The sequence below is a fragment of the Eublepharis macularius genome, chromosome 8 (genome assembly GCF_028583425.1).
Source record: "Eublepharis macularius isolate TG4126 chromosome 8, MPM_Emac_v1.0, whole genome shotgun sequence".
In the NCBI taxonomy this organism is placed as follows: domain Eukaryota; kingdom Metazoa; phylum Chordata; class Lepidosauria; order Squamata; family Eublepharidae; genus Eublepharis; species Eublepharis macularius.
The window spans coordinates 131,675,167-131,819,345 of NC_072797.1; the positions used below are offsets into that span (position 1 = coordinate 131,675,167).

The window sequence follows — 144,179 nt, forward strand, 5'->3', positions numbered from 1 at the left end:
ATCGTGGTCGGAGCAACTCCAGGAAGAAAATACACACCAGAAAAGAGCTCAAGCCTCTTCCAGAATTCCTAAGTTCTTTCCAGCAGTTGGGTTTGCTAGGAACACACACAAGAAGCCAGAGCATCTTGCCCTACAACAACAAACCAGGAAAATGCCTGACAGTCCTTGGAGATTACACTCTATTGAGCCCTGAAATGACCGTTTTGGAGATCGAGACAGGCTGCAGACCCAGGAAGGAAATGTACACATGTTCTTTTTTAAATGTCCTTGCGACTCAAATTGAGCGGCAGAGATATCATAATGCTGCCACCATCATTCAAGCCGCGTGGAGGGGTTACCAAGTCAGGAAAATGACAGGGATTACTATATGTACAGAAAAAAGCTGCAGTAAGTCTTTCAGTATTAACTATGTCTGCGAGGAAGTCCTTAGGCCGCGTCGGTCTTCCAAGGCGATCTTGACGAAGTCTGAGTTCCAAGCAAGAAGACATGACACTGTTTTATTGGGATTTGTACCACGTATTCGCAACATTAATGTATATACAGTGGTTAAAGGTGTGCCAGCTTCCCAGAGACCCAATATATCTCTACGGGTATTGAGCCCAAATGCAGTAATCCAGGGATTTCAGCGAGAGATGAGTATGGGGATGCAAGGGCTCTACACTCTCAAAAGTCAAGGTGCTCTAAGACCAGCTAAGGTCTTTGTTCACGTGGATATGAGGAAAGAATTAAAGAATGTGTCCTCGTTAATAACTGAAAAGAACCAAAAGCCAGGAAGACTCCAATTGAAAGGCATGGATGCTTAATAAAGCCCTCTCTGAGACAGATTCAGATGAAATTAGATATGGACCTTTTGTGAGAGCCCCACATTTTACAGCCAGTATTTAGCACTCCTAGGGCTTCCCTGCCTGAATTTCTCTACTGTGTCTTTCTCTGGCTCTGAGCTTCATTGAAGAGGACATTCTTGTCATCCTATATAATTTGTCTATCTCCTGAATTTGTGGTCCCAGTCAGCGTTACTCTAATGGGATGTCTCCTTGTGAGTTGGGGGAATTAACATTCAAGGAGATGCAGCAAGAGGGGGTAACTGTAGGATCTCCACCAATATATACCAGGATCATTCCTTTAGAGAACTCTCAAGTACAGCCTGGTATACAATAGGAAAGGGTTTTTTTTTATTAACAGAGAGGCAGAAGGCGAGCATACAGAAAACACACACAGCTAGCTAGAAAACAGGGAGGAAAATGGGTAAGAGTAATTGAAATGGGGTGATATTTACTAGACCTGGAGAGAGAAGGTCTGTGGAAGTGGGAGTGAGGACGGCCAGGGTCTCACGGAAGGAGGCTCAGACGTATTTGAGGGTGCATGATGAGTCCAGAATACACACAGAGCACATGGTGGGGGAGTCTAATTACAGGGCAAAATGTGTTCTGGGACAAAACTGATGTCTTGCTTCAAAGACAAAGGCTTGATGGCTTGTCCAGAGGTTGGGATAATAAGTTTAGGAGAGGCTCAATGGCTCTACCTGTGGTAGACAAAAAGTGTGAATGGTACTTGATGACCCAGCAATTATCCGATGAGGAGAGCCATCAGGTTAGCTGGATTGATTCCAAAACTGTCTGGATTGGGTCAGTGCCTGGTGGGGGAAGCCTCCCCCTGCCTGGCACCAATCCGGTCCTGGCCATTTAGGCCCAGATCTGGGCCAAATTGATCCCAAAAAGGCCCTTTTCGGATATTTTGTGCCCGTTTTGGCCAGGATCGCGGCTGAAACCATCCAGATCAGGTTGGTGCCAGAAGAGTGGAGCACTCCCCACCCAGTGTCGATCAGGTCCCAGCCATTTAGGCCCCTATCCGGGCCAAAACGGGCCCCAAATGGCCCAAAACAGCCATTTTGGAGCCCTTTCGGTCAGATTTGGGGACAAAACAGCCAGGACCAGGTCGGTGCTGGGTGGGAGAGACTTCCACCACCCGGAACGGACCCAATCTGGATGGTTTCGGCTCCAATCCTTGCCAAAACGGCCATTTTGGGCCCATTTCAGCTGGAATCAGGGCCAAAATGGCCAGGATGGAATTGGTGCTGGGCAGGGAGGCTTCCCCCACCCGGCACCGACTCAATCCAGATGTTTTTGGTCCAATCCTGGCTGAAATGGGCCAAAAATGGCTGAAAATGGCCATTTTGGGCCCATTTTGGCCCAGATCGGGGCCTAAACAGCCAGGACGGGGTTGGTGCCAGGCAGAGGAGCATTCCCCCACCCAGCACTGACCCGATCCAGGCCGTTTCAGACCCAATCAGGGCCGTTTCGGCCCCAATCAAGGCCTAAACACCTAAAAAAATTTCAAATTCAGGTAGGCAGGGCCGGTTCTGGCCGTTTTAGCCCTGATCCAGGCCCAAAATGGCCATTTGGGGCCCTTTTGGCCCCCTTTTTCACTGGAATTGGGGCCAGAACAGCTGGGATTGGGTCGGTGCCGGGCGGGTTAACCCTCCCCTGCGCGGCACTGACTTGGTCCAGGCTGTTTCAGCCCTGATCCAGGCCCAAACAGGCCCCAAATGGCTATTTTTGGCCATTTGGGGCCCATTTTGGCTGGGATCAGGGCCGAAATCACCAGGATTGGGTCGGTGCCTGGCAGGGAACCCCTCCCCTGCCCGGCATCAACCCGATCTGGGCCGTTTGGGGCCTAATCCAAGCCAAAACATGCTCCAAATGGCCATTTTGGGCCCCTTTCGGCCTGGATTGGTGCCAAAACAGCCCTGATCGGATGACTGCCAGGTGGGGGAACACTCTTCACTCTGGCAGCAGCTGAATTCCAGCCATTTTGGCTTGGTCAAAACCCATCCTGATTGAGTCCGTGCTGGGCGGGGAAAGCCTCCCCCACCCGGCACCAGCCATTTCAGCCCCGATCCAGGCCCCAAATGGCCATTTTTGGCCCTTTTGGCTCCCTTTTCCACTGGGATCAGGCCTGTTTCCGCCCTGATCCGGGATCAAACTGGCCCCAAATGGCTATTTTTGGCCATTTGGGGCCCATTTTGTCCAGGATCAGGTCCAATACTGCCAGGATTGGGTCTGTGCCCCAGGATTGGGTCTGTGCCCTCCCCTGCCCAGCACTGACCTGATCTGGGCCATTTTGGGCCTGATCCAGGCCAAAATGTGCCCCAAATGGCCATTTTAGGCCCCTTTTGGCCTGGATTGGGGCCAAAACGGCCCTAACTGGGCCACTGCCAGGTGAGGCAACACTCCCCCCTCTGACAGCAGCCCAATCCTGGCCATTTTGGCCTGGTCAAGGGGCATGGCATATGCTAATGAGTTTTGCTAATGAGTTCCTGCAACTCTTTTTCTAGGAAATGACCCCTGGTACTTCCTCCCTTAACCTTCACCTGTAGTCATCAAGGCTTTACTGTTTCTAGTCAGTAACGTGATATCATCTGCATATCTCAAATTGTTAATTTTCCTTCCCCAATTTTCACTCCACCTTCTTCTAAATCCAATCCAATTTTCCTTATGATATGTTCTGCACATCGGTTGAACAGATAGGGAGATAAAATTCATCGTTATCTGACACCTTTGCCAATTGGAAACAGTTCTCTTTCCCCCGTGTCATGTGTTCTCTCGCTTCAGACTAGGTGTCCTGCCTGCACTCCAAAGGCCTGAGCCTGTTGTCTCTTCCTTGGCCTTCCCCATATGTGCCTACCACCAGAGGTCTTATGCCATCCTCACCTCCTCTCGTTTGCTCCTTCTGCCCGGCACTTGAGCCAGGTCCTCCTTGGCTCCCTATCACTGCTCCCAGTAAGTTCTTCAGCGGGAGGTGGGGCCTGCTTGTCAGATGTTGGAAGTCCCTTGCTTCCCAGTGTTCCTTGGGGCTTCCTCTTCCTGCGGTCCAGCAGGGTGTCCTCCTCAGAGCCTCCCCTCTGCCAGTTATGCCTGCTGCCAGCATCCTGTGCCTTGGCTTTGGGAGCAGCATCTGCCTCTCCATCCTGGCTGCTATCTCTGTGCCGCCGTCATCTGCTCCTGTGCCCATGACTTATGCCTTTGTGAGTCCCTGGCTGGGCCAATCCCAAGAAATCCCCTCCCCCTATGGGGCTCCAGAAACTCAGATTAAATCCTCCACCACCCAGCCCTGGCCCCGCCCCGCCATAGGCATCCCAGCATCCCTTCTGACCCACCTGTGTTTACATCCAGGGGGCCTGTCAAGAGCTCTGACACGCTGCCCAGGCCCCAAGGAGCCAGCTGGGGTATCTGGGCTGTCACACCCATATTCCATCCTAACTAGGCTTGCCAGCCTCCAGGTGATAGCTGGAGATCTCCTGGAATTTCAACTGATCTCCAGGCAACAGAGATCAGTTCCTCTGGAGAAAGTGGCTGCTTTGAAGGGTGAACTCTATGGAATTATACCCCACTGAGGCCCCTCCCCTCCCCAAACCCCACCCTCTTCAGGCTCTGCCCCCAGAATCTCCAGGAATTTCCCAACCTGGACCTGGCAACCCTAGAACAGTAGCCTCTTGTCCAGAGTACAAGTTGTGCATCAAAACAATCAGATCCTGTTGCATCTCCATTTCTTTTTAAAACCATCCATAGCTTTTCTGGATCTGCTCAGTCAAAAGCTTTGCAGTAATTTATAAAACGCAAACTAATTTTCTTCTGGAATTCTCTGTTATGGTCCAGTGGCCAATGTACATTTGTAATGTGATCTCTAGCGCCTCTTCCTTTTCTGAATCCAGCTTGAACAACTGGCATTTCTCATTCTGTATATGGTAAATCTTTTCTGTAAAACTTTGGGCATCATTTTGCTTGCGTGAGAAACTAATGCAACGGTCCATTAGCTGCTGCAATCTTTGGCATCTCCTTTTTATGGAATTGTAATGTGGATTGAGCATTTCCCGTCTCTGGAGCATTATTTTGTTTTCCATGTGTGTTAGCATATTCTTGTCAGAATTTTGAAATAGCTCTATTGATATCCCATCTTCTCATGGTATTTTGTGTCTCCTAACACCTATGAGTGCACCTTTCACTTCTTTTCTTGGCAGGCTCTTCATCAAAAGATTCTTCTTTGAAGGAATTTATTATCCTTTCATCTTCTCTATTTAGTACTTCAGTATATTGTTTCCTGTTTTTCTTTAATTTGTCCTGCTCAGAAAACATATTATTTCTGGCTTAATATTTCAGCATCCCTAGCAGTGATCTGAATTTCCATTTGATTTCTTGTATCGTGTGATACGGATCTCTTATTCTTCCTTTTGTTGTTGTTCTTTTCTATTTCTTTGCACTTGTTATTATAATTGTTCTCTTTGTCTCTATGTGTAAATCACTAAAAAGCTACGTTTAGAATTTTGATCCTATTTCTGTCCCCTTTTGCTTCTTTTCTATGTGGTTGCCTGAAGCATGTGTTAGTAATGAAAAAACTGTTGGCTTCACAAAATTCGGAGTTGCTCTCTTGCTTCATTTCATAATTCTAGTCCAACATTTTAGTCAATATTTTATTCTGCTTTGTTTCCTATTTTTGCATTCCAGTATCAACATATCTTGTTTAGGTGTATGCAAGGCTTTTTTTCTGGGAAAAGAGGTGGTGGAACTCAGTGTGTTGCTCTCCGAGCACGGCAGCACGGAGGGCAATCTCAACTCCCCTCTGTCTGGAGATCAGGGGGTGGGGACACCAGCCATGTGACCTTTTTCAAGAGGTTCCAGAACTCCATTCCACCGCGTTCCAGCTGAAAAAAAGCCCTGGGTGTATGATCAATTTCTTCCTTGCATAAAAGTTTTCATTTTCTTCCTCTTCAGCATCTGTAGTTGGGGCACGAATGTGAATGATAGTTATGTTGGATAGGCTTTCTCTGAAGTCTGATTAATATTATTCAGCCAGACTTCACATTATAGCCCCAGATTGCTTATTCTACTTCCCGTCTTGTCATTTTCAGAGTAAAACACCTTGTAAATTTCTGACTACAAATGCCCTAATCCAGTTTAGTTCACTCAATCTGGTTTTTCACTGGGTGTGCAGGTCTGGTATAAAATTATAGGTAACACATATAGGGGATTTCCCAAGCTGTAAGTGGATTGAATGCGTTCTCTGTGGGGTTGTTATCAAAATCTAATGGACAGGGATAAAAGAAAATTTCTAGAAAAAAAGTAGGACTGAAGATTGCACAGGGGTTTCATTGCGTTTGGGATCTCTCACCAGCGCTGCAATTTTATCTAAATTCCACTGGGTGGCTCCATTTTCTTTCCTAGCTGTGGCTGCTTTCCTTTTTCAGTTTGTGGCGAAGAATGGAACCCGAACTCCCGAAGTTTTAAAGTGCTGTAGGACTCAGAGGTTTGTTTCCTGTCATTCTTACACGGGAATCATCGCAGCTGCAACTTCTCTCCCTGTGACAAACTGACCCATCCTCTTCTATTCTTAAATGCCTAGGAACAAAATCGTTTCAAAATCATTTATTGAGGCCCACTCAAATGACATAAAACATTGTGCAAGCTTTTGAGTTTCACAGGATCTTTCAACAGGCAGATGTTCCAAAAATTAAAAAATGAAGAAGGGAAACAAAGCAAAATTTCCAGGTCTAGATCTTAGGACCCTTTAATGTTGGGCACTGGCAGGCCCACAGTTAAACTGCTGTGGATATTACAATACAGCACTTAACATTCTGGGGGAAAGAAACAAACAATGGAGGGTCATCTAATTTTAAAAAAAAGGTCCAAATACAAGGTTGCCAGAGCTCCAGGTTGGGAAATTCCTGAAGATTGGATGCGGAGCCTGGGGTGGGTTATAATCAGGGCTTTTTTTCTGGGAAAAGAGGTGGTAGAACTCAGTGGGTTGCCCTCCGAGAAAATGGTCACATGGCTGGTGGCCCTGCCCCCTGATCTCCAGACAGAGGGGAGTTTAGATTGCCCTACGCGCTGCTCCAGCGGCGCGGAGAGCAATCTGAACTCCCCTCTGTCTGGAGATCAGGGGGCAGGGCCACCAGCCATGTGACCATTTTCAAGAGGTTTTGGAACTCCATTCCCCCGCGTTCCCCCTGAAAAAAAGCCCTGGTTATAATAAGTCTGCCCTCCAAAGCAGCCCTTTTATCCAGGGGAACTGATTTCTGTAGCCTGGAGATTGGTTGTAATTCTGGGAGATCTCCCAGCCTTACCTGGAGGTTGGCAACCATATCTAAATGTCACCCATATGTAGGAACCAGCATGATTACATGTGTGAGCATTCCTCACATATGTCGGATGAGAATTGCAAGTCTAAGGTATGAGATCTTCTTCATGAGATACAAGAATTCAGGACTGCTTAGTGCAGCGCTTGCTTTGGTGCTGTCTGCATGACTCCTACCTAGCATGATCAGAACGTTTCAAGCAGCAGCGGGCATGGGCAACTATGCCGTGTGGCTAGAGAGGATTACTCAGCTCTAGAGCAGTTGTCACCGTGTGGCCTTTTTTCTGCAGTGGCAGTACTTCTATCTGGGATCCTCAGCCTTGCCAAGCCTTCAGGAAACTTTGGAATTTTGAGAAAGGGAAGTGGGTACTTCCTCCAGCATATGCCATTGAAGGGGTTTATGACCAATAGCAAAACACTGGAAGTTCTACATGTTTCCTCCTGCGGTTGAGGTAGCTACTTCCAAATGGGGAGGAGCCCCGTGGCGCAGAGTGGTAAGCGGCAGTACTGCAGCCCAACCTCTGCTCACAACCTGAGTTCGATCCTGGTGGAAGCCAGGTTCAGGTAGCCAGCTCAAGGTTGACTCAGCCTTCCCTCCTTCCGAGGTCGGTAAAATGAGTACCCAGTTTCCTGGGGGTAAAGTGTAGATGCCTGGGGAAGGCAATGGCAAACCACCCCGTAAAAAGTCTGCCAAGAAAACGTTGTGATGCGACGTCCCCCCATGGGTCAGTAATGACTCGGTGCTTGCACCTTTACCCTTACTTCCAAATGGACACTGTCTGCAGGCACAAAGGTGGGCTTTTCTGTTCCTGGAGGTGGGGAAAAGCTGGGAATAGCTCTGTACTCTGAGGAAGAGATGCTGTTTGATTTTAGTTTCCAAACAAAGGGAAGGGTTTGCTCCATGTGTGGCCACCAGGAGAGATTGCCAAGTTCAGAGACATAAGAAAACCAGTTTCTATGGCTAAATCAAGGGTGCTTGGCAGTGAAGTGCCTGCCTGGGATGAACTCAGAGCCAAACTAGATGTTATGTGTGACATGGGTCCCCAACTTACCTCATTCTCACATGGAAAAACTGGGTAACTTACACTGAAATCTCTTCTTCTGGCTCTGAAGCAGCTCAGGAAAGGAGGGGCTTCCCGTTTCTCTCGTGCTCCATTTTCCCCAACAGAAATGGGGGGGGGGGTGTCATGTCACAACTCATGTCACATGTAACATCACACATAAATGTCAGTGCTTTGCTAGTAATTCAGCTGGTAGGGAGTGACCTGACATGCCTCATGTTTTCGGTTCTATTCAAAACAATTTGAAATTTATCTTTGAGGAAGAAATGGACACTGGGAATCATATTTCCATTGCATCCCCTGGCACCACAGAGGGGACCACTGGTTTAATCTCACAATTGATCTGATTATAGTTATTATAGAACAATGCCTATAATCAGATCAATTGTGAGATTAGAACAGCTGCATCTCAGATACATCCAACAGTGTTTACTACCTGGATAGGTGGTTAGAGAGAAGATGGCGAACGGAACACTGGTATTTAATGTCCATGTGCCGGCATGGATGTACTACAAAGTCAAGATGTATTTCTCTGCACTCAGCTAGTTATTGTCTAGGATCCTGAGAGAGGGGTGAAACCAGAAGAACTCTAAATAAAAAAGAGTCCAGTAGCACCTTTAAGACTAACCAATTTTCTTGTAGCATAAGCTTTCGAGAATCAAGTTCTCTTCGTCAGATGCATGGACGAAGAGAACTTGATTCTCGAAAGCTTATGCTACAATAAAATTGGTTAGTCTTAAAGGTGCTACTGGACTCTTTTTTATTTTGCTCCTACAGACTAACACGGCTAACTCCTCTGGACGGAAGAACTCTAGTGCAGGTGTATACACATGGACCTCATTTCAAGAAGGCATCCCAAATATGGTGAAATCGGGACAAATTAGAGATGGTGATTTATCAGGGACAGAGACCAGGAATTATTGGCGGGGGGAGGAGAGTCTCTGGGAAATAGGGATTGTTGGAGCATATAGGAAGAATCCATACAAAAACAGATGAATTTTCCTGAGAGTTTTGGTTTTATGAATCTAAAATGTCATAGAGATATTTATGCTTTCAGGGCATCATTGTTGTTTATGAGATGTTATTGCGAGTAATTGGATAGGTGGCTTATTTATCATCATCATCATCATCAACAACAACAACAATAACAACAATAACAATAATTTTAATAAAATTAATAACAACTATCCACTTTGAAGGCATTGAAAACTTACTTCTGGGTTACCGCTTACCCTTTGGGAATCAGTTAACAATGCCGGAAGACAAACATGAGATCCAGCTAGACAGGTTATCCTAGGCCTTGAGATCTGGAGTCAGCCAGCCAGTGGATCAGGGACTCGCCAAGAATTTACTTTATTGTATTTTGGGGTAGGTGTTTTGGTTGTTGCTTAAATTATATTTTTTGTATTTGGAAGCCACTTCGGATCCCTGTTAGGGAGGAAAGTGAGGTAGAAAATGCCAAAATACCCCAATAAATATATCAATGTGTGGGATACTTTTTGCCTTTTACTTTAAAAAAAGAAAAGTTTGCCTACAGTATGAAAAACCACTGGCATCTCATGCGAGCTGAGATCAGGCCCCGCTCTCTCTCACCATGATATCCAGACCTCCGGTGAGAAAGCTGATGGATTCTGGACGTGAGGCTGAGGTAGACAGCAGGCTTGAGGAGACCAAGAAAGCTCCGCCACCTGCTGCCAAATGGTGAGAGTTGAAAGATTATGAGCAGTTAGTGCTGTCAAGATGAAACTAGGGGTTAGGCGGGTGGTATTGTGTCTGTCTTCAATGTAAAGGAGGATTTCCCCTGACACTGAGCCTGGCTAATCACCACAGGAACTGAAGAGTCCAGAGAACTTAAATTACAGTTCCTTCTCTGTCTCAGTGCTAAGCTGCAAGAGACGAATGACACAAGGATGCACACATGAAGGGAATTGCCGTGTTAGCTGGGAAGCTGAGTTTTAAAAGAGATCGGAAGGCTTTGTCAATTTCCCTTCTCTACAGAGCCAGCAAAGATGGCTCCTCAGAGGGTTTGCTAATTTCCTCTTTGCCTCCAGAAGGCTCTGTCAGTTTCACCTCCCCTTCTAGGAGGTGAAGAGGAAATAAACAAAACCTCTGAGGAGCAATCTTTGCTGGCTCCGTAGAGAAGAGAAATTGACAGAGCCTTCTAATCTCTTTTAAAACTGAGCGTCCCAGCTAACATTGCAATTCCCTTCACATGAGTATCCTCGTGTTATTTGTCTCTTGTAGCTTAGCTGTCAGTCATTCAGTTTTCACGTAAAGACTAGCAGAAGAGAAACTGTCTGCCGTAATATATTTGGCTGCTGCCTCTTTTAAACCCACCCTTACATTCAGTATTAATCCATCCAGTTTCTGTTCCTTGGTAAGGAAGGGTCAGGAAGAGCTGAGGTTCAATCTGTTCAATGAACTGTTGTCCCTCTCGTCTGAAATTGGATAAGCAGTGGACCTTCTGTTATCCCTTGTGATTTGGAGCAAAGCGTGATTCCATGGCACCCCCGAACTGCCACCACTCATTCATTCAATATCAAGAGTTTCCAGGTCAGTGATAACCTGTTTCTTTGTCTCCCCCCACCCCCTGTTTTCCCCCCAGATCTATGACAATTACAATGCAATTCTAGTGTGTGTGTGTGTGTGTTATGTACTGTCAAGTTGCCTCTGAGCTAAAGCGACCCTATGAAGGAAAGACCTCCAAAAGGTCCTATCATTAACAGTTCTTGCTCAGATCCTGCAAACTGGAGGACGTGGCTTCCTTCATTGAGTTAAGCCATCTCATTTGGGGTCTTCCTCTCTTCTTACTGCCTTCCACTTTTCCTAGCATTATTTTTTCCAGAGAGTCTTGTCTTCTCATGATGTGACTAAAGTATGATAGCCTTAGAGCCAAACTACAAGTGACGTCTTACACAGGTTGGACACTAGTTGGCTTAGAATCATAGAATCATAGAATCATAGAGTTGGAAGGGGCCATACAGACCATCTAGTCCAACCCCCTGCCCAGTGCAGGATCAGCCTAAAGCATCTCTGACAAGTATTCATCCAGCCTCTTCTTGAAAACTGCCAGTGAAGGGGAGCTCACCACCTCCCTGGGCAGCTGATTCCACTTTTGAACTACTTTAACCGTGAAAAAGTTCTTCCTAATATCCAGCCGGTACCTTTGTGCATGTAGTTTTAGCCCATTGCTTCGCGTCCTACCCTCTGCTGCCAACTGGAACAGCTCCCTGCTCTCCTCCAAATGACAGCCTTTCAAATATTTAAAGAGAGCAATCATGTCCCCCCTCAACCTCCTCTTCTCCAAACTAAACATTCCCAAGGCCCTCAGCCTTTCCTCGTAGGGCTCAGTCTCCAGACCCCTGATCATCCTCGTCGCTCTCCTCTGCACCCTCTCGATTTTGTCCACATCCTTTTTGAAGTGAGGCCTCCAGAACTGCACACAGTACTCCAGGTGTGGCCTGACCAAGGCAGTATAGAGAGGGGCTATGACCTCCTGCGATTTCGATGCTATGGCCCCTTTGATACAACCCAGGATTGAATTAGCCTTTTTTGTCACCGCATCACACTGACTGCTCATATTCAGTTTACAGTCCACTCTTACCCCAAGATCCCAAGATCCCTTTCACATATACTACTGCCCAGAAGTGTATCCCCCATCCAGTGTTTGTGCTTCTCATTTTTGTGGCCCAGATGTAATACTGTGCACTTGTCAAGTTTTGATGGGAAATGTAGGCATCCTGGTCTTGCAGCTGTAATGGAGAGCCAAGCTGTAAAACCAGGGCGCCTACATTTCCCATCAAAACTTGAGGGAAGCTGACAAGCGTCCAACCTGTGTAAGGCGTCACTTGTAGTTTGGCTCTTAGTCTTGTCATTTTAGCTTCTAGGGAGAATTCAAGCTTGATTTGATCTAGTACCCACTTACTTGGCAGCTACAGTGCCAAGTAGCAAATTGCTTGTGAGGTGGGGGTGAATGGATTGTCCTAGCTTCTACCATTGTGTGCCACTGAATAGAAGTGGAAAGTGGCATCTTTTCTGGAGGGCGATGAGAGGCACAGATCAAGGTGCTAAGGCTACAGCTGCAAAATGTCTGAGTGGCTATTAGAGCCTACTGCAATTGGGACCTGAATTGCTTGTGTAGCAGCACAGAAGCAGTTCTCCTGCACAGTGCAGCAGTCGTGGCCCTGGCAGCTCTGTCGTGACCTCCCATCACCCTCCAGTTGGGATGTTGTCTTACTCTGCCCATTCAGAGATGCAGTTGTGAGTGCTGGAATATTCCCTGCACCTCATCTCACAAATTGTTGCTGGAGCCAGGCTTATCCCTTTGAACAGTCAAAGTACTACTTGTAAGCGGTCAGCCCAGCCTCTGCCATTTTAATAGCAGTCTTATATGGTTGCTTGTGATATTAAAAATGTTCAGGCCTCTGGAGTTAAAATGGCTGCTGTATTGCCACCAGAGGACCCCCAACAGTTGCTGAGTGCTGCCTGGGAGAACACGGCATGCATGGAATGCCACACAGGAGGTGATTGGATTTACTATCGTCCCAGCCCCATAGGTGCCCAGTGCAACAAAGGTCTTGCAGAGTTATCCCCACTTAATACATTCCTTTCCCTTCTTCTGTGATGAGATCTCCTGTCCTTGACTGAGGAGCTAATCAAAAGACATTCATAAGTTTATACAGTTGTTCCTGGGAAAGTACAGTCCCCACCTAAAATCCATCAATTTAGCTCTGGTGGAATTCACTAACAAACTATCCCTTTTGTACAGCGCTAGGACATGTTTTGCATTTGCTTTTACACACCCCGGCAGCTACCGATCAAGGTACTCAAACCTTTTGTCAAACCCAGGAACTGACCATTGGAGCCTTTGTTCTAACGGCTAGGTGGGCTCTTCCACCTCAGGGCACATTTTACCTATAAAGGTACAGCCCTGGCCTCATTCAAATTGTGCGCACTTCCTGAGTCCAAGCGCTGCTCCTTTAGGGTCACTTCCCTAAGCCTCTCTCTCTCCGTACATGCTTCTGGATCCATAAGCACTGTTCCCTCGAGGTTTGCCCAAACCTTTTGAACTTGTGTGTACCTTTGGCATTTTGAGAACAGGTAGTGCCACAACAAAATGGGGAAATGGGGCTGGAAACTCCAGAGCAAATGCTCCTGCATTATGCTGTGAATGATGCCATTCTCAGAGTGACACAGAAGTGATGAGTCACTAGGGGTCCAATTCAGTAAAAATTGGCCTCAAACACTAAATACGTGGCTGATTTTTGCTGAATCAGTCCCCGCACGACCAATCATTTCTGCATCACACTGGGAATGACATAATTCCTGATTCAAGGCAGGAGGGTTCTGGAGTATGTGTGTGCAGCACACGTGTGTGAGGTAAGACACTGCTTGTGTGTGTCTCCCCCACCCCCCCACGACACCCTATCCCCCACTTTCAGTTCTGGGGATCTGGCAACCCAAGGCTCGTCTGAAGCATCACCTGCTTCAGTGAGTAGAGAAAAGCCAGAATCGGTCCTTTACTTTGGGGGAGAGATATTTTGAGAAAGTAGCAAAGGGGCATCATGTTGGTAGGTACTGTGGTGTATACAGACATCATGTTGGGGACCACTGACATATGTGGAATGATTTACAGCAGTCATCTAAATATAACATGCAAATTTGTCATCTTCTTGTTTCTAATCTCAAAATAGGATCCTGAAATAAAGCAAAATGAGCAATTCCATGCTCCTCTGGTGGTATAACTCCCTCCCCTTTAGCCACCCTCTAGTGGCGGAATTACATTTTTGAATAATAACCTACTGTTGTGATCAGCTATCATAATTACTCCTTTACATGAGTTGGTAAAAACAAATACATGTTTGTGGTGATGAGAGCCGCTTTGGTGTAATGATTAAGAGTGGCAGGACTCTAATCTGGAGAGCCAGGTTTGAAGCCAGCTGAGTGACCTTGGGTCAGTCACAGCTCTCTCAGAGCTCTCTCAGTCCCACCCTCCTCACAAGGCGATTGTCATGAGGATAAAAATAACATACTTTGTAAACTGCCCTATATGGGTGTTGTTGTCCTGAAGGGTGGTATATAAATTGAATGGTATTTTATATGTACAACTCAAATTGAAACCTCATTCCTATCCATTCTAAAGCGGCATTGGATAAATGTGTGCAATAAAATTTCATTCTGGTAAGTGGTAAAGAAAAAAAAATTAAGTTTGACAGGATGATTAAGGCCAGTATTATTGGGCTTTCTGTCTACTGGGGTGAAAGGGAAACAAGGAATAAGCTGTAAACAGATTTGCACAAGGGCATCAAACCTAAGCAGCTTCCTCCTTGAGAATAGTACAGAAGGTCATGCTTAGAACACGGGAATATTTTTAGCTTTGGCTGGAAATCAAAGGCAGACCCAACTTCTTTTTAGCTATTAATATTTTTATTGAATATGATTGGGAGATTAACATAACTTTCTACAGGGTTATCAGAAGCAAAATGGCAGTTTTATTATCCTCTGAGTCTGTCAATGGAGTATAATTGGTTGAAAGAGGCCAAAAAAGTTGAATTTGTGAGAAACCAAACAAAATAAAATGACAAGAAAGGTAGGACCCCCCCTCTCACCCCGTTAATTTTTAACAAGCTAAGAAACAGCCAAAAGATGAATGCTCAATTACTAAACATTTATAGAGAAGAGCAAGAACGGCATTTCATCAGATTGGAGGGAGGTGTCCAGTGGGGTGCCGCAGGGCTCGGTTTTGGGCCCGGTACTTTTCAATATTTTTATCAATGATCTGGATGAAGGAGTGGAAGGGCTGCTCATTAAATTTGCTGATGATACCAAATTGGGAGGGGTAGCAAACACCCAAGAAGATAGAATTAAAATTCAACAAGACCTGAATACTCTGGAGAAGTGGGCAGCTGTGAATAGGATGCAATTCAACAAAGACAAGTTCACGGTATTACATCTGGGCCACAAAAATGGGAAGCACAAATACTGGATGGGGGATACACTTCTGGGCAGTAGTATATGTGAAAGAGATCTTGGGGTAAGAGTGGACTGTAAACTGAATATGAGCAGTCAGTGTGATGCGGTGGCAAAAAAAGCTAATTCAATCCTGGGTTGTATCAAAGGGGCCATAGCATCGAAATCGCAGGAGGTCATAGCCCCTCTCTATACTGCCTTGGTCAGGCCACACCTGGAGTATTGTGTGCAGTTCTGGAGGCCTCACTTCAAAAAGGATGTGGACAAAATCGAGAGGGTGCAGAGGAGAGCGACGAGGATGATCAGGGGTCTGGAGACTGAGCCCTATGAGGAAAGGCCGACGGCCTTGGGACTGTTTAGTTTGGAGAAGAGGAGGTTGAGGGGGGACATGATTGCTCTCTTTGAATATTTGAAAGGCTGTCATTTGGAGGAGGGCAGGGAGCTGTTCCAGTTGGCAGCAGAGGGTAGGACGCAAAGCAATGGGCTAAAACTACATGCATAAAAGTACCGACTGGATATTAGGAAAAACTTTTTCACCGTCAGAGTAGTTCAAAAGTGGAATCAGCTGCCTAGGGAGGTGGTGAGCTCCCCCTCACTGGCAGTTTTCAAGATGAGACTGGATGAATACTTGTCAGAGATGCTTTAGGCTGATCCTGTACTGGGCAGGGGGTTGGACTAGATGGTCTGTATGGCCCCTTCCAATTCTGTGATTCTGTGATTCTATGATTCTAAGAGTTCAATAGTACCTATAAGACTAACAAAATTTGTGGTAGGATATGAGCTTTCGTGAGTCACAGCTCACTTCTTCAGACTCACAAAACCTCATACCCTACCACAAATTTTGTTAGTCTTATAGGTGCTACTGGACTCCTGTTGTTTTCTACTGCTACAGACAGGCTAACATAGCTACCCATCTTGTTCTAAACATTTATAAAGATTGTTGCCAAATGGCATTGAATTTTTCTGAATTACCTCTCCTGTCTTACCTAATTCATTCTCTAATAGACAAATATACACACTGTCTTCAAGCCAACGTTCAGTTGTTGGTTGGTGAAGATCATGTCTTCTCAGAATGCAGTACAATTCATTTTGCAGCCTGTGAGACTCCAGTAATTCAAAGTATAGCATCCTTTAGAAGCAGCCAAATTACTGGGATGTGGTAATCAGTTGACAATTCCAGTTACAAAGACATAGGTTGATTCCGCACACGTTGGATAATGCACTTTATCAGTCGTTTGAGGTGGATTTTTTGTTCCACACACGAAAAAATCCATTCCAAATGATCTATAAAGTGGATTGGAAGTGCATTATCCAATGTGTGCGGAATCACTGATCATTTCCAAGGATGTTTATTATTGTTCACAGCGAGGGTTGCCAGCCCCTACAGCCCCCTCTGTCGCTCTGTTGGCCAGTGAGGGAAGAAATGGGATTGACTTAACTGCTCACAGCAGGTTCTTCTGGGCAACGTTGTGGCGTTGCCAGTAACACATCACTTTCTTTATTCCCAAAAGTTATATCATCGGGGCCGTTTCCACACGTCTTACCTGCTTGTGGAATATCATGCGAAAGACCTGGAAGACACCGGCCATTTCCACACGGCTCCCAGCTGCTCGTAGCAACCCGGAATATTGCGGAAAAAACGCTGAAGATCGTGTTTTCTCGCGCGAGATTTGTGCGACGTTTACAAAAATTGTCATTTGTGATCATATTTCAAAGCCGACTCCTAGGTTAGGCAAATAGTCAACAAGCTGTAAACATTGGAAATAAAGTGCAAATTTGTAGTGACAATTTTTGTAAATGAAACAATTTTTGTAAAGTGACAATTTTTGTAAATGAAACTGATGAAATGTATGAGTCCTGGAACTTGTGAATTACAGACCATTGTATATTGTTTAGGGATTGTTGAATATATGATATGTACTATTTATTTTGGCATTTGGCACAGTTGAATCTTAAATACAGATCTATGAAGATTGATTGGTAGTGTTATAACTTAACATAGGGGGTTGAGTGTATTTTCTAGTTCACGGATACCCCCTTACTTTTGGCTTTTTTTCTCTTGTTACCCCTAATATAATGCCATACTCTCCAAAGCTGCCATTTTCTCCAGCGGAAATGGTCTCTGTAGTGTGGCGATCAGTTATAATTCTAGGAGATCTTCAAACCCCACCTGGAGGTTGGCAACCCTATAGAACAAGGAAAAAAAGATGACAAAAATTTGATTCCATCAATTTTCCACAAAGGCAGGCCCAGTTTTTAGTAAAGGAATTTTGGGTCAATCCACCTACCACTCTAGGCTGTTGACATATAGGGGTTTCTATTAAACAATGCAAAATACTCTGTTAGGGGATGAACAGTACATGGCTCCAGGCTGGAGGGCTTCACCTTTAAACTCTCAGCAGTTTCATTTGTGGCAGGGGTCTGGAAGTCATCTGGCCTCACTTGGAGATTTTAGAGTTCAGTTTACCTTGAGATCTTCTAGAATCAATATTATCCTCTTCTAACTTCCTGACAGTTAGAGTGGTTTCCCAGTGGAACAGGCTTCCTTGGGAGGTGGTGAGCTCTCCTTCTTTGGAGGTTTTTAAGCAGAGGCTAGATGGCCATCTGATAGCAATGCTGATTCTGTGAACCTGGGCAGATGAGGGCAGGAAGGGTTGCATCAGTGCTTAGTTCTTGTGGCCCCTTCTTACATGCCCACGATAATACCATTCACCAGCTTGGGGCCAGGAAGCAATTTCCCCCAGTCCAGATGGTGTTTAGCCATCTTCTGGGCATGGAGCATGGGTCACTCTGTGTGTGTGTGTGTGTGTGTGTGTGTGTGTGTGTGTAGGGGGGTAGCTGTGAATTTCCTTCCCTGTGCAGGGGGTTGGACTAGATGACCCTGGAGGTACCTTCCACCCCTATGATTCTATGATTCTGAGGGCCAAGCTACGAGTGACGAATGACACAGGTTGGAAACTTGTCAGCTTCCCTGGTCTTGTAGCTTGGCTCTCCGACTGCTGTCCAATGAACTTTTCAACTGTCCCTTGTCCAACATTCCACCAAGCTGTCTACGTTTCCCATCAAAACTTGAGGGAAGCTGACAAGAGTCCAACCTGTGTCATTCGTCACTTGTAGTTTGACACTAAGTTCTACAGGGATTAAGTTTGTCTTTAGTATCTTGGATCTGGAACCTGTTACCTGCTACCTGATTCCTGTTGCAGTCCAACTTCAGATCAAAATCAGTGCCTTTAAGGCTGAGTGTACTGCTGTATGGACCCACAGGACTGCCAGAATGGAAGAGGCATCCTACTGCAGAAAGAAAATTGGGCAAGGACATTTTTAGATAAAGAACCTGATCCATATTGGAAACAATTATTTAAATTTCATTTGCTAGCAGAGTTACCCAGTAGCAGAGTTACCCAGCCAGAAGTGTTTCCTCTAAAGTGCAGTAATTAGGCTCCTAGACAAATATTGTAGAAAAGATAGGTCTTATTTTTTATTGAGGTAGACTCCATTCATAGCATTTTCTTGTAGAAGGCTGAAGAAAGAATCTTAGTCTAAAAGTGAACATTCCATATTGGGCACGACCAGCTATTTCGGCATCACACTTGCACGTGGTTATGTGGATTAAATCTCCATGGCAGGAGCACTAGAAACATGCATCTTCCTCCTTCTAAGTTCATGAGGAAAGAGAGAGAAACTTTCATTATGGACACAGGAAGAGGAAGAGCCAGGGTGGCATTCCCATCTTGGACAAAGAGAGGTATCTTGCTAATTAGGAAAATAATGAATATGCACAGAGAAACATGTAGTGTCCCCCTCCCCCAATGTCCAAGCATACTGAGTTGTCTATTGCAACGATCCAGACAGTGATGAGAAAATATATAAGGGAAATGTCCAGTGATGAACTTATTGTACTGTCTATGTGCTGCTTTAATGCAAAGGTGCACCTTGAGGAATCCCAAAGTAAGCACTATAAGTCTGGGATAGCATTCCTGGTCAATGACTTGGCTGGCAACTTAGCTACAATCAGTGACTATTAAGGATGTATTGCCATTGTAATGGTCTCTGACTGCAAATACATTCATTCATTCATTCATTCATTCATTCATTCATTCATTCATTCATTCATTCATTCATTCATTCAACTGCTGTGTGGTTCGCTAGGATTGAATGCAGTCAATCCACAGTCAGAATTTCTTCAGGTCATGTTTTTCCTTTCTTTCACTTCTCTTAGTCTCTATATAGTTTAGAAATGGTGAATTGGTGGCCTTAGGTCCTGGATCCAGTCCTTGAAACAATATTCTCTACTCCCTAGCCTCCTCTGCCCCTTGTCCAATCTATCATTTTGATAGTTTACCTACAATTCGAATTCTAAAGTAAAAAACAAATAACAACAACATTCAATTTTATACACCGCCCTTCGGGACAACTTAATACCCACTCAGCGTATGTTATTATAATAACATATTAAAGGATGTTCTTATTATCCCCACAACAATCACCCTGTGAGGTGGGTGGGGCTGAGAGCGCTCTGAGAGAGCTGTGACTGTCCTAAGGTCACCCAGCTGGCTTCAAGCAGAGGAGTGGGGAATCAAATCCAGCTCTCCAGATTAGAGTCCTGCCACTCTTAACCACTACACCAAACAAAGATATTTGAATCCACACTGCAATGCTGCATTTCTCTTTTGGACTTTTAACACAACATATATGTTCGTGCTTATAGGTAATGCTATGCCTGGATGTTCCATAAATGAGAAGCTTTTATTGCTAATATAGTGTGAGCTTTATTATGGAGCATAACCACTTGATGTAGCAAATTGACTTATTGTCAGTTCTAGGGATGGCAGTCCATGGCAGATAGACCCCTAACCCCCTCACAGCAAGCACGCCAGTGTCTTGAATGAAACGGTTTTATTTTAGGGATCCAGTAAGTTCATGTCTACATCCATAGATGAGTAAGTTGGGGTTACAAGCATATGCACTTTGATATAAGGAGCATGATCTCCCCCCCCCCCAAAGCAGTTAGCAACTAGGCGCAAAAATCCCAAAGTCTCATGAGAAACACAATAGCTTTGTCTGGGCAGAGAAAGGCAAAAGATTACAAGGAGTCCAACTCCCTCTGTCTCTTGTGAGAAGTTACAGTACGGCTACAAGGTCAAGCATACTTTCAGAGATAACAGGCTCAGCATTAGTACTTGTGTTTTTAGGCAGACCAAGGATGGCAGGATTATAATGGTTACAGGATATGAGCATGACATGAAAGCACACAGGATATCAATACATTGGTCAGATCAATACAGAGAGCAGAGAATATATGAATGGCATGAATGAATGGTAGGCTGACATGATATTTATGACCAGGGGTCATTTTGTAGAGAAAGAGCTGGAGGAACTCATTAGCATATGCCACGCCTCCTGCCATCACTGGAAGTGTGTCATTAGTATAACTGATTTGCATATGCCACACCCCCTGACATCACCTATTCTGGCTGTTTTGGACCCAATCCTTGCCATTCAGGGCCGAAATTGGGCCCAAAATGGCTGAAAAGGGGCCCAAAATGGTCAGGATTGGGCCACTGATGAGTGGGAGAGTGATCCACTACCCATCAGAGGCCCCATCCAGGCCGTTTCAGCCCCAATCCAGGCTGAAACGGGCCCAAAATTGCTGAGAGTCAGATGGGCAGGGCCACCTGACATGTAACCTCTTTGGGGAACTGCCGGAACTGCGTTCCTGTGCGTTCCCCCTCGAAATGTGCCCTACTTATGACTGTTAGTCACTGTCTGGATTTGGGTGCATTCTCAAGAATGCAAGAGTTGTTCAGCCTTACCTATGACAGGGTAAATAGTCCTAGTCTGTTTGCTTGACCAAGGAAACAGCAACTTTATGCTAACTGGACAAAGGATTGAAAAAGTGTGATTAATGCCTTTTATACAACTAGGAGAGCACTTTCCATCTGCTGAGAAACAAGCAGTTAAAATGCACATTCATTGGGTACGAACAGGGCGCCAGCTTGGCTATATTTGTCCTGGGGATTCTTTGAATATACACAATTTGGGTTTTTAACAGTATCCTGGTTAGAGGATAAACAACGAGGTGGGGTTTAGGACCCAGGGATTTTTTTTTTTGGCTTCCAGCCTGTGACATCTGACCAAAAATCAATGAAGTGTACTTTAAGAAGCTTCACAGTAGCACGAGATAAGGCTCCAAAGCTGTTCTCTTTGCTCCCATCTCATTCGTTTTTAAGCTTCAGAATTATTTTGACTCCACTGCTTTCTCAGATGCAAGTCGCTTACCTATGAAAAAGAAGCCCATCTGGCTGAGGAGGCAGCTGTGATGATGGGAGGACTCAGTTTTATTATAGTGTCTCTTCTTTGTGCTAACAGTTCAGGTAAGTGCAATTTATTGAAGTTAAAAATAAGTTCCCGATTTTCATCTGCTTGCAGCGGCACAGAGATGGATTTGTGTGCTAAAATTAAACCACTGGCTTTAAACATGTTTCAAATAATTTTATTTTATTTTTGCATTACATGGGGGAAGAAAGAATAAGCTACACTGGATAGCCAGTAACTCATTTCTGTGCCGCTTTTCATATTTCTATTGCTTTTATCTTTGAAAAGGGCTTTGAATAATGGAGAGATATTGTAAAGATCGTATTTTTTTCTTAACTCTCAAATATTATCTTATTATTTTTATGGCATACATAGTAAAAGAGTCAAAAGATGAGTCTCTGCCTGAAGGATCTTACACTTATGTGTTGATGGGGGGGGGGGGAGAAAATGGGGGGAGAGGGGGATGAAAAGCAAGGATAACGAGGGATTTAGGCAGCCAAATACAGGCACGGTGGTCTCTGTTGCTTTATCCTCTATCTTCACTTTAAATACACTCAAATGTGTGTGTGAGAAACAAAGTTTTATGGTTAAAAAGTATGACAGGATACTGTATTTGACCTAGAGTCTTACCTTGTTTTCGTAAAAATGTATGGGTGTTTCTTTGAATGCTCATTCTTATGCTACCATGAGAAACAAATTCATTCCCTCAATCTTTCAGCAGCCTTTTCTATATGCTTTTAATTCCTCAGTCTGTCACCTCCCACTATAGAGCTCCAGTATCCTTTCTAGAAGTCTGGAAAGCAGGGCTTTTTTTTCAGGGGGAACGCGGGGGAACGGAGTTCTGGAACCGCTTGAAAATGGTCACATGGCTGGTGGCCCCGCCCCCTGATCTCCAGACAGAGGGGAGTTGAGATTGCCTTCCGAGCGGCACGGAGGGCAATCTAAACTCCCCTCTGTCTGGAGATCAGGGGGCGGGGCCACCAGCCACGTGACCATTTTCTCTGAGGGCAACCCATTGAGTTCCACCACCTCTTTTCCCAGAAAAAAAGCCCTGCTGGAAAGAGACGCCCCACCCATTTCTTTCCCCCTCAGCAAGAGGAAGTTCCACAGTCAGCATATTGTTCTGGAATCTTATCCCACCCCCACCCCCCAATATCTGTTTATTTTGTTTAAATTGTACCCTCTGAAAACATTCACTCCTTGCTGTGGTGCAAAAATGAAATCCTGCCCTCAAGTCATAGTTGACTTATGGTGACCCCCTAGTGGGGTTTTCATGGCAAGAGACTAAAAGAGGCAGTTTGCCCTGGTCTTCATTGGAGGTCTCCCATCCTCTTACGAACATAGGCCAGCCCTGCTTCGCTTCTGAGATCTGACAAGCTCAGGCTCTCTGGGGCTATCCAGGCCAGGTATTCACAGTTGTATACAGCATAATCATCAGTACAATATGACATACTGGCATCCAAGAAACTCCGGAAAAACGATGTGTTTCATTTACATACAGAGTGAAAGAGAAGAGAGCAGGCTGGCGCTCTTCAGAAGTATTCAGTTGGCAAAAACAGTTTTGCGTAAGCCCTAGGCATCCAGGTTCAAAGGAAGAGGACAGGTTTTCTTGCCATAGCCAATAGTACAGAAGAGGGAATGAGGGAATTCTAGCAAGTTCAACCTGCTAGGCTGGTGAGATAAAAACTTCTGCCTTTACTCGGCTATTAAAACTCTGAAAGGCTTCCCTGCCTTAGTATCTGCAGCACTCAAACTGGTATATTCCTGTGTCTTTTAGAGAAAGACTAGGGCCGAATCCACATTACCTCCGCGCGTCCCGGTGTTGTGCTAAATGTCTGCGGAACACCTGGAAGTATAGCGTCTTTCAAGCGCGATTTCTGAACGGCTCTAGAAAGACGCTATACTTCCGGGTGTTTCGCGGAAATTTAGCGCAACACCGGGACGCGCCGAGGTAATGTGGATTCGGCCTAGCTTGATGGAGTGTTAATGGCCATAAAAGAATCATCACCATCTAATCGTCTGTATCAGATCTTAAAGAAAATAATCTCTTATGCTCTGTGCAGTGCCATAGCCCGCAAAGAGGGAGGAAAAAATTGTACTAGTGTCGACGACAGTGTCTCATATAGAGCAGAGAGAGGAGCCAGGATGGCTATGAGCCTTGACTTTAGTTCACACACTACGTTTTGCTCTCCATTTGCTCAAACCCCAGACCCACTTGCAAAATCATGCGAATTGGAGATTCTCAAATACGGTCAGCAATTATTCCCACAACTGAAGCAGGATTTTTTCCAGTTAGGGGAATGAAGTCTTCAAAATCAAGTTTTTTTTTTAATAATGCAAAATCAGTAGCTTGCCTGCAGGATATAAAATACAGCTTAATTATTATTGGGGTTTTGCCGTTTTTGTGCTTTCCTGTTGGGAAAAAGCCACCGAGGGGAATCTTGTTGCAAGAGATTTTCATTTCGGCTGGCAATCTTGATGTGTAATGTACTCTGCTTGCATCTTTGTACAGAATCCATAGATCAGCCATCCTGTCTTATTAGACAATGTTTCAGGAGTATGATTGTAATTCAAACAAATATTATTATTTTATAAGGCCTGTGAAAAAACCACCTCCCTCCCCATTCTATTCCCTATTCATTTCTCCCGTTCATATAGCTGTTACACTTCTCATCCTAAACTAGTTCTGGATCATAAAACTCTTGGAAATGCCTCCAGATCAGGCCATACTTTTCCATGCTATTGTTTGTCTTTTCTAAAAATCATCCAGTCACACAATGCGAAGGTCACTAGAGCCTGGGTTCAACATATGGAGGGATAGTGTCTTCCACAAACACAAAATTTTCTCGATAGTTCCTCTGTACACCTGTCCTAGAATTGTACCTACTCTGGGCCAAACTACATGCGATGTTTTTAATGAGTTGTGGTTGGGTCCCTGGACCCAACTCATATTCCTTTGCCACACAGCAGCTGCAAGGAATCTCATTTTTAAAGTATGCAGCGGCCCAATTTGGCTTGAGACTAGGTTTACCATTTGCTCACTTATGGTGGGCAAACTTCCAGGGGTTTTCTCCATTGCCTGCCTAGGATCCAGCCTAACCACTGGCATGTCACTTCTGGGTACAACATGCAGAACCCAGACAGTGATAGCTCTAGGAATTACTGTAAACTCTATGGTAAAACCATGGAGTTTATCATAACATTGCAGTGATTCCTAGAACTACCATTGCCACTTTTTGGTTGTACCTGAAAGTGACATGGTGCTGTCACATACCCCCACATCTCCGCCCCCCCCCCAGCCTTTCTGCTGTGGCAAGCCTTCTTGGGAACACAGTGTGAGGTAGGAGTGCCATATCAGAAGACCTCCCAGCAATCCCCTCTATTGCCTGCTGGTTCCTCAAAGACTTTAGGGGGGGAGGGGGAAGGGATTGGGAGAAAATGAGGTCTGTGCGCTGGTGCTGCACTAGTGTGCGACATCTCTTCTGGCAAAAGACCAGAAGTGATTTCATGATATCTGGTATGACATTCCATGATTTTCCAAAATTACCCCCAATGGCATGACAACACTTCTGTTTGTTCGCCGAAAGTGACATATGCTGATGCAACACCAGTGCAGCTGTCCCTACCCCTGAAATCCTCCTGGGGTGATCAGCAGCGGTTCGGCATCCCTAGTGTGGGGCAAGGAGGAGCTCCTACCTTCCCCCCATGCTGGTTTCTTAAACCCAAACAATCCTGTATGGAATTATTTAAGTTTTGGCTTGGGGAAATGGAGTGGGGGACTCCAACTCTCCCCCCACCCCCGGTGCTGTGGACCTGAGTCAAGTCAGGGCCCTGCAAGCTTTGTAAGTGACAGTCCCTGCAGCTGCTGTGCAGCTGTGGGGGAAAGCGAGTCAGATCCAAGGAACCGAGCTTATTTAAAAAGCCTTGTGTAGTTTGGCCCTCAGTAATTTGGCCAGAGATGCAGAATGCTCCTTAGGTTGTGCACGTGCCGAGAAAGATAGGGTTTGAACAAGTGGGTAGGATGAATTTTGGCACACGTAGCTTTTCATGCAGGGAAGAGCTTATTTGGCCATTATGCATGGAAGAGCTGTAGTTAGTGAAAGCCCCGAATCTACCCTCTTGTTAAAGGCACAGGAGTCCTCTCACCATGGTTGCCTAGTTGCTTTGCATGTGTTCTGAAACACAGTAATGGGAGGTGCTAATCCAACCCTTAAGCTCCATAAACGATTGGCCGCTTTGGAGCAGCTGAAGGGTTTGAAAACAGCATCTTTTATACAAACTCTTCAAGAACACAGGTTGGAATGATTTGTCTTTAAAATATTGGTACTCCAACCTCATGTCCCTGACCTTGATAGCCCAGGCAAGCCCAATTTCTTCAGATCTCAGAAGCTAAGCATTATCGGCCTTGGATAGTAATTGGATGGGAGACCTCCAAAAAAAGAGGGTTGCAGACGCAGGCAATGGCAAACCATGGCCGTTTCCAGATGGCTTACCTTCACGCGGGACGTCACGCCTCGTTGCGGGGAAAATGCGAAATATCGTGTTTCCTCGCGCGAGTTTTGCGCGACATCATGCGACGTCACGCAAAACTCGCGCGAGGAAACACGATATTTCGCATTTTCCCCGCAACGAGGCGCGACGTCCCGCGTGAAGGTAAGCCATCTGGAAACGGCCCATGTCTGTTATCTGTTTCAAGCTGGATATCCTAGACTTCCATGACCCTCCAAAATAAAAAGAGAGAAGTCTTAACCTGTAAAATGGACTGTAAATTGTAGCACTTACCTTTCGGACCAGGAATAATACTGTGAACTGCATGGTTCATTTGTATTGTCTCTGAATAAGGGAGGCACTACAAACATCAATTGTATTTTGAGGCCATGAAATTTTTTTGTATATGATTGTATGTATTGTGTATTTATGATGGTTATATGGAGAATTTAGATGAGGATGTTGTTTTAGTATTTATGATTATCTATTGTACATGAGCACATTGATTTGTTTGATGAATTACACATGACTAAAACAGATAATGACTCAGCGGTTCTAGAGGCTGGCTACCCTAAGGAGTAGAAGTGAAGGTCTGTGTGGAAAATTAGTCGTTGTGACTGGGTCTGTGAATATAACTATTTTTGAAACCACAAGCTTAAGAACCTATTCTGAAACCAATATGCTTATCAGTACTCTGCAACCATCATGCTTATAAATAAATTCTACTGATTAAGCGGAAAAAAGGTCCTTTTTTGCCTCTCTCATGTGCTATCTGATTTGTCATACTACCATCTATAACAAAGTTATTTTATAATACCAGTTAAACAGAGGATGTATAAGGCAAAAGTCTTTGGTGGCAGCCAGGGCTTTTTTTCTGGGAAAAGAGGGGGTGGAACTCAGAGGGTTCCCAGCACAGGGGGCAACTGCTGGCGGGAGGTGGTGCCCCTGGTACCACATGTACACGCACAAAGTGCGCGCACCCTTCCAGGACCACACAATGATGTCATTTTGGATCAGCTGGAACAAGGGGGGAGTTTTTAAAAGTTTAAATCGCCCTCAGCGAAAATGGCCATATGGCCGGTGGCCCCGCCCCCTGATCTCCAGACAGAGGGGAGTTCTGCACTGTGGCACAGAGGGTGATCTAAGCTCTCCTCTGTCTGGAGATCAGGGGGTGGGGCCACTGGCCATGTGACCATTTTCAAGAGGTGCCAGAACTCTGTTCCACCACATCCCTGCTGAAAAAAAGGCCTGGTGGCAACAGAAACCTTTGGGGAGGCAGCAATATTTAGGTCGCGCAAATGGCAAAATGACAAAGGTAGTGTTAGCAGGGGGATTCAAACCCCAAGGGAAGGTATTCTTGAGGGAAATGGCTGGGTAAAGAAGAAAACACCTGGAGCTCTCTGTGTGTGGAGAAAAAAAGAAGTGTTGGTCATGATCAAAGTCCTCCTGAAGTGTAAGTTTAAGGTAACGTAAGGAGGAGCTGCAATGAAGGTCCAAGGCAGGGTTAAAACAACTAATCCTGGCCTGGGATTCCTGCAGCAGCGCGCTCTTTGGAGGTCTGGCTGCCTCTTCTGGGCTTCACAGCAGCGCCTTCTGCTGGCGCACCATGGTAGGGCGTTGTCTAGAACACAGTTAGCCTTTTATATAGTAGGATGATGTAATTCATATCTATTCACACACTCCTCTTTTTGATCTTTTTAGCTTTCACTGTGTTCAGCTCGTTTGCTGAGAATGAAGATGCTCTCTTGCGGCACTTATTTCAAGGGTATCAGAAGTGGATCAGACCCGTAAAACATTCCAATGATACCATAAAGGTGTACTTTGGATTAAAGATATCACAACTAGTAGATGTGGTAGGTAATCTGTACATCCCTTTTGGGGCGGTCACGGGGCAAGAATGGACACATATTTACTTGACATGAGTGGTAATAGATAATTCTTCCCTTGTACTCGTGTCTCCCTCTCAATCCTACTGACTTTCTCTAGGGGCATCTGCTAGTACCACAGTGGTTCTCTTTTTACTGGAGATTTGGGGGGTGGAACCTGGGGAAGGGAGGGACTTCAGCAGGGTCTAATACCATAGAGTCCACTTTCCAAAGCTGCCAGTTTATCCAGAAGAACTGATCTGCATAGTCTGGAGAGGAATTGTAATTCCAGGACATCTCCGGGCTACATCTGGTGGTTTGCAACCCTAGTCTCTGTGGCCACAAAGGTGCATACTTAGGAGACAGCAAGGTGGGGTCACTTCTCAAGGCTCAGAAGCTGGTGGCAGGGAGCCTCTCTTCTCGCTTTACGGTGGCCAGGCAAGGACTAATGCAGTGCCGCAAGTCTCTCTTGTTTTGCTTCTGATCGTCCTGGATAACCACATGAAGTGGGACATGCCATGCACACAAAGAGATCTCTGTTACATACAGAGGATTAGAGAACTGATGTCCAAATATATAGCTGGGTTGAGGATTGAATCCAGGGCAAAATGTGAATTCTGGGAATCCATTCATATAACCCATTATCCAATGTCTCTTGCTGATGAATGTAGCTTACTGATAGCCCCTTGCTATGATCTCTAAAAATCCTAGAGGTGTATAGCACATATATGTATTTTGGTTCATGTGTTCCCTGTAAATATATATAACACAGCCCTGGACCCAAATGCACAGATCTTTCGTAATTGCATATATTTTGTATCAATAACTCAAATTGTAAAAAATCTTGCAAGAAGTGGCCCTCCGGGTTGTGGTGCTCCCTTGAGAAAAACTCCTCATATTTTTGCTGTAGCTTTTGCTTATAATGATTGTGTAGAATAAAATTGGATTGTACCGTTAACATTATAGAAAGTGTGAGAGCCCTCAGGTGTGGTTTTTGTTCTCACAATTATGTGCTTTCAGCAAGCCAGGCTATGGGTATTCGCAGACCCCAGTACGGTTGCCAGGCCTGGGCCAACAAACAGTGGGAGACTGGGGGAGAACATGGGCGATGGCCTTCAGCAACTGCATGATCTCATTTCTGGGGAAGAGCCAGAAGTGACATCATGCCCCTCTAGGAATTACCAGAAATTCTATGGTAAAACCATAGAGCGTTTGGCAGTTTCTAGAGAGGACTGGCATCACTTCTGGGAAGAACCTAGAAGTGATGCCACACTGTTGGCTGAACGGCCATTTTTTCTCTTCCTATCACCTCTCTTAGCAGTGCTGGGAAAAGGGGATACCTTGCCCACTATGGGGGGCTGGCAACCCTAGATCCCAGTCTTGGCTGGGAAGCTGAGAATGGGCAGAAGGTGGAGTTCTCTTGATGAGGCAAGGACATGAAGTAGAGTTGCCAGGCAACTGGTGGGAGGGCTGGGGTCAGGAACAAAGAAGCATGAGTGTGACATTTTATTTTTCAGAGCTTGCAATCCTAGCACGAGGCCCAAACTTCAGAGCTGATGCTGACCAATCCTGATGCTTCATACTGCCTGCCAATAGCAGAGGCTGATGTTGCACAGACCTTTATTCCCTTCCATGTCTGAAAAATGCTTTGGGGCCTGATTGTAGACATGGCTAAATAGCACACGTGGGCCATGCGGTCTCCCATTCAAGCCTCGGCCTGTCGCTGACAGTCAAAGTGAAAGGCAGCTGGAGTTCTTTCAGTCAGTGCAGCTATGAAAGGCTTAAGATCAGAGGGTTGCAGCTCAAGTGGGAAAGTCGCCTTGCCGATTGCTAAGCAACTCCTTCATTCCCCCATCCCTTCCTGCTGTTAAGTGTGAGGGTACTGTCAGTCTAATATGTGTGCTGTTGAAAGTCTTGCCTAGCTCATTTATTTGTTTTATTTAGTACATTTAAATCTCATCCTTCCTCTCAGAGATCAAGTATGGTGTTTTGTGTCCATTTTATCCATGCAACAACTAGGGGTGGACTGGGAAGTTAAAGTGGTCCAGGAAAAAGCCAAGCTGCGTGGCCCCTTGTGGTTCCATGATCAGCTCCGACCTGGCCAGCCACACCAATGATGGGTATCAGCTCACCCATTGCCTCCCACTACACCTCCTCCAACGAGCAGTGCAGAAAAAGGCAACTGCTGAGCTGACATGAGTTGTTGTTCCTGCGGAAAGAACAGAACCAAAGGCAGAGCTGCTCCTGTTTGGCTCTGCTTGCTTCTGGCCACGAGTGGATCTCCACGGCAACACCCCACTGGGAATTTCCCTACACATTAAATGGCCAGTCCATCCCAATAACAACTCTCTGAGGCTGTGAGAGAATAACTCCCCCAAGGTCACCCAGCAAGCTGTAGCAGAGAGAGAATTTGAACCTGAGTCTCTCCAGAACTTAGTGTCTTTCTACAGAAGACACCTGATATGTGAAGAACACGTGTCAGGAGAAGCAATGCTAGCCACAAAAGATAGTTTAAAAAGACAGAGCTGACGGCAGGGCAAAGGCTTTGCTATACACTGGAGCTGTGTGAAGAGGCTGTGAAATGCCAGAAGGGAAACTTCAGCCCATTAGAACCTCTCCAGGTCCAAACCCGGCTGTCAGTCCCTGGCAGCTAGGTCCCTTCAAGTTCTCCACAGTTCCAGTTGAAGCAACTTTGTTAGCGATCCATTCAGTTCAGGGTGTTCACACAAAGGTAGCAATTGGCAGAAGTGACTATTCAAAAAAGGGCACTACTATTCAAAAAAGGGAAACTTCTCGCCCTTTGGGTCCGTTAACATTCTGGCACAAAACCCCAAAGAGTTACATGGGAACTGATTAGTTTAGGCTAGACAGAGTACAGATTGGAATCATCCCAGTCTCTGAGAAGAGATACATCACTCACTGCGCGCAGCTTGTATCCAAGGACACTTGCTACAAAAATGAAAGTAAATATTTTCACCAGATAACAGAGAGGGCCCACTGGCTCTCCAGTACATTTCATGTTAGCAGTTTACACACTCTCAGATATAACAGAATACAACTTTGGCAAACAGTTATGATCAGTGTATTGTCGAAGGCTTTCACGGCCGGAGAACGATGGTTGTTGTGGGTTTTCCGGGCTGTATTGCCGTGGTCTTGGTATTGTAGTTCCTGACGTTTCGCCAGCAGCTGTGGCTGGCATCTTCACCATGGAGAAAGAAATCGAGGGAAAACTCCCATTCCTGGATACCTGGGTCATCCGCAAAGCAAACTTTCAGTTAGGTCACAAGGTCTACAGGAAACCAACTCACACTGATCGGTACCTACACAAAAACTCCAATCACCATCCCCGACAGAAAAGAGGCATAATGAAAACATTAGTGGATCGTGCAAGACGGATATGTGAGCCGCACTTTCTCAATGAGGAAATTAATCATCTAAACCACGCACTTCAGGCCAATGGCTACTCCAGAAATGAAATCCGAAGAGCAATCAAACCCAGGATGAATCAAACAACCAAAGAAAAACAGTCTCCCACAGGAAAAGTGTTTTTGCCATATATCAAAGGAATTGCTGATCAGATGGGAAAGCTTATGAAAGGCATAACCTTCAAGCAGTATTCAGACCCACCCGAAAAATACAACAGATGCTACGATCAGCAAAAGACAGTAGAGACCCCCTCACCTCTGCAGGAGTATACCGTATACCCTGCAGCTGTGGACAAGTTTACATCGGGACCACAAAGCGTAGCATCCAGACAAGAATAAAAGAACATGAAAGACACTGCAGACTTGGACAACCTGAAAAATCAGCAGTGGCTGAACATAGCCTAACTCAAACAGGGCACAGTATCTTATTCCAGGACACCAAAATACTGGACAACACTTCCAACTACTTTGTCAGACTGCACAGGGAAGCCATTGAAATTCACAAGCATAAGCAAAACTTCAACAGGAAAGAAGAAACCTTAAGAATGAACCGAGCATGGTTGCCAGTTCTGAAAAACACCAGGCTAACAAAACAGTCTATCCCTGACAATAGCCCTGCAGAGAAGATTAGCACATCAAGTACCAATCCATATGCAAAAGAACCTCCTCAGGGTACAGTGAAGCCTCCTGCCATTAGCATTCCACACATCTTACAGGATGACTCAGCTCAACCCCACCCCTCCTGAGTAGATACAAATGACCTACATCTTTTCCACACTGTGACACTGAGAGATCTCTGTCTTTTGGTGCTACACCTCTGAAGATGCCAGCCACAGCTGCTGGCGAAACGTCAGGAACTACAATACCAAGACCACGGCAATACAGCCCGGAAAACCCACAACAACCACAGTTATGATCAGCACAAAATGCAAAACACAATATTGGCAGGTATGCTGGCATACATGACACCAGCTCTGGAAGGCAGCTCCAGCCCATTTCCATTCCTGGCTGCCCTCTGCTTGTGATCCCATACAGTTTTAGATTCCCTTCAGGGAGGCAAAGATGAAATTAACAAACCCTCTAAGGAATGATCTCCGCTGGCTCTGTCTTTTTAAACTATGCTTCCTGGCTATCATGGCATCTCCCTACATTTCATGAACATGTGAGAGGCTCATAGTCTGACACAATAACAACTTGGGAATTATGGGATGAAATCCTCTAGTAAACTCTCCCTTTTCAGTGACAGGAATATTTTATTCCCTTTAATTGTTTAGAAGACATTAGTGAATTCTGCTTATCCTTTATTATTTCACAGGATGAAAAGAATCAGTTAATGACAACAAATGTGTGGCTGAAACAGGTAATATATATTATGATGTATTCTTTTAAAACTTTTCAATATGAGAATTTCATAGTTATTAGTAGTTAGTGTTTTTAAAGTGTTTTTTACTCTGTAAATGTTCCATATTTGAATTGAGAGATGAATGTTGAATTTTAGAGAATTTATCCCCATTGATATCAGTGGGGACGAACTGCCGTAGTTCCAAGGAGTTGGACATTGCCTCCTGCTTCGTGCCAGATCCTGGCTGGGTGAACGCAGGGGGTGGGCATTGCCACCTGCTCTGCTCCTGATCCTGGCTGGGTGAAGGGGGGGGCAGGCATTTCTACCTGCTCTGCACTTGATTCCGGTGGGTTGAAGGGGGAGCCTGCATTGCCACCTGCTTCACTCCTGATCCCGGCTGGGTGATGGTGGGAGTGGGTGTTGCCTCCTACTCCATGCCTAATCCTGGCTGGGTGATGGTGGGGGTGGGCATTGCCACCTTCTCTGCCCCTTATCCCAGCTGGGGCAGGCATTGCTACCTGCTCCGCACTTGATCCCGGCTGAGTGAAGGCAGGGGATGGGCATTCCCAGCTGCTCCGTGTCTGATGCCAGTTGGGTGAAGGTGGGGGGGCATTGCCACTTGCTTCACTCCTGATTCCAACTGGGTGAAGGCGAGGGGTGGGCACTGCCACCTGCTCCACTCCTAATCCTAGCGGGATGAAGGCAAGGGGCGGGCATTGGCAGTTGCTCCGCTCCTGATCCCAGCTGGGTGAAGGCAGGCGGCACACATTGCCATCTTCTCTGCTTCTAATCTCAGCTGGGGGAAGGCGGGGGGGAGGCATTGCCACCTTCTCCACTCCTGATTCCAGCTGGGTAGAGGTGGAGGGCAGACATTGCCACTTGCTCCGCTCCTGATCCCAGCTGGGTGAAGGCAGGGGCGGGCATCGCCACCTACTTTGCTCCTGATCCCAGCTGGGTGAAGGCAGGGGCGGGCATCACCACCTACTTTGCTCCTGATCCCAGCTGGGTGAAGGCAGGGGGCGGGCATTACCACATGCTCTGCTCCTGATCCCAGCTGACTGAAGGCGGGGTGGGGGGGAGGGCATTGCCACTTGCTCCACTCCTGATCCCAGCTGGGTGAAGGCAGGGGGCGGGCATTACCACATGCTCTGCTCCTGATCCCAGCTGAGTGAAGGCGGGGTGGGGGGGAGGGCATTGCCACTTGCTCCACTCCTGATCCCAGCTGGGTGAAGGCATTGCTGCCTGCTCCGCACTTGATCCCAGCCTGAGCTTCCAGTTGCGGTGTGCTCTCGGAGGAACGGGCTGCCTCTTCTGGGCTTCCCTCCTTGGCAGCGCCCTCTGGAAGCACACCAGGGTAGGAAGTGAGTTGTCTGGAACACGGTTATCCCTTTATGTAGTAGGATACTCTGGAAATTCATACAAAGGTGCAATGAACATTCCAAAAACAAAACCAACTGTGTAGCAATCAAAAATACTTAAGTAGCAAGTTCATAAGCGATATTTGTTAAATACTGGCTTTATATACATGATAGTTGTTTAACATTTGCATAGTTTTAAAGAACAGAAAGAACACCCGTACTCAAGGCTGGGGGGTTGCGACATCTTCTGTGCTCCCAGTGTTTTCGGTCCTACCTGCAAAGAAGAGGATAACAGGGTTACAGACTACTTGGTCATCTTTAGAGACTTACCTTGAGTACGGATGTCCTCTCCAGAGCATCTGTCATCAGTGCACCTAAAAGAGAAGAAAAGGTTGAGTTAAAAACTATGCCAGTGTTAAATTGGCCCCTGTGAAGGGTGGGGGGATGCCCAACATCGGGTGTGGTGGCATCATTCCCGGAAGTCTCTAAATGTAAGTCATGCATCCACCAACCCACCCCTACCAGGAGAGTAAGGGGACCTGGCAGCTGGCAGCCCTAACTATGTGCTCTAGAAAATGTTCCAGAGTGTAAGGATTTTGTAGCAATTGTGGAAAGCTGGAATGTTCAGTAGAGGACAATCAAATGCATCGCCCCTCCACTTTGTAAAAACCTCATCAGTGGAGGCTGAGTTGTGCAGGAAAGAAATGGTGTACTCTTTTCCCAGAGTAGCTCTCTGTGAAGCTATATGGAGAGGCCTTGCCTTACTTTGTTTTCGATCACCTCCTAAAGCAGTGGTTGATCTGGAAGGCATCGGCTAGGCCGATCTTGTCAGACCTTGGAAGCTAAGCAGTCTTGGCCTTGGTTAGTATTTGGATGGCAGACTACCAAGGAAGACAAGAGTCATAACATAACAAAGATAAACCACTTCTGAATGTCTGCTGCCTTGAAAACTCTATGGGGTTGCCTTAGGTCAGCTGCAACTTGACGTTACTTTCTACCACCACAGCAGTGGTCCTTTCCAGGCCTAGGACTCATCTTTAACCCTAGGTGGCAGCATGAGACGGACTGAACTCTATGGACACATAAAGTCACATGACATCACAGTCACGTGACAGGAAGAGGAAGAGCCAGAGTCTCTGGACCTGCATGTACTAGAAAAAGGAATCTTCTTCATCACTAATTGACCTTGCCCTGCCATCTTGATCTTCCTCTTAGCGTTCATGCAAATAGCGTCAAGGAGATACCACACCTTTTCTCTCGATTATGCATCGGCACTAGCGACAGCTCCTTCTAAAAAGCAACAAAGAAAATGGCAGACCTGTAGGAGTTTGTAATTCTGCCAATGGGACTCCGTAACCCACCTGAGGGTCCCAACCCATGAGTTAAAGACCACTGTCTAATAGACACAGGCACTGCACCGAAAGCCATGTTATGACAGAGTTTTCTTTATATATAAGGAGTTTACCTTGAGGCAGAGCCTTGTAATAGAGACAATTGAAGTGTATTCATATTTTTTCTAGTACGTCCAGATGTTTATAATGGGAAGTGGTTCATGTGGCTTGCAGAAGTTATGCTATTTCCTGTCAGCCATGTATATAATTGTGGGATAGAGCTCATAGTAACAGTTGAACACACCAGAATAAGATCTCCAGTCTTCTAATTCAGTCTTCAGAGGACCCCTAGGCACCCTCTTCTAGTAGAGGGGATCAGTTTGTAGCTATGCCGTAGAGGGGACAATCCATCACGAGGGACTTTCCTCCAAAGTTCTTCCTTAATTTCCAGCATTCAGTTAGTCTCTATCCTTTCACTTCACAACATGTAAGGAAATGAACCATGCAAATAGTATTCTACCCATTTGCCTGGTAACAAGGCAGCTCTCTCCAGCCTTCTAGAGTCTCAGAGCAGAACCACAAGTGACAAAAGGCACAGATTGGACACTTGTCAGCTTCCCTCAAGTTTTGATGGGAAATGTAGGCAGCTTGGCAGAATGTTGGACAAGGGACAGTTGAAAAGTCCATTGGACAGCAGTCAGAGAGCCAAGCTGCGAGACCAGGATGCCTACATTTCCCATCAAAACTTGAGGGAAGCTGACAAGTGTCCAATCTGTGCCTTTTGTCACTTGTGGTTCTGCTCTCAGTCAACGAGGGGAACACAATGATTGATAAGTCCTTGGTGTTCCAAACTGTTATTATATTACTAAATAATTTAGTAAAATGAAATTGCATTTCACTAAGATTGTTTTAAAAATAATTTAAACATGAATTATCATTCCCTCTCTCCTGGTGTGTCTTCCTCCCCTACACAAAATTTCTATCTATTGGAGCCCGGGCTTCTGGGTTGGGCCTAGGATGAGCCCCTAGGAGAACACTGGCTCTTGCTTTCTGGAGTTGTTTCTTAGTTCCTTACTTGATCATTTGCAGCTCAAGTCAGTTTGTACTGCAGGACAGGACATGTAAAAGTATTCTTAGTGCGCTCTCTTGGCAAAGCAGACTTTAGCATCCCTTAGGGACTATTATTTCTCTTTTGGAGGGCTCAAAGGTGATTGGCAATATCATTCGGTTAACTCTATCTTCAGCCAGCTTGACAAACATTTCAGACAGCTAGCTGCAACCATTCCTAGACTAGGGACATATTCCTATTGTTCCCTTGTTTCATACAGAGCTTGTCCTTAAGGTTAATTGTATTCTGTCCCCTTGTTTGGTAAAGTATAAGAATTGTAGAAGGTATACACATTGGGTTGAATCCAGAGAAAAACGATGGAAGGTCTTTTCTGACTACCAAAAATGGATTTGCTGCATGGACAAAGGTAATTTTGGGATGAGGATGTAGTAATGAATGGAGCTGGCAAGACTGGGTGAAAAAGCTCGCTGGATATAGTCCATTAAATAATGTGTGTTATATGCCATCAAGTTGCTTCTGACTGTTACCAGAACTGCTCTTTTATTATAATGGGGAATTAGCTATAGCAGTCTGTAACTTAAAATTAAGCACGGATCATAACCTATGTATACGGAGGTCCCGATCCCAGACACTCTAGTGAAAAAGAGGCAGACTACAAATAAGTTCCAAACACGTGTATTTAGTGTGGCGTAAGCCTAAACTTGCACAAGCATACAAGAGAACATACAAGATCTAAGAAATACAGAGTAGGAAATACAGAGACGTTTGCATTAGCTGGTTCCCAACGATGATAGGGGGAATACTCACTTATCCTGGAGCGAAGCAGAGACACAACAGCGAGGGTGGCCCAATGCCAGCACTGGGACCACAGACGGACAGCAAGGAAGTCGGGATAGGATGGCACGCGCACCATGCGGTCTGGGAGACCGGCTTAAATACCCCAAAACGTACCCTGGGGCTGGTGCTGTACTTGGTGGTTCTCACAGATTAAAACAAAGGGTCTAATGGGCTACTGAATGGCTTGGATGGGCCACTTTGGTAATCAGATCGTGATAAGTGACACCTCAGGAAGAGGGGACAAAAGAGGGAGGGGGAAATCCAAGTGGGCTGAAAGGATGTTCCAGCGGACAGGGCTTGTCCTGATGTCATCAGCTCTGGAATGCGGAGGTTTCTTTGAGATGCATTCTCTAAGTGCTTGGGATGGTCGGCACTTAGTTCCTTCTCCTGGGCGGCTCCTAAGATATGCAGAGCGGGGCGAGGGGCTCTCGCTGCGGACGTGGTGTGCCCGCTTCGCCGAAATGGCTTCCCAAAGCAGTCTTCCTCCCAGGGTCTTCTGGCTGCCTAAGAACATGGATGCCGGCTGGGCATAGCAGGGGCTGGATAGCAGGCTGCCCGGTAGCGAGGGCAAGCTCGGCGACCTACCCGCAGGAGGCTCCAGGCGGGAACTGACCAGGGAGCGCCTAGCCAGGCTCGCTGGAAGTTTCCCCGGCAGGCACCCGGCTGCTAGCAGCGGCTTGGGCCCATGTGAGGCAGGCTTCCATGGAGGCAGGGGGAACAGCACTTTAAAACACAGTCCAAGGCAGGGAACAGGCACGGTCCGTGGTAGATGGCAATGCAGGCACGGGGCACACTTGTAACACAGTCCAAACACACACTGGGAATTCCAGATACAGGTCAGGGCAGGGCTGCCCAGAAAGAGAGTCCTTTGTGCAGTTATCCAAACATGGAGTCAGTAAACTACACAGTCTATAGCAGCAGCAGGGTGATTGACACGCAGGCAGGAAACTGACACGTGTACCAGAACACACACGTGCAAAGCAGTCTTTGTGTAGCAGCAGTGAAACAGTAATGCAAGAAACTTTAACACAGTTCATGGCAGGCCTTAAAGCAGGGGAGGGGGCCTACTTGGCAACAATTCCCCCCCTCGGAGACCCCGTGACGTCAGGCGCGCGGGTCTCCAAACTTGACTTCAAAGGCGAGGTGGTCGGCAATGTCCGGTGGTCGAGCTTCGAGCGAAGAAGGAGTGGGAAGGGAAGGGGGAGGAGGCGTCACTCAAAAATTTAGTTTGGAGAACCACCTAACCAAATAAGTGCAATTTAGATCAGCCAATGGGCTGCAGGTCTCTGGGTTCACACCAGGGGGTGCGCTAAGTGCAACCGTCAGAATAAATAGCAGTAATTCATAAGCGATAGCAATTCATAGTTACATAGGCAGTAATGAGCAATTCATAGCAATGCGTAATTCATATACAGCGGTAAATTCATGGGTATAAGGTTAAAAGCAAAGGCAATTCATGAGCCAATTCATGAATACAGGATTAAAAGGCGAAGGTAATTCATATACAGGTAAAAGCACGAGCAATTCATAGATGGGTGATAATTCATACAGGATAAAGTGAAATGTGCAAGCAAGGCATAGACCAATTCATCAATGGTGGAACAATTCATAGGCGATTAAAACCATAAATACATGTTTAGATAGGCTAAAAACAATCCATAGGAGATCTAAAACCAGTTCATAAATAAAAGCAGCAATAGTAAAAGCAAGTGCGAGGAAATAATTCATGAGGGTAAGCGGCGGAAGGGCTCATAGGGGGTCAGAAAAATAAACTTCGCAATTAAAAGGCTAACTCATGGCGCCAGATTAAAACCAAATTTATAGAGTCTAAAATCAGGAATAAAATAACCTTTAAAAGAGACCGTTCAGTAGGGGTCTCGGTTAAAACCAAATTCATAAAATGATAAACAGGCTAGAATTACCTCGGCGGAGGGAGTCAGGTTAAAAAGGCAATTCATAAGGTTAAAATCAAATTCATAGGGATAAAGTTAATAGGGGGTGATAAAAGGGTCCCAGTTCATGGGAAGATCATGGGCGCACTTGCAGTAGATAGAGGGAGGGACTAGTTCGGGGCTAAATTCATGGGAGTGAAATTCATGAAAGCAATGGAAAGAAATTCATAAAACAGTAGAGCAACAAAGATCACAGACGGCTCAGTCCGCAGTACAGCTGCTAGACTGGGTTGCATATATACAGGAGCAAGCAAACTTAGTCCATGTGTTCCAAAACACACTTCCACCCCCCCTTGCTGTCTGCGTCAATCCGCAGAGCAGGGTCGGCTGGCGGCGAGAAGGGCTTCAGGCACACAGTTCTAGTCCTCACGGAGGTGGCTGTCGGTTCGAAGGCTGGCCGTGGGCTGGGAGGCGGAGTAATATGTCCCCCCCTAGTCCACAAGAGGGCCTCGGAGCGGTGTTCGGCAGCAAAGCGTCCATGGGGCCGGTGCAGAGTTCTTACACATAAATGCACAAGCATAGTTCGTAACAACGTAAGCAAGGGATAAATAAAACAAATGGGGCGCCAAGAATAACCATTAAGGCAGAAGGAGGTCGGGGTTGTAATGATCCAAACGGTAGGACAGTTGGAGTTGCTGGAGCTGTCGGCGGCTCCAACAGCCCAAATAAAGTAGTGAGGCACATAACAAAACTTGAAAAGCCAAAATAACAATGATCGGGTGCAAAGCCAAATTGTAAATTCCAGTGGCAGTGGGGCTCCAGCCAAAGAGGGTTTCCCACCACGAGTGCTCACCGGTGGTCTTAATTCGCTGGGCAAGATCCAAAATTTCCTTGCCGTTGTGGGACACAACCAAAGCAGTGGTGTCCCCGTCCCTCTGGATGCTCTGGAGGGTGCGGTGGAGCTGCGGGTGGGCCAGGAGCTCGTGGATTAGCTCCAGACCGATGCCAAGGGAGACTGGCTTCACATATCGATAGATGGAGGGTGCCACCAGGATCTCTTCTTGGGTCCAGACCGGTACCGTGTAGGTGAAGTCGCAGGCTGCCACCGAAGACAGGTTGCAAAAGCAGCGGTTGACTCCCGGGATCACGGGCTTGAGCTGGAACGAGTTCAGGATCACAAAGTCGCAGGCCGTTCGCACGCAGGCACATCCTTTCCCAAGGTAGACCACAGCGGAGCTGTTCTCCTGGACGACCTCGAAAGGGCACTCATTGAGGGCATCGACTTGCGGGGCTACACAGGGGTGATGAGGTGCAAAGGCTTGGTCTTGGCAGATGAAGCCGGTCTGGTCTCGATGCTGGCACCCTTGGAGGCTGACGAGCTGCCATCCGGTCGGGGTGAAGCGGGCCCAATGGTCGGGGTGGCGGGCATAGAGGACTTCGGTGTCGCTGACTTGGAGTCCCAGAGGCACGACTGGATACACATGGAATGACTCGTGCGCACTGGCCGTTAATAAAAATAATTTAAGCTCCTGGGTGGTCGGTGAGAACGAGGAATTTACGAGAGACCACCAGGATTCAAGCTCCAGCTCAATGGGTGACAATTTGGGCGTAATCAATCTTTTAATTTCCAGGGGCAAGTGCCCGTCCGTGGCTTGCCGAATTAGCCCCATGGCCACAGCCTGATTTAATTGTTGGGCTTGCATACATGCCATGGCTATTGACACGTTGCGTTCAACAGACTGCGTTCCTTTGAGCAGCAGAGAAAAATCTCTTTCAATTTGACTCTCCCAGTTAACTAAAATGGAGCTGATCTCGTGTTGCCCATTCGAAATGGAATTTAGGGACTGCACCACCGGTTTACCTAAGTCGGAGATGCTAGTCGTGACATGGGCAAACTTATTAGCGAGAGTCTCAATATTGACTGAATCCAGGATTGCTAAGCCTCCGGCTGCAGGAGCAGTCCAGTCGGCAATGCTTCGTCTGGCACGCGAGAGAGAAGGAGAGGGATCGATCCACAGTTGTAGCCATGCATTCCAACCCTTGCTACCGGCCTCCAGATAGGGAGCGCACTGCGGCAGCCTCTGGGTTACATTCAGCTCAGCTAAGTCTATGCGGATCTCTTTTAAAGACATTTGCGGGCGGACTAGAACTCTCTCTCGAATGTCAGTTTTCAAAACATGGGAGCCCATTATATGCGTGCCGCCTTGGCTTAATTGTTCATTGCTAGCAATCAAAGGGTCAGTTTGGATGGTGTGGGTCTCCTGGGTCCGGATCAGCAGGGAATAATTGCCTGGTTCGTGAGTCAAGTTTACAAAGAGCAGCCCAAGCCGGTGAAATTTCTCTACTAGGGGCTTGGTTTGGCATTCGGGCGTCTGTTGAACCAGTATCCAATCCGGTGGGCCGTGTTTGGCTAGGTCTTCCTCTTTTACAATCCAGGTCAGGTTCTCCCAGCGTTCTATAGCAAAGGAGAGAACTGTGCCTGAAGGGGGCGTGATAGCGACAGATGCAGACTCAGTGGCAGTAGTGCCTAGTAGGATGGTCATTCTAAAGGGGTCTCCTGCCTTCCATACTGCGGCCGACACTAGAATAACTTCACAGTATGGTCCGAAAGCCTCAGTGACAAATGGCGAGGTTTTGACATTGGCAGGGGTGGTATATTTGTCTACCACCGGGACTGCGGTGGGGGCTGGCCTGATACGGGGAAGGAACATACATGGAATCGGAGCAAGTGGTGACACTGTGTCAGTAGGTGAATAGCATACTAATTCTTGGGACATAGTTTTCACTCCCACACATAAAATAACAAGCTCTGGGGGTCGGATCCACTGCTCTTCGCAACTGCGGAAGTTAGTGCGATCCATGGGGGTGGTCATATTACTCTGCTGCACAACCTTGCAGACCATCATTTCATTCCTTGCTAGGGTATTGATACATCTCCAGTGGGGGTAGGGCATTAATTTGGACGGGCGTCCCTCTGTTAGGGTGCCTGCCAGCACGAGCAAACACAGGGTAGCCAGGTGCCTCATCTCCTGGCCTTCTTTTTCCTTTTGTGGTGAGAATATCCTGGGGAGACCTGCGGATATAAGTACAGGTTCCCTGAGTTTGTTGCAGCAAAATAAATGAAGTGAAGTAGGGAAAAAGAAAAGGGAGGGCGTTTTTCTGCCAGCACTGTCTATTAGGTGGGGCTCGAACGAGAAGTCCCGGAGCACTAAGCGAGCCTTCCAGCTTGTTGCTCTGGGGAGCTCCTGTGCGAAGGTTCCTTTCTGAAGCATGTATATTTCAGAGGGTGAACGCCTTTGCGTCGAGCAAGGGTCGGCCGTGCGTTAGGCGGGATTATGCAAACTCGCCCCAGGGGTCCCTGGGTGCCTGGACTATGTGGCCTTCAGGTGCCCCTTGCTCGGTGGCGGGCTGTTTTTATTTTGCGGGCTGAGAGCTATCGGTCCGGCTTGGCCTGGCCTTGCCGCTTTAAAAGGAAGAAAAACCTAGAGAGCGGTTTCCATTAACTATGAGGGTTGCTGCTAAAGGAGACCTTCGTTCTATTTTTCTCAAATGATTTTTAAGTAGATGAGGTTAGGGTTGAAGGTATGTTTTATGATGGTTTGCTTTTGCTTTGCCTTTTTCCCTCTGCTTTTTTGCAGGACCTCATGTATGTATTTCAGCGGACCATATTTTTTCCTAGGATCAATTTTTGGAGGGACTCCCTCGGGAGGCCCCAATTTCATGTTAAAAGAAAGAAACACACAAAGCAAAAGCACACGGGTGTGGGTTACTTTCAGGTTGCCCTCACTTGGAAGGCCTGGCATGGCTTCATTATAACTTCAATATGTCTCCCCCCCTTCTTTTCCCTTATACGGTACAGGCAAGGGAAAAGATTACGTGGGGCGGGCGGCTGCTGGCGGAAAGGGCCGAAGTGAAGCCGAAGGCGCTCGGCAGCGTTTATCGAAAAGTGGCGGAGGCGGCCGAGATCTGCCGGCGCCACTGGGTCTGGGTTATTCGGGGGTCATCTTGGCGCGGGGGATCCTGGCTATGTAAATGAGGCACGCTGCCCCTTGTGCGTGGCGAACGCACCCCAATAACACATTCCAGAGGTAACATATTTACAGAATACTGGCGGGTCTTTTACCTTTGCACTAAAGCGTACTAGATGGTGGCGCCGTATAGCAACTCACCATGACGAATATGAACATTAGTAATAGAGGGATGTTGGGCTATCTGGGGGTCCTTTTCCAGGGGAGGCACAGCCCTCAAAGCCAAAGCCGACCATCATGTGAAAGCGTGGGTCTGGCAGGTGAGACCCCGAATCTACGTAGATGCGGGATCTTCACCAGCACGGCGGGTGAAATGTTTTCAAATACAGAGATCACCTTTATTGGTGTGTCTCCAATATTGGAAATGCATTCACTTTTGGGCTAAAGCCTCTCCAAACACTTTCACACACAGCAAATCTCTTTTGCCTGTGTAATTTTTTTCCGAACATGCGGCTTAAAAATCCAATTAAGAATCACTTTCGGTGGTGGTCCTATTTGGCTTTGGTTGCCGTGTCTTCCCCAAGGGTCCCAACTGTGGGGCCCGCCTAAGAAAGTTAAAGAATAGAACTGGAAAAACTTTTGACATTCACACCTACATCTACATATTCTACTGTTTCTTTTATACTAGAGCTACGAAGGTCTGGTCTAAGGGGACACAGGGTATCTCTGGCCCAGGGTGAAGGGATATCTGGCGAATCACTGGGCAGAGGGGGGCTGGGCTGGTGGCGGCTCCCCCAGGGTCATACACAGGCGGGGCGGTTTGGAGCGGCTTCCCTTTCCATTCCTTTAATTGAGAGGCATGAAAGTATTTTAGCCAAGTGCCTCCTGTCTTCCTCTGGATAGCTACCTGATAGACGGCTGGGGAGACTCTTTTCGTGATGGGGACTGGGCCTTGCCATTTGGCTGCTAGTGAATGCGCCTTTTGCGAAAACTTCCTGTACAGAACGAGCTGTCCTTCCTCCCACTGCCTTGGGTTCCTGACCCATCCTAATTTGCGGTCCATATCTTTCTGAGCTGTGCCCAACTTCTGGGCCACTTGCATGTGGACGGCGTGTATGGATGAGAGCAGGTCCTGGACCCAAGAGTCATTAATCACTACGGGCTGCATATCAGAAGGGAGCTGCGTATCTAGCCAGAAGGCTTCCGGGAGCTGCATTCTTCGCCCTGTCATTACCATATGGGGTGTGAGCCCGTGAACTGCGGTGGTGCCTCTGATGGCCATTAGGATTATGGGGAGTTTTTCATCCCAATCTCTCCCGGAGGAGCGAACCATTTTGCGGAGGGCCTCCTTGAGGGTCCGGTTGGTTCTTTCTATGGCGCCTGAAGCTTGAGGGTGGCCGGCTATGTGGAAGCGTTGCTGGATGCCTAGCGCCTTGCAAAGCTCCTGGGTGACTTCTCCGATGAAGTGTGAGCCTAAATCAGAGTCCATGACTCTCACAATGCCCCATCTTGAAAAAACATTGTTAAACAGTAGTTTGGCCGTGGTGGCTGCAGTGTTATGTTTACACGGGAATGCCTCGACCCATTTGCTAAAGGGATCTATGACAGTGAGGCAGTAGCGATTGCCGCGGGGAGTGGGAGGAAGGGGACCGATAAAATCAATCTGGATGCGAGCCCAGGGTCCGTCAATTCTCTGATGCTGGAGGGGAGCTCTAGGTCCAGTTGGGTCTGCATTGACCATAGCACAAGACAGACAGTTGTCCACCCATTGTGCTACTTCGGTGCGCATGCCAGGCCACCAACCAACCTCTTTGACCCTCTCCAGAGTCAGGTCCTTGCCTCGGTGTCCCTGCTCGTGGACAAACTGAATCAAGTCGGCCCTGACTTCCAATGGCACTACCCAGTGGCGTTCACCGGCTGTATCTACTGCCCAAACTATGCCTTCCTCTTCTCGGATCATTAGTCTTCCTGTCTGATCTCTTCCTGCGGCTAGGAGGTTAGCTACTTCTGGGTCAGATATCTGCAGTTGTGCTAGGTCCAGTGTTCCTGCGATTCCCTGAGCCTGGCTGCGGGCTTGTGCGCGGGTGGTGACAGGGTGGAGAGGACAATCGGTGGCTGGTTCCGGTAAGGGAGCATTTTCAGTGGCGGCTGCCTTGGCTGCGAGGTCTGCCTGGTCATTCCAATAAGCGGTCTCTGAGTTTGTCTTTTGGTGTCCTCTGACATGGGTAACCTGCGTTGGGCCTGAGCGGGACTGAAGGAGCGCTGCTACTTGCTGCCATAGCTGTAGGTGGGCTACGGGTTTCCCATCACTAGCTCTCCACCCCTGATTCTGCCATACCGGGAGCCAGACCGTGGCGGCTTTGGCCGTCCAATCCGAGTCTGTGTAAATGGCAAGTGGGCTTTCTGGGGGCTCAAACTCAAGCACTGCCAGAAGCGCCTGCACCTCAGCCGCTTGGCTGGAATGGGGGCGGGCTGGACCCTTTAGAGTGCATGCGTCGCTCACTCGCACGGCGCCGTAGCCTGTCCGAGGGGAGCCTCCAACGTGAAAGGAGGAGCCGTCGCAGAACCAGCATGTGAAGCCGTTCAGTCGGGCTTCCTCTAGCGGGACTCCCCAAGTGACTGGCCAAACAACCTGCGGTGGCGGGTCCAGGGGGCACTCATGCTCAGTCCCGGTTACTAACAGGCCATAGGGGGCTGGTGGCTCAGTGGTTTCCTTTTTAAACTCTACTCCGCGGTTGACCAGGGCCAGGGTCCACTGTGCTATGCGGGCGTTTGATACTTGTCCGTCTTGTATTTTGCCAGACAGAATATATTTGAGGGGCGTGTGAGTGGTTTGAACTATCGTGCGCGAGCCACCTATGATAAATTCCCAATGGGTCAGACTCCAAACTAGAGCAAGGCACGTCTTTTCGCATGGGCTGAACTTGGTCTCTACTGAAGTTAGATTGCGAGAGGCATAGGCTACTACTCTAGCGGTTCCCGCTTGCTGCTGGGTGAGCGTGGCTCCTATGCTTTTGTCTGACATGGCTAGCTGAATAAAGAATGGTTGGGTAACATCTGGATGGGCTAGGGCCGGGGCTGCGGCCAGGCTGCGCTTCAGTTCGGCTAAGGCTGTCTGTTGCTCCGGTCCCCACTCCCAGGGAGTGTTCTTCTTGAGGAGAGCATAAAGGGGGCGAGCTTTGTCTGCAAAGGACTCGATGAAGTCTCGGGAAAAGTTAAAAGTTCCTAGAAGGGCTCTGAGGGAGGGGACATCGGTGGGTGCAGGCAGCTTGGAAATGACCTCCATTCGCTGGGCATCCGGGGTGCGACCCTCGGGTCCCAGGGTCAGACCCAGGTACTTGACGCTGGTCTGAACCAATTGGGCCTTTTCCCTGCTTGCCTTGAACCCAGTCTCGCGGAGGAGTTCCAGGACTTCCCTGGTGATTTGGCGGGCTAATTCTTCCGTAGGGGCGTGGACTAAAATGTCATCCACGTAGCTCAGTACGTGGGGCCTCGAGGAGGGTTGGAGGCGTTCCCACATCTGAACTACATGGGCATGACAAATACTGGGGCTGGAGTGGAATCCCTGGGGTGTCCGCTTGAATGCGTATTGCTGGCCGCGGAAAGTGAACGCGAACTTGTACCAGCAAGACTCATGCAACCGGATAGAGTGGAAAGCGTTGGCCAGGTCTATGACCGAGTAGAACCGGGACCCAGCGGCAATGGCCGTCAGGATCTCGTTGTACTTGGCCACAACCGGGGCAACTGGAGGGGTGGTGGCATTCAGGGCACGGAAGTCGACTGTCATTCTCCAGGTCACTCCATCTGCTTTCAGGACTGGCCACAATGGGGCGTTGCAGATGGACTGCATCGGGAGTATGACGTCCCACTCAAGGAGTCCTTCTATGGTCTTGGCTATCCCTGCCTCGGCCTCGGCTGGGTACTTGTACTGTCTTTGGGGAGGGGGGTCCTTTCCTTCAATCAGGACGCAGGCGCCCTTCACTATCCCACACTCGGCCTTGTCTGTCACCCACACTTCGGGAAAGTCCTGAACCCAGGGGTCTCCTGTGATGGGGGCGAGAGGAAGGGGGGCCTTAAGGGCTGCACATCGATGGACTGCATTGACAAAGTCTGGGCCTCCTGGGATGCGCCACAGGAGCCCGTTTGCTAGGTCAATGGTCAGTCCCTCGGCACGGAAAAATGGCATGCCCAAAAGTCCATCATCTTCTCCCTGGTTTGCGCATGCCGAAATCCGGGTGGCCAGGTTCCCAACGGAGAGGGGGATATCCTGCCAGACCGGGGATTCCTGCATGCCGCCTCCAAAACCGGCGAGCTGCATGGTAGTAGAGGTCTGAGTTCCCTTTGTAACTAAGGTGGGCCGGAGTATATTAAGCGAAGCTCCGGTATCTATGAGGAGGGTGGCAGGCTTCTTCTTTTCCCCGGGAGTCCCGATCCCTGCCTTTACTGTCGGTCTCCCCCATGTGTCCGGCTTTAGTTTGGCAACTATGCCCATGGAAGGAGACTGGGACTCGGGGCAACCCTATTCTGATCCTGCACCCTGGTCGGTGGAAGCGGCGCTTCCTCTAAAGGGGTTGTTGGGGCTCGGGCGTTCCCGGACTGCAGCTATCGGGGGACTCGAGAAGGGAGGGTCTGGCGGCAAAGGGGGCGCCGACGGGGGTACTGGGGGCTGCTGCTGGTCTTCCCACTCCATGATCGCCTTCATTAGAACGGACGTGGGCTTTCCATCGAATAGCTCCATGTTCGCTCCAATGTTCTTGAGGCGCATCCACAGTTCCCAACGGAGGGAGTCCCTGGACTGGGGCGTGCTGCCACGGTCCCGGTAGCCCTCGTGGTCGCCCTGTGATGCTCCCCAAGCGTTAGACTGATCTGGAGGCGGGTAGACCTGATGGTTGTACGGGTGTGATGCTCGCGAGTGAGAAGGGGCTAGGGGCGCATCTTGCGGTCGGGGCTCGTGGGGTCCCTGCTGGGAGGAGGAACCGTAACTCGGGGTGGGTGCAAAGGAAACTCCCGGGCGGTAGTCCCTTGGCCCTCTTCCCCGGTTAAAACTGCTGCTCCTTCCCTGCAGGATTCCTCCCCTTGCCTCCGAGTAAGGGTTGCGTCCCTGCGGTCGGTACTGGGAGTGGGGGCCATGGTTGGCATAGGTGACTGCGCTTATCGGCTCGCTCTCCTTCCTACGGGAGGCCGGGGACTTCACATGGCGGATGGCGCCGGTCTCTCGCAACAGGCCAGCAATGCTCCTGATGCGAGCTTCCAGGTCTCCCCATGAGATGCTCCCGGGCTCAACTCCTGCCAGGGCCAGGCGAGTGGTGCTGTTGAGTCCATCTATAACTGCCCTCCTGAACTCTAACTCGTCAAAATCGGGTACATCGCTGGCATCTAGGTCCACTTCGTCTGCTAGCTCAGCAAGAAGCTGCTTTCTAGCTAAATATGCTTCTGGGTCCTCTCCGGGTTTCTGGGACTCTGCAATATACAGGGCCTTCAAGCTCTTGGTGGGCCATAGGAATGCGCACAGTTCTTTGATGGACCCATACTGACTGCGGGTGGCTAACTTCCGATTAGACGTAAGCATTAAGGGCTGTGACTATTTCGGGGCTGGCGCAGTGGCGGGCCAGTTGGGCTACATCGGAACCACTAGCGGAGGGCTGGGAGGTAGTTACGTGGGTGAACCACTGGATGGCCGTGTCTCGGTTCAAGGGCCCCATGCGATCTGCTATGGCTTGGAGCTCGTCGGGCCTCCAATTGCGGGTTTCCTTAACGACCCGGTCTGTCTTTCTGCCATCGTCGTCCATGGAGACGATTTCTTTAGTAGCTATTGGATGGAGGGGCTGTGGAGCTTCCTCGGGCTGGGGCGAAGGGGATGACCAGCTGTCGGTACTACCTTCGGGGAGGGCCAAGAGGGCGGAGGGGTGCACGGCGGAAATTACGGCCTGTTGCATCCCCAAGTGTCGTTTTAGGGCCTCTAGCTCCCTCTTACAAGCTGAATGGTCCGCGGCTGCGGTTTTAGACTGGTTGTGGTCCGCCATGAACCGGGCGGCATGGGTGAGCTTAGTAATCTCCTCTTGTCCCTCAGTTAGTGCGTGCTCAGCCATATCGGCACGAGCGGTGGCCGCTTCAGCCTTGTGCTGAGCGTCCTGGAGGGCAGTGGTTAGTCCTTGCTTCTCTAATATGAAATTGACGCGTTCGGCGCGCCACTCAACTGCTCTTCTCTCGTACTCTTTTTCCTGTTTGGTTAGCTTGGTCCTGAGAGTCTGGATTTCTAGACGCAAGGCGTCCTGCTCTCGCTCTAACCTTTCCTCTAACTCCTCCTGCGCTGTGTGCAACTTACTAATGAGGGACACGCTGTCCTGTAGGGCAGTGAAAAGTGCCCAGGCTCCATATCTGTCCTTTTTGCTCGATCTAGGTTTCTCCTTGTCACAAAAATCTTGGAAGGCACTTCTAACTATCTGGAGCGGGTCGGGTCCCTTGAAGGAACCGGCTTCCCAGGGGCAATCTCCCTTCTTAACTAGCCACTTCTCCAGGCGGGGCACGGTGGGGTTTGCCCGGTACATTTTTCTCTTTTCGTTTAAAGCTGACCTCGGGGGAGGTTAAAGAGTGGGTCAGCGACACCACGGATAGGGCGGTTTGAGCTCCCTATAAGTTTTCCCGTCTAGGGGCCGTTCAGAGGTTATTTCCCTTTGGGTCCTCGGGGATTCTTACACTGGATTCTTAGGGGTTTTTAACAACTTTTTCCTCTCTATGTTCCTTTGGGAGGTTTATCCTTCCCTCCGGTTCTCAAGGATTTTTAAACGGGGTTCTACACAGGTTTTTACCAGGGGTGGTTTTAAAGGTCCTACTTTTAGGTTCACAAGGGTATTTTAAGGGTCCTACACTCGGTTCTTCTCCACCGGGGGAGAAGGGAAAAATTCCTATTCCCGTTTCAAGCTTGCCTACAAGCCACGGGACCAGGAAAAGTTTACTGGCTCAGAAGGTGCTCTCAAGCTCTCTAAGCCCAAGAACCAAAACGCTCAGTGCTCCCAAGCCTCTGCTCAGAAGCCAAAGCTCAGGGGTCTCCCAAGCCTATGTGCTCAGAAAACCAAAAAGTGTTCCCAAGCCTCTGCTCGGAAACTGCAACTAAGGGGTCTCCTAAGCCTCTGCTCAGGCAACCAGAAATGCTCCCAAGCCTCTGCTCAGAAACTGAAGTGCTTCCAAGCCTCTGCTCAGAAGCTACAATGCTCTCAAGCTCCCTGCCCAAGAACTAAACTCAAAGTGTCCCCAGGCCTCGTGCTCAGAGACAAACGGTTAAACTGTCTCCAAGCCAAGACCAAAAGACTGAAAGCGCTCAAGGACTGCCTCTGCAAGTCCCCAAGCAAAAGTGCTCAGGAGTAAAGCTTACTGTACTCCCAAGCGAGGTGCGCTCAAGAGTTCTAACAACTCCCAAGCAAAAGTGTGCCCAAGAGTCCCACTGACTCCCAAGTGAGGTGTGCCCACGAGTCTGACTTAAAACTCGCAAGCACGGTGCGGCCGGTTGCCGCGGGGCTTCAGGAACCTGGCTTCAGATTCCCAAAGCTAACTAAACGAACGGACTATCGATCCCTTCACGTTTCCTCCGGAGCGGGGATTGAAGCTTAAGTGCTGGCAGGAACGGGGTTTGGACGGACTTAGGAGAGACGGGGAAGGGTGGAAGAGTTTTATATGTGCTGCCTCAGGATATATATATATCTATAGAGCCTACTTCTGGGATCCCACCCACATAGACGCGTTTAGGCGGCCCGGAAGGTGGCCAGGAACTTCACCAGTTCAGAGGTCCTCACCCACAGTACACCGGTTATAACGGCTGGAGGGCCTCGCGGTGCACCACAAAAGGCAAGTAGTCCAAAGCTGGCTGAAGGAGGAAATGGGGGAAAAGCCAACCCACAAGATAGAATTGCTCGCTAGAGCCACACACACTCACACTTTTAATTCCCTGAGCTAAATTGGGCTCTTTACACAGAGGTCTGGAAAATTTTCCTCTAAGTCAGTTCGCCGAAGACACGCGTGTCGACTCACGTGTATTCACATGAACTGGGCTATGCCCGCATTCTCCACCAGTAAACTGTTACCAGAACTGCTCTTTTATTATAATGGGGAATTAGCTATAGCAGTCTGTAACTTAAAATTAAGCGCGGATCATAACCTATGTATACGGAGGTCCCGATCCCAGACACTCTAGTGAAAAAGAGGCAGACTACAAATAAGTTCCAAACACGTGTATTTAGTGTGGCGTAAGCCTAAACTTGCACAAGCATACAAGAGAACATACAAGATCTAAGAAATACAGAGTAGGAAATACAGAGACGTTCGCATTAGCTGGTTCCCAACGATGATAGGGGGAATACTCACTTATCCTGGAGCGAAGCAGAGACACAACAGCGAGGGTGGCCCAATGCCAGCACTGGGACCACAGACGGACAGCAAGGAAGTCGGGATAGGATGGCACGCGCACCATGCGGTCTGGGAGACCGGCTTAAATACCCCAAAACGTACCCTGGGGCTGGTGCTGTACTTGGTGGTTCTCACAGATTAAAACAAAGGGTCTAATGGGCTACTGAATGGCTTGGATGGGCCACTTTGGTAATCAGATCGTGATAAGTGACACCTCAGGAAGAGGGGACAAAAGAGGGAGGGGGAAATCCAAGTGGGCTGAAAGGATGTTCCAGCGGACAGGGCTTGTCCTGATGTCATCAGCTCTGGAATGCGGAGGTTTCTTTGAGATGCATTCTCTAAGTGCTTGGGATGGTCGGCACTTAGTTCCTTCTCCTGGGCGGCTCCTAAGATATGCAGAGCGGGGCGAGGGGCTCTCGCTGCGGACGTGGTGTGCCCGCTTCGCCGAAATGGCTTCCCAAAGCAGTCTTCCTCCCAGGGTCTTCTGGCTGCCTAAGAACATGGATGCCGGCTGGGCATAGCAGGGGCTGGATAGCAGGCTGCCCGGTAGCGAGGGCAAGCTCGGCGACCTACCCGCGGGAGGCTCCAGGCGGGAACTGACCAGGGAGCGCCTAGCCAGGCTCGCTGGAAGTTTCCCCGGCAGGCACCCGGCTGCTAGCAGCGGCTTGGGCCCATGTGAGGCAGGCTTCCATGGAGGCAGGGGGAACAGCACTTTAAAACACAGTCCAAGGCAGGGAACAGGCACGGTCCGTGGTAGATGGCAATGCAGGCACGGGGCACACTTGTAACACAGTCCAAACGCACACTGGGAATTCCAGATACAGGTCAGGGCAGGGCTGCCCAGAAAGAGAGTCCTTTGTGCAGTTATCCAAACATGGAGTCAGTAAACTACACAGTCTATAGCAGCAGCAGGGTGATTGACACGCAGGCAGGAAACTGACACGTGTACCAGAACACACACGTGCAAAGCAGTCTTTGTGTAGCAGCAGTGAAACAGTAATGCAAGAAACTTTAACACAGTTCATGGCAGGCCTTAAAGCAGGGGAGGGGGCCTACTTGGCAACATGACTTACGGTGACCCTATGAATTAACAGCCTCCAAAACATCCTATCATTAACAGCTTTACTCAGATCTTGCAAACTGAACCATGTGGTTTCCAGTTCTGAAAAACACCAGGCTAACAAAACACTCTACACCTGACAATAGCCCTGCAGAGAAGATTAGCACATCAAGCACCAATCCATATGCAAAAGAACCTCCTCAGGATACAGTGAAGCCTCCCGCCATTAGCATTCCACACCCTGGGAAACTCTTACAGGATGACTCAGCTCAACCCCACCCCTCCTGAGTAGATATAAATGACCTGCCAACACCTTTCCCACACTGTGACACTGAGAGATCTCTGTCTTTCGGTGCTACACCTCTGAAGATGCCAGCCACAGCTGCTGGTGAAACGTCAGGAACTACAATGCCAAGACCACGGCAATACAGCCCGGAAAACCCACAACAACCATCGTTCTCCGGCCGTGAAAGCCTTCGACAATACATTGAACCATGTGGCTTTCTTTACCAAGTTAAGCCATCTCATTTTGGGGCTTTTTCTCTTTTTGCCTACTTTCCCTAGCATTATTGTCTTTTCCAGTGAGTCTTGACTTCTCATGATGTGATCGAAGTACGATAGCCTCAGTTTCATCATTTTTGCTTCTAGGGAGAATTTAGACTTTATTTGATCTAGAACCCACTTACTTGTCTTTTAGGCCGTCCATGGTATCCATTAAACTCGCCTCCAGCACCACATTTGCCCTGGCACCCCCAAATACAACGTGAGACAATAAAGACCAAGACAACTGAGTGTGGGTTCAACTAGTTTTGCTTAATTGTTTAAATTAATTTTAACGGCTGACCTATTTAAATAAGCTGACCATTTTGAGGGTGGGCTGTGCTAGGCAACCACTCTGGGCACCCATCAGGCAGGTCAACCTTGGTTCCAACTTGGCCGGTGCTTATTGTTGGCCTTGCTTATTCCAGTCTGCATAACCGTTCTGTGCCAAGAGATGCCCAGCTTTATCCCTCTCACCTGATGGGCCGCAAGGCACCTACCGTGTTTGAGAGACGCCATTCAGCACCCAGAGTGCTCGTTCACAGCGTCATCCAGCTGCAGCCTAGCCAGGGCTTTTTTTCTGGGAAAAGAGGTGGAGGAACTCAGTGGGTTGCCCTCGGCGAAAATGGTCACATGGCTGGTGGCCCCGCCCCCTGATCTCCAGGCAGAGGGGAGTTTAGATTGCCTTCCGTGCCACCGGCGTGGAGGGCAATCTAAACTCCCCTCTGCCTGGAGATCAGGGGGCGGGGCCACTGGCCATGTGACCATTTTCAAGAGGTGCTGGAACTCCGTTCCACCGCGTTCCTGCTGAAAAAAAGCCCTGGCCCTAGCTATTCTGAGCAAAAAAGGGGCTACACAATTGCCAATCAGATAAACATCCCCCTCCCCCCAAAATTCCTGTTCGGTCCCATAATAGTGATCGGATAATCCCATACTATACCTTGGGAAGGATGGGGTGTCAGACGCTGTATCAAAATGCCTGCTGGGGAGAAGCCGCAGGTAAGCCAATAGCTACCCATTTACCATCCCCTAATGGGCTGGGACCCCTTAACTCCACCCATAATGCCTTGTGTCCTATTTGCGTTGATGTGGGCTGGGCCAAACTGAATACATGGTATACATGCCAGGAATCTTACTTTAAATTAATCCCACACAGTTGAAAGTTTTGCTGTAATCTATAAAACATAGGCTAATTTTCTTCTGAAATTTTCTGGTGTGTTTTATTAACCATCATAAATTTGCATTATGATCTCTAGTGCCTTCTCTGAATCCAGTATGAACATCTGGCACTTCTCATTCCATATATGGTAAATAGTCTTTGTCATAGAATTTTGAGCATCACTTTACTTGCATGGGAAATTAATGCAATGGTCTGGTGGTGGTGGTGGTGGAGAGTGCCATCATGTCATAGCTGCCTTATGGTGACCCCTAGTAAGTTTTTCAAGGCAAGAGACTCACAGAGGTGGTTTGCCATTGCCTGCCTCTGCAGCCCTGGTCTTTGTTGGAGGTCTCCCATCCAATTACTAACCAAGGCTGACCCTGCTTAGCTTCTGAGATCTGACGAGATCAGGCTTGCCTGGGCTATCCAGGTGAGGGCAATGCTATGTTCTAGTACACACAAAAACAAAGCAGAAGATAAATGTCCAATATGCACTAAGTTGCAACATTTTCAGATGCAGACATGATCCAAGCAATAATATGGAGACCAATTTTAATTTTGTATTCTGTATCTCTGTTTTCATCCTTCTCTTTCTTTTACTTCCGCACCATGTTTCTTCTTCTCTAAAACCAAAGAAAGAAAAGAATGGCAATGTTAGTGCAATCCACCATACATCTGGGTATAACATGGTTGTAAATTGCTGCCTACCAGTTAAAGATTCGAGTTGACATGATAAAATGGTTGGTTGAGATCTCAGAAATGTTGATGTTCACAGAAATACTAGATTAATTTGGGCCATTTTCACACTACTAACCTGCTTCCGTAACGTTGCGAAATGTTGTGCAAAAAACGTGGAAGATAGCGTCTTCTCGTGAGAGTTTTGTTTTTGTTTTTTTTATAAAAAATTTTATTGGATGTCGCGCAAAACTCTCGCAAGAAGATGCTATCTTCTGTGTTTTTTGCGCAACATTTCGCAGCGTTACGGAAGCAGGTTAGTAGTGTGAAAACGGCCTTGGTTGAATTTCCAATGGCAATCTCATGAAAATGTTGCTTTTCTTCCCAAAATCTGAAATGGTGGCTGTCTCTACCTTATGTTAAGGTGGTTTACACCGACTCGTGCTGTGGTAAAGAAACAATGGAAGGGCTACCTTTTGGAAACAGGAATTAGCTAAATCAATCTTGAGGGTCACAGGGAAGCAAATTGTTTGAAAAATACCAATGTCCAATGACAGCCGGCATAGTGGGTGGCCCATACTGCCAACTGATCAATCGTGAACAGAAATGGCTAGGAGTTGACTGTTTCCTAACAGTTTTAATATATCCAATGACATACTAAGAACCACTGGCTTAAGTGAATCTTCATCTGCAAAGTTTTGTTCTGGTCCTTAGTAGCGTCTTAGAGCAGAACTACAAGTGACGAAAAGCACAGATTGGACCCTTGTCAGCTTCCCTCAAGTTTTGGCGGGAAATGTAGGCAGCTTGGCGGAATGTTGGACAAGTGACAGTTGAAAAGTCCATTGGACAGCAGTCAGAGAGCCAAGCTGCAAGACCAGGACGCCTACATTTCCCATCAAAACTTGAGGGAAGCTGACAAGTGTCCAACCTGTGCCCTTTGTCACTTGTGGTTCCGCTCTTAGATTTAAATAGTGGGTAGACTCGCATATAGAAACAAGGAAATAAATTTAGAAATTGTGAGGCAACTGGCTTATAAGAACTAATTGGAAGAATTAAACATGCATATGCATTGCTTCCTTGGACGATATAATTGATTCGTCTAAGCCTGAAAGAGGGAGGGTAGGGTTTTGTTTTTTTAGTATATTACACAGATCAATTTAACCTTGGAATAATAAAATGGAATGGAATGGTTACGTGTTATATACAAATATGTTACAAAGTCCTGACATTGCCTTAAAAAACATTTAAAAGCACAGGGTGGGTACCAAGTAGCGAAGCAGAAAGGAGTGTTTATTTACCTTGTGGCATTTTTATGGAAATGTCCTTGAAATGGACTGTACTAATTTCACACTGTGTAATCCACCTTGAGTCTCCATGAGAAAGGCAGACAATAAATAACATTGATGATGATGATGATGATGATGATGATGCCATTTTTCCACTCCAAGTTGCCTCCCTGAGTGCTTTCTGCAACAAAGATAATTTTCATTTGTTTTCTTAACTATTTTTATTAAAGTTTCAAATAATTTATTAAAGTTTCCAATAATTTACAACATATATTAATGTTTCATATGGTTTACATTATAACTGGGGAAAGAATATAATCATCAAGTTTTAACCTCAGAACAGGGTAAACGAGTTTTTCTTTAGCAACAGAGTAAATTGCAAATGCATAAAGAATAAACATTCAGATCTCTCAATTAAGTCATTAGATACTTCATGACTGAACAATACAGGCAACAGAAAAAAAGAAAATTGTAGGGTTGTTATGTACAGTTGATAGTATAAGATTTATAGATATAGTAATTTCAGATAAATCGCATACTGGGGTTGTATATCATTTGTAGATATATGTTCAAGAAATAGGAACCATTCCTCCATTTTCATTTGTTATATTTATCTTATGAGCCTGTTGGTTCTAAATATGGATCACGGAAGAAGCTCAGAGCAGCCCTGACACAATGAAGACATAACTGTGCTCGAGGTAACAAAGGTTATCTCCACTTTCTGCTGCTGCTTTTTGAAGTTTCAAGCTATTGTTAAAGGCACAGGAGCAGTTCTGGCTATTTTTTTCTAGTCAGCTGGCAATTTTAGGAACATGGTATGGCATCTTGACAAATGCCACCCTCTCCAGGTATTGAGGAGCATATACTTCAGGTCATTCTGTGTATACTTGCTTAGGAATAAGCTGTCCATAACATAGTGGGATAAGCTGAGATGTTTCCCTGCATGGAGGGAATCTCCACAAGCTGGAACATGACCAGAGGAGGGCAACGAAGCTGGTGAAGGGTCCAGGGCTGCTGCCAGGCCCTGGTGCCAAGCTCAGTGGGCACCTTGGCTGAGGAAAGGTTGAAGGAACTTGGTATGTTTAGCCTGGAGAGGAAGCGACTGAGAGGTGATACGATAACCATATTCAAGTACTTGAAGGGGCTGTCATATACAGGATGGTGCGAAGTTGTTTTCCGCTGCCCCAGAAGGTTGGGCCAGAACCAATGGGTTGAAATTAAATCAAAAGAGTTTTGGGCAAAACATTAGGAATAACTTCCTAACACTTAGAGCAGTCTTTCAGTGGAACAGGCTTCCTCGGGAGGTGGTGGGCTCTCCTTCTTTGGAGGTTTTTAAACAGAGGCTAGCTGGCCATCTGACAGCAATGCTGATTCTGTGAACCTGGGCAGATCATGAGGAGGAGGGCAGGAAGGGTTACATCAGTGCTTAGTTCTCGCGGCCCCTTCTTACATGCTCAGAGGAAGGCCAATTGCCACCTTGGGGTCAGGTAGCAATTTTCCCCAGGCCAGTTTAGTTAAGGGATCTTGATGGTGTTTTGCCATCTTCTGGGCATGCAGTAAGGGTCACTGGGTGTGTATGGGGGTGGGGGGACTGTGAATTTCCTGCATTGTGCAGGGAGTTGGACTAGATGACCCTAGAGGCACCTTCCAACACTATGATTCTATGACACTGTGTTCATCCTAAATACAAAGTTTGGGCTTCGCAGGGCTTCCCCTTTAAAGCAGCTCACAGGAAGAACTGTGGGGTGGCTGTGGGCAGAGCATTAATGTGGTCTGTCCATTTGCAGCTACATTAGGAAGGAGGGTGGAGCTAAGGGTGGGGTTAGTCTTCAAAATGGTGGAGTTAAGTGCTTCACATTTCCTCCCCCCACCTCCATCTGCCTAAAGGCTCCTTTCCTTTCTCAGCTGTTCTCTGTTGCAGCATTCTGGCACACCTTGGCTTGTCAAAGGAGGAGGAAAGAGGACTCTTCTGCCGATGCCATAAAAAGAGTGGGAGGAGCAGTGAGAGGGGTTAGAAGGAAGCAGACAGCGCTGCAGGGACACGCTGTTTGCTGCCGCTACAGCGTGGGGCTGCAAACAAACAACAATTCCGGGAATCCACAATTAATAACAATTCATTTTCTTTTTATAGTGCAAAAGTGCCAGTGTGCAAAGTGGAAAGATACAGAACAATAAATATAATGAATACAATAAGATCTTTTGTTTCTTATGTCCAAATAGTCATAAAATAACGATGTCCAGAAGGGGATAACATGAAAACCCACAATGGGGACTAAACACAGAGTCACAATACTGGATGGACGATGACCCCAGTCCAAATTGAAGTAAAATCCAAATGTGCCGACGGGATTATGCAAGCATCTTATACAATTCCCGTTTCGTATAGGTCATACTTCTTCCTGGGCACAGTTAATTCTGGACTGTAACAAAAATATAATCTATTTTTAAAATTATGGAGGTTCTTTAAAATGTTCAACAACAATTTTCCACAATACATACTTACTGGTCACCATATAGATAGATACACCAATGTGACTACACATAATATTCTTCCCAACTTCAATACTTCAATACTTCACAAGAATGAGCAATGACGTGGACATGAAACATACATGAAAAGGGGATCTCTTAAATACATAATTACAAATTGATTAATTGGAAGTTTGTACATTAGCATAATTGCATCCACCAATTCCCGTCCTCAAGGACAGCAAAACTTACATCAATCATATATCCATCAGATAGTAAAACTTACATACATCCTACAGTCCCCGCTAGCAGATAGACACACCATGCCAATCTATCCATCTGAACTAGCTATACATACCACACAGCTGGGCTTATACTGCTCTGCAAGGAGAAGTGGAAGGAATGCTAAGGAAGGTGGAAGGAATACCAGCAAATTCCAAATGTTACCCCAGAACAAATGTTAGCCTTACTTTTGAGTAAACCCACATAGAATAGAGTTGCACATCTCTTCCCATGTTTCCTGGCAGGCTGTTGGCACCCGTCCCTTCCTGTTGCTGAAGAAATAAGGAAAGGGAGACATGTTTAATTTGTAGCAAGGCAATGTGTAATATAGGAAATGTAAAGGAATATGATGTGAGATCCTTAAACGGTCAAGAAGTAAAGAGGAGCACATTTTTTTGGAACAAAAAGAGAGCATGTAAGAGCCCGGGGTCTGAATTCTCTACTCAAGAAGATGCCATTATGGCGGCTATTGATTTTAGTCAGCATACTCAGCCTTTCTCTTTCCCACAGGGCAATCTAAAAATGTATAAATAATAAATATAAGTAGAGGAGTCAGGATTTTTTTTTTTTTACGGGAAGCATGATGCCGATCTCAGGTGGCTCAGTTTATACACCACAGGATGATGTAAGATTGCCAGCTGAGCGGCAATGAAAACCCACCGTCTTGTGGACCGTTCGCAGTGGTGCGGACTGAAGGAATCAGCATGTGAGACTCTAGATCAGGAGTCTTCCTCTTTTCCAGACTCAGGACTCACGTTTGACGCCCAGGCAGCAGTCTTGGGCCTATTTTATTATTTATTTATTTATTTTATCAAATTTATACCCCACCCTCCCCATGAATGGGCTCAGGGTGGCTAACAGCATATACTATACAATTAAAACCATATACATATCTAAAAAAACATAAAAACAATACAAACAAACTGGCACCATGTTCAATTCAGGCTATAATAAATACTAAACAAACCATGTACATAGCTGTGGTGCAGCCCAGGTGGCCGCCAATGGAGCACGGGATGTGGCAAACAGGAAGGGGACAATTCGTTGGCTCTCAAGAAAAAGCCCGGTGGAACATATCCGTATGATAGCTGTTGAGCTATAAAACCATGAAAGAAGGTAACGTGACATCAAGCCAGAGTTACCAGTGCAGAGGAGAAACTCTGTACTTCAAGAGCACATGGAAAAATGGAGGAACAACTGGTGTGTGTGTGTGTGTCCTGATGAGAGACAAGAGAACAAACAGCTTTTTAGGACAGTGGAATCTCTGATTCTGCCTGTGTTGTGTTGGCAATATAGGATAAATTCAGAGAGCACTGCTAAGCGTTTGATGCGGCAATAAACTCACACAGAGTCCACTTACTTCAGTCAAGAAAATAAGATGGTTGTTGTGGGTTTTCCGGGCTGTATTGCCATGGTCTTGGCATTGTAGTTCCTGACGTTTCGCCAGCAGCTGTGGCTGGCATCTTCAGAGGTGTAGCACCAAAAGACAGAGACTATGATCTCTGTCTTTTGGTGCTACACCTCTGAAGATGCCAGCCACAGCTGCTGGCGAAACGTCAGGAACTACAATGCCAAGACCATGGCAATACAGCCCGGAAAACCCACAACAACCATCGTTCTCCGGCCGTGAAAGCCTTCAACAATACAAGAAAATAAGAGTTCCTTTATTTAGGAACTCCACTTAAGATAAGAAAGAGGAGAGACAGAATCTAATCTATCTAAGCTAGGATGCTGGCAGATAAAGGGAGCAAGCCCTACATCGTGGCAAGATGGAGAGAGACTGTGTGTGCACATGAGGGAGATGGAGAAGAAGGAGAAAGGAAGTTCCCTGAGAGTAGCAATCTACACATCAAAGGGATAGCAACAGATAGAGCAGAATGTCTTCCTCTCTATCTCTCTAACTCTATCATAAGCCCCCTTTGTAACCTGAGACCGAGAACAAGTGATAGTGTACAAGTCTTTCACTTCTTACCTGTTGAAGAAGTTCCCTCTCCACTGCACAGTGACAAAGGAGGTATGACACCCTTGCTCTGTATGCATCCATGCTTGCAGTAGAACTTTCCAATAATAGTAAAAAATTACACCTCTATAGTAGGGTTGCCCGGCTCAGCCAGGCAACCAGAGGGAAGGTTGGGGGCAGGGACATGGGGAGCAATTGATGTCAGTGCTAGTGTGCTATGATTTTATCATAGAGTTTCTGGCAATTCCTAGAGCTACCATTGTCATTTCTGTACTTGGAAGTGAATACCAGGGCAGAGGCCAGCAACTTTTTTTCCTCTTTATTTTTCTCCTGCTGCTTCTCCAACTGGTGGCAGGCAACGGACAAGATTAGTAGGAGATTGCCTGCCATAAGTGAGTACATGGTAACCTTACTTCTATAGAGACTCATGACTCAAAAGTTGGTCTTCAAGAAGCACATTTAAGAGACCCCTTACATTAGTGGGTTTCAATTATTCCAGTTTTGTGAGGATTGTTTTTTAATCCCCTCTGATGTCAAGACACAAAGATTATATTTCTTGCCTTAGTATATCTTTTCCTCCAGGAAATCTCTGGCATCTCAATAAGAAACAAGCCAACTTGCATCTGTTTAAAATATGCAAGCCCACCAACATGACAGTTTACGTCGGCCATGTTTTTTGGGCTGAGGCAATTGTGTGCCTGTTGTCAGGTCCAGTGTATATCTAAACTGTACTGACTCCATTTTCTAATGCTTCTAGTGTTTGAGTGTTTTCTTCCCAGGTGCACCAGTTCCCAGGCAGCATTCCCACCGGAGGAGACTGTTTTGTCTAACATCGTTCCACCAAGCATTGGCCTTGAAGGAGAGCAGCTTCCCAGGACTGAGAGATGTTGTTTTGAGAACTGTGGGGGGAGGCTGATCCAGATGGGTATTGTTACTCTGTATCTTATGCTGGCTCTTCATTGGTAACAATGATCATGTACCATCCTGATTCTCCTATTCAGGACAGTGGACTATAATGGACCTTTTCTGCAGTAAAGTTTCCTTTTCCAAACAATGGACTTGTGTTTGCTTCTAAAGGGAACCCTGTAGTGAGTGCCTTATTTAGCCACAGTCTGACATTTTGTTACCAATCATGTCTGAGTCGGGCCCAGCGGAATCCAAGGTTGTCCCGGACAGGGATCCTTTGTTTGATCCGTATGCGTCTCCCGACAATCAACCTGTGCAACCCGTGCAAGCCCAAGACTCCCAGGAGCTGGGAGCAGCCGGGAACGGAACCGGAGCCTCCACTTCCACCCCGCCTCTCATCGAACTCAGTACTCGGGACGAGACCGAAGCCGACCTCGGGGCAAGGCCGAAAGCGACCGCTCTCCCTTTGATTTCGGTACCCACCCCGTCGGAGTGGGGAGCCAGACCCCGAGAAACCAGAGAGCGTCGGGCAGGTGGACTCCATCCACGAGTTTCGATGGAAGGGCGCCGAAGCCTAGGAACCGTCCCGGAGCTAGACAGCAGCCAACCATGGCGATATTGGAACAGGACGTCCGAGCAGACGGAGGGGGACACGTCTCGCCGCGGCGCCCTGAGTTGGGATTACTCCGAACTTGTTCCGTGGAAAGAGCCAACGGAGGTCCCTGAACAAAGTTGGGAGCAGATACAAGGTCGCACCTATGCGGTGGATACCAGCATCTCGGCCGTGACGGGTATGGCCAAGGGAATTCTAGCCGCGAGATCGAGAGTCGTCCAAGGGGACCCTCCTCCTTGGGGCCCCTTGTCCCCGGTGAGTGCAACGAATGAAGCTTCCATAAGCGAGCAACCGGGGGCAAGTCGAATGCAACAGTTAGAAGCTAAACTGATGGATATGGAAGAAAGTTTGGCTCATGCCATCCATTTAATTTCGGCAATGGGAGCAGGGGAAAGACTGTCCCCTGAAGAGATGGCGATACAGATAGCTACCCTTCAAAGTGTCATCTCCTATCCGGTGGAGGATGTCCAGCAGCGGCCGTCACCAACCGACGAAGGGGACACCTATCCGGGCGAATCGGGAGAGCAACCCAAGGAACTTCCCGCACAGCAGGAAATTCCACCGAGAAGGGATGACCCGGTTGAGCCACCCGGAGAGACCCCCACCGAACCTCCTAACCAGGGAGGGGATGCGCCGCCAGACGAGACTCCCGTTGAGAGGCCTACGGAAGGGGAAGAAAAGCCAAGCGATACACCGGTGAGACCCCCTCTTACTTCTCCTATAACGGTCCGGCCGGACCAAGCGGGAGCACACGCGGCTCCATCCGAGGAGGGAGCCCCTCGTCAACCGCGAGACATTGTCCCCGTCGGGCAACCTACGGGGGACGGTCAAACAGCGCCAAGAGGCCAGCCGCTGCTTCCCAGATTAACAACACCCGGAGGGGCAAGCCCGCGCGGCCTTCCACCGGTTCAACCCGCGCCGCTGCGGCCCCTCTCACCTCGACCGCAGCTCATACCGTTGCAGCAGCCCCAGGACCAGCCCGTTTTACCACCCCCGAACCAACCGGGACGGCCTGCACCACTACGACACCTCCAACCCCCTCCTCAGCGGCCGATCTCCACTCAACCACACCAACCTCCACCACCTCGACAGCTACCGCCAACGCCTCCCGTGTTACCAGCCAGACCAAGACTGCCGCCTCCTGCTCGCCCGCCACTGCAGCCTCCGGCCCAACCAAGACCAACCCCGCCACCGCAACCACGGCAACCTCCGCCCGCACAGCCAGCCCAACCCCAGCCGGCACCGCCGGTTCAACCGCCGCCAGTACAGCCGGCACCGTTGCCCCGACCGAGACTCCAGTTACCTCCTCCTGTGCCTCAGGCGCAACTAAGACTGCCAATGGACTTTTACCCAGCGCCTGCTCCGAGACAGGAACTCCCGATGGGTTGGGTGAAGCTGGAAGCCACCTTCGATGGGGATCCATCCAAATTGGGATTTTTCCTAGTCCAAGTGGTACAGTTTTTCAACCGGTGGGGGCACCTCTTCGGCAGTGAGGCCAGTCAAATCGAACATCTTGGATCTCGTTTACAGGGCAAAGCAGCAGACTGGTATGTAGGACTATACAATGTTGGGGCCCCAGAACTCGATACTCTTCAGGGGTTAGTGGATGCTATCCGAGCGCAGTATGAAGACCCCTTAGAAGAAACCCGGGCCCGAACAGAATTGCAAGCCATCAAACAAGGCAGCATGTCAGCAAGAGACTATGTCACAAAATTCCGGCAATTAGCAGCCAAGTGCCCTAGGTGTGAGGAGTCCACCAAGATTATTCTGTTCAAACAAGGTCTTAACCCGAGACTTTTGGACAGAGCTCTCATGCAAGACAATCCCCCCACGTTGTTAGGGTGGATCCAACTTGTTTGCGAAGTAGAGAATCGCATTTTGGAAGTCCGTTTGGTTGAACAACAACAACAAACGGGACAAAGAAGACCATTGACCTTACAGAGGGGAACACGGGGAGCTAGCTACGCCACCCGTGGAGCGAGAGATGCTAGATGGCAACAAGGGCTGTGTTTGCAATGCGGACAGGCTGGTCACTTTGCAGCACAATGCCCTTACCGGCCTGTGCAAAGACCTCCGCTCCAATTACGGCGTCCAACCCTTGCTCCGTTTCCTACGCTCCAACGCCCGACTCCAGCACCACGAGCAAATAGAGGCCGCGGCGCTTCCCAAAGGCCAGCCTCGGAGAGAGGGCTGGAAGCGGAAGAAGTCATGGAATACGATCCCGCTTCCCCAACCGCAGAAGCCAATCCAGAAAGTCCCCAGTCGGGAAACGAAATGGATCTGTCGTGAAAGGACCCAAACGACAGATCCGCCCTAAGCCCGTCCCTGCACGGAACCGGCCGCCTGGGTCCATCTTATTCATGCCAGTGACTCTAATCAACCCAGAGAGGAAGATGCACATTCGGGTGCAAGCTCTCATTGACTCGGGCTGCTCCAGAGACATCATCGCCCCTGCTCTAGTCAATGGACTAGTCCTACCAACTCGGGATCTACAAAATCCAGTAATCTTTGAACAAATGGATGGTACCAACATGAATCCTGTAACAACTGAAACCATCCCAGTGATCACAGGCATGGGACAACATTGGGAAAAGAGGTCCTTTGTCATCAGCTCTACTGCCAAGTACCCGTTAATTCTAGGCAGCAAATGGCTATGTGATCACAATCCCTACATAGACTGGGCACAAGGATGTATTACCTTCAGTCATACCAACTGCAAAAATCACCGTTGGAATCAAAACTGGGGCGAAGATCCAACTCATAAAGAAAAGGCCCTTCTCACCCAAGAAGAAGTCAACCTAATACCCGAACCATACTGGCCTTTTCTAAATGCTTTCTCGGAAGAGGAAGCAGATACTCTACCCCCGCACCGACGGACGGACTGTGCGGTAGAAATTTTACCCGGAGCCTCACTGCCCAAAGGACGACTTTATCCCATGAGTCTCCATGAACGCGAAGAGCTCCGGAAATTCATTGACACCAACCTCCAACGAGGGTTCATCCGCCCAGCCGCTAGCCCCCACGCCGCTCCAGTCCTCTTCGTGAAAAAGAAGGACGGGGGACTTCGACTGTGCACAGATTTCCGAGGCTTGAATGCAGTGTCCACCAACAACGCCTATCCTATACCGCTCATCCGAGACCTTCTCAACGTCGTGGCCCAAGGTAAGATCTTTACGAAGTTAGATCTAAAAGATGCTTACTTCCACGTTCGTATCAAGGCAGGGGATGAGTGGAAAACCGCTTTCAATACGCCCCTCGGACAATATGAATACTTAGTTATGCCTTTTGGTTTGACGGGAGCCCCGTCTGTATTCATGTCCATGATAAACGAAGTTCTACACGAATTTCTGTACAAAGGGGTGGTGGTGTACCTTGATGATGTGTTAATTTACTCGGACACAGAGGAAGAACATATTCAAACGGTACGAAAAGTCTTAGCCACCCTAATGAAGAATAAGCTACCCATCAAACTGTCCAAATGTGAATTCCATAAAACCGAACTCACTTACCTCGGGTATTGTATCTCCCAAGAAGGTCTGAAAATGGATCCAGCCAAAATACAGGCGATCCAGGACTGGCAGACACCCACCACCCGTAAAGAATTACAATCCTTCCTGGGTTTTGCCAACTTCTATAGAGACTTCATAGCAAATTTCGCCCAAATCACGCTCCCTTTAACAGACTTGCTGAAAACCAAAGATAAAGGGGACCAAGCTAAAAAACCCTCTGCCAAACTGCAATGGACCCCCGATTGCCAAACGGCCTTCGATTGTCTAAAAAAGCAATTTGTAACAGAACCCATCCTCTCCCACCCCAACGAACAATCCCCTTTCATAGTACAGGTCGACGCCAGCGATACGGCAATAGGGGGGGTTTTGCTGCAGAAGGGGGAGGATGGTAGGCTGCGGCCGTGTGCTTTCTTGTCTAGGAAATTTTCGGAGGCGGAAAGGAATTGGAATGTGTGGGAGAAGGAGGCCTTTGCAGTAAAAGCGGCCCTTACTAACTGGAGACATTGGCTGGAGGGGGCGCGATACCCTTTCGAGGTCTGGACGGATCATAAAAATCTGGAGGCCCTCCGAAGCCCACGCAGACTGAATGCCAAGCAATTGCGATGGGCGGAATTCTTTTCCAAATTCAACTTCACTCTAAATTATCTCCCGGGCAAAACTAACTTTTTGGCAGACGCCCTATCGCGCATGCCCCAACATAAGAGCAAACGGGAGGAGACTGTCGACACTGTCTTCTCGCCTACGCAACTTGGGGGCGTGGTGACTACTCGCAGCCGTGCCAAGCAGCCCCTCCCGGCCAACCAAGAGTGGAAATCGAAACTTAAAAATGAAGTGGAGAAGGAGGGGGATAGGGCTCCGCGAAGCAAACTGACCCAATCCCCACAAGGGGATTGGTTAGCCGGGAGCAAGTTTTATGTCCCAGACAGCCTCAGACTGGAAATTTTGCAGCGCTGTCATGATGCTCCCACTGCTGGACACTATGGGTATCTGAAAACTTTGCACCTAATCCAAAGACAATTCTGGTGGCCGGGCATGCGCAAGGACATTTCCCAATACGTTAGTTCCTGTCCTGTTTGCCTCAGCGCCAAAACCAGGAAAGGAAAGCCTCCGGGTCTCCTGCAGCCATTGGAAACGCCAAACAGACCCTGGGAAATAATATCCATGGACTTTATCACTGATCTACCTATCTCAAAAGGACATAATTGTATTTTAGTTGTGGTAGATCTGTTCTCCAAACAAGCTCATTTTATCCCCTGTACTACTATACCTTCCGCTCGAAAACTAGCAGATTTGTTTCTAAAACACATCGTAAAATTACATTCTTTTCCGTCCAAGGTGATTTCGGATCGCGGCGGACAGTTCGTTGCCAACTTCTGGCGGGAGCTTTTGAAAATGTTGAATATTGAACAAGGCATCAGTTCAAGCCACCACCCACAAACCGACGGGCAATCCGAAAAAACAAACCAAATATTAGAACAGTTTCTTCGTTGCTACATCAATTTTCAACAAGATAATTGGGTGGATCTTCTCCCTCTGGCCGAATTCTCATATAACAACAGTGTCCACGCTTCGACGGGGGAGGCCCCCTTCAAAATTGTCTACGGAACACACTTCAATCCCTTCCCCTTGGATGCACCCCCTCTCCATTCCTCTAAATTGCCAGATGTATCTTCATGGTGGGGGGAGGCGGCGCAGCAATGGACTCTTATTAAGAAACACCTTGAAAAAGCCAAACTGGATTACAAAAAATACGCAGACCGCCATCGTGTGGCCGAATGGGAATTACAACCCGGAGATCATGTGTATATTTCCACAAAAAATCTAAAACTCGCTCAGACAAGCCGCAAACTCGCTCTGAAATTCCTAGGACCTTTTCCTGTGCGCAAGATAATAAATAAAGTGACTGTTGCTGTAACTTTGCCCAAGAACCTGCGCCATGTGCATGATACGTTCCATGTCAGTCTTCTAAAGAGAGCTCCCATCGACAACAAATGGCACGTCAAAGCTCCACCCATTCCAACTTTGATTGACGACCAAATACACTATGAGGTACAACAAATCTTGGACTCTAAACTCAAACGAAATCAGCTTTTTTACCTCATTAGATGGAAGGACTTTGATTCTGGTTACGATGAATGGGTGAATTCTGCACATGTTCATGCTCCTAGATTAACCAAAGCTTTTCATACTCGCTACCCATATAAGCCAGGGGGGGATCTGTTTTAAGGGGGGCAGAATGTCAGGTCCAGTGTATATCTAAACTGTACTGACTCCATTTTCTAATGCTTCTAGTGTTTGAGTGTTTTCTTCCCAGGTGCACCAGTTCCCAGGCAGCATTCCCACCGGAGGAGACTGTTTTGTCTAACATCGTTCCACCAAGCATTGGCCTTGAAGGAGAGCAGCTTCCCAGGACTGAGAGATGTTGTTTTGAGAACTGTGGGGGGAGGCTGATCCAGATGGGTATTGTTACTCTGTATCTTATGCTGGCTCTTCATTGGTAACAATGATCATGTACCATCCTGATTCTCCTATTCAGGACAGTGGACTATAATGGACCTTTTCTGCAGTAAAGTTTCCTTTTCCAAACAATGGACTTGTGTTTGCTTCTAAAGGGAACCCTGTAGTGAGTGCCTTATTTAGCCACAGTCTGACACCTGTCATCCAGGCCATGTAGCCAGAAATGTTGTGGTGTGCATGGGCCAACTGGGGAGGGGGGCTGAGCAAGTCAGCATGAATAGCAAACACTTGTAAGTTTAACGTTGTCAAAATGTAGCAAATTAAATAAAATAAAGGTTTGGTATATTGTCATCATCCTGGCCAGAAAACTGGAATCTGGGAGCAGATTTACTTCTTTCAGACATGTTGAATAGAATGCTACCTGCCTGTTTTCTCTTATATTTTTACAAATTAACAAGTCTATAAACTTAAAATAAAATAATTTAGGCATGTGCAACCCTCTTATGTGTGAGGGGAAGGCTGATGAATAGGGCTGCCAGGTCCCCCGTTGGGTGGGGGATTCCCCACTCATGGCCTCTGCCCCCTTTGCCACTCACCTGGCCAGCGTAAGGGAAAGGCCTGGAGGAACAGGTCCAGGGGGAAAGAAACCTCTTGGGCCAGCACACAGCAGGTGCACTCCCACGGCAGCGATGACATCACTTCCGGAAGTGATGTCATCACACCTCCTGGGAGGTAAGTATAGGGTTGCCAGGTCCAGGTTGGGAAATTCCTGGAAATTGGGGGGGGGGGTAGAGCCTGGAGAGGGTGGGGTTTAGGAAGGGGAGAGGCCCCAGTGGGGTATGTATGATGCCATAGAATTCATCCTTCAGAGCAGCCATTTTCTCCAGGGGAACTGATCTCTGTTGCCTGGAGATCAGTTGTAATTCCGGGAGTTCCCCAGTTACCACCTGGAGACTGGTGACCCTAGGTAAGTACCAGATCCCCCTCCTGCCAGGAAGTCAAGGGGACCTGGCAACTAGAGTTGGCAGCTCCAAGTTGGGAAATTCCTGGAGATCTGGGGGTTGAAACCTAGAGCAAGCTGGAGAAAGTGGGTTTGGGGGAGGGAAAGGACCTTGTCATGGCATAATTCCATAGAGTCCACCCCCAAAAGTAGCCGTTTTCTCCAGGTGAACTGATCTCTGTGGCCTAGAGACCAGTTGTAATTCCAGGAGATCTCTAGCCACTACCTGGAGGCTGGCAACCCTACTGATGAAGGAGGTATGAAGCAGGGCTGTATTAACCCATGGCTGGGCCCCTAGGTTTTCAGGTATTTCAGGTCCCATCCAACACTTCAATATTTCACCCCACTACAGCTGACAGCCTGACCCTGGTATGGTAGGTTCTAGACCACAGTACATAGCCCTATATCCATTTTCAGGGTCTCCTGAATAATTCTATTCACAGTTTTAAAAATATTTTTATTGCATGAGTAGAACTCTTCAGGAAAGCACATTTTGGAGGGTGTAATTGTTCAATACTGTAAAATTTTGAAGTGAATAAAATTTTATTAGTAAAAATATATAATTTATTGATAATTGTTTTAATATAAGAGACAATTTGTTTCACTTCAATAAGGAAGCAGTTGATTATCTTATTAATAGAGATTATATAAGAGAATCAATTAATTGTAATTTATTTAAATTTTTGTGGGGTGTGCCTCAGCAAAAAAAAATTGACGGGCCCCTAGTCCCTGTGGGGCCCCTAGGCTTCGGTCTAGTCAGCCTTATGAATAATATGGCCCCGGTAAGAAGGAGGGGAGGGCTTGCCTTAGCATCAGGATTGTGTCCTCACTTGAAAGAAAATTACAGTTACGTAAGTCAGTCTCTTGCTCAGAGGTAGAATAGTTTACTATTAAAAGTGATATCCTACTAGAAAGATGTAGTTGACCTGCATTGTCAATCTTCTTTATCAGTTGAGCTCAGTTTACAATAGATAGGAATATTTAGAAGGCCTGGAGTATTCCTGGGAGGTCTTACATAATATCTGTATGGGGGTGTCACAAGCTTGACATGATCTTCAAGGGGCTTTCTTAGGTGGTAGCCCTGCATATTCTGTGTGGATTAGATTTATGCTTAATTGCAATCATAAAATGTGCTTCCTTGGGCTGGCCCTCTTTAGGGTTGAGAGATGCTCAAGAATTTGAGTGTTCCTTAGCATGGAATGATTAGCTCAGGGCTATTTTCTGGGGAAAGAAGTGGTGGAACTCAGTGGGTTGCTCTTGGAGAAAATGGTCACATGGCTGGTGGCCCCGCCCCCTGATCTCCAGACAGAGGGGAGTTGAGATTGCCCTCCGTGCCACAAGTCCCCTCTGTCTGGAGATCAGGGGGCGGGGCCACCAGCCATGTGACCATTTTCAAGAGGTTCCGGAACTCCGTTCCACCGCGTTCCTGCTGAAAAAAAGCCCCGGATTAGCTAATGGGGAAAGCAACATTCAAACACTGCTGCTGCTCTTTTTGATAATTGCAGGAATGGATTGACCACAAATTGTGCTGGAATCCCGAGGACTATGGTGGGATCACTACAATTCGAGTCCCGTCTGAATCCCTCTGGCTCCCAGATATTGTATTGTTTGAAAAGTAAGTATAACAGCAATTAAATCAGTGTATAATATAATTAAATAATTATACAAATATGCAATGTATAGTAGTGCACTTGTTCATTTGCGGGGGTTTTAAGGGGAAAAAAGGCTGTGAATTATTTATAGCATAGGTGGCATTTTACAAAATAACATAAAAAAGTGAGGTCTCAGCCCCAAGAAGCCTACAGTTTACATTTGTACAGAGCGGATGCAACCAAGGAAAAAACACGCACAAATGCAATTACAGGTACATTCGCTTTGTTCTGGAGATGGGTGAGTGGTGGGTCACAGAACTAACCCTATTGAGTTGCCAGTCCTTATAGAGCTGCTACTTGTGTGTGCTTTTGGGGAGGAGTTGATAGTGAACATGTGCAGAGAGCAAAATTGCCACACTTCTGCCTCTCTTTCAACACATACTGAGAGGAGCATCAGGACAAAGAACTACAGTCACTCAACAGTGAAGGGAATTCTTTTTTAGCACAGGTAGGCTCAGAAGTTTGCTCTCCTCTTCTTCTCACTTGACTGTGATGCTATGTGCCTTCTGCCATATGCTTGCAGATCAGCAGCCCTGGAACCAGAGGGAGGGAATAGAGCCCTACCCAGCACTCCCAGAAACCGGACCAGATCAGGCACTAATAATCAGTGTGAGCCCTCAGCCGAGGTGCCCACTGAGCTTGGCCCCAGGGCCTGGCAGCAGCCCTGGAACCAGAGGGGATAGATCCCTATCCTGCCACACACACAAAAATCCCGGCTCAATGCACTCTTCCAGTCTCTCTCCCAGAAGGCTTGCAACAGCTCCACTGCCTGCTGAAACTGAAAGCCAGCCTGGACAGTGCCTTTTATAACCAGAGGTCCCATAGAGCAACACAGGAGGTCTGTGGTTGGCAGTCAGAACTGCCTAACAGGGTTTGCAAGGATGAGATTGGAGTTCCCATGGCCACAGAACACCCCTCCCCCTCCCTCCCCCCTGGAGTCTGCTTCCATGTAATCAATTGTAACCAATTTGGAGCTCCACACTTGGAAGGAAGACCTGCCCATCAAGCTAAATTGGGCTTAGATTGGGGTTTCCAGGGCGACAGAAGGAGTGCAGACAGAGTTCACGCAGTCCCTGCGACCATTGCCAAGGGAATTGATTGAAGGTGCCTGACTGTCTGGCTTCACGAACAGCGGACGAACGCAATGAATGAGGCTTGCGACGACCGCTTGTTTGTCTAGAATGTGGTCTTGTGAACAGCTTGTTCGCGAACCGCCAAACGGGCTGTTCATGGCTTTTTTGCATTCGTAATGCTGTTTGTGCCCATGTCTAGTCCTGGGTCTCGAAGGTTTGAAGCAATTCTCTGGCAATTCTCTTATTCAAGATTCTATACCATTAAAGTTAAAATCTGTGACAGCACTAAAGAGCCCTGACTAATTTGACAACATGACAGCCAAGCTACTTCCTCTCAAAAGCACTTGGGGAAATATATGCCTCTCACTTGATGTCAAATATATATCCATATCTCTGAATCCCCCTGGGTAGAGGACCTTTGAATTAAAAAAGGATGGGTGGGTGGGGAAGTGGGACATGGGAGCAATATACGATTTTCACTGGTTCTCTGAGGTGTAACATTTACATATCCCGCCCTCCCCGCAAGTGGGCTCAGGGTGGGTCACAACATCATAAAACCACAATTTCAAAAGATGTGTATACAAAAAATGCAATAAATTACAGTTTAACGTCATAAAACAATACAATATCAATAAATATTCTGGGTAGGCACAACAGATCTCATTAGACAGTGGAGCAGAACAAAACAGGCAAGGGGTCCAACAGTTCCTCAACCACTCTCATAGGCCTGGTGGAACATCTTCATTTTGCAGGCCCAGTGGAACTGTAATGGGGGGTTCATACTTTCCTATCTTTCTCACCCATTGGTTTTCAGTGAGAGGTGCTTTTCAGTGAGTGGTGCTTTTTGGTGCTTTTAGGAAGGCTTGGGTTTCATTGATTCAGTCAGAAATTCCTTTCCTAGAGCTTTCAGGCTGATTACTGTCCAAATTAACTTCAGGGACAGTCTATTTCCAGTAGTTTCTTCAGGGGTTCCCTGAAAGTAAGAACATTTCCCTGTAATGGCTGGAATTGGGCTTTACCAGGTGAGTATTAAAAGTATTAACTGTGTGGAGAACTGCTCAGATGGTCTAAGTTCCCTGAAGAAACCACACTTGTTTTAGTAATGTATGAAGTAGGGCTGTCTCCTGATTAAATGAATGTTAGTTGGTTAATCGAGTATGTTTTATTCAATCAATCCATTAAATATATGTATGTTTTCATAGAAATGTGTGAAGACAAAAAAGCATAGCTAATGCCTACTACATGTGCCAGCAGGCGCCATCTTAGAAAAGGTATTTTTTCCTGTGTGTGGAAAAGAGGATTATATTTTCTAAGATGGCAACTGCTACCCACAGAGGGTGTGTGTGTGTGTATGTAAATACTTACTTTTAACATAATTTTAAAGAGCCTTGCCCCTTCCCAATTAATAAAGGGCATTTTTGAACCATTCAAAAGTTTTTACAACTGACTTATGTTAGTAAACTGCTTCTTGAAAAAGATGCCAGGGAGCACTCTGCAAAGAATGAATTGCTATTGTTGAATGCCTGAATGGAACAAATAAATTGAAACTCTGCTATATCTGCTAAACCTCACATTTTGGTCTCTGATATTCTGAAGTCCCAGAGCACAGGTGAACAACAATTTCCATGTTGTTTTGAATCCAGAGGAGTTAGCTGTGTTAGTCTATAGTTGCAAAATAGTAGAGTCCAGTAGCACCTTTAAGACTAACCAACTTATTCATAGCATAAGACCCATCTGACGATGCATCTGATGAAGAGAGCTGTGGTTCTTGAAAGCTTATGCTACAAATAAGTTGCTTAGTCTTAAAAGTGCTACTGGACTCTCTACCATGTTGTTTTGTTTAGGATAGATTGTAAGTGTTCAAAGGCTGTTGAGATTTGATATAACGTATTGCAAGTTTTGTTTTTAGCAAGTGCCTATCTGCTATTATTGAAGGTAAAGGTAAAGGTAGTCCCCTGTGCAAGCACCGAGTCATTACTGACCCATGGGGGGACGTAGCATCACAACGTTTTCTTGGCAGACTTTTTATGGGGTGGTTTGCCATTGCCTTCCACAGTCATCTACACTTTACCCCCAGGAAACTGGGTACTCATTTTACCGACCTTGGAAGGCTGGAAGGCTGAGTCAACCTTGAACCAGCTACCTGAACCCAGCTTCCACTGGGATCGAACTGACTCATGAGCAGAGCTTGGACTGCAGTACTGCAGCTTACCACTCTGCGCCACGGGGCTCAAAGTGTTCAAAGGCTGTTAAGATTTGATATAATGTATTGCAAGTTTTGTTTTTAGCAAGTGCCTATCTGCTATTATTGAAGGTAGAGAAGGAAAACCAGAATGAAAGAAAAAAACGGAAATAGCCTGATATGCCATTCAAAAACTAATTTCTCCTCTCCTTCTATCCCAGTGCTGATGGTCGCTTTGAAGGTTCATTGATGACAAAGGCAATTGTCAAATACAATGGGATCGTTGTCTGGACTCCTCCGGCCAGTTATAAAAGTTCCTGCACTATGGACGTGACCTTCTTTCCATTTGATAGGCAGAATTGCTCAATGAAGTTTGGATCATGGACTTACGATGGCCGAATGGTTGACTTAATCTTGGTCGATGAAAATGTGGACCGGACAGATTTCTTTGACAATGGGGAATGGGAAATTCTAAATGCAAAGGGTATGAAGGGAAACAGAAAAGACGGGTTGTATTCCTACCCTTTCATAACCTACTCCTTTGTTTTAAGACGCCTCCCGCTGTTTTACACTCTCTTCTTAATAGTACCATGCCTGGGATTATCGTTTTTAACTATTCTTGTTTTTTACTTGCCTTCGGATGAGGGAGAAAAACTATCGCTGTCAACCTCTGTTTTGGTCTCCCTTACTGTTTTTCTCTTAGTCATTGAGGAAATCATTCCCTCCTCCTCAAAAGTCATACCTTTGATTGGCGAGTACTTGTTGTTCATCATGATTTTTGTAACCCTGTCCATCATTGTGACCATTTTCGTAATTAATGTGCACCACCGTTCCTCGGCCACCTACCACCCCATGGCTCCTTGGGTGAAAAGACTCTTCCTTCAGAAGCTACCCAGGCTGCTCTGCATGAAGGGACATGTGGACCGCTATTCGTTCTCTGAGCCTGAAGGAACACTGAAACAGAAGCCAGCAAGGAAACACAAGCACAAGCAGTTCAAAGATGGAGAAAAAATTGTGGTTGCTTTCCTGGAAAAAGCTGCTGATTCCATAAAGTATATCTCCAGGCATGTTAAAAAGGAACACTTCATCAGACAGGTATGTTAAGTCAGTGGGGGGGTTGACTCAAATCTTACATACCCCCAGGGATTTTTTTCTGGAAAAGAGGTGGTGGAACTCAGTGGGTTGTCCTCAGAGAAAATGGTCACATGGCCGGTGGCCCCGCCCCCTGATCTCCAGACATAGGGGAGTTTAGATTGCCCTCTGCGGCAATCCAAACTCCCCTCTGTCTGGAGATCAGGGGGCGGGGCCACCGGCCATGTGACCATTTTCAAGAGGTTCCGGAACTCCATTCCACTGTGTTCCAGCTGAAAAAAAGCCCTGCATATCCCTATTGCCCGTCCATGTTGATTTTACACGTGCAAGGCAAGAGTACGCTCGTAAGATATTTTAACAGTTAAGGCATAACTAATCCGTATTCAGGGATCCTAAGAACACAGACTTACTTAACAATATAAAATGTGCCTTACTGCATGACCAGAGCTCACCAAGGCCAGCATCCGTTGCAAGAATATTAGCAGGTTCTAAAGAGTCTATGGGAAACTGACCACCACTCCACCGATAGAACCGGTCTTATTTTTAAAAATCTCCTTGGGGTTAATTAATTTTTATGCAAAGTACTTGCACAATTTATTAAAATCTAGCAGAGTTACTGTTAGACAAAAGAATCCCCTTGAAGCCAATTGGGCTGGATAATTTGTATTTACCTTTCATGAAGCATTGGTTATGCAACATCATTGCCTTTCATGCCTCTTAATCTGCATTTCTGCACTAAATGGCTGACCCGAACTGTCAACACCAGTTAACATTGCAAATGAGGTGCTTAGAACCAATTAGCTTGTTAGCACTGCCTGGTGTTTGAAAACGTATGTGATGTTCAATGTGTTTTCCTTTAAAGGACTGATACTGTGGCTCAGTTCAGGCATAACACAAAACTATGGTTTCTTCTAGTTATGGCTAATTTCTGAAACCAAGATCCAGTTTGTGGATGATCTCTCAGATAGCGGTTGTCTTGAAAAATACTGGTTTCATCATCTTTCCTCTGGCTGGGATGTCTCTGCAATAGGGGTTCATTTAAACCCAGGTTTGAATCCCCATTCCGCCATGGAATCTTTGCGGGTGACCTTGGGCCAGTCACACACTCTCAACCTAACTTATTGTTATGAACAGGGCTTTTTTTCTGGGAAAAGAGGTGGTGGAACTCAGTGGGTTGCCCGCTGAGAAAATGGTCACATGGCTGGTGGCCCCGCCCCCTGATCTCCAGACAGAGGGGAGTTTAGATTGCCCTCCGCGCCATTCAGCGGTGTGGCGGGCAATCTAAACTCCCCTCTGTCTGGAGATCAGGGGGGCGGGGCCACGAGCCATGTGACCATTTTCAAGAGGTTCCGGAACTCCGTTCCACCACGTTCCAGCTGAAAAAAAGCCCTGGTTATGAAGATAAAATGGAGGTGAGGAAAATGATACAGGCTGCTTTAGGTTCCCGCTGAGGTGAAAGGTGAGGAATGAATGAATGAATGAATGAATGAATGAATGGGGTGACCGCTGGCATCAAGCCAGGATTAAGCTACAATATTTGTGTTTTTATATCATGAAAAATTGTAGTTAAGATAAAATCTGGCTGATAAACTGTAGCAGGGTTTCGGATCAATTTGATGGACCCTAATTAATTATAGTTATTAGAGCAACCCACATTCAAATAACCACACAGACTAACCACAGTAATTTTGCATAATGTCTGAACTGAAAGAGCAAAGGCAAAAAAAAAAGAAAGGGGAGTTCAATCCAGAAAAAAAACAGGTAATCAAAGAGGTTGGAAGAAAAAGAAAAACCCTTGTGTGTGAAAATAATGAAGTTAATATCAAAAGAACTAAAAATATGTTAACCTACAAAATCTGTAATCAAATTCCAAATATTGAAAACTGTACATTAAAAAACAATTAACTTTGGTTACATATGACCATCTTCCCCAAGTGAAAATTTTTCAGAACAATTTCACTTACACACATGGGAATGTCACACACAGAGCCAGTTTGTATAGTGATTAAGAGTGACAGGACTCTAATCTGGAGAACCAGGTTTGATTCCCCACTCCTCTGCTTAAAGCCAGCTGGGTGACCAGGGGTCAGTCACAGCTGTGTCAGAGCTCTCTCAGCCCCACCCACCTCACAGGGTGATTGGTGTTGGGATAATAATAACATTCTTTGTAAACTGCTCTGAGTGGGTGTTAAGTTGTCCTGAAGGGCGGTATATAAATTGAAAGTTGTTGTTGTTGTTGTTGTTACATTTACAGGCATCTTTCCCATGGCTATGTACCATTATATACATGCCAACCAAACATGTTTCTCCAGGGGTTCAGATCTGTATAGTACTCACCATGTACATTGTTTAGATTACAGCATGCCTGACCAAGGCACTAAACATCCTAGAAAAAAAGAAGAAGAAAAGAAAAAAAGAAAATTTTGGATTCATTATTGCCTCCCCCCGCTATCTTCAGCTATATTAATTATTTATTCGCTTCATTTATACCTCACCTTTCTCCACTAAACCAGTTTACATGATTCTCCTGTCGTCAAACTAGTGAGGCCCAAGCTAGAAGTGACGAGTTACACTTGAATGGCAAGTGAACAGACTGACATGTATTCCTCCCTGTTCACTTGCACTCCTCTTGCACGTAGTGATTGAGTGGAGCGCAAGTGGAGTGCAAGTGAACAGGGAGGAGTACACGTGAGTCTGTTCACTTGCCGTTCAAGTGTAACTCGTCACTTCTAGCTTGGCCCCCAGTGAGCAGGGGCAGACTGGGAGTGAAAACCCTGGAAAAGGGCTCCTCCCCCAGCCCACTCGGGCCAAGACCCCCAAACAGGGCTGCCAGATCCCTATACACTCCCTATGGGAGCTGGAGGGATCCAGTACTCCCTGGGACAATCATTCTCGAAGTGAAGTCATCTCGCCGCCTGTGGGAGTGCTCCTGTCCTGAGCTTTGCACAGGGCTGATTCTTTGAGACATGGTTGTGTCTGCTGGGAGTGCATGCTGTGCGCTTGTGCCTGGGATGCCTGCCAGTGGCTGGCGGTCACCAGGAGGCTTGGAACCTCCTGCCGGTCGCCAGTGACCGGTGGGCAAGCAGGCAAACTGCTGGGAGGTTGCCTGCCATCGGACAGCACCTGGGATCCCTACCCCAAAAGGAGGAGCAAGAGAGGAATAGGCAGTCTGCCTGCCCCTCCCCAGCCCTCCCAAAGGGCAGGGGGGGAGAGGAAGGAAGAGACAGCCTGCCTAATCAGTTGGCCGGGTGCCTTTTTTCCCACCACGCATGGGGCCTGCTTGAGCTGGGTGCCACTTCCTTGATTTCATGTGGGGCTTGGGCAGGCCAAGAGCTGCCTCCCTCACCTCAGATAGGGCTCAGGCAGGTTTATACAGGTGCTGCCACCTTGACTCACCTTGTGCAGGGCTTAGGCAGGCTGGGTGCTGCCACCCCTGCCTCACCTCACACACAGCTCAGGTGAGCTAGGCACTGCCTCCCCTGTCACACCTCACGTGAGTGGGACACTGCCTCCCCCCACCTTGTACAAGGCTCAGGTGGGCCAGGCTCAGCATGTCTGTCACAAGGCTGGCGCAGCCCAGGTGGCGGCAAGGCTATCAGCCACCTGGAAGGGATTCCAGTGCTTTTAATGGCCAATCAGCCCCTGCCTGTGAAGCATCCAAAAATAAAAATTCTTGTTGGAGAATAGAGTCCACTTTTTTCACTTGCAAAATCTTGTGAGCTAAATTAGGCTGAGAATGAATAACTGGCTCAACAGCACCCAGTAATTTTACTTGGTAGAATGGGGATTCATGCTCCTAGTCTGAAACGGTAACCACTACACAACACTGCTTTTCTGGAGTGGCTGCTGTTGAACAGTACCAAACAGCCAGGCTTGGGTAAGTCATGCAAGATGCATGGTAGCAAATCACCTGGTAGTTGTTGCCAAGCCTGGCTCCAATTAGTCCCTTTTCAAAGCCCCAGATATGGCTATGCCCCCTCCCCTCTGCCTTTTACTGATAGAAACCAAGCCTGGAATGTTGGCAAAACCGTTGTGGTTGCCTAGCAATGGCCACTTTAGGCCTCCATTTCTTAAAGCTACAGGTGCTCCTTTTGTTTTTTTTTAAAAAACCCTCCCTCCCCTCATTTTTTAAAAAAAAAATTCAGATTTTTCTGAAAACCTGGGCTGTTTTTCAGGTTTGTAGAAATATCTGTCTTGTTTGTTCACAGCTGCAATCTCTGCATATAAGTATCCTCAGATTTGGCCGGGTTGAGAATTCGATATTTTGATGATGGTGATGATAATGATGATTATGATAATGTATGGGGAAGCATTCTGAATAATGAAATTGCTGTATAAATGTAATTATCACATTCTCCATACCTTTACCTTCACTTCAGTAAAACTGATGTGAAACTTCTGTGGCCATTTTCTTTTCTAGGTAGTGCAAGACTGGAAGTTCGTGGCTCAAGTCCTGGACCGGATCTTCTTGTGGCTGTTTTTGGTGGTGTCAGTGATGGGCTCTGTTCTTATATTTACCCCTGCTTTAAAGATGTGGTTGCACAGCGGCTTGTAGAAATAAGGCCATGCTTCCTTATTTGAGAATCTGCTGCAAGAAGAAAGCAGGAGGTGATCAGATAGGGCTCATTGTGTAAAGACTCTATAGTCAAAAGGGTACATAGAAGATGGCGAAACAATACTGTCATTGGCAGCAATTGGTGTTGCTGATAAGGGTACCACTATCACTCAAACAGCGTTTTAATTCCTCAAACCATCCCACAAATGAAGAAACCCACTTCTGTTATATTGTAGCTGTTTATCTGCTGACCTGATGCAATAGGCCAGAGGTAGCAAGTTTCTTGACTGATATAAATGATGCATATGAACATTACAAGTGCCACGGCCAACTCAAAATAAACCGGGGAAGTGTCGTTTGTTGAGGGTACTGAGAAATCTCTGTGAACGAATCCCTAGCCCTTCTTAAGGACTTGTCTGTGATTAGAGATTGTGGGGAGGGTGGATGACTACTCAGTTGGTTTGTCTGTGGTGTAGATATGAGTTGGTTCGAAAGCTAAAGCCAGACCCAGTGTCCGGAACTGGCTGGAGCAGAGAGAACCCTTGCCACTTCCATATCCAGGATAACGGTAGTTATGGCAGAATTTCATTGAGAATTTTTATCAGCCCGATTCATGGTGACAGTTTCCAAGAGGTCTAAAAAGTGGATGTTCCACAGTTAAAAAGCTTGGGCTTGGTATGTTTTCTTTGCATAACTACATATTTACTGCCCTTTCTATGTTTAAAAGAGGTATACAATCCATAAAACAGACCTGTCGCTTACAGTGCAGTTCTACACCTTTCAGAGTTACACCCTTCTAAGCCCATTGACTTCAGAAGACTTGGAAGGGTGTAACTGTAGCCTGCAAGGATGTATGCCGAGGTTTCCTTTTCATCCCCAGACCCTACCCAGCATCTTTGCTATGGAGATTGCACAGCCCAGCTGCTGTGACTCACAGATCAGCCCCATCAGAGAACCACAGCCCTGTGATGCTCTTTTCTGAGACTGGGTGTGGTTGTGGATGCTTCGACCCACTACATTAGGTATGTGCGCCGCTGGCGCCAGGGTTTCTGGTGCCCGTGGCCACCCTCGTGTGTGTGCACGCACCCCGGACTGCATGATGACATCACCATGTGATGATGTCATCACACAGCAAAGCCGGGCCCATTGGCCGGCGGGTGGCTGGAGCAGCATGAGGAGGCTGCCCGCGCTCCGCACACTGCCCCGGCTGCCTGCTGTGCCTGGCCTGTGGCTGCTGCACCTGGCTAGGGGCGGCGGCTGCGGCATGGGGCTGGCCTGCTGCAGAAGCTGTGGGCCAGGCACACCAGCTCCGTGGTGCTCATCTCTGCCCCCGGCACCCCCTCCGGCGTCCCCTCTGGCCCCGCAGTGCCCGCCTCACTGCCTCAATGGTGGCGCCGGCCCTGGGTATGTGCATCAGGTGTGTGGCAGCTTTGCTATGCATCTTCTCTCAGAGGAATTATAGCTCAATGGTAGCACTTGTGCTGTGAATGCATAAGGCCACAGTTCAGTCCTTGGCATTTCTAGGTAAATAATCTCAAACCTGCAAGACTGGGACACACACACACCCCTCTAATGCCTTGGAGAGACATTTCCAGTCAAGGAAACAAGACTCGGTCTAATGAACCAAGACATGGGAGAGATTTGACTTCTTTCTTGGCCACAGGGCAGAAAAGAGGAAGGATAGAAGCAGTATAGCAGAGCTGCTTTTTAAGTTATTAATGCACTTGTGGGTTTTGGAAGGGTTTTTTTGGGATCCTTTTGTCATGGAGGGGGGACCCACTCTTCATTAATTATAGGAAATAAACTTATTCTGCCATATTCAGTATCAGGATTTCAGAAGTCCAATGTATATATTCCATTCAGTACAAAGAGTCCACAGAAAATAAGATAAGTTGCACTACATAGATGTTTAAAATATATCAAAGGAGAAGGGCACTAAAGCTTAACCTTTATCAAACAAAGCAAGCACAGATATTTTATATTTTAATATTAATTACAGATAAATAACTAGATAGATCTAATATTAATAATTATGTTTACTGAGGTATAGTGCAATAAAGGTGTAGGCATATTATCATGAGTGACTGCATACCACACAAGTGATCCTTCATTACAGGTGACCTCATATTTTCTTCCATTTTTGAATGCTGTCCTCCTCAGTTTTCTCTTTGCTTTAGCAAAGTCCAACTTGCTCACAGCTTTTGGCTCCTGGCAAGTCAATGGAACATTTGCTTCTTTCTCAGAAGGAATGGCACTTGACAGGTATGAAGAAAAACTGTCCCCCGTACCCAGTGAGTGCCCGTGCTCTTCTGTTGCCATTTGAGATTAATGTAAGTATCTCACTGGGCTTGGAGTTCTTCCTGAATTCCTACACAAGCTCACATTAAGATGGTAGTTGTAACGGAAGCTGGGAGGGGGTGAAGCAGCAGCTTCCCTGCCACTTTGTTTCCAAAGGGCTGTGCAAAATGCTTCTTTTTTCCCTCTTTGACAAAGCCTGAAAGATGCCAGAGAGGAAGGGAAAAGCAGCTATTTAATCCCTTCCTGGCTTTTAAAGCCAGGAGGAATGTGCAGTAATGTTACATTGTTGCAATGTTACAACATTACAAGTGTTGTAACAGGTGTTCCAACATATTCTTGCTTTTTAAAGAAAGAGAGAGTGTGTGCATACTCCAAAGGAGGAAGGGAAAACCAGCCATTTAACCCTTTCCTGGCCTTTAAAACCAGCAGGGAATAAGCAAACTCCTGCAAACATGGGAAGCAGAACAGATACTGAAACTAAAGTTCCAGTGTGAAAAGGACCTCGGCTGATGCAAGGAGGATGCCCCTCCCTTCAGCTGATTGTTTGAAAGCAGCAACACTTTTCTTGCCTTGCAAGAAAAGTGTTACTGCTTTCAAGCTGGCAGCTTTTTTCAGCTGATGGGGAATCCCCCTCTCATCAGCTGAAAAGTGGCCGCGTTTAAAAGGGGGAAACCAGAAGCACACATGCCTATTCTGCAGACCTTCTGCTGCCCTGGAAGTGACGTTTTCATGGACCAAACGAACCAGTTCGCGAACTGGGGCAAGTTCGTGAAAGTTCATGGTTTATGAAATGCGGTGAACTACGAACCTCACAATTCGGATTTTTCCCCTGTTGGTGCCCATCTCTAGCTGTGACCAAATGATGGCTTTTCAGAGTTGAAAAGGAAGTTGCTCAGGATACATATGTTCATTTCTGTTCCATCACAGTTTCTGGCCAAACAAGGTTGCAGGTTTCTACAGTACTTCAAAGAGTACCTGGGGAAAACAAGATCTGAGGCCTCCTACTGTATGCTGCCTCATCACGATAAGTATCTACTTGCCAGTCCATAATCCTACCGACATCTCTGGGCAATAGCTCTTCCCAGGACCTTGGAAGAGAAAAGGCAGAATAATCTAGTAAACTAACTCACCATCACTCCACACATTACTTCTTTTATGAGTTCTCCATGGAGCCAACCCATGCTCCTTGCAGACACACATCACCTTGGGGATTGACTTCTATTTAAAAAATGAGCATGCAAATGGGCTCAGAAAACTACTACCATGGGAGGGAGAACTCCTGCCTTTCTCCCAAGCTTTTTTCCCTATGCAAAAACATTGAGTAGGGGAGACATTTCTCCATTTCTACAGCAGCAGAAAGGGGAAAACTCTCCTTCCCCACACTGTTTTTGCAAGAGGAAAAAAGCTTGGGAGAAAGGCAGCAGCTTTCTGAGCCCATTTGCACTCTCTTTTTTTTAGAGAAGCCAATCCCCAAGCAGACGTTTGTGTCTGCATGGAGCACTGTTTGGCTACATGGAAAACACGAAAAAGAAATAACATGTAGAATGACCGTCATACAGGATGCAGTGTGTGTGGACTAAATGGGTGTATAGTTCACTCCTAAGTCTCATCGTCTGTAAAACATACACTCCGAGGTATGAAATGATGCTAAGAAATATGGTTTTATTCTCTCTGTTCATGCCAATTGGATGGCCGCATCCGCTAGTGGCCACCCAAGCACAAGTAGTAGTAACAATATAATATGCTGCAATATGGAAATGTACTGTATGTGGGCATGCACTGCTTTGAATGTTATCAGACAATAGCATTGTTAGATCATGGCAGTGAGGATTGTGCGTAGGGGTGAACGTTATTAATAAAAAGCAATAAATGACATTTTCCTAAGATTTAGATTATTGTTTGTGCACTGGCCAAGAGCTAACAGAAAAACTCTTAACACTGTAGGAAAAAGCTGTGCATTTTATAAATTCCTCGGACCTCAGAAAAGAAGAGGCAGACTCAGTGCAAGTTGATTCACATAAAATGTTGTCTGTGTGGCCTAACTGAGTGTACGGGACAATCAGCCAAAGCTAGGGGCTCAGGGCTAGTTATGATACAAGTAGTGTTCGTTCCATTCCTGGAGAACAGCAGTGTGACCCAAATGTGCTGTATGAAATGCGGCATCTATCTGTGAAGATGTCGGTATGTTGGGAGGGGGAAATAGGAATATTTCTAGTTAGCTTTTCCAATCTGGTGATGGTAACCCCTGGGAGATGTAGGGGGTGGAATCCTGATGATTGGTGGTGTGCCAGTGCTGTGATGTCACTTCTGATGTCACAATGCTGTGATGTCACAGACCTGAAGTAATGTCACCGCATTGTGGGGATGCTCTAGATAGACCTGAAACTCTGTGGTTAAAAAGAAAAAGTATATTGGGTGAATCCTAGAACATCACCCCAATGTAGTGACATCACTTCTGGGTCCACATTGGAAGTGACTTTGTGACATCAGTCCAATGCTGATTCTTCCCCTCCCCCAATTTTGCTCCACCTAGTCAATGGGAGATCTTTCCACCCTGCCACAGAGGCAGCACCACCTACAGGGGACATCAACAGCAACAGCTTCTGCTCTTCAGAGGCGCTGTGGCACCGCATGTACATCTGGCCACCTTCTGTGCCTGCCACACAGCCTGAGGGTACTGAGCAGCAGCAATGTGTACCTGTGCAGCATAGCACCAATGGATCATGTCCTTACTTATAGGAGCCAGGCCAAAGAATCTCCAGTTGATTAAATCACTGCTCCGCATCCAAAAAAAGGCCTTGGAGCTGTACTCCAGCCTAGTCTGGCAGAGCAAGATGCTTGCTTTTGGATTGGACCAAGGGAGATGCTGCTGTGAAGAACAAAATGGGCTACCATGCTGCTGCTTGGGACACGTGCCAAGGATTGCCGATCCCTGATGTCCACCACCCTGAGACCGTCAGAGGCAGGATAAAAATGGGTAAACAGATAGCAGATGTTTCCTGTGGATGTTCCCCCACATGATAGTTCTTTATTATTATTATTGATTAATAGAGAACAAGTTACAGGTAACAGATAACAATTAGCAAGTAATAAGTAGTAATTAATAACAATGAGTAACAGACAACATTTTCAAAAAAATCAAGAGGAAACAACGTGTAGCATAGATTGAACTATATAGTTGTACAATTCCTCACAGTTAGTTCCTTGAGTTAGAAGAATCCAAAATCTGTTGGAAACAAATCATGAAAGAAACCAGTTCTGCTGCAAGCGAGAGCTCTAAATTCTGGTGCCTGGTGGAGACAGACACCCGGAGCGCACCTGTAAAATAAGCAGAAAGAACTGAAGCCAGGGCTTTTTTTTAGGGGGAACGCGGGGGAATGGAGTTCCGGAACCTCTTGAAAATGGTCACATGGCTGGTGGCCCCGCCCCCTGATCTCCAGACAGAGGGGAGTTGAGATTGCCCTCCGCGCCATGCATGGCGCGGAGGGCAATCTCAGCTCCCCTCTGTCTGGAGATCAGGGGGCGGGGCCACCAGCCATGTGACCATTTTCTCCGAGGGCAACCCACTGAGTTCCACCACCTCTTTTCCCAGAAAAAAAGCCCTGACCAAAGCTACATTAGCCTCCCCCCTCAGAACAACCTAATGGGAGGGTTAGCTGAAGGCAATCTTTATGAAAGAGCAAATGGTGTGAAATTGTTCCTTATCATCTTTATTTAATTTACAAGATTTTTTAAAAAAACCCTGCAAGCAGCAGAACTTTTAATTAAAAAGGCTGTAGCTGATTAACCAATTATGAAATCTCATTTTATGGTCCTGAGATTTATGATATTTTTTAAAGGGCATTCATCTTGTAGCCTCTCTTCTAACCTACATTTTGAGACAGGAAAAGAGATCGTGGCACTCATGAAAAGCTACAGCGTAGTCTCGGGCATCCTGTTTGGCCACGTACAATCTCCACCTTGCTAAGCTTTTGTATAAATGAGTAGCTACCTCTAGCCCCCACACAAGCAGTTGGGACATGTCTCAAAGTTAGGGTGCCAGGTCCTCCTGTCTTCCCTGTGGGAGATTGGGGACCTTTCCTCATTCTCCCATACGCATGCGTGTAGCGCACGTGTACTCCCGGCCTGTGTGATAATGTCACTTATGAGAAGTGATGTCATCGTGTGGGCTGCAGCCACCCCCGGAGCACTCCCACTCTCTGCAGGGGGCTGGATTGGGCCCAAATGGGGCCGAATTCGGGCTGATTCCGCCTGAATTGGGCCGCTGGGGAGCACAGGAGCTCTGTTGCACTCTGCAGCGGCTTGATTCATTGATTGATCCAATTTGGCCCAATTCAGGCCTGGAGTGCCTGGGAGTGCTACTGCGTTCCACAGTGGCCCGATCTGGGCCTGATCTATCCCAATTCAGGCCCAAATTGGCCTGATCTAGAAATCTCATGTCCCTGTGGTCTTTATTACAGAAATTGGGGGGGAATCTTACATCATCCCCTGGAAGTGATGTCACATCTCCCCCAAACACGACCCTCCCCACGAACTCTCCTCAAAGTCTCCCAGCATTTGCCATGGCAACCTCGCCAGAAGAAACCATTTGGCGGAAACAATGGAACGGACTGAGACGGGCAATTCGCTATCTGCCAACATATGAATCAGACCATCGGTTTATAAAGATCAGTATTGTCTACTCTGACCAGCAGTAATAATAACTAATAATAACATTCGATTTATATACCACCCTTCAGGATGACTTGACACCCACTCAGAGTGGTTTACAAAGTATGTCATTATTATCCCCACAACCACAAACACCCTGTAAGGTGGGTGGGGCTGAAAGAGCTCCTAGAAGCTGTGACTGACCCAAGGTCTTCATGAAGTCAGACTGAGGTCTATCACATGGTCTACTCCCTGATCATTTTAACTGGAGGTGCCAGTAGGGTTGCCAGCCTCCAGGTAGTGGCTGGAGATCTCCCGGAATTACAACTGGTCTCCAGGCCACAGAGATCAGTTCACCTGGAGAAAATGGCTACTTTGGGGGGTGGACTCTTATGGAATTATGCCATGCCCCAGGAAGAAAAGACATAATGTACATATCAGCATTATTTCCCTCAAAAACTCGGAAATGATGTCTCCGGTGCTCTAGAATTTCAGAGATTGGCGAAATCCTAGAGCGTCAGTGACATCACTTCTGGCTTTTTGCAAAAGCGATGTCAACGTGAACATCATGTCTCCCCCCCCCCCCACTTCCACCACTCATTTGAGCAGTGGCAAAAGCTGGGAGGTGGGGGCTAGGAAATTGCCCGCCATGATGGGTGAGTTGTGGCCAACATATGCTGAACAAGAAAGTGCTGCCTAAGACGCTCCCTTTCATTTGGACAATTGGGGAGCGTAAAATAACAAGAAATAGCCATCTGCTTTTCAAGAAACTTTAAAGCTGGTACACTATGCAGGAGCCCTTGAATGCTGCCTTCCCCGTGGAACTTGGAGGTCTGAGTAAGTATCTCAATATCTGCACATTTTGAGAACTAAACTTACATAGAAGAACGGAAAAGGAAGTCTCTGGTACAAGTTGCATTTGCGCTACAAATTTAAATCGGGAACTAGTCTAAGGAGTTGTAGTTTTGATGGAACTGAGTGTCTAACAGGCAGTAGCCTGGCAAATAAGAATTCTCAGTACTTGGAGAACTATAATTTTGATGGTATAAAATACAAATTAAATGTGTAGTGTTAATAGGGCCTCTTTTGCAGGACTCCGGGATTTTCACGTCTCAGCAGCTTTTTAAAAGTTTGGTAATAAAAGTTAATGAAAGGGCTACCTCTCTAGGGATTTTAGTGGAATATTATACTCAGAATTCATATCTGTTAATTGTACTCAGAATTCATAACTGTTAATGGGATTCCCGTGAAAAAATGCATTAGCAGATATCATCACTTCCTGCTGCTGTCCTTACTTTAAAAGTTTCACAGATGAAAGTAGGGAAACTTGCATAAGTAGATCAGGGGGCGGGGCCACCAGCCATGTGACCATTTCAAGAGGTTCCGGAACTCCGTTCCACCACGTTCCAGCTGAAAAAAAGCCCTGAGTATAGTCCTCTCACCTTGCACCGGAGATCCATGTTGCCACCTTTCCACCAGATTACATATTGCTGTTGTCTTTTTTCTAGCTGCTGTATGCTGAATTCTTCTTATTTATTTAGATAAATTCATACTCTAGGAGGGAAAGTAGCGTGATATAGCCTGATCGCATCAGAACTTAGAAACTAAGCAGACTCAGTACTTGTATGGACGCCCACCAAGGAAGACTCTGGAGAGGAAGGCAATGGCAAACCACCTCTGCTTCTTCTTTGCCTTGAAAGCCCCTTGCTGGAATCGTCATTAGTTGGTTGCAACTTGACTGCACATATGCATTCATGCATTTCTACCCTGCTTGTCTCCCAAATGGTGACTCTGGTCACCTTGCAACATTATTCTCTCCTTCTCCATTTTGTCCTTAACGACAGTCCTGTGAGGTAGGTTAGGCTGAGAGTGAATGAATGGCCCAAGTCACCAGATCCTAGTTCAACACAGAAGAGCATGTTAGTGAACTGCCCATTAGAGTCGCTTTCTTTCTTTTTTAATTGTAAGAATGATCTATAGAATGTTAGAAGGCTGCATGCTACAGCTCGATCTTGTCAGATCTCAGATCAGCAGAGTCTTGGATGGGGATCACCAAGGCAGAGTGTCTAGAGGAAGGCAGCAGCAAACATCCTCTGCTTCTCAGAGCCACGCTACAAGAGATGAATTACACGAGGACGCACGTGTGAAGGGAGTTGCAATGTTAGCCGGGAAGCTGAGTTTTAAAAGAGATCGGAAGGCTCTATCAATTTCCCCTCTCTACAGAGCCAGCAAAGATCGCTCCTCAGAGGGTTTGGTAATTCCTCTTCACCTCCTAGAAGGGGAAGTGAAACTGACAGAGCCTTCCGCAAAGAGGAAATCCAGGTCCAAGTTCGGCTCTGGAAGGCAGCTCCAGCCCATTTCCATTCCTTGCTACCCTCTGGTTGCGATCCCACACAGTTTTAGACTGGAGAGGTAAAATTGATAGAACCTTCGGGGAGTCAAAGATGAAATTAACAAACCTTTTGAGGAGTGATCTCCACCGACTCTGTCTTTTTAAACTACCCTTCCCGGGTAACATTGTGTCTCCCTACACTTGACGAACATGCACCGAGGTGTCTTGTGTAGAGAGATTGAGATTGTACAGGACAGTTGGTGTATAGCCTGACTTTTTCATGACTGCAGTAATCCCCAAATTGTATGCTAGGGCTCACTGTTGTGTTCTTGTAAACTTAAGACCCTTCCACCTACAGAGAAGGTTGCCTGCTGTATGATAGACTGCACTTCTTTCCAGTTAACATCCACTGAGAGATGGTTAACTATGTGTGCATTGAATGTGATTGGCTCATTCAATCACTCATGATGTAGAGAGGTGCAAACGGAATACTCTACTCTTGGAGGACACTGCTTGTTGCAGCTCTGCTTGAGTCATCACTAGCCTCCTTCCATTCAGAAACACATCCAGAACAGTGACTCATACAGAAACACAGTGGTGGGCTGAACACATGAACTCATGAATCTTATACAATACTGAATCCCAAAATCTGGGTATTTGCAAGAATTGTTAATAAAGGGAAGGAAATTCCTAGAGATTCGGGGTGGTGCTTTGAGAGGGTAGAGTTTGGGGAAGAACTTCTGCAGGGATAGGATGCCGTGGAATCCATCCTCTGCAGCTCCTGTGTCCTCCAGGGGAACTTAACTGTGTAGCATGGAGATCCCACCGGGAGACTGGTTACCCCAATGTTCCCAGTGATGTAAACAGCTCATTACAGTGTCTCAGCTTCTTTCCCTTATTTTATTTATTTTTATATTACAAACAGAAAACATCCAACAGAGAGTTCAGTGGTAATACAGTGAGATAAGCACACTATAAATAAAATATGTTAAGTCACAATTCAGTGAGACAAGCAGAATATAAATAATTAGCTAATCACTTCTTCAAATATTTCATGTTAACCAAAATTAGTTATCCACCTGATTCATCATTTGCCTCCAAACATTAATATTTTTAAAGGCTATCTTTTAAAATAAGCTGCCAATTTGATCATGCAAAACATCTCTTTTAATTTCTCTAACCATTCTTTTCTACTTCGGATATGGTTTTTTTCTTTCAGTGTCTGGCATTGAAAATACGGGCAGTTGTTCTAGAAGAGAAGAAAGAATATGTACAACAAAATTTGAAAATACAGTTCAGGTGTGCAAATAAATATATACCCTATACCAGCTGAAATACTTGTTACTGTTGTTTTCTAATATTTTAAGCTTACAAACACTCCCACCACATGTGAAAAAGTAGTGTTATCATTGCCACAAAACCAACAGTTCTTTGCGGTGTTATAAATTTTAGAAAGTCTATTGGGTGACAAATGCCATTGGTTTGCCATTTTAATTAACTTTTTTCTTAAAAAAATATCTACCAAAATATTGGTGGGGAACCGAAAGATTGGTGGGGGGCAGGGAGCAGTCATCCACAGGCAAACATATACACAGGGAGAGAGTTGTACAACATAGACTGTATTGAATTGCCACAGCTGAAGAGGTTGCCTGGGCCTAGGTTGCCAACTCTCTCTGTCCAGGGTTATGACCGTGTGTGCTGCTCCAGGGAGCCTTCTGGAGAAGAACTGAGCCAGCCCTTTTGCTGCTTATGAACGAGGCATACTCACAGATCAACAGGCTGCCACAGAGGACATGCCAAGCTGGAATGGCAGTACGAAGGGATAGCCAGGGACTGTGATGGCCACACGCCTATGTTTCCTGATTTGGATTTCCACCTAAAGGTAAAGGTAGTCCCCTGTGCAGGAACCGAGTCATTACTGACCCATGGGGGGATATTGCATCACGACGTTTTCTTGGCATACTTTTTTTTTTGTTACGGGGTGGTTTGCCATTACCTTCCCCAGTCATCTACACTTTACCCCCAGGAAACTGGGTACTCATTTTACCAACCTCAGAAGGATGGAAGGCCAAGTCAACCTTGAGCAGGCTATTTGAACCCGGCTTCCGCCAGGATCGAACTCAGGTCATGAACAGAGCTTGGGCTGCAGTACTGCAGCTTACCACTCTGTGCCACGGGCTCCTTAAGGCCACTTGCCCGAGGGAAAAAGAGACGTGCAGCAATGGCGAATGCCACACCTCAGGAGGGTCCATGGCCCCAAAGAGGTGGGATGACAACAGGGCAGAGGCGATGAGCTTCCAAACGGCTTTTACCCATCCTGCTAGAAAGCAGTCCTTGCCTATGCCAGCCTGCTTTGCCCCTGCTGCTTGGAGCCCTGATACTGTATGGAAATGGGTGAGTGGGTTGCTTGGCCAGGGGAGTTCAGAGAGCTGGTGCCCAAGCACCTGCCTGTGCTTAATCTTCTGCCTGGAGGAGGTTGTCTGCCGCCAAGGGAGTCTGCACAAAGCCCTGACATGGGCGCGCGCACGCACGCACGCACGCACGCACGCACGCACACACACACACACACACACACACACACACACACACACACACACTGAGGCAGCTCTGTCAGGAATGGCTCCCTGGGCAGGTGTCCCTTTGTCAGGCATAGGCCATGGCACCTCATGAACAGGGTTCGGCCTCCCCTGCCCATGCCAGCAGCCCCAACCACGGAGGCCAGCGTTTGTGGGGAGGCACTGGTCCGTGTGTATGACGGGGGCTGGAGGGTGGGTGTGAACGAGCATGCCAGAGTATCTGCCTCCCCTACTCCCCCTGACATATCTTTTCATCCACAGCCCCTGAGCCAGGACTCCGTTGAAGATTTAACTACATGGGAACTTGAATGGGAGTTCTAACACATCCTGGACTTAGCTCTCCTAAGTTAAAGAAGATCCCTCTTTCAGTGATATCCATTTAATTAACCAAGATGGGGGAGCTGTATGTGTTACTGGAACTGGCCTCCTTGCAATAAAATGATTTGTGGGGGATTAGCAAGCAAGGAAAATGGCTATGTGAGAAGGGTAACAAGTGGGAAATCTCCACCAATTTCTACCAGGTCCCCTCCCCAAGGTAGCAGACGAGGCTGGGGTTTTTAAGGTCAAAGAATAATTTTATTTAAAGAGGAAAAACTAACATACACGCACAAAGTTAATTGAAAATGGTCGATACACACACACACACACACACACAACACACACACACACAGAGTCCTAGGAAATTTAGCCAGAGATTGGGAATAGAGAGAAGGAGTAAGTATATCTACCAGTCCGTGGTGAAGAGAGAGAGTAGCTTCAAACATCCAGCGTCCTCGGCCAAGAGAGCAAGAGGCTCAGAGCAAACCTCAAGGGAACAGCACTTGTGGATCTGGTAAACGCATATGAAGGAAGAGAGGCTTAGGGAAGAGACCCTAAGGGAGCAGCATACTGGAAGCTAGCATGATTTGAATGAGGCCAGAGCCCTACCTTTATAGGTAAAATGTGCCCTGAGGTGGGAGAGCCAACCTAGTAGTTAGAACAAAGACTTCAATGGTCAGTTCCTGGGTTTAACAAAGGATTTGATTGCCTTGATGGGTAGCTGCCGGGGTGTGTGAACACAAATGTAAAACTAGTTCTAGCGCTGCACAAAGAGGATAGTTTGCTGATGAAGTCTACTGGAGCTAAGTTAATGAATTTAGATAGAGACTGTACTTTCCCAGGAATGACTTATATACTTATGAATGTCATTTGATTAGCTTCTCAGTCATGGACAGGAGATCTCATCATGGGAGGAGGAAAAGGAATGTGCTAAGTGGGGATGACTCTGCGAGACCTTTGTTGCACTGGGCACCTGCGGGGCTGGAGAGATAGTAAATCCAATTGCTCTCAATCACTCTGCATTCCAGTGTGGCATTCCATGCATGCCAGGTTCTCCCGGGCAGGACTTAGCAACTGTTGAAGGCTCTCTAGTGGCAATACCGCAGCCATTTTAACTCCAGAGGCCTGAACATCTTTAATATCACAAACAGCCATATATAAAACTGCTATTAAAATGGTGGAGGCTGGGCCAACCACTTACATATGATAATAAATTATATTAGCAAAATTGAAAAGAGTCCAGTAGCACCTTTAAGACTAACCAACTTTACTGTAGCATAAGCTTTCGAGAATCACAGTTAAGAGAACTGTGATTCTCGAAAGCTTATGCTACAGTAAAATTGGTTAGTCTTAAAGGTGCTACTGGACTCTTTCGATTTTGCTACTACAGACTAACACGGCTAACTCCTCTGGATCTATAAATTATATTAGGTTATCCTAGATCATCCAATGCCATTTATCCTGTGGAGTAATCAGATTTAGTATCAGTTGCTTATTGTTCTAAACAAAGGTGTTTACAAGTTTTTGCAGTTGTAATTGATAATGTATTAAGATTTGGACCTTAGTAAACATATAGATTATCTTTGGGAGCATAAACATTTTAATAACATTAATTCTGCCTTAAAAGACAATGCACAATTTTAGCCAAGATTCAGGTGGGTAGCCGTATTGGTCTGTAGTAGAAGATTTGGGTGTAGTGGCACCTGAAAGACCTACTAGATTTCCAGGATATGAGCTTTTGAGAACAGACCCACAGACCCATGAACACTGTCCCTCTTTGCCCTCTGAGGGCCAAGCTACACGTGACGAATGACACTTGAATGGCAAGTGTATTTCTCCTTGTTCACTTGCACTCCACTTAATCCACTTGCCATTCAAGCGTCATTTGTCACTTGTAGCTTGGCCCTGGGATGTCTGGGGTCCACTAAATAGCAGTCCAAGAATCCTTCTTGCATGTGCCACCCACATGGTACCTTTTCCCAAACCTCAGATAAGGTTTTGTTCCTTCTCTCTTATACCCACTGCCTATAAGAGTTGCCTATGAGGAGGGGCAAGAGACTCCCCTGTGATGGTTTCCACTCTGAGCTTGCCTTGTGCCCAGTTTCCTGCTACCCAGCACCCGGTTACTGCAGGTGTAGTTTACTGCACTTGTGCACCACTGGGAGATCAGCCAGTTGCCAACAGACCATCCTCTTCCCGTGACATCTGTTGTAGGGTCGCACTACAAGTGACGAATGACACTTGCCTGGCAAGTGAACAGACTCACGTGTATTCCTCCCTGTTCACTTGCCATTCACGTGCTCTCCACTTGATCAAATGGAGCGCAAGTGAATGGCAAGTGAACAGGGAGGAATATATGTGAGTCTGTTCACTTGCCAGGCAAGTGTCATTCGTCACTTGTAGTGCGACCCTTAGACAGCATGGTTGAGCAGTGGAGCCTATGTGGTACAGAGAACAGCTACCAGCATTTAAGAATTAAAAAGCATTTATTAAAAGAGAAAAAAAATGTTCTCTCTCACACTTCAAGCATCGTTCCAAAGCAAGCAAGGGAACTAAAAAAGAAATGGGTTAAAATTCTATTCCCTTTCCCTCCTATAATAGCCTAACTTAAGGCTAAGCTACAAGTGACGAATGACACTTGCCTGGCAAGTGAACAGACTCACGTGTATTCCTCCCTGTTCACTTGCGCTCCACTTGATCGAGTGGAGAGCAAGTGAATGGCAAGTGAACAGGGAGGAATACACGTGAGTCTGTTCACTTGCCAGGAAAGTGTCATTCGTCACTTGTAGCTTGGCCCTGAGATCTTCTGTTTAGGCAGGCTCTCTGTCTTAGAAAGTTCGAACATATCGAGATGTTCTCACACCTTTCATAGTTCAGATTCCAGTCTACCACCTGCAAGGGGCCATCTCTCAGCTCCTTCAGCTTCTAGCTCAGGTCAGCCAAAAACACCCTCCTTCCAGTCCCAGGAGGTTATATTCTCTCCTTTTGCCCACCCCCTGGGTAAGTCAGAGGTGCAGGACAAACAAGCTTTTCCAAGACGTTCCAGGAAATAACCTCTCTGGCATTTTAGTCCTCCATGTCTCTGCCTCCCCCACGCCTGAAAGGGTAAGTTTTTAGCAGAAAGCCTTCGGCCACATCTGCATAACTGTAACCCAAAGCTGGGTGTAGCTCCTTGTATCTGACGAAGGGAGCTCTGACTCTCAAAAGCTCATACCATGGAAATCCAGTTGGTTTTTAAGGTGGTTACTGGACCCTAATCTTGCAGTTTTAGCTAAGTATCTATTTTGGCCTTAATTTCAGAAATTAGTGGAATCCAATTATATTTGAAGAAATATTTATCATCTGTGGAGATTAATTTCGAAGATATTAACTCCTAAGATATTAACTCTAGCTGCATAACATGACTGCCCTCATCTTCTTAATTAACCTTAAAAAACAAAGGTTTTTTTTGTCTAATCTTCACTGAGTTTCTAACCAGATACTGATCCATACTCCTCAATTCTTTTAATCTTTTTTCAGATTCTAGCAGGTCAAGTAAGACTATGACATCATCTTCATTTCAGTTGATCTTATTTATCTATTCGTATGATGATAATCTTTCATTTTCATGCCCTGAATCTCTTCTGACAGCTTCACCATCTTTCAAAGCTAACCTGCCTTAATCTGAAAAGACTGCTCCCCTGTCCGCAACCCTGGAGCGATCCTCTTCATTATTAAAGTAGCTTAAAGTATCCTGGGTTTGTACCAGCAACCTCACAACACCTACCATAAAACAAAAAGGGTTTTAATCAAAAGGAATTTTAATAAGAAATTTCCAACAATAACACATTTCCAAAAGGAGGTTTCAATGCATTAAAACAACAAAAACGAGCTCTCTGGACAAACTTACAGAACACGAGTCCTGCAGCACAAATGTTATCTCTTGGCATTGCAGCAAACTGGCAGTGTAATGAGGGTTAAAAGAAAGCAGGGAAAAAACAAAGGAAATGCAAAAGAAACCTTGGCGGGGCAAATATACGATATTTATAGAAACGCCAGTCATAAACTTTCCACCAATTTATGATTGTATTAACAGGTTTAAAATGCAGGAAGGAAGACACCGGCTGGACATTATGAAAAACTTCTTCATGTTAACAGTAATTCAGCAGTGGAAGTGGCTGCCTAAGGATGTGGTGGTGCCCCATCATTGGCAGTCTTCAAAGATAAACTGGACAAATACTCGTTGGGGATGCTTTAGGCTGTCCCTGCATTGGGCCGGGGTTGGACTAAATAAGGCCCCTTCCAACTCTATGATTCCAGGATTCAGTCGTAATTCTGACTCCCAAAGCAAACTCCCCTCTCCCGTCCTCCACCAGCTGCAACCGATGCCCAATTAAGAGACTTGATAGAACAACCTTAATGATAACCGTTTTCTACTTAAAGGTATAATACCTGTCGTTACAGAGCAGCCTCCCCCAACCCAAACTTCCTTCAGAAATAATTCTCTTCTTGACACCGTCAAAGCAAAAGGTTCAATGGCTAATCAGAATATCAAAGCAAATAGGGGGTCAGCCTTGTCTAATTCCCCTTTTAATCTCTATTAATTCAGATATTGTGAATTTTTATTCTAGAAGTTGAGATTGAGTATATTAGCCAAACCCAATTTTTTAAAAACATTCTAATAGTGTTCCACGTGGTCAAGGGATTTCATGGCATCAAAAAACAGAGAGATGGCTTATTTCTGCTTTTTAAAAAACAAATTCTATCAGGTTCAGCTCTTTTCTAATGTTATTGGTTAAATGACAATTGGAAATAAATCCTGCATGATCTTCTGGTATGAATTTGGTAATCACAGCTTTTAATCAAGATGCTAAAGTCATCACTAGTATTTTATAATCATAATTTAATAAACTGATTAACTTACTGTAAGTGCTAAATTGAGGGTCTTTCCCTGGTTTGGAAATGATCCTACTTCGCTCAGGATCTTGGAAAATGTTTTGCTCTATAAATTTCATTTACCGCCTTTAAAAAAGGAGGGCTTATAATATCCTTAAATTGCTGAACATATTCTGGAGTAACGCCATCTGGCCGAGAATTTTTTGACTTTCTGTTAAGAGTTTTTATTGTGAACATAACTTCTGAAAGGCTAATTTCTGCATTTAGTGTTTGCCTATCTTTGTTGCTTAATTGGGGAATATTTATCTTATTTAAAAACTCATGAATCTAGTCCTGTTGGAAATCTTGATTTTGACGTAAGGAACTATAATATTTCATAAATTCTGAGGCTATTGCAGCTGTATCAAATACTATAAAGCCATCACTCTTCCGTAATGAAGAAATCACAGTCTTGGCTTTTAAGAATTCTCTCTCTTTGCAGGAAGCGTTCCGGCCTATCTCCCATTTCAAAATATTTCTGGCGAGTAAACATGTTTTTCTGGATTCTCTCCCTTTCTAAACTATTTAATGTCCTTATTGCTGTATTTAACTCATTTATAATGTTATCAGAGACACATGTTTTGTTTATCTAGTTATAGTTTATTGTTACGATCTTAGATCAGAAGTCAAAATCAAAGCTGTTGAGACATATACAATAAATTCAGGTCATAGATATAAAAATATATTGTACATAAAATATGGTTCTTAATTAAAATTGCTAGGATAAAACCATGTTCTTCTGCCTAATTAAGCATGCCAGGGCACAAAATCTAGCTACTTTAAAAAGATATTTCATTATATTGGTCATCAAGCAGGAGGGAAATATAAAATTGATTTGATCAACTGGGGTAATTGTACAGAAGTGGAGTAATATATACATTCTGAAAGTTCAGGTAAAATGTTCAGTCTTAATCCTTTCTAGACAAGTAGCTCTTTCTTTTTCCTATTTCTTTCCACAACAATATCAAAAGAAACACATCTCTCATAAAGGAGTTGCTTGTTTCTGAAATTACTAAACTAGACATGTCACATGACTGCTGTTGTATTCATATCAAAAATGGTTGCAGCTTTTCTCGTATCTTGTTTTTAACTTCAGTATTTGTCAGGGATGCTTTAGGCTGATCCTGCACTGGGCAGGAGGTTGGACTAGGTGGTCTGTATGGCCCCTTCCAACTCTATGATTCTATCATAAAGTAAATTCTTATTTAATCTTCAATTAAAACAGGATCTTCCTTGGAGTCTCAGTGATAAAGAGAATAGAGTACGATCAGTACATGTACTTGGATCAGTGTAAATGTTATTTACCCAGGGGTCAAGGGATCTAGAAATCAAGAACAGATCAGTTCTGGAATAAATTTTATGCACTGCAGAGGAAAAAGTACAGTTTCACTCATTAACATACTTCCCCTTAATGTATACTTTGTCTTTTTTTCCCATAAGGTTTATAAATGTGATACCAATTGTGGGCAACAAAATGGCCAAGGGATTCTGTTGTTGCTACTCAGAGTCTCTCTACATGAGATGCCTCAGCGTGTGTTCATCAAGTGTAGGGAGACACAATGTTAGCCAAAAAGTGTAGTTTAAAAGACAGACCCAGCTGAGATCCTTACTCAGAGGGTTTGTTAATTTCATCTTTGCCTCCATGAAGGCTCTGTCAATTTCACAACCAGAGGACGGGGAGGAATGGAAATGGGCTGGAGCTGCCTTCCGGAGCCAGGCTTGGACCTGGAGAGGTTATCATGGACTGAAGTTTCCCTTCTGGCATTTCACAGCCCCTTCACACAGCTGCAGTGTATAGCAAAGCCTTTGCCTTGCCACTGGCTCTGTCTTTTTAAACTACCCTTCCCGGCTAACATTGCATATCTCGACACATGTTCTTCATGTGTCAGAGGTCTTGTGGAGAGAGACTCAGTGAGCATTCTCAGTAGCATTTACCTGCTAAATCTGACAAGTGGCTGCTGGAGGAGAGTGATGAGTTTAACAGACCTTTAAGCCAATCCAGTTTAGCAGTTCTTACAATGTCACATATTTTATTTTTATCCCTTGCTGTGCTGAAATCTTTGAGTGTTTCCAACACTTCTTCTCCCTCTTCTTTTCCAAATTGTGAGCTGCATTTTAAAAGATGTTGTGTTTATGGGCTTCTTTCATGCCGAACCTGGTTTGTTTTTACATTGCCAGAAACTCTATGGTAAAAATATAGTTTACCATAGACTTTCCAGTGATTCCTAGAAATAATCATTGTCACTTCCAAGTTGTACCTGGAAGTGACATAGGCTGTTTTCACACAGGTTACCTTCCCTCGGAACAACCCGGAACATCGCGCAAAAACTGTGGAAGATCGCGTTTTCTCACGCGAGATTTGCATGACGTCGCACAAATCTCACACAAGAAAACACGATCTTCCACGTTTTTTGTGCGATGTTCTGGGTCATTCCGAGGGAAGGTAAGCCGTGTGGAAATGGCCATAGTGATATCTGCAATGTCACCTACATCATACCTTAAGGTTGCAGGTGGCAACTAGAGACAGAATATTTTCTGTGGTGGCACCTTGCTTTTGCAATATCCTACTACTTGAGGCTCACCTGGTGCCACCTTTATTTTCTTTTAGATGTCAGGCTAAAACGCATGTTTCTTCTGAGGGTAAAAATGTTTGAAGATTTGAGGGAGAGTTGAGGGAGATATGAGGGAGGGTGGATGTTGGGTTTTTCCCAGTACCCCCTTTCCATACATACTTTTTAAAAAACCTTCAATTGAAAAAGCTTTTATGTGAAAGAAAATACCAGAAAGCTTTGCACAAATAGTGGCAGCTCCTCCAAAGGGATACAGGCCATTTTCACACTGCTACCGGCCACAGAACATTGTGCCAAGCTCCCGGAACGACAGTCTTCCTGGTGCGATTTCACGCCAGGAAAGTGCTGTTGTTCCGGGAGCTTGGTGCGATGTTCCATGGCCGGTAAGCAGTGTGAAAACGGCTATAATCTAGTCTCTCTTTGTGTGAGCATCAATAATAGATTGTACAAAAAACTTCTGGTATGGATACACTTTTATAGTGCCATCCTAAAGTTACACCATTTTGAGTCCGGTGAAGGCAAGGACCATACTATGCTTAATGTTTAATGCTTAAAACAGAACATTATAGGCCTGTTTTGAATAATGGTAACATTAAGTCTCTTTTTAAAATGAACTTTATTATATCAAGTTACTTAGTGAAACATATTGGGGAAAATGCAAATATATTCAAAACAAAAGAATAATTTAGGCAATCATGAAGTTCAGAGATGAATTGAACGGTCACAATCCAGCACTGTGTCAGGTATGGGTGAGCCCATTTGCAGTAATCCTAACCCTGTGTTAGATTGTAGTTTGTATACACGTGTTGTAGGAATGAGTGCATATTACATATTTTGCATGCTTAATATATTTGTAGCTTTCTTTCCCACAAGGAAATAAATAACAAGCGAGACACAATGTGGTAATGTTATATTAACCATTTTTTTCAAAAGTAGAGAAACAGAGGCTGGTATCCTTCACAACGTTGTTCCCTTATCTACTACTAGCTTCATATGGTGACCTTACATCCTTGATTTTGGTACTATGTACAACACTGCAAATTCTAGTGGATATAGACTGTTCGTATGAGTAAAACTAGCCATTGGCCAAGTGAACATAGAACATAGAAGTGCCCTTAAGCCCAACAGTTGTTATATTTACTATCTTTCTAACGGTCAGAGATGAACAGATGGTATTCCCTCAATGGGAGTCAGTGTTCTGTCTGTGTTGTGAAGCGGAATTAATAAACAGCTTTGCAACTGGCCAATGGCAAACCACCTCTGCTTCCACTTGCCTAGAAAGTCCCTTGCTGGGACTGCCATAACTCAGTTGCAACTTGATGCATACGTATGTAAATTGCAAACGGACAGAGAGAAAGCAATCAATGCTCGACTGAAAGTAAAGCATTCTTGGGGACATTAGCTCTTTAGAGTCCTAATGCAGGATTAGTAGCTATGCTGGAGGAATCTACTGCTTCCCTGTATATTCTGCTTGTAGATCTGTAGATGTTACAAATATTGCCTACATCTCCAGTGATACACTCTCTCATCACAAGGAAACAGACCTTCTGCTTGGAAGCCATGGCTGTTTTCACACTGCTTACCAGCCACAGAACATCGTGTCAAGCTCTTGGAATGACAGCGTCTTCCTGGTGCGATTTCATGCGAGAACTACCGCGAAATCGTTCCAGGAAGACGCTGTCGTTCCATGAGCTTGGCGCGATGTTCCGTGGCCAGTAAGCAGTGTAAAAACAGCCCATGTGAGCCCTCTAGTTTTGTAAACTGATTTTGAATTCATGTGAAATTAATGAGCACATGAAAAAATATTTAAGGAATGCTCATAAACCAGACATGACTGGGCTTTGCTCTGTGGCTGAATTCTTCTCCTACAGGGATTGCGGAATGATGTTAGACGGATGTACAACCATTTTGCAATTTTTGTTATCACCTAGAATGCCAATATGTGATGACAGTATGCCATCCTGAATCTTATGACAGACTTCTGTAGTGAACTACCACAGAGGGATCATAATAAAGACAACGCCTCTCCAATGGCTTCAAGCTATGACAGCTCCCAGGGCATCCTGGGAGGGCCTCTTCTAAGCTGCGTTGCTCTGCTGGTGTAAACTCAGACTAGAACACATTTAGGGCCAAACTACAAGTGACGAATGATGCAGGTTGGACACTTGTCAGCTTCCCATCGTTTTGTGTGTTGCAGGTTTTGATGGGAAAAGTAGGAAGCTTGGCAGAATGTTGGACAAGTGACAGTTGAAAAGTCCATTGGGCCACAGTCAGAGAGCCAATCTGCAAGACCAGGATGCCTACATTTCCCACCAAAACTTGAGGGAAGCTGACAAGTGTCCAACCTGTGTCATTCATCACTTGTAGCTTGGCCCTGAGTCTTATGATCATTCTAAAATACCACTTCCTCTTTCTAAATGGGAGCTGCTTTTTTGAGAGAGGTTCTTTCTTTTCCTGTCATTTTCTCAAATTATTTTTAACCTCCACTGGAAACAAATTACATTTTCAGCAGAAAAGGGTGTTCTCTGTGGGAAAGCAGCCGAGGATGCATTTACCCAACAGCATCTCCCCCTCCCAAAAGCAGCTCTAGCAGTTACATTTGGAAATGAAAGAAGTCTTTTAAAATGATCAAGAAATGGAACAGTAGGTGGGGTTCCTCCCTCAGTTCTTCAAAGGGAAGCACTATGCATTTCTAAGCTGTTCCTTTATCAGCTTATTGCAACAAGGTTTTGCTGAATATAGAAAGAATGAAACTGTTGGCTGAATGCTTTGGGCGGAGGAGGAAGAAAATGCTGCTCTTCTGGCCTCATGTGAAGCTGATATTCTCTTGCCTTGTGGATGAAAAATCAAATATGAAGTTGAAAAACTGTGAGGGCACATGCGGAGCTTGGTGTGATCGAATGGAAGTGCAATGTGAAAAACCAGCGCATTATGTGTCTGCTATCAATGGCTGTAAGAACAGCCCTGCAGTTCCAAACACACAGAGAATTATGAACACCCACAGGAACACTCTGTCAATCACCATGGCTACGTATTTCCAGTCGTCTTCCACCTGCAACACACAAAACGAGACATGATAGCGCACCTGAAATGAGCGGGTTCAAATTTTCCTTCTAGCAAAACAACTTATTTACAGAATATGGACCCCACCCTCCTGTCCCATTGGGATCACCAGATTTTCAATCACCACTGCCTGGTGAAGCTCCACGTAGAACTCCACAAGCTCCACGAGTATTCTCTGTTTTCCTGTTAGGCAGGGCTTTTTTCTGGGAAAAGAGGTGGTGGAACTGGGCTCCCAGGACCACACAATGACATCACTTTGGGTCAGCTGGAACAAGGGGGGAGTTTTTTAAAGTTTAAATCGCTGTCAGTGAAAATGATCACATGGCTGGTGGCCCCGCCCCCTGATCTCCGGACAGAGGGGAGTTGAGATTGCCCTCTGCGCCGGTGGTGCGGAGGGCAATCTAAACTCCCCTCTGTCTGGAGATCAGGGGGCGGGGCCACCGGCCATGTGACCATTTTCAAGAGGTGCCGGAACTCCCTTCCACCGCGTTCCAGCTGAACCCCCCCTGCTGTTAGGGAATACAGCACATTTCCATAATAACCCTCTTTTTAGGTTGTTGTAAGGCACTTTAGACGCTTTCCCATAATTCCATTCCAGCAAAGAACCCAATCCTGATGAGGACTTTACTCTGTTATTAGTTTAGTATAATGGTTAACTGAGACTTGGCTCCACGGTTGCAGTCCAGCCTGGTATGCATTCACAACTGTTGCAACTTGTTCATTGTTATGCATCAGCAAAGCTCCACAGAATTCAATAGTGCCTCACTGATTGAATGTCATCTTGGGATCAGACCCTCAGTTTCTGCAGAACTCCAACGTGTGTATTTAGTACTCTCAAGCCAAAGCGCACAATCCCTCTGAACATGAAATATTGATCAGTTTGAAAAAGCAAAGCCATTAGCACAACAGCTGATACACATTTTTAAAAGCCGTCTTTCCCTTTGTTTACTTACAAACAGAGCCCCATAGAACAGTATTATTTAACTAGTGACCTTTACCTAGCAGCTTACTTACCAAATGGTGGGAATATATGTTAAGTAGCTATGTTGACCACTGCTCCACTCTTGCCCCTTAGCTTAGCTTAGGATGACGCTGGGTTTTTTTCTGATGTTACAAAGGCAGAAAATTAGAAGGGGATAGTAGTCCCATTCATAAATTACTAGAATGAGGGGACATTTGAGGGGGAGGTCCTTCTCAACTGAAAGTTTGCGGGCTCCTCAAGTTCTCCCCTTCTCAAAAGGGACTTCCCAGCACTGGGAAAGTATTTCAAGAGAATAAAATGGAAGGTCTTATTATTATTTAAGAAGATCTCGTTAATGTTACCCAAATGTATCAAGGAACGGCAAAAAAGCAGCCCCCTGCTAGACTACACTGAGGCAACATGAACAAGAACACCCTTATCCAGGGGTCACTTGGTAGAAAAAGAACTGGAGGAACTAATTAGAACAACTCATTAGTAGACATGGGCACGAACCAAAAAAATTTAACGAACCAGCGGTTCGCGGTTCGATGCTGATGACGATCCCGAAGTCGCGAACCACAACGAACATTTTCCATTGCCAAACCGGTTTGCGGTCCGTGGGGTGCAGAACAGCCCCCGTGGCACTAGAGAGCCCATATTCCCGGGGAGTGTTTTGCAGGCTCTCCTACAGCCATCACCCAAGTTTGGACAAGATTGCAAAAGGGATCTTGGAGTTATACCCTCTCCAATCCAAGGCCCCCAGGAAACTCCCACAAAAATCCAAGCTCAATTATACTCTCAGTCTCTCTCCCCAAAGGCTAGCAAGTGGCAAGCAAGAGCTCTGTCCCACTCCAATGCTCGCTGAAAGTGAAACCCAGCCTGAGAGCCCACGGCTATTTATAAGCACAGGTCCCATTGAGCAACACAGGAGGTCTGTGTTTGGCCATCAGAGCTGCCTATCAGGGTTTGCAGGGATGAGATTGGAGTGCCCATGGCTACAGAACACCCCCTTCCCCCTCCCTCCCCTGGGTGTCTTCTCCCAACTTGTAACCGCTTTGCAGCTCCGTGGTTGGAAGGAAGACCTGCCAATCAAGGTAAGCTGGGTTTCCATTCGGGTTTCCAGGGCAACAGAAGGAGCACAGACAGAGTTCAGGCATTCCCCCGGCTCCGTTGCCAGGTAATTGATTGCTGGCGCCTGAGTGTCTGCCTTCCTGAACCGCGGCTGAATGCACTGAACCAGGCCTCTCCCGAACGCTTGTCTTGTACCTTTGCTTATTTTCAATTTTTTAGTCAAATCATCATTAACTACAATCACTGCACATTGGTCTTTATAAATTCCTTTAACTGCTTGTATGAACTTTTCTTCCATTTGCAGCTTTTCCATAGTGGCAAACATAAAGTCCTAGTTCAAATTGTCAAATGCTTTTCCCGCATCCACAAAAAAGAAACCAACTTCCCTATCACAGTGCTTGTCGTAGTATTCAATAGCGTTTATTACTGTCCTTAAATTGTCCTTAATTTGTCTATTAGGTAGGAATCCAGCCTGTTCTTCTGCAATAAATTCCGACATCCATCCCTTTAACCTTTCCGCCATAATTTTCGCAAATATTTTATAATCATTATTCAACAACGAAATTGGCCGATAATTCTTAACGTTAGTCAAATCTTGTCCATCTTTCGGATCCAGTGATATATTAGCTTCATTCCATGAGTCAGGAATCTTTTGGCCTTGCAAAATTCCATTCATTACCTCTCTTAGAAACGGTGTCAGATCATTGGCCATCATTCTATAAAACTTTGCTGTTATTCCATCTGGTCCAGGCGCTTTCCCTAATTTTGTTGATTGTATGGCTTCTTTTATTTCTTCCTCTGTCACTTCCCTATTTAACTTCTCTTTCCATTTCTCTGAAATTGTTGGAAGCTTCATTTTCTCTAAATATTCCACTATTGAATCTCTATTCACCTCCTTTTTTTGGTACAGTTTTGCATAACATTTGAAAAAGGCTCTGCTAATGGCAGATTGATCCATCAATATATTATCCTCTTCTCTAATCTTAGTTATGGTTTTCTTCTCCTTTTTTTTCTTTAACTGCCACGCTAAGTATTTCCCAGGTTTATTTGCACCCTCAAACAACTTCTGCTTCATTTTTTTAAAATTCCACTCCAATTCTTTGTTATTCATTGCCGTCAATTGTTCCTGCAGGATTTTCATATCCTGATATATTTTCTTTTTCCCTGGTCTTTTCTTAAGCTGTATCTCTTTGGCTTTAATTTTTTCCATAATTTCAAGTCTCTTTTCATCCTTTCTCTTCCTATCTCTTGCATTCAGATCCATTAGTATTCCTCTAATCACAGCTTTATATGTGTCCCATACCTTATAAGTTGATACATCCTTATTCAAATTGTACTGTATAAAGAATTTGGTTTCTCTTCGTAACAACGCAATGTTTTCTTCCGTCTGCAGCAAGTCTTCATTTATCCTCCATCCTCTTCTTTTAGTATTTTTCCCGAATCTCCACATAATTGGATTATGATCTGAGCCTACCTTAGGCATTATCTCCACATCTCTAGTCCATACCACCAGTTCTTTGGAGGCCCAGATCATATCAATTCTTGATAGTGTGAAATGTCTTGCAGAGTAAAATGTATATTGTCTGTTTTGTCTCCTCCATACATCTTCGCATATGCCACGCCCCTTGACAGCACCAGAAGTGTGTCATTGGCATAACTGATTTGCATATTGCACACCCCCTGACATCACCTGTCCCAGCTGGCCATTCAGGGCCAAAATTGGGCCCAAAATGGCAAAAAGGGGCTGAAAATGGCTGAGAAGTGGCCCAAAATGGTCAGGACTGGGTTGCTGCTGAGCAGGAGAGTGATCCACCGCCCATCAGAGGCCCGATCCGGGCTGTTTCGGCCCCAATCCAGGCCGAAACGGGCTCAAAATGGCTGAGAGTCAGGTGGGTGGGGCCACCTGACATGTGACCTCTTTGGGGAACTGCCGGAGCTGCGTTCCAGCGCGTCCCCCCTCAAAACGAGCCCTGCCCTTATCCCTTATTTGAAAAATGCTCTGGCCTTGTTTCCCCATGCAGCAGAATGTGATGGTAGAATCCAGAGTTAAGTAAAATGGATTATACCACATTCAATCGCAGGTAAGAAATGCTATTTTTGAATGTTCCCGACAAGTTTAAAAAAAACACCCCACAAGTAAAAATGTAGAACAGGAGAAAAGGTGCTGCTGTTCTTGCCAGCTGCTACGGTGCTTGTTGTCCATTTACAGGGATTTTAAAATGCACGACCGCATCCAAAAACGTAGTTTCTCGCTTGTATTCTGAGGTATTCATCAGGGCTGCCAACTGACCTTTTTTTTTTTTTTGCTGGCATGACTCCCCCCCCCCTCCTTACTGTTTGCCAAAAAAGGTTTTCTACATAGAGTGGAACGAATTGGAGAGATGCTGATTTTTAGCTGCTTAGTTCCTTTAAGGCAAAGAAATCTGGTGCCCCTATTACCATGTAGTTACATGTACCCTGTGCTAACTCCCTGCTTAATAACAACAACAACTGCATTAATATACCTTTCTTCTAGACAGATTAGTGCCTCACTCAGAGAGGTTGAACAGGTTAGTGTTTTTATTATCCCCACAATACAGCTGGGGAGCTGGGGCTGAGAGGAATGGCTTACCCAAGGCCACCTGCTGAGCTCATGGCAGAAGTAGGATTTGAACCAGCAGAGTGCTGATTTCCAGCCAAACCACTTAACCATTGAGCTACAGCAGCTCTCTTGATGTGCTTGATAAATGGTCTATGCTCACCCCCTGAAAGATTGGCCTCTTTTCAGAAAACCAGCATCAGGTTTCTAGTCCATAGTATCTCTATTGGCAAGGGGCAGTAACATTAGTATGTGTCTTGTGATAAACCACTTTTATGGAACTTTTAAAATGGCACACATAGGAAAAATGAACCCCTACTATATTAGGTGTGGATGGTGCTAGGAAATAGAATGAAATATTCCAAACTAGATGCATGATCACCTGGAAGCCATTTCCCCCCCTAAAACTGAAAAGCTTTTTCTGGTATGGGTAATCACTGCGAGGGATGCTCCCATAAATTCAAATTCTTTCTCCCTGCAGAGCTTCCTTCAGTTCTGTTGAAAATCTAGGGAGCCTTCTTCCTTGAACGGCTCCAGGAGTAATTGCATTATTTACATTACAACAGATGTTCAAGCCCCCACTGAGATTACTTCCCCAGAGGTGCCAAATTCTATATAAATTCTGAGAAAGGAAAAAACACTGCCGGTTACCACTCCAAATCTGCCAGACAGATGAAGATGAGCAATCAAAACATCCATGTTATAGAACGAAGGGCACTGAGGCAAAATGAATTACGGTGGAAATGGTTACACATTGAATGTGAATGATAAGCTGGTTGAAAGGCGTCTGAATTAAAACTCAGCTCTTTCTAAACTCAACTGTAACTGTCCTATAATGCTCAGGGTGAGGCGGGGGAAGGGGCTCTCAAATGAGCTCTGACTAGTAGCATCTTGGACGGACTGACAACTAAGTGACACAAATCATGCACAAATTTTTGAGAAAGACGGTTAGAGAGTTTGCTAGCACGAGGAAGACCTGGGTTTGAGTTCCAACTCAGGCATGAAACTTGTCGTGCCTTTGAGCCAGTCATTGTCTCTCAGAGCTAAACTATAAGAGATGAATTACACAAGGATGCTCATGTGAAAGAGTCACAATGTTAGCCGGTAAGCTGAGCTTTAAAAGACAGATTGAAAGGCTCTGTCAATTTCCCCTCTCTACAGAGCCAATGAAGATCACTTCTCAGAGGGTTTGTTTATTTCCTCTATGTCTCCTGAAAGCTCTGTCAGCTTCACCTCCCCTTCTTGGAAGTAAAGAGGAAATAAAACCCTCTGAGGAGTGATCTTTGCAGATCTGTAAAGAGGGGAAATTGACAAAGGCTTCCGATCTGTCTTTTAAAACTCAGCTTCCCGGCTAACATTGTGACTCTTTCACGTGGGCATCCTTGTGTAATTCGTCTCTTGTAGTTTAGCTCTTAGCCTAACCCAATTCAACTGTTTGAAGTGAGGATAAAATTGAGGAGGGGAGATCTTGTCTCATGCCCTGCAGTCTGAGCCCCCTCTTGCAGGAGTAAGATGGGTGGCAACCAAAGACCGGGCTTTGGGGTGATGGCGTCTTGCCTTTGAAATGCCCCTGAGCCTTGTCAGAGGCCTATTTTCCTTTGGCTGTCAAGCCAAACCATTTCTCATTTCCCAGGCTTTTAACAAAGAGCTTTTAAGCTATTTTATGGTCTACTCCTACCCTGTGTGCTGTCAATATCCTTTTACGCTGCTCTATTTGTGATGTACTTTACTCTTTTAGGCTCTGGCTTGCTTTTACTGAGAGTCAAACTAGACGCGATGACATTCTTGTGGCCACCATAGAGAAGCCACCTCCATTTTAAAGTGTTTTAAAAATGTCAAGAGGGCAGTGTGGAAGGCTAAGGTGCCCTTTTTCCTCCCCGTGCCTTACCAATTACTGAAGTGCCCCCCTGAAGCTGTTTGACCACGTGAACAGAGGGGACAAAAAGTGCTGCACTGTCGGCTTTATGGCATTTTAAAATCACTATAAAATGACCGTGGCATCCTCATGGCAGACACAGGGATGTCGTTTTGTCTAGTTTGTGTTTCAATTCACCATCCGGCATTTTCTGGAACTTGCCTTCAACAGTTTCCTCACGGTTTTCCAGTTAGATATGAGTCCGGTGGCATCTTAGAGACCAACAAGATTTTCAGAGCATAAGCTTTTGAGAGCCAGAGCTCCTTTCTTCAGGCATGAGTAGGGATGGAGATCCTTGAGCCTTTATATCCCAGCCAAAATCTTGTTGGTCTCTAAGGAGCCACCGGACTCATATCTTGCTGTTCTACTGCAGACCAGCACAGCTGCCCACCTAAACTATCCGCATGGTTTTAAGAACCGCTTGAAAAACTGCCATACACCCAGGGCTTTTTTTCAGCAGGAACGTGGGGGAACGGAGTTCCGGAACCTCTTGAAAATGGTCACATGGCTGGTGGCCCCGCCCCCTGATCTCCAGACAGAGGGGAGTTGAGATTGCCCTCCGTGCCGCTCAGCGGCACGGAGGGCAATCGCAACTCCACTCTGTCTGGAGATCAGGGGGCGGGGCCACCAGCCATGTGACCATTTTCTCCGAGGGCAACCCACTGAGTTCCACCACCTCTTTTCCCAGAAAAAAAGCCCTGCGTACACCACAAGTGATCCCTGAGCCACAGCTTAAGAATTCATGAGCTGTATATTTTAAAATAATACTGAAACTCCTTATGAACACACGAGTGCTGTGAAGGTTCTACAAGGGAGGGAAACATTGCCGATTAATTGCTGCAACAGTGAAGTAAAATAATAGTGTCATTCTTCTCTTTAAGGATGCACGATGTCAATGTGAAATGACCCCCCACACACACACACACAGAGTTTTTTCAGTTGTTATGATTTTGGTGCTCCAGCCTTTTGTAACCAGAGAACATACTACCTGCCATTTTGTGTGAATAGGACAACGCACATTTTCCAGCGTGGATACATGCAAACACATACCCTCAAAAATCTGGGTTTCTTGATTGCATGTACCAAAGTTGAAAAAGACGCACATTGTCCTATTTTCACAAAATAGCAACCATGCAAATTGAGAGAATTGCACATAGCATGATCTCCCCTCAGGTGCAATTGGCTCACCAAAATCATAACAACTAAACTTGCGGATGTGAGACCATGCGGTCTCCCACCTCTAGGAATTTTGTTACCAGCAACTTAGTTCAGCTTAAAGGTGAGCCAGCCATAGATACACCAATGGCTTGTTCCAGTACAGTTAAAATGATATTTTATGTCAGAAATGTGACAGAGGGTCAGCACAAATTCATCTTTACCTGAGCATTAATGGGGACGAAATCTGGGGACATTTTTGCACTACTATGGTGGTGGTAGTAGTAGCAGTAGCAGCAGCAGTAGTAGTAATAACAATAACAACAACAACCACAAAACAATCACCACAACAACTGTCAATTTATATACCCCCTTCAGGACAACTTAACGCCCACTCAGAGTGGTTTACAAAACGTGCTATTATTATCCTGACAACAATCACCCTGTGGGTGGGGCTGAGAGAGCTCTAAGAGAGCTGTGTGACTGACCCAAGGTCACCCAGCTGGCTTCAAGCACAGGAGTGGAGAATCAAACCCAGTTCTCCAGATTAGAATCCTGCTACTCTTAACCACTACACCAAACTACCTCTAGTCAGGCTGAAAGGTCATTAATTAGCTTTTATAGTTGCTTTTAACAGTGCCTTACTACCCGCGTCAATACATTTATGTGACTCTAGGGATATCTGGAATATGAGTCTTTTGGGGACAAAGCTAGATATTGACAAAATTAACTGCCTTGACCCGAAGGGACTGGCATATAACTAGCATTTGGGGCAGTGTCACCAACTAAGGCAACTACTTGGGGTTCTATTGCTGTTGCTGAGGTCTTTTGGCCTAAAGGTAAGGGTCAGAAAATCCTTTATCGCACAGTAGAACCTGCTCTTGAATAAGCGTGCATCGCATTAGTCAGCCAAAAGTTCTTCAAAGCCAAGACAGCATTCCTACCTCTTTGGTCTCGTTCTGACACCTCATGTTTTCAGCAATGAACTGAACACTATGAATGACTTCTTTGACTTCTGGACAGTATTCTACTTGTTCAGCTGCCCATTTCGCAGACTGGTGGCTCGGTCTCCTTTTCTTGCCAGGTGCCGGTTCCTTGGGTTTGTCACAGTGACAGCACCTGTGTTCGCTGGAAACTTTCCCTTCTCCAAACTCACTGACCTTTCCTTTGCTGAATTTACTGGTACTGCCCTTTTTGGGTTTTTGAGTTTTGGCTTCAACGTGTTTCTGCAGAGGTCTTTTCATCATGAGAACTTTGGGTAGAAGATAGAGGAAGACCGTTTTGACCCACATGGGCATATTGTGCGTGGTCGGAGTCCTGTAGTGGATGTTCAGCACAAACACAGTTACGACAATAGAGAGTGTCACAAATATCATGGTGAACAGCAGGTATTCTCCCACCAGTGGGATTACCAGAGAAGTTGAAGGGATTGTCTCTGTGATTACCAACAAGAACACCGTCAAAGAAAGTAGGACAGAGATACACAGAGTCACTTTCTCTCCACAGTCAGAGGGAAGATAAAAGACCAGTACAGTCAGGAACGAAATAAACAGACACGGGATGATCAGATTAATTGTGTAAAACATAGGCAGCCTTCGGATATAAAAAGAGTAGGTTATATCAGTATAGATTTCCTCACAGCAGTTGTATTTGATATCATGTTTGTACCCAGAAGCATCAATGATTTCCCATTCGCTGTTGTCCCAAAAGTCATTCATATCCACTTTGGAACCAACAATGAGAAGGTCAATTTTAGCTTTGTCGTATGTCCATGACCCAAATTTTAGAGAACAGTTCTGATGATCAAAGGGGAAGAAGGTGATATCCATAGGGCAGGAGCTTTTAAAGATGGCTGGAGGTGTCCATGTGATGGTGCCATCATATTTGAGAAGAGCTTTGGTTCTGCCTTCAACCTGGAAATCTCCAACTGCACTGGAAAAATAGACACAATGAAGTTTAAATTATGTATGCAATATTAAAATACATTTTAAAAAAAACAGTGCTTAAATGTTATCAGGAAAGAGAGTTTGTACTTGTTGTATAAGACAATATCAGGTTTCCAGATTTTATCTGCTGGTACTCGGACAAACTCAATCCCGTCATATTCTGCTGGGTTCCATCGTAGTTTATAGTCATTCCATATCTAAGGGAGAAAAGTAAACGTTTTTAAGGCTAAAATATTCACACTTCCTGTGTTTTGATTCTCAGGGCCTGTAGCCTTGTACAAATGTGACGTCACCTACCATCCTGAACCTCTTGGGAATGGGTTTCTGGCTTCTTGTAAATAGAAACCAGAAGGGCTTTTTTTCTGGGGAAAGAGGTGGTGGAACTCAGTGGGTTGCCCTTGGAGAAAATGGTCACATGGCTGGTGGCCCCGCCTCCTGATCTCCAGACAGAGGGGAGTTTAGACTGCCCTCCGCACCGCATGGCGTGGAGGGCAATCTCAACTCCCCTCTGTCTGGAGATCAGGGGGTGGGGCCACCAGCCATGTGACCATTTTCAAGAGGTTCCGGAACTCCGTTCCACCGTGTTCCTGCTGAAAAAAAGCCCTGGAAACCAGTAACTAACTCTTAGAAGGATCACAAGTTCATTTGAATGCTAGCTGCAGGTTCTGTCTTCCCCTGCTTGTTTAGTATTTATTTTTATTTTATTTTATTTGTTGGATTTATATCCCACCCTCCCTGCAAGTGGGCTCAGGGCGGGTCACAACCACAATACTTGCCTAGGATGTCCTCGCATGGCTTGCCAGATCTGTTTGTTCAGAGGGGAAGGGCTCACCCTTCATTTGATTCCTTCTCCCCTGCCTCTTTGCCACTCCTCAGTGGGAGACTCTGGGAAGTGTCCAAGTCCTCTTTGGCAAATGAGGGCAAAGCTACAAGTGACGAATGACACTTGAACGGCAAGTGAACAGACTCGCGTGTATTCCTCCCTGTTCACTTGCGCTCCACTTGCACTCCACGAGTGATCAAGTGGAGGGCAAGTGGAGCGCAAGTGAACAGGGAGGAATACACGTGAGTCTGTTCACTTGCCGTTGAAGTGTCATTCATCACTTGTAGCTTGGCTCTGACTCTGCAGCCTTGGCAGGCTTCTCCCACATCCCTACTTCTTCTTGCTGCTTTCCCAGGGTTCCTAGCCCATCCCTGTTGGCATGGAGGGCCAACGGAGGCCCAGCTGTTGCCACATGGAAGCATGGGCCCTATCATAACTATACGTGCAAAAGATCAGCATTACTATAAAATCTACTTTGGTGTCTGATACATACATGTCGCAGCCATAGATTGGTTTCCATAATCTGATTGACTTCATCCTGCAACAGAGAGAGAAAACTGTATGATATGAGCCTAGATCCACAGTCACCCTATACGTATTTACCGTTCATACATAACGTGGCTCAGAGTTGCCAAGTCCCTATACCCTCCTGGTGGGAGGGGAGGGGAGGGGAGGCACTTACCTGCAGGACACTCATCACGCGTGTGCAAAGTGCATGTGCTCCAGCACCAGTGTCATGATGTCACTTCCAGGAAGTGACATCATCAGGCCAGCAGTGGCAGTACTCCTGCGCTTTGTATGGGGCCAATTCAGCCTGTTTATATTACTCTACCTTTTCTATTATAATTTCAGCACTGTAGGAAATTAAGTCCAGATACGAGCCATACATCCACTGAAGATCTCCTGAGATTACAACTGATCTCTAGGCTATAGAGATCAGTTCCCTTGGAGAAAATGGATTCTTTGGAGGGTGGACTATACGGCATTATACTCTGCTGAGGTCCCTCCCCTCCCCAAACCCTGCCTACCCCAGGGTCCACCCTGAAAGCCCCAGGAACTTCCTGACCAGGAGTTAGTAACACTAACTGTGCTGCTTATTACATGACCATGGATAAGTCCCATCTGTCGGATGGCAATTTTATAGTGGGGGGATTCGGTCCTGTGGGGCATAAGCGCTTTGCCCCACCAGGCTCAGCTGCCTTCAGAACCCACCAGTGACCCTCCACCCAAGTTAATAACAGTCTTGTCCATGTGGAAGTCTGCAGGCAAAGATCTCCTGGCAAAGACTCACACATACAGTCCCCCCTTCCCGTCCTTAAAGGTGCAAAGAAGAGCAGGCTCTCAACGGGTTTGCCCATAAAGGAACACTGGAGGAGGAGCCTTGGGAAGAAGCCAAGGCAAAGGCTGCCAGGCTTCTTCAATGGGTTCCATTCTCATGGCATCTCTTGTCCAATCCCTTGTCCAATCCATTGCTCACCAATTGCTGGAGATCAGTGGGAGGTGATAATCCCCCTGGCGACTGCCCAGTGCCCACCATGGGCAGGCAACCCGGGAATGTGTGCACCGGGCATGGTCCAAGCAGGTTGCGATGACATCACTTCCTGAAGTGACATCGTCTCACCAGGCACAAGACTGCTCCCACACTTTGCTGGGCCCAATTTTGGCCCCAAGAGAACCAGAATTAGCCCCATGCGAAGCATGGAAGCACACCCATAACAGGCTTAATGACATCACCTCCTGGAAGTGATGTCATCACCTCTCGCCAGGAGCACGTGTGTGCTTTGCTGTTCCCCCTCTCTCACTAGGAGGGTATAGGGACCTGCGAGCCCTAGGTAAGACCAGTCAGTGTAATAATTGCATATTTGCAGAGTATGAACTCAGTGTCTATAAAAGCACAATCTGAAGCTATGAGTACTTGGTTTTCACTTTTTATTTATTTTCTTGATCAGTCATGTTTAATATCTCTCTGCCGTATCAACCCCGATGAGTGCTGGCTGCCACTGGTGGTCAGCTACACAGGGAGGTCGTGAAGGCAAAAATTCAGGAATCGATATCATCTTGAGGGAGCTAAAACATACAGTTTACTTGTCTCCGATGATGTGGCAGGTGTTTGTTTGCAAGTGTAAAGAGAATTGTAAGGTTCACAAAAGATGCTTGAACATGTTTAAAGGCACAGGCTGGTTTATGGGAGTCCAGGAGAGCCTAGACTGCTGGACTTGATCCGAGGAGAGCTGGTCTTGAATCTCATCAGCCACAAAGCTTACTGGGTGACTTTGGTCCAGTCTGTCTCTCAGCCTAATGTACCTGACAGAGTTGTTGTGAGGAGAGAGAGACAACGTGGTGCAGTGGTTAGAGCGCCAGACTAGAATCTGGGAAACCCAGGTTTGGATCTCCATTGTGCCATGGAAGCTTGCTGGGTGATCTTGGGCCTGTTACACTCTGTCAGACGAACTTACCTACCTCACAGGGCTGTTGTGAGGATAAACTAGAGGAGCACACTGTAAGCTACTTTGGATCCCCATTGGAAAGAAAGGAAGGATATAAATGAAATAAAATAATAAATTGTGTATCTCGAGCTCCTTGGAGTAAGGTGGGATAAAAATGTACTTGATAGAAGAAAGAGGCATGATAGCAAATTGAGAAGAATTGGTATATGTGGGTTTGTCTGTGGAGTTCTGCAACTTGTGGCATGCAAAGAAGCGAAGGTAACAATAGATGAAAGGATATTCACACGCACGTAAGAATGGTGGGTGCGTCCACTGATAACTTCCTATAGTAGAGTTTCTCGTGCTTCTGAGTATCATATTTGGAAAGTGAGACCAGATAAGGGCTGTTTCCACACGGCTTACCTTGTTCTGGAAAACAGCAAAATCTCACGAGAAGACGCTGTTATCGTGTCTTCTCGCACAATAACAGCATCTTCTCGCAAGAATTCACGCAATAACAGCGCCTTCTCACGAGATTTCGTGTGAGATTTTGCTGTTTTCCGGACCAAGGTAAACTGTGTGGAAACGGCCAAGGTGTGTGTAAATCTATAAGGTGAGCGTGACCTCTAATACCTGTACAATGCATGTGAGGGCTTCCTTTTCACTAACGTTGGGAGAGGCACACCTGCTTTTTGTTGAAGTGGTAGGAAAATCCCCAAGTATACAGAATGTTGCATGCCAGTTGGAGTTTCTGTACGCATACTGGATCAAGCTTATCAATGCCTTAATTTCTAGTCTGGCTGGCACCTAAATATCTCGCTAGCACTGTAAATTTAGCCTTACCACATTTGCAAGCTGTGTGATTGCCACTTCGAAATACACTGTAACTGGGTCCGATACATTTTCCACGGGCCTGATATAATGGTTGTAGTGGGAGAAGAGTTTTTGAAACAGCCTTTCTTCAGATTTACATGCCAAGCAATCTGAGTCGGGAAAAATATCAAAAGAAAGATGTCACTGAAGATAGGGAGGGAAAGGCAAAAGGGAAATGGTAACTATTCATACATTTGGGTATTTATTCACCCCACTTATAACAAAGACACACGCAGGGCTTTTTTTCTGGGAAAAGAGGTGGTGGAACTCGGTGGGTTGCCCGCTGAGAAAATGGTCACATGGCTGGTGGCCCCGCCCCCTGATCTCTAGACAGAGGGGAGTTTAGACGGCTGTCTGGAGATCAAGGGGCGGGGCCACCGGCCATGTGACCATTTTCAAGAGGTTCCGGAACTGCGTCCCACCGCATTCCAGCTGAAAAAAAGCCCTGGACACACGTAAGATAAAATTTAGTTTATTCCATAGAGATAATACAAAATGTTGTATGATTAAGTCAGTGCCGAAGAGTTTTCTTGTTATTTGGCTGCAAAATGAAGGTTGTAGTCTGGACATGTCCACTAGTCAAAAACCTTAACTGGGAATGTGGAATTAGCTTTTAATCTGTGGACTGGTTCCCACATGCATGTTGATTAGTTGAAGACTTCATTATAAGATGACTTTATATGTGCAAATTTGCCTTCACAGATAGAATATTCATACTACTTCACACTAGAGATGTAAAATTTCTGAAATATTGAAGCCATAGGGAAATCCTTCCGCCCCCGCAAAGAATTTTGAAATGTTGGGGAGAATAAAAAATATATGCAATACTAACTTTGCTATAATACCTAAACCTATTTTGCTGCTTTAACAACAGGCTTTGTATAAAGTAAGTTATTTCATAATTTCATATTTCATCATAATTCGTCATTTATACCTTAGCATATAAAATTGTATTGACATTTGTGGAACTTAAAAGTATAACACGACTTAGTTTTCTACAAGCAAACCTGCGAAAACATGCAATTCTAAAGTGAGAGAGAGAGCTCGGAACCACTTCACCCTCTGGTGTCTTAGCAGATTTCATTCATTTCAAAAGGACAATAAAAGTTTCAGGAGTTTTTTCTGTGTCCCTCAAAATCCCCCGTTTTTTAAATTGGTTTTTTTTTAAGTCTTCAGATTTTTTTCATGCAGTACATTTTGAGTGAATAAAACATTATCACTTCTTTCAAATGGAAAACAATTGGGAATTTTTTCAGGGTCCCCTAAGTTTCCCAATTTTTCCATTAGAAAAATGAAAAAAACATCCTCAAGAAATGTTTCCACGCCCCCCCCCCTGGGACTTCACATCCCTACTTCATACAACATACTTCTTTATCATCACCTCCAATATGTGTTGTATCTAGCAGCTTTTCTGCTAGTATAAGATAAAGATGTCTCTCTGGGAACCAAGATCAAGATAATCCAAACTATGGTATTCCACATTACTATGTATGAATGTGAAAGTTGGACAGTGAAGAAAGCTGACAGGAAGAAAACTGATTCATTTGAAATGTGGTGCTGGAGGAGAGTTTTGCGGATACCCTGGATGGCCAAAAAGACAAATAAGTGGGTACTAGATCAAATCAAGCCTGAACTCTCCCTAGAAGCTAAAATGACATCGTACATCCTGAGAAGACAAGATTCTCTAGAAAAGTCAATAATGTTAGGAAAAATGGAAGGCAGTAGGAAAAGACCTAAAATGGGATGGCTTGACTCAATAAAAGAAGCCACGTACTCCAGTTGGCAAGATCTGAGCAAGTGTGTTAATGATAGGATGTTTGGGAGGTCTTTCATTCATAGGGTCGCCCTAGGTTGGAGGCGACTTGATCGCATATAACACACACAAGAGGGAAGAGAAGGGATCTCACATAATTCCCCTCTGCACAGCAGCTTCCATCCACAAGGGGTGCCATAATCCCCACTATAGGGTCAGAAAGGTGCCTCTCCTCTCTAGCATGAAGAGAAAAACTATTAGGCGACAATCCTATATCTCATAGTAAGTTGACTGACCCTGTGTAGATAATAAAAGTAATACAGTGGAGCCACTCACAGTCAAGGGAGGCGTCTCTGTATCTGGGAGATTTGCCAAGTATTCAGAAAAATATTACCTTGTAATATGGCTGTCAATTTGTCAAAAGAAAAAGAAAATGTCTGTCAAAAAGAGCCCAGTGAGGAGTGAGCACACACAGAATATTGAGAGCAGTTGAGAGTCAGACTAGCCCTGTTCACAAGTGACCGTGAACCCACATGAACCCACGTATAATCCACGTACACAGGTGAACATGTGATTGAAACCTCACATTTACCCAGGCGTTGGTCCCTGGTTTAGGGATCCCAGGTCCCCCAGTGGAGGTGGGGGATCCGGATTCCCCACTCCCAACCCCTGCCCCCTGCCCCCAGGTGGAGGGGTGGAGGCATGGCTGGTGGAGGGGACAGGCATGGGAATGGGCCTCCTGGGTGTGCTCCCGAGATGGCACAACAAGGTAGCCACTTCCTGAGAATGATGTTATTGTGCCACCCTGAAAGCACGACCACACTTTATGGCGGACTGATTTGGGGTCCAAGTAGGCCCGCTGCAAAGCATGTGCATGCCCCCGCACTTGCACAATAAATCACTTCCCAGAAGTGACATCACGTGATCGAGTGGAGGGCAAGTGGAGCGGAAGTGAACTGGGAGGAATACACGTGATTCTGTTCACTTGCCGTTCAAGTGTCATTCATCACTTGTAGCTTGGCTCTCAGAGGCTGGAGTCTATAGCATCACATCACAGCTGACCTCCCTCCCCAAACTCCAGCCTCCCTGGGCACACCCACAAATCTCCAGGAATTTCCCAACCCTCGTGCACCCCAGTTGGCAACACTATTAGGTGAATATGCGTTGCTTCTTTCTTCCAAACGTATGAATGTACACAGAGGATGTGAGTTCACGGTAAGATGTGAACAGGACTGCTCAGTTAAGGGAGGGGGGAGAATGGAAAAAGATGGGTAAACTGGCCTGTTCAAGGTCCTTTGAAAAAGAACTGTTTCGGAGGGAAAAATTGGGCTGTGGGAAGAATTTCCAAATTGACTTGCCCCTAGCTTGTATTTATTTTCACTTTTCTCTGAACTAACATGTCAGTTTGGTGTAATGGTTAAGAGCTCAGGACTCTAATCTGGAGAACCAGGTTTGATTCCCCACGCCTCCACTTGAAGCCAGCTGGGAGGCCTTGGGTTAGTCACAGCTCTCTCAGAACTCTCTCAGCTCCACCAGGTGATTATTGTTGTGAGGATAATTATGACATACTTTGTAAGCTGCTCTGAGTGGGCATTAAGTTGTCCTAAAGGGTAGTATATAAATCAAATGTTGTTGTTGTTATTTTTATTAAGAAAGAAATTAGTTTTTGCTAATTCTGTAAGAATTTTAGCCAAACTGTAATTTTATGTAATTTTCTCTGCTTCCTTCTGCCACGTCTTCTTTTTTAAAAAATCAACCGTTTTAAATGTTAAGCTTTATCTTGTCATTTAAATATGTACTTGTGTTTTAACTCTTTTGATGTGGCATATTGTTATGTATATGCTGGTATGTTATGGCCTATGGCTACAACAATAAACTATTACTTACGCATTATTCTGAAGAAACTACATTGTCTGACAGTTTATTTCTGGGCACAGTTCAAAATGCTGATTTAAAGCCTTAAATGACCTAAGTTTAAGGTATTTTAAGGAGCACCACATTGCACATAGGCCGTTTCCAGATGGCTTACCTGCCTCCGGAACGTCGCGCCATCTTGCGGGGAAAACGCGAAATATCGTGTTTTCTCGCGCGAGTTTTGTGCGACGTCACATGCTCAACCTCTTTGAGGCTCTGTTTGGCATACCGTTGATCAAAGTTGTGGGGATGGTGTGACATCCGGGGCCTTCTCAGCTGAAGCACTAGGCCTTTGGAAGGAAGTAGCATTGTCAGCTTCCATGTTCAGCCTGGCTTTCTCCCGGAATTATGATCTCCAACTACGGAAATCAGTTCCCCTGGAAAAAATGGCTACTTCGGAGGTATTATTGGTATTGTGGTGGTATTCCCTCCTCCCCCCAAACCCCAGGGGAGTTTTTCAACTTGGAGTTGGCAACTGTGACAGAGCCACTAAAAGTGGACCTTTTACCCAGCAAAACTGATGTGTTAAGAAGCTGTAGCATTCTGGCAAAGGAGCGTATGATTGTCTCTCTTTCATCTCTGAAAATGGAAGTGATTCACGAAGTGGGATAATAGCATTGACACAGCCTGATGCTCAGAAATCCCACAGAATTAAATAAGGTTATTTCCAGGCAGGCTAGCATAGGCACTGCACGTGCAGCACGGGAGCTAAAATGCAAGCACCTCCCCGCATAGAACAGTGTCACTCTTTTGAAATAATAGTTTGCATTCAATGTTTTGTTACGGAATGTAATTTCTTGGCTATGGGGCGGGGGGATTAAATTGCAGCACAGAGCAGCAAATACATGCATACGGTCTACTAAAACCCTCTCTCGTTATGCTTTATTTATAACGGTAAAGCAACCTGCCTCAGTGGAATATGTAGGTCACCTACCGAATATTCAAAACAATAAAACCCACACACAAGCCTCTTCTTTAAAGATGGTCCAAAAGGATTAAACAACAGGCATTATACACGTCTGTCCAGAAACACAGGAGAGAAGCATATAACTTACCTTGAGGGAGAAACAAGGACACGTCTGCCCACAAATAGAAAGCGAAGGGGAAAAATCCTGCCCGCTTCTTTGAGGGCATTGTTTGACGAGGATGAGGGTTTGTTTCCGAGAGATGTAGTTTATGGATGGAGGGGAGGGGAGCCAGGAGATGCTAGAGAGACCCTTAGATCTTCATTACTGCGGCGGGGATTTCAGCTTGGCACCCAGAACTGCAGCCATAGCCAAAGGGTGGCTTTTTAAAAAATACTGTACTATCCTTTAGAAGAAATCTTCCAGGGGTAGAAGAGTTACACTTTCTACCGCTTAAGAGAAGGCAAAATTGCCTCACGTCAGGTGACTCATCACATTTCACGTGTGCGTGTGTGTGAGTAAGTGAGTAAAAGACTATAGCAAAGGAGCTGTGTAGTGTAGGAGGCTGCACATCCCTAATGCCGACCCCAGTCTTGTGCAATGCTGCAGCGCTCCTCTGGATCGACCTTTTAAACTCTTCAGCTTAAATTTGTTTTTCCCCTGCAGAGATATTGCAGACTGTTGGTGTGTTTACAGTGTTATACCTTGACAACTAACTCTCTTCCTGTACTTTTAACAGCAGTCTAACGTGCAAAAAGGAAGCTTTTCTTAGCATGGCAATAATGGGGTGGGGAAAGTGACACCTGCTTAGCTTCTCTTAAAGGCATAGGAGCAGCACTAGGACCTTCAATATTTCAGGCAGAGGATTGGTGGATTGCAACTTGGTCTGGCTGCATGGTTACCACCTGACTAACCTGTAGAATCTGACTTCTGGGAGAGCTTGGAGAGTTCTTAGTTCAATATTTCATTAGACCATCCCATCCTCACCACAGGGAGATTCCCAAAATAATGTTCAAAACATATTATACAAATACTGGGTACGGCTATTGTGTGCATGTGTGAATGAGCCACCTCAGTTCAGAACCTGAACGCTGTCACACATAAACTAAAACACTTAAAAAAGAAAAATCAGTTGCCACTTACCAAGGTCAATTAATATTCCTATAGGCCCCGTTCGTTTGTTTAGATATTTATAATCATAATAATAACATTCAATGTATACACCGTACTTCAGGACAACTTAATGCCCACTCAGAGCGGTTTACAAAGTGTTATTATTTCCACAAACAGATGCCCTGTGAGGTAGGTGGGCTGAGAGAGCTCTGAGAGAGCTATGACTGGCCCAAGGTTACCCAGCTGGCTTCAGCTGGAGGAGTGGGAATCAAACTCCCTTCTCCAGATTGCTTAGCAGCCCTGTGGCGAAGAGTGGTAAGCTGCAGCCCAAGCTCTGCTCATGACCTGAGTTCAATCCTGGTGGAAGCTGGGTTCAGGTAGCCGGCTCAAGATTGACTCAGCCTTCCATCCTTCCAAGGTTGGTAAAATGAGTGCCCAGTTTCCTGGGGGTAAAGTGTAGATGTCTGGGGAAGGCAATGGCAAACCACCCCGTACCAAAAAGTCTGCCAATAAAACGTCGAGATGCGACGTCCCCCCATGGGTCAGTAATGACTCGGTGCTTTACCTTTCTCCAGATTAGAGTCCTGTTGCTCTTAACCACTACACTAAACTAGCCCCCTAACTTTTTTCCAAATGGGGACCTTCAACATCCTTTTCCTTTCCCCCTTTTTATATTCACAACAACCCTGTGAGGCAGGCTAGGTTGAGAAAAAGTGACTGGCCTAAAGTCACTCTGTGAGCTTCCATGGAAGACTTGAGACTCCCATGTCTTCATCTGGCACTCCAAGCAATATACCCCACTAACCTTGAGAGGATTTGGGAGGCTGCAATCAGAGTAGGGTTGCCAGCCTCCAGGTGTTAATTCAAAAAAGCGGGTCACGTGGTCGGGCCCATTGGAATCTGCCTCTGAGTTTGAAACAACTGAAGGAGAGGATACTGATACCTCTTTGGAAGAAGGACCTAGTACAAGCCGTTTCCGCTCCAGGAACAGTAGATCTAAGGAACGGACAGGTGGTAGTAATAGTAGTAATTTTTTACGGGGAATTACAACTGATTTCCAGGCCACAGAGATCAGTTCACTTGGAGAAAATGGCTGCTTTGGAGGGTGGACTCTATGGAATTATACCATGCTGAGATCTTTTTCCTCCCCAAACCCTGCCCTCTCCAGACTTCATGTCCCAAATCTCCAGGAATTTCCCAACTTAGAGCTGGCAACCCTAAATCAGAGACAGTCATGCAGAGTTGATGTATGTGAACTTCCATAATTAGTATACAAAATGTACAAAACATTTAATACATATAGCTAAAAGCCATTAGAATCACTTCCTCACACTCGCTCACACATACACAAACAATATATAGAATGCGAATGACATCATTAAAATTACCAAATCTAAAAGTACTCATCAGGCTAAAACATTTTGGATACCCTTTGGATACTATTTTTACTTGTACTTCCTTAGCTGCCAGTGCAGCTAAGGAAGTACCTCAAGTACCTCATATACGGAAGCGACCATTAAGGAAAGCTGTTTGTGTGGTCTGAAATCAAATAGATGGGATTATAGAGGGTGAAATTGAACGGTGGGGTGAGTGGGCTCTGACATGGTCCCTTTTGAACAATTTAAACCTGAGTGAGAATTTGGAGCTGGAGATTGTCTATCTGTGGCAGCATCACAGTCATGGATATTGGTGCTACCTCAGGGACAGCCTAGATATCATTTGAGATGGAGTACAGATGTATTGTAGTAAGCCACGTGCATAGCTCCCCTGTGGAAGCTCCGGTGAAGGGTGCCACAGAAGTATGAGAAGACCATGAGCTTATGGCTGAGCAATGCTCAGGTGAGGGAAGCACTGGGGCCTGAAGATGGATACTGCTCACATGCAGGCATCATTCGTGAGCAGTGTATCCGTCATGCAGCCAAGGGTCTCCTCCTGGCACCCTGAAAATGCTCAGGAACCGCCTGATGTGCTCACTGAGACTCCTAAGCTTTGAATCTACCACAGTGAAAAGGTCTGGGTTTTAAACTTTGAAACAAAACGTGCCATTTAACATATACTGTGGCCTTTGATTCCCCTTTTTGCACTCTTGTCCAGGTTGCGCTTAGGACTGGTAACGTCAGGGCTTTTTTTCAGCTGGAACACGGTGGGACAGAGTTCTGGCACCTCTTGAAAATGGTCACCTGGCTGGTGGCCCCACCCCCTGATCTCCAGACAGAGGGGAGTTGAGATTGCCCTCCGCGCTGCTCCAGTGGCGTGGAGGGCAATCTCAACTCCCCTCTGTCTGGAGATCAGGGGGTGGGGCCACCAGCCAGGTGACCATTTTCGCCAAGGGCGATTTAAACTTTTAAACCCTTGTTCCAGCTGACCCAAAGTGACATCATTGGTCTTGGGACCATGCGTGCACTTTGCACACGCACATGTGGTACGAGGGGCACCACCTCCCGCCAAGAGTTGCCCCCTGTGCTGGCAACCCACTGAGCTCCACCACCTCTTTTCCCAGAAAAAAAGCCCTGGGTAACGCCATCTCCGTACTTGTGCTATGAGATTGTGGAGAACAGAGCATGTACTTGGTATTCAAAAAAGACATGAAATTTGTGATGGCCCCTAGAAAGCACACAGCTGTTAGTCTGGCCTGCACAATACTTATGACACTAATCCCCAATCAGTAAGACTGCAGCAGCCTTCTGCTGGGCATTATATAAGCCCAGAGCAGCTGTGGTGTTATCCTTTGACAGCAGAGAGTTAAGAAAAAGAAACCAAACAGAACCCCTAGTGAAATCCACTTGAACTAGGAATTGCAAAGTTCAGGTAGTCTTCATAGAAATAGCAATGGCAATTTATGGCAATTTAAACATACAATCCTGAGAGGAGCTGTTGAAGTCCACTGAAGTAAAAGTTTTGGATCGTGTTTTTTGCTTATTTTCTGCCTTCCGTGGTAGACTTTTTACTGTCTCCCAGGCTGTTTCTGGGAAGTTTCCTGCCCCCCGCCCCAAGGCAGCATTGTGGAGGTGGGCAAGATTTTGGACAGTGGCAGAATGGGGAAGTCTCACTCCATGGATGGAAATCCTCCTGTCTGCAGAAATATAAGGTGGGTGTCAAGCCAATGGATTAGATACTTCAGGTCTCTCAGTCCCTGCCTGCTTTGCTCATGTTGCTTATTGGGGTGGCACCATGGCAGGTGCCAGGAAAATTGGCATTGCACCAATGGCATGACAATGCCTCTGATGAAGAGAGCTGTGGTTCTCGAAAGCTTATGCTACAATAAAGTTGGTTAGTTTTAAAGGTGCTACTGGACTCTTTACTATTTTGCGACAAACAAGAAGATCCTTTCCTGGGTTGGCACCTGACTAAACTCAGAAAGGACGCCTGAATCAGGGTCTCTGAAGATTACCGTAGTAATTGGTAGATTTGTAAGGGAGTCGATGGTCCTTCAGATATGTTGGCCCCAAACCACATAGGGCTTTAAAGGCTGGTACCAGAACCTTGAATTGTGTCTGGAAACAAATTGGGTGCCAGTGTAGACGGGTCAGATCTGGAGTGATAAGGCCCATACAACCCACTTCAGTCAATGCCTGGCTGTAGCATTCTGCACCAGTCGAAGTGTCTGAACAGTTTTCAAGGGCTGCCCCACGGACAGCACATTCTAGTCTAATCTAAATGTAACCAGACCATGCACCACAGTGGCCCGATTTTTCCTGCCTAGGAAAGACCACACCCAGATAACTAGATGAATCTGGTAAAAGGCAACCCCATCCAAAATGGGCAACACCTCTAATCCTGAGTGGGATCTTCTGCTCACCAGTAGCACTTCTGTCATGTTGGGATTAAGGTTCAGTTTATTAAACTGCATCCATTCCAAAACTGTGTTGGTTCAGGGTTTCCGCAGCCCCTCTGTGATCAGCTGGAAGTGTGAGATAGAGTTGAGTGTCATTCTCAAATAAAAAAAAGATTAGAAAAAAAGAGAAAGGATAAAGAAAAAAGAAAGAAGAGATATATAAGAAAAACTTTTCATTTTCTCAATTACAGAATTCACATTTGTACTCTGGGCTTTTTTGCAGCTGGAATGCTGTGGAATGGCGTTCAGGTACCTCTTAAAAATACTGACGTAACTGGTGTATATTTGGGCCTGTTTGGCCATTTGGGGCCTGTTTCAGCCAATTCGGGACCGAAACGGCTGGGATTGGGCTGCCACTGGGCAGGGGAGGGTTCCCCCATGAGGCACTGGCCCCTTCCAGGCTGATTCGGGCCTGATCTGGTGTTGCTAAGACATGTGACTACATCGCTGTACAATGGATAAGCTAAGAGCTTGCATTATGGCACTGTTGTGTTTAAAAATGCTGAGGGTGGTGTGGTGTGCATAGGATTTCAAAAATGAAAAGCAATTTCAACAGAAAAAACTGCCAAGATGCTGTAGACCCGATGGAGGGCTTGATTACCCTCAGGGAAGAAGGAAGGCTTGTCCTGAATTTAGAGACTGTCCTTGGAAAAGCCATTTCATGTTTTGCATTATCTGTGGAGAACAGGAGATTTTTACAGGTAGACTGGTGCCTCTCATATGCTCTTCATACATTTTTGTCATTTGGAAGCAACGTTCCCACTGGAGCATTTGACATTTCGGGATTTTCCTAACAAAATCTTTGCAATCTTAAGACATCTTCTAAGTTTTGTTTGATAAAGTAGGAGAAAAAACAAATGCTTGGTTGCAACTAAGGAATTTCAGAGCTCTATATAATTTTCTGTATAGTTTGGTGAAGTGGTTGAGAGCGGCAGGACTCTAATCTGGAGAACAAGGTTTGATTCCCATTCCTCCATTTGAAGCCAGCTGGATGACCTTGTAAAGATACGCTTCTTGTAAAAATAAAAGTTTCTTTCTTTCTTTCTTGTTCATCCCAGCATATATGTTATTCCTATATATCCCATTCCTATCTTCAGGGCCACATAGTCTCACAAAGGAGTCTGATATGCTTGGGCATGTTATTAAAGGGGAAATTTAAATTAAATATTTTGGAATATAATTCCTGGTCGCAGCAATCTACCCAAAGGGTGTAAGAAGAGGGTTACATGCAAAATCTAACTCCATGACAGAAAGGAGGTCGACTCGTGACACTATGCATGTTTTTTTCTGATTCTACACAAATAGCTAAGCAGAGCACTAAAACTTTTGCCCTCAAACCACTCGTAACTACCAATTTGGTGTAGTGGCTAAGAGCAGCAGGACTCTAATCTGGAGAACCGCGTTTGATTCCCCGCTCCTCTGCTTGAAGCCAGCTGGGTGACCTTGGATCAGTCATAGCTCTTTCAGAGCTCTCTCAGCCGTACCTACCTCACAGGGTGATTGTCCTGAGGATAATAACAACATACTTTGTAAACCGCTCTGAGTGGGTGTTAAGTTGTCCTGAAGGGCAGTATATAAATCGAATGTTGTTGTTGTTATATGTATCATTGATAATGACAGTCATATCCGCTACATATCATTAAAAATTAAATTAAGACAAATCTCAGTAGGGTGTCTTGTTGGCATTGTTAATGTTCAGCTGAGAATATTTAAAAATTCCATTTAACAACTTGAATATATATCGGGTCGCTCTTTTGTATAAAATCCATTGGCTACTAACCTGCATGTCATGATTCACAGCGAAAACGGAACTTAGTCCCACCAGCGTAATTTCCCCTTCCTCTCAGCTGTAGGTGGGTGAGGGAGCCGTTCCTTAAGAACAGGATGGAAGTAAACTGTCAGCTACGTGCAGCAATGAGTAGTGCATCATTTATTAACCGAGCTTTGAAAACATCAACAAGGTATTGTTGCATATGATTTTAGGTATCTCCTTTTACAATTTCTCCAAAAACCTGAATTTTATTTTAAAATCAAAACCCCTCCATTTTAAGAAGGAAGACCTATTTCCTTTATAAAAATGCTGTTCTGAACAATTCTGTTGTACGTGATCTGTGAAAGGCCAGGAACGTGGGAGCAGTTTTGACCTCCTCAGGCAAACCATTCCACAGAATGGAGCTGTTGATCTTCCTCATCTACAAGGTGGCATCTGCTCAGATGAGTCAAAAAGAGTCCAGTAGCACCTTTAAGACTAACCAACTTTATTGTAGCATAAGCTTTCGAGAATCACATTTCTCGAGAAATGTGATTCTCGAGAAATGTGATTCTCGAGAAATGTGATTCTCGAAAGCTTATGCTACAATAAAGTTGGTTAGTCTTAAAGGTGTTACTGGACTCTTTTTGATTTTGCTACTACAGACTAACATGGCTAATTCCTCTGGATCTATGCTCAGATGAGTGACATTGTTGCTGTGGGAGATAGGTGAAGAGGCAGTCTTGCAGATATGAGGATCCAAGATCTTCAGGGGCTTTGTATGAGATAGCCAATACCTTTAGTTGAGCTTGGTAACTGATGGGCAGCCAATGGAGTGATTGTAGAATGGATGTAATAGGCATACTCTGACTAGTTCCAGATAATAACTGAGCTGTGACGTTCTACACCAGCTGGAGACTCTGAGTTAACTTTGAGGAGAAACCAATGTAGAGTGCATTACAGCAGTCTAGTCTTGAAGTTACCGTGGCATGGATCCTGGTGGCCTGATCAGCTGAGTCAAGGTAAGGAGCCATTTTCCAGGGTTAACGAAGTTCCACGGCGCAGAGTGGTAAGCGGCAGTACTGCAGCCCACGCTCTGCTCACGACCTGAGTTCAATCATGGCAGAAGCCAGGTACAGGTAGCCAGCTCAAGGTTGACTCAGCCTTCCATCCTTCCGAGGTCGGTAAAATGACTACCCAGTTTCCTGGAAGTAAAGTGTAGATGACTGGGGAAGGCAATGGCAAACCACCCCGTACCAAAAAGTCTGCCAAGAAAACGTCGTGATGCGACATCCCCCCATGGGTCAGCAATGACTTGGTGCTTGCACAGGGGACTACCTTTACCTTTTTTAACGAAGTCGGGAAAAGGCATTTTTTGCAGTTGTGTTAACTTGCTTTTCCAGCAGTAACGCTGGGTCTAATGCCACCCTAAGCTCTTAACCATGTCAACAAGGGTCAACTGAACCCCTCAAAGTGAGAAGCACAATGTCATTTAAGACCTCAGGCTTCCCAACCAGCATTACTTCCATCTTGCCTATGTACACCAGCTTCAGCGTGTTAGCCACTTAATCACAGCACTCAGGCAGTGGCTCAAAACCAATACTGTTAGCAGTCGGACCTGCCCCCACCAGACCAGAGGGCTTATGATTACGAGTATGCTATAAGTCCCTTCTCTGAATGTGCTTCAAGCACTAAAACTACTGCCCGAGCAGGCAGACACTTAGAAGTCAGATCCTGGCTGGGAGATGGAACGTGTGAACGTGGGGAATGACAAGGAAGGCCAGCTCACCCCCCCCCTTGCCCTGCAGGTGCACTGTGGATCCTTATACAATAGGGCCTTCATGGAGTTCCGGAATTAATCAACACAACCCCCCCCATCAATCTCCCCTTGACCACTTTCCTATTCTTAGATGATTCAGAGGGCTGACAGTCTCACCCATACTCCTTGTGGGTCATCAATCGTAATTTGATAACTTTAGTTCCACCCGGGAAGACTTAATCAAACCTTCCTAGTCCTTTATTACACCCTGGAGATGGTTTGCCAGCTTATTGTCCCCCTTTGGAGACAGTTCACCAGGGCCTTTTCCAGATGGCTTACCAGCCCCCGGAATGTCGCACCACGTTGCGGGGAAAACGTGAAATATCGTGTTTTCTCATGCGAGTTTTGCGCGACGTCGCACGATGTGCGTCGCACGACACAGGAGATATTTCGCGTTTTCCTCGCAATGTGGTGCGACGTTCCGGGGGCCGGTAAGCCGTCTGGAAACGGCCCAGCTCTGTCTCGCTCTGGTGACAACTTCTCAATCCTTTGTCTGACCTTGGGAACAGCCACTCAAGTCTTTGTTTTTGGGTAGAAGATGCCATCTTGCCCCTGGGTAGGATTCATGGTATAAAACAAACCGCCCCTCTGCCCTAAACTGTGTGCATGCTTTGGATCCAGCATCCACTTGTGAATCTCCGTTTGAGTCCTTCCGCCTTGAAGCACAGGCCACTGAATGCTGCTCTCCTCTCCTGGACATCTGGATGGCAAGTATAACTCAATGCTCAATACTGTATATTGAGATTAACAGCTCTTTATTAGGATAAACATCTTTGTTGAAAACTGGAAACAGACTGAAGCCTCAGGCTCAACAGTAACCAATTTATACCCGTAGAAACCACACCCGCTTGTACAACAACCAATACAATGTAAGCAGCTAGAATACTTCGTTTGCATGAACTATATAAAAGTATCTATTTTTTCAGCACAGCGATTGGCTACAAGGCAACGGTTCTGATTGGCCATGCTGGCACACAAACACCAATAGCTTTGTAAGCCTCAGGAGCCTTCGTTTTACTCAAGCAATACATAACACTTAATATACAAAATATAACTCAAACTCTGTTTCTAACTAGCTCTGAATGCATGTTGTGTGTGTGTGTTCTGTGTGCTGTTGATCTTTGTTATCTTCAATAAAAATCCCGTTTGGTTAAAAATCTGTCTGGTTATTGAAAAGAGTTCTCTAGCTGGGACAATCCTCGTATACATTGGTGGAGATCCCTCCATTACCCCCTCTCGCTGCCTTCTTGCTTGTAGTTCCCACAACTCACAAGGAGACCTTCCCTTTGGGTAGCAATGCCACATTGCCTGAGGATTTGGATAGAGAGATACAGAGCTGGGTGTTATCAGTATATTGATAAGATTGTGCCCTGTGGGCACTATACAGGAACCCCCCCCCAAACTGTAGATAACGTGGTCTCCAACGGCAACTCTTTGAGTCCAGTCCCTGAGGACCAATTTAAGCCAATCCAAGGAACATCCTCCAGTACCTACTTGTGCCTCCAAAGGTCTCAACAGAATGGCATGATCTACTGTAGCAAAAGTAGCAGGTAAGTCCAGTAGCAGCAAGAAAGAAACATGGCCTTTGTCTGCCTTCAGACTAGGGCCATTTCTGTCCCACAGTCTGGCCTGAAACTGGCCAGAAAACATTCCAGAGCATATGAGTTATCCTAGAAGACCTAGAGTTGGTCCACTAATAACTGATCCCATCACTTCTCGGTAAGGATGGTTTTTTTCAAGTAGTGGCCAAGTAACTGCCTGTTTGTGTGGTTGAGGAAAGTTGCCATTAGTTGATTCATGAGAGACATCAAGGGCTCATGAATGTGGTTCTTCAATGATCTGAGCAGCCAGGATGGGCAATTATCCACTGGACAAGTAGTGGCCTTCACAGATCCCAGGATTTTGTCATCATCCATCATGGTAACTGGGTTAAAACAATCCCTAAATAGACTAGGCATTTTTTCTGCCTGGCTTGTATTACAGCCAGCATCCAGATCAGAGCATGTTCATGTTATTTTGTCAGCAAAAAAAAATTGGCAAAAGTATTACAGCTAATTGTCTCTTCCTGAGATAATAAAGGCTCAGATTTATGAGCCAGATGTCAAGATCCCTTAAACAACTTGGATTGTCATGAACAAACCAACATGAAGGTTGCAGAGAAAGAACATTTTTTTTTGCTGCAGTCATTGCTGCTTCATAGGCCTTCCAGTGGGCTCTATAGCACATTCTGTCGGATCCAGTGTGGGTTTTCCACCAGAGTCTCTCTAGATGTTTTCTGGTTGTCTTTAGCTAACCTAGTTCCATGGTAAATCTGAGGCTGGCTTCTGCCCCAAGATTGGGAAAGGTCAATGGGGAGCCATCTTGTAAATAGCTTTGAGGAGCTTCATGTTCCAAGCTCCCACTGCAGTCTCAACAGAGCACACATTTTAGGGTTGTCAGGTCCCCCTTACCCTCCGGGCAGGAGGCGAGAGACCTGGCACCCACTTTATAGCTGTCCTTGCACACACACAAAGCATGTTCGCTCCTGGGGCTGTGCAATGATGTCACTTCCAGGAAGTGATGCCATTGCACAGGCCACGTGCTGCCCCTGGGATTGCTCCCATGCTGCAGTGGGCCGATTTAGGCCTGTTTGGGGTCAGATTGGGCTCATTTCAGGCCCAAATCAGCCTGCTGCAGAGTGCAGGAGCACTCCAGGGCCCATCGAGCTGCCCCTGCAGCAATCCTGCGCTCCACAGAGGTCTGATTTCGGTCTTAAATGGGCCGAATCAGGCCCATTTCAGGCTGAAATCAGCCTACTGCAGCATGCAAGAGTGTGCCATGCCACCCAGGAGCATGCCCTGGGAGGCGCATCCCCCTGCTTTTCCCCTGCTGGCCAGGTAAACGGGGTGGGGGGTGGAGGGTGGGAGCAGGACATCCCCACCCCCAGCGAGGGACTGGCAAACCTATGTTTGGAATCCTAACTCCCCTCCCAGCTCATTTTGGAATCCAGCAAGATCTGTGAACCTGAGTGGGTTGGCCTTTTTAACTGTCCCACCCTTTTGCTGGGTGCCAGCAACATATTCACCCTTACTTTAAGTAGACAGTGGTCAGACCGTGGTTCAGGCCTAATCTCTAATCCTGCAACAAGATCTCGCCTCAAAGGCTCAGTGCAAAAGATCAAGGCCAAAGTATGGCCTCTCTCATGTGTTGGTCCCATCACAAGCTGAGAGAGGGCTGCACTTCTGCCTCCTCAGAGAGGGTGTCAATTGGGGAACTAGGTGGCCAGTAAACAAGCAGAATGCCTAATATATCCTTAATCCCCAACATACATGGAGCATACAATCAATGCCAGCTACAGTTTGTACTGGGAATCTGCAAGATCTGAAGGATGTATGGAAGACAAGAGACACCCTTTTTCCCTGGCCACCAGAGCGGGGTCAATGAAGGACCACATAGCTAGATGGAGTTAATCGGGACAGAAAGTTCATGTCATTTTCTTCCAGCCATATCTTTGTTATGCAAGCCAGGTAGCTTTTCTCCTGCTGTAATAACCTGATCACAAGGAGAAAGTGGGAAACCCACCCGGGATGGATCCTGAAATGACTTACATTCACTACTGCTGCAACAAATGTGCTTTGTAATTATACAAACATGCAAATATATATATTTGTTGCCTTGTTCCAGGGTGAGCCTTGTTCCAGTTTTCCCTGTAATAACCTGATCAGGCTTGCAGTTTTGGGCTTCACCAATCTGATATTGCACAATATTAAAGAAGTGGAGGGAACAAGAATCCTTGTACCTTCATCTTTCTGGATGCTACGGAGGTTAGATAAGCAGTAAGCATTCTTGCCAAATACTGGCCTTCTTTGAACATAACCCCCCCTATACCTAGCAGTTCTTAATTGCATTGAAGATCTATCACATGAGATCCTGCCCTAGGCTGATTCCACACACGTTGGACAATGCACTTTATCAATTGTTTGAGGTGGATTTTTTGTTCCGCACACGAAAAAATCCATTCCAAATGATCTATAAAGAGGATTGGAAGTGCATTATCCAACGTGTGCGGAATCACTCTTAGTATAGCATAGAGCAGGGCCGATTCTAGACGGCCCTCCCCATCCCGAAACGTCGCGCGGAAAACACGAAATACCGTGTTTTCTTGCGCGAGTTTTGCACGATGTTGCGCAAAACCCGCACGAGAAAACGCGATATTTCACGGTTTCCGCACAACGACGCGCAACGTTTCAGGATGGGGAGGGCCGTCTGGAATCGGCCCAGTTCTTTTACCTCCATAAAAAGTATGGCAATTTCAGTGCTATCCTCTGCAGAGTTAATCCAGTCTAAGCCTATTGAAATCAGAGTAACTCTGAAGAGGATCACACTGTTTATCTTTGAAAAAGATCAAAATAATGTTCAACGGATTCTATTCCCATAGAAAAGATCTGCCCAAGCTTTCTGACGCATAAAATAGAAGGGCTTTTTTTTCTTTACAATTTTTTTTAAAAAAGCTATTACATTTATTTATTGATTGATAATGACTTCATTGGATGTTAAAACCTTTAGCTTTCTTGCAATCTTTAAAATGCCAGCCACTGGCCACTGGAAGATTTTTGCAGTAATTAAATTGCTGTAATGCTTTTGAAGGTAATAAGAATGGAACATGCCCTAAAGGACTCCTGAGAGAGTTTTAAAATACTGTTTCAAGATAAGCCCATTTCCCCCATCTATCTTAGAATCTGTGCAAACATGTTAAAGCTTTAGGGGAATTTAAATTTGCATTGACTTTCACCACCAAGTATTTAATAAGTTACATTAAACATAATTAGATTCTTTTTTCTTCTAAAGAAACTCTTCAGATTCTGTTTCATGGGAATTATTCCCTTTGCCATGAGGTGGGAAAGAAATAATGCCAAGGAATTTTACTCTTTTTTTCTGAAACACTTTATTGTGCAGGTTTCCTCAGGGCAAAAGCAGAAAAATGTGTACATGTGCTCACCCACTGATGCTCAAAGCAGGGCGTATGGGGTAATATATGAAAACAGCAGAGGCAAATGAGGAGAGCTATGGGAAACACTGCGTACAGTTCTGGTCACTGTATCTCAAAAAAGATATCGCAAAGCTGGAAAACGTGCAGACGACAGCAACCAAAAAGGTAAAAGGAGTTGCAGCCGATTTCCTATGAAGAAAAGCTAAAGAATCAGAGACTTTTTAGTTCAGAGGAAAGGCTACCAGGGGAGGGCATAAGAGAGGTTTATAAAATTATGCATAGGGTGGAAAAAGAACTTTCTCTATTCCATAATACTAACACTTGGGGGGTATCCAGTGAAGTTGATGGGCAATATATTCAGGATGGATGAAAGGAAGTACTTCTTTACTCAAACTGTGAAATTCACTGCCAGTAACTGTAGAGATGGCCAGATGGCCACTAACCACAGACGGATGTAAAACGGGATTAGATGGAGTCATGCAGGATGGGTCAGTCAGTGGCTTCTAGCCATCGTGACTGAAGGGAACCTCAGAATATCGGTGCAAAGCAGCAATATTTGGGTGGGGGAGGGGAGGAGCCTCTGTGTCCTCCTGGATGGTGGCTGATCACTACATGAAAGTGGATTACTGAGCTGTTTCTGTAGGACACTTCTTGTGTTGCTAAGTTCCTGCCTGCTCTTTCACCTTTTGTTCCTGTTCTCTGTAACTTCCAACACTTTTCTTCTGGATGACTCACTTCCGGTATCAGAGCTAGAGTGGAGGATACTGGGTTTTAGTTAAGGCATGTTAACTAAACAAACTGCACACAGAAAGCTCTGGTCCAAGTTAGAGAACCATCAACTGTTTATTTATCTAAAGAAATATATTTATGTAAGTTTAGTGGAGAGAAAGAACTAGTAACTGATCTAACTAGCAAGGATGGCTTTAGATTGAAAGTAGGCCATCTCTCTCAGGAGGAGACACCATGCTGCCTCTTCTGGTGCATGCAGGGAAGAAGAGAGAGAGGAGGGGGAGAGAAGGGAAGGAAGTTCCCCTGGCAGGAAGGAGACTGGTAGCAGCCTATCTATCTAACTGACTCTATGGTTGTTGCCTTCCTTCTCGGCTGGCAGTCCTAAAGGCCTGAGCAAGAGACATCGCCAGTCCCTTCTTCCAACAGAAGAGAACTGCAAGAAGGAACATGGCACAGTAAGGTGAGACTGAGTGTCAGGATCTCATTGGCAGAGTTCTTCACCTGAACAATGTGGTGTCTTTCTTATACATCATGTCTAGAATTTGCTATGTTAAACTGTATAGCCGTCTAGTCTATTCCTTTCCATGTTTTGAGTACTGAACGACAGTTACGCCATGTTAATGTGTTAGTTGTTAGCCTCTCCTTCCCTCCAGGCATTGCCGGACAGCTCCTTCCGTGGGAGAGAAGGCAAGTTTATCTTATGTCTGCAGCTCCGACCTTGAGGTTCCCGCTTCCACGTCTCCGCACTCTCAGCACTGGGAACTCTGAGGGGGGCGGATGGGAACCCAAGGGTTGAAATGTAATTGCTTTCCTCAGGTACCTCATTCCTAGCAAAATCTATGGTCGGCCAGAACGGTCTAAGTTCTGGAATGTGGACCCAGGGCCTGTATGCTGTTTTCTAACAAACCTTTTGAAATCAAGAGACTTTGTTGTCTTGCAGAAGTGAAGAAGGCAGTAGCTAGCCGACTGGAATGCCACAGTCTGACATTGGGGCCGTTTCCACACTGCTTACCTTCCCTTGGAACAACCCGGAACATCGTGCAAAAAACGCGGAAGATTGAGAAAACATGATCTTCCGCGTTTTTTGCACGATGTTCCGGGTCGTTCTGAGGGAAGGTAAACAGTGTGGAAACGGCCCGGGTTTAGCATATCTAGCTCATACTTTCAATTTTTGTTAAAAGTAAAGCACCTTACTAAAAAAAAGATTCAGAAATATTTTGAGGCCGTTTGTGCTTATATTTTAAGAAAGGCTGGTTCATACTTACACCTCCAACACTGCGTATCGTTTCTTATTAAAGGGTTCGCAACTTCAAGGTGAGGCCTGGAATTGTAACTGATCTCCAGACTACAGAGATCAGTTCCCTGGGATGAAATGGCAGCCTCAGAGATAGGTATGCCAGGGTTTTGCCCTCAGCCCCCGGCCCGGCAGCTTACGGGGTGGGGCACAAAGAAGGGAAACATTGATCAACATTGTGATATCACAATGTTGATATCATTGTTTTTACCCAGAAGTGATGTCACAATGCTCTAGAATTTTCCTCACAGCTCTGTGATAAAACTATAAAGTTTGGGGGCCATCTAGAATATTGTGATATTAATATAGCTTCCCTTCCATTTCACAACCGCTGCTTTTTTGAGCAAGCATAGGAAACATGGTGTCCTATATGCCTGTCTGCATATCTGCCATGAATGTATTCTGTGTTCTGTACTGGTCCTCTGAGGGCATGAGAAGTTTCTTATTGATGTTAAGGCAGTAGGTTATCTCACAAGTATTTACTTTCTCTTTCCCCGCTGCCTCCAGCAAGTGTCCTTGAAGACCAGCTGAGGCCAGCTCAAAATGTCTCTCTCTTGGGAACTGAGATGATTTCATTCTTTGTTCTGTCTAGCCTAAACCTAGCTCTTCCCTGGCAACCCCCCTGGCTCGTTCGCGCTCAAAACTTTAACGGCCTTTATCCTGATGGTGGGAACTTCACCTATAACTAACATCACCAACCCCCGTTACGTCACTTCCGCCAATGCACTTGTCTGAGCACCTTGTACTTGCTGGATCTCTAATGAAGTTACTTCAACCAACACACCTGCGTGATTGCTGTGGAGAACTGGGGGATTCTGCCTGCCACGGAAGCACTGGCAGGATAAGTGGCAAACATATTTGGAGTGCAGCCTCTAAGAGAAACAGAAATCATACAATGACATCATATCCGTGCTGAGCTCCTTTCCCTCTTCAAACCCAGCCCTCATCTGACACCATCCCAAATCTCCAGTAATTTAGCTGACAACTCTTACTCAGAGACTTTCCAGGACACGATCTGCTCCTGAGGATGAGGTCACATATTTGTCTTGATTCCTTAACCAATGCAAAACTCACTGGTGACTTTTATTACATGTGAGGTAGCCACCTCAAACCAACCCCCCCCCCCCCGAGTAAAACTTTAAAGTCACTTAATGTATCACCTCAGTTGCAATGCCTGGGTTCCAGTCTGATCTCAGCACGAGGCGACAGATTTTGAGGTGGTAGAATGCAGGTGGGCCAGTCACTTCTTTAATACTTTCCCTGCAAAAAAATGCTAGTTCATGCGTGAAAACTTTTTCCAATTCACAATTTCCAATTATAGGGAATTATATAGGGGGACTACAATACAATCCTTTACCTGCAGTCAGAAGTGACAGAGCCCATTTCTTCCTCTTAGCCTCGCGCATGTGTAGACCAGACAGCTGAAGCTAGGGTTGCCATTCCCTCACCCGGGGCAGGGAATCCTCCGATCCCACCCTTTCCCCTACGTGCCCACTTACCTGGCCGGCAGGAGGGGCGTAGTCCCTGGGGTGTCCCCTCCCTGGGCGGCGCAGCACGCCCTCAGGCAGGGGGGCATGCTCCCACACTGCGAGAGCAGGCAGCAGCGGTGGTGAGAGTGGGCAGCGGTGGCGAGAGCAGGCTGCTATTGCCGCTGCCGACTCTCACCGCCACCACCACCACCTGCTCTTGCCGCCACGGCCCCTGTGCGCAAGAGCGGGCTGCAGTTGTAGCAAAAGCAGCCCACGCCGGCTGGGACAAAGCCCCCCTTTGTTCCAGGGGTGCCCTTTGACCCTGCATGATGACATCACTCCTGAAAGTGACATCATCACGTGAGCCAGGAGCGTGCATGCACGAAGAGGGAAGCCAGGGTAAGTACCGGCTCCCAATCCCCCGCCGGGAGTGCCCAGGGACCCGGGGATCCCCTGTCGAGGGACTCCAGGTCCCTGGCAACCCTAGCTGAAGTTGTTTACATAGTCAAATGCGAGTAATGTTTCTTTGGCTCAGATTTGTTTATACTTATCTTTTAATATTGAATGCTGCCTCAAGGAGGCAGAAAGTAAATAAATACCTTTTATAAACAGCAGGAAGCTTTCATCTAGCAACTGTAAAACAAGAAGGGTATGTGTGTTTAAATTTGCAGTGTCATCCTAATTGGAGTTACACCCTTCTAAATCTAACTTCAGTTCACTTAGAAGGAAGTTGCCCTGTTATAGGACTGCACCATTAATCTCCAAGTTACAATGGAACCTTCAATGTTAATACTGAGATAAGAAAATCAGTATTCATGCTTTATTGAAGGCACGACTTTCTGAACATCATATGTTCAGACATTTCTGGGACAGCAAGCCCATGCCTCCAGCCAAAAAGAAATTAAGTAGAAATTTTGATGTCGTTAAGATTGCCTTCCTTGGATGGTTTTGGTAGAGCATATGGCAGGAAAGCCACACAGGAGCATTGAAATGTGCCTGGCAACAGCAGGAACAGCTCCGTAATCGACAGACTGGATGAGCTAGAAGTTCAAGCTTTCAATGAATAGCAAAAGCGCACTTGCTCCAGCAGTATTCTAATTTTGCAAAAACAGTCCCTTAGGGTGTTGCAATGAAGTTGAGGCTTCACTGCAACAAAAGGGGGAAATGTCCTGAGAAATCTGACTAAGGTCCTGATGGAGATCGTGAAGAGTGCAAGGTGAGCAGGTCACACACTCCAGGCCCAAGGGTGTATTGGCAACTCTGAGACAACTGTCAAATCTCACATATAAGGAGATCATTGTATTGTAACCAGGGCTTTTTTCCACCTGGAACACAGTGGAACGGAGTTCCGGAACCTCTTGAAAATGGTCACATGGCCGGTGGCCCCGCCCTCTGATCTCCAGACAGAGGGGAGTTTAGATCGTCATGGCGTGGAGGGCAATCTAAACTCCCCTCTGTCTGGAGATCAGGGGGCGGGGCCACCGGCCATGTGACCATTTTCACCTAGGGTGACTTAAACTTTTAAAAGTGATGTCATTGTGTGGGCCTGAGTTCCACCACCTCTTTTCCCAGAAAAAAAGCCCTGGTTGTAACATTTCTATTGGTTCCTTGTTCCCACTCTTTTTTAATGTAAAAAGTATAAAAGGTTCTGAGGTGATTTGTTCTGGGCTTCTGTGGTAGGAGACTCCCAGAGCTGGTGCATGTTAAAAATAAAGCTTTCAGGTTATAAGGAACAGAGCGGCTGTTGCTGTTTCCTATTTCAGTCCACCATGGATAGCCCGGCTTGCCTCAAAGAACAAGTTCTCAGAACACACACCTGCCCTGTTCTGTAACACAGTGGTGTGAATGTTGCTTGGTTCCTGTTGCTGCTACAGAGCATGCTCTGTTGTAAGTGAGCATTTTGACACAAAATCTGATCAGCAGCATTTTTGGAACTATACTGTCAGACGAAGAATAGGTAGTTACCAACCTCCAGGTGAGTCATGGAAATCTCTGAGAGTTACAGTTGATTTCCAGACCACAGAGATAAGTTCCCCTGGTGAAAATGGCTGCTTTGGAGGGTGGCCTCACGGGCATTATACCTTGAGTTCTCTCCCCTACTTAAAGCTCACTTTTCCTAGGCTTGAACCCCCCCGCCCCCCGCAAATCTTCAGGAATTTCCAAACCAGGGCCAATTCCAGACGGCCCTCCCCATGCCGAAACGTCGCGCGTCGTCGCGTGGAATACGCGAAATATCGTGTTTTCTCGCGCAACTTTTGCGCAACGTCGCGCAAAACTCGTGCGAGAAAACGCGATATTTCGCGTTTTCCACGCGACGACGCGCGACGTTTCGGCATGGGGAGGGCTGTCTGGAATCGGCCCTGGAACCGCCAGTCCTAGAAGTAGGTTGGATGACAGAGCCCTACTCTAGCTGTTAGGACACCCTGGATATGGACAGCGGACTTTCTTTACTAATTTGAATTTTAGCACATTTTTCTTCCCAATGGGGAACCAAAGTGGCTTACGACATTCTCTCCTCTGCCATTTTATCATCTCACCAACATTATGAGGTACATTAGGCTGAGAATGTGTGACTGGAGCTCCAAACTATGAACAGTGAAAACACAGTGGAGCTATGCCGCCCTAAAATAAGGGGTGTCCAGAGATTCTCACTTTGGACAACCCTCAGCTATGAGAGCATGATGCATGGTAGGTCTAGGCTGGCTAGCCCAGGGGATGTGTCCGTGATTCACAGAGCCTTTAATGGAGGCAACTGGAGCTTGGCTGAGGTTCATAGTATTGTTTTTGGCAGGTCCTCTCCAGTTTTTCACTGGAATGACTGTAGTGGAAATGCTAGAAACATTTGTCAGGGCTCCAGGCTTTAGTTCCTTGATAAAACAGTTGCAGAAGATTTAATAAAGTGTGGTCATTCACATTTGGTACTTCTGCATCTGGAAATCAAAGCGCTGACTGTAAGGTTACATTGGCAGAAGGCTCTGACAGTGCACATTGAATTGTTGGCAAGTTTGTCACAAAAACCCTGAAAGTACAGAAACATTTCTCTTGCTGGATCTGCAGCGGGGATTTTTATTAATTCAGTCCCTCAGAACAGAAAGAGTGTGGTTTCATAAATAAGTTGCTGTTTATATAGTCATGTCGTTGCACACGGTGCTTTAAAGAGTAGAATAAACAAACAAGAGAAGCTTAGAGCCGAAACAGACGTGACGAGTTACCTAAGTTCAACCTGGGTTTCCTTGCCTCAAGGTTTGACGGGAAGTGTAGGCGTCATTGCAGGTGCATCGCTGCATTTCTCCTTTCCCTGCTTGCATGGCCTGGAGCTACATAGGCGCACGTGCTCTGCCTCCCCCGCCCCGTCGCACTGACCGTCACTTCATCTCCCTCCCCTCGCCTGGCCCAGTCCCCGCAGTTCTGGGCTGCGCGGCTTCTGGTGTGGGCTGGGCGAGTGAGGGGGAGATGCAGCATGCTCCGGGAGCCTTTCCTCCTGCTCTCCCGGTGCAGCCCGGTGTTGCTCTGTGGGGTCCGGGCCAGGCGAGGGGGGGAGATGAAGTGACGCTCAGTGCGACGGGGGGAGGCATCTCCCCCCTCGCCTGGCCCAGCCCCCACAGAGCAACACCGGGCTGCACCAGGAGAGCGGGAGGAAAGGGTCCCGGAGCATGCTGCATCTCCCCCTCACTCGCCCAGCCCACACCAGAAGCCGCGCAGCCCAGAACTGCGGGGACTGTGCCAGACGAGGGAGGGGGGGGAGATGAAGTGCGATGGTGGGGGAGGCAGAGCATGTGCGGCTATGTAGCTTCGGGCCACACAAGCAGGGGAAAGAGAAATGCAGCGATGCACTTGCAAGGACGCCTACACTTCCCGTCAAACCTTGAGGCAAGGAAACCCAGGTTGAACTTAGGTAACTCGTCACGTCTGTTTCAGGTCTTAGTTAATGCCTCCTGGAGAGAGGAGGTGGCTGCCCCAACCTTCAAACATGCTAGTGCATCTGCTTCTAAACTAGGTAGCGCCCACTTACGGAAGAGACTCAGTGAGATATCCCAGAGAAATGTAGTGTACTAAGGAAGCCAAAAATGCCATTGTAGAAAGTTTTTTTATAGAAAAAAAGGGGGGGAAGGGTAGGTGGATTCAAAAGCGGTAGGAGAGAGGACAGTGGTTAAGTGGTTCGGCTGCGAATCAGCACTCTACTGGTTTGAATCCCACTTCTGCCATGAGCTCAGCAGGTGGCCTTGGGTAAGCCATTCTTCTCAGCCCCAGCTCCCCAGCTGCATTGTGGGGATAACACTAACTTGTTCACTGCTCTGGGTGAGGCACTAATCTGTCTAGAAGAGCAGTATATAAGCGAAGTTGTTATTGTTGTTGTTATTAAAAGTACACTAATGTTGCGCTAACTCAGCTAAGTAAACTTTACCTCAGTTGTAGCAGGTTCCTCAGAGCATGTACAGAGTTCCTTGCAGTACCAAGGTAGAGGTGGAGTCCTTAACCCCTGGCTCTTGGGGTCTCTAGATGTTCCAAAGTGGGGACAAAGAAAAGTCCAGAGCTTCCAGATAATTATGGGCAATGGAGTCTGACCTAAGCCAGCCTCCTTGGTGAGATTCATTGGTGGATCTAACCTATCTCAAGGCAAAGCTCCATCTCTGATGTCAGAGACTATTTCTACCAATCAGAGAGTTATTACAGGATGGTCCTGCCCTTTTAATGGCTGTGTACCAAACATGACAAAAAGGGAATCTGGTCCAAACCAAAACAGGATTAATTCCGCCCCGAGGTGGAATGGAGTGTAAAGCATTATTCTCATGTAAGCCCCAGGGGCCCAAGAATACAGATGCTCTAGGTGGTGCTCCTGAGCCATGACTCTTAGGCTTCTGCCACTACCTGTGAATGAACGGGTGGTAAGTAACTAGGCAATTTCAGGCTTTCCTGGAAGAAGCAAATTGTCTCAATCCTTTCCAGTCCGGTTTTAGGCCTTGTTATGGGACTGAAATAGCCTTGGATGACCTGTGTCAGGAGATGCACAGAGGGAGTGCGACCTCTCAGCAGCTTTCATACCATGCTGGACCATCCTGTCCTGGACCTCTCAGCAGCAGTGGCAGCAGCAACAATAACATTCGATTTATATATCGCCTTCAGGACAACTTAACACCCACTCACAGCGTTTTACAAAGTATGTTATTATTATCCTCACGACAATCACCCTGTGAGGTAGGTGGCGCTGAGGGAGCTCCTGTCATGTCTGTCACCCATCCATGCCATTATTTTCAGCTGATGTATTGCTATGAACAAGTGTTTTGCGTTGAACCATTGTTCTGTGCTGTGCCTTCATATCATATTGCTGAGGCCATAACTTGCCTTGTATTCACAGGCCTGCTGTCTCCAGAGTGTCTTACCTCTTGTGCATTGAAGCTCAGTGTCTCTGACCTTGCAAACCTGCTGGTTCTCAGGGGAAGAATACTGTGTTTCATTCTTAATCTGTTGCCTCTCTCCTTCTGTCCAGATGAAGCATGTAAACTATTTAGGGAGTTCTCAGAGCTTTGTGCCAAAAGTTATGTTTTCCTGTTGGGAGGGGGAATGGGTACTTGGGACCTATAAGAACTATACCTTTTACAGAACTTGTTATTCCTGTCAACCTTCTGATCAACCTGTGGACATATCTACGAATATGATTTGATTCCTTGAATAAAGCCTTTTCAACCAAGACCCTGGAGTGTTTGCTGTGAGGGTACAGAGACCTATCTGCCATAGCCTGTCATCCACAGACCTGACAGCTCCGGAGAGCTGAGACTGACCCAAGCAGCGTTTGATCCCATCTGCCATGGCACTCTTTAAAATGGTGTAATACAGATTACACCATGCTGTCTTTTCTTCAGTACTTTCACCAGATAAAGTGTTTTCAATCTTTGAAGATACAATTTAGAGGACTGTGGCTCAGTGTCAAAGCATGTACTTTGCGTATAGAAGCTTCCAGGTCCAGTCCCCTAGTAAGTAATGTGAAAGCCTGAGAGCCCAACTAGATGTGATGGCGTTCCTGAGTTCACCTCAAGGATGCCATTTTAGGGATTAAGTTCCTTTTGTTTTCAAAAGCCCCAGGAGCCTGATTGGGATGGTGGAGCGGGGGGAGGCACCTATTTCTCCTCCTGTATTGGTATGAGTATGAGGTTGAATTTATATGGCCGAAGGCCGTCACAATACAAAGTTAAGAACAATAAAAGTAGGAATTTATCATACAAGCATAAAATACAGTTATTAGA

At 46.2% G+C, this 144,179-nt stretch overlaps 2 protein-coding genes across 2 annotated transcripts; one reads left to right on the forward strand and one right to left on the reverse strand.

Annotated features, from left to right (window-relative positions):
* The first annotated feature begins 21,477 nt into the window (after positions 1 to 21,477).
* On the forward strand, positions 21,478 to 79,918 carry CHRNB3 (cholinergic receptor nicotinic beta 3 subunit). The gene is made up of 6 exons (XM_054986697.1): positions 21,478 to 21,532; positions 27,663 to 27,814; positions 32,567 to 32,611; positions 70,870 to 70,979; positions 74,493 to 75,366; positions 79,784 to 79,918. The coding sequence occupies exons 1-6, from the start codon at positions 21,478 to 21,480 to the stop codon at positions 79,916 to 79,918; spliced, it is 1,371 nt and encodes a 456-aa protein (XP_054842672.1).
* Positions 79,919 to 102,505: 22,587 nt separating this feature from the next.
* On the reverse strand, positions 102,506 to 121,188 carry CHRNA6 (cholinergic receptor nicotinic alpha 6 subunit). The gene is made up of 6 exons (XM_054986774.1): positions 121,110 to 121,188; positions 116,358 to 116,497; positions 113,582 to 113,626; positions 112,353 to 112,462; positions 111,264 to 112,251; positions 102,506 to 102,628 (listed from the first exon to the last, which is right to left on the reverse strand). The coding sequence occupies exons 1-6, from the start codon at positions 121,186 to 121,188 to the stop codon at positions 102,506 to 102,508; spliced, it is 1,485 nt and encodes a 494-aa protein (XP_054842749.1).
* Positions 121,189 to 144,179: the final 22,991 nt, after the last annotated feature.

Bases quoted from the DNA above. Each gene is read 5' to 3' on its own strand.
- CHRNB3 (XM_054986697.1), top strand. From the start codon at position 21,478: ATGATGGGAGGACTCAGTTTTATTATAGTGTCTCTTCTTTGTGCTAAC. The intron at 32,612-70,869 runs GTAATATATATT...TGATAATTGCAG, and splicing joins CAAATGTGTGGCTGAAACAG to GAATGGATTGACCACAAATT. The intron at 75,367-79,783 runs GTATGTTAAGTC...TTTCTTTTCTAG, and splicing joins AGGAACACTTCATCAGACAG to GTAGTGCAAGACTGGAAGTT.
- CHRNA6 (XM_054986774.1), bottom strand. From the start codon at position 121,188: ATGCCCTCAAAGAAGCGGGCAGGATTTTTCCCCTTCGCTTTCTATTTG. The intron at 116,498-121,109 runs GTAAGTTATATG...TTCCCGACTCAG, and splicing joins GTCCTTGTTTCTCCCTCAAG to ATTGCTTGGCATGTAAATCT. The intron at 113,627-116,357 runs GTAAGGCTAAAT...TCTCTGTTGCAG, and splicing joins TCACACAGCTTGCAAATGTG to GATGAAGTCAATCAGATTAT.